At 43.6% G+C, this 144,179-nt stretch overlaps 2 protein-coding genes across 3 annotated transcripts in view; both read right to left on the minus strand.

Annotated features, from left to right (window-relative positions):
• Nucleotides 1-29,116, minus strand: part of LOC120048178 (protein diaphanous homolog 1) — a 120,384-nt gene extending 91,268 nt beyond the window's left edge. For both annotated transcript variants that reach the window (XM_038993938.1, XM_038993937.1), the window contains exon 1: nucleotides 28,367-29,116. In XM_038993938.1, coding sequence (XP_038849866.1) covers nucleotides 28,367-28,465 — 99 coding nt within the window. In that variant the 5' untranslated portion in view covers nucleotides 28,466-29,116. The remainder of the gene's footprint in view (nucleotides 1-28,366) is intronic.
• Nucleotides 29,117-44,563: 15,447 nt separating this feature from the next.
• LOC120047070 (short transient receptor potential channel 7-like) lies at nucleotides 44,564-104,538 on the minus strand. Its single transcript, XM_038992619.1, has 12 exons — nucleotides 103,786-104,538; nucleotides 96,715-96,897; nucleotides 94,490-94,654; nucleotides 81,838-82,054; nucleotides 77,309-77,542; nucleotides 72,156-72,420; nucleotides 64,835-65,030; nucleotides 61,430-61,651; nucleotides 57,933-58,013; nucleotides 56,746-56,821; nucleotides 56,121-56,281; nucleotides 44,564-44,623 (listed from the first exon to the last, which is right to left on the minus strand). The coding sequence occupies exons 1-12, from the start codon at nucleotides 104,536-104,538 to the stop codon at nucleotides 44,564-44,566; spliced, it is 2,613 nt and encodes an 870-aa protein (XP_038848547.1).
• Between the last annotated feature and the right edge of the window lie 39,641 nt (nucleotides 104,539-144,179).

Raw genomic sequence — 144,179 nt, forward strand, 5'->3', positions numbered from 1 at the left:
CCGATACCGATGAAATCGGTCGATTTTTATTTATTTATATTTGTAATAATGACAATTACAGCAATACTGAATTAACAGTTTAATTTTAACTTAATATAATACAAATAAAATCTATTTAGTCTCAAATAAATAATGAAACATGCTCAATTTGGTTTAAATAATGCAAAAACAGTGTTGGAGAAGAAAGTAAAAGTGCAATATGTGCCATGTAAAAAAGCTAACGTTTAAGTTCCTTTCTCAGAACATATGAAAGCTGGTGGTTCAATATTCCAAATTAAGAAGTTTTAGGTTGTAGTTATTATAGGAATTATGACGTGTTGACTATTTCTCTCTATACCATTGTATTTCATATACCTGGGACTATTGGATGTTCTAATAGACACTTTAGTATTGCCAGCATAATCTCAAGAGTTGATAGGCTTGAAGTCATAAACAGGGCTGTGCTTCAAACATTGCTAAGAGCTGCTGGCAAACGCAGTAAAGTTTGAATGAATGCTTACGAGCCTGCTGCTGCCTACCACTGCTCAGTTAGACTGCTCTATCAAATCATAATATAATAAACACAGAAATACGAGCCTTTGGTAATTTTTTTATTTTTAAATTGTTTTTTACCCCCTTTTTCTCCCCAATTTCGTGGTATCCAATTGTTAGTATTTACTATCTTGTCTCGTCGCTACAACTCCCGTACGGGCTCGGGAGAGACGAAGGTCGAGAGCCATGCGTCCTCCGAAACAACCCAACCAAGCCGCACTGCTTCTTAACACAGCGCGCATCCAACCCTGAAGCCAGCCGCACCAATGTGTTGGAGGAAACACCGTACACCTAGCGACCTGGTCAGCGCGCACTGCACCCGGCCCGCCACAGGAGTCGCTAGTGCGCGATGAGACAAGGATATCCCTACCGGCTAAACCCGGACGACACTAGGCCAATTGTGCGCCGCCCCATGGACCTCTCGGTCGCGGCCGGCTGCGACAAAGCCTGGGATCGAACCCAGAGTCTCTGGTGGCACAGCTAGCACTGTGATGCAGTGCCTTAGACCACTGCGCCACCCGGGAGGCTAGCCTTTGGTCATTAATATGGTCAAATCCGGAAACTATCATTTCGAAAACAAAACGTTTATTCTTTTAGTGAAATAGGGAACCGTTCCGTATTTTATCGAACGGGTGGCAACCCTAAGTCTAAATATTGCTGTTATATTGCACAACCTTCAATGTTATGTCATAATTATGGTTAGGTACATTCTTGCAAAGACTGTGCTTTTGTTGGAAATGTGCTTATGTTAAATCATCACCCGTTTGGCGAAGTTGAAGTAGGCTGTGATTCAATAAATTAACAGCCACCGCAGTGATTATATGCAACGCGGGACAAGCTAGTTAACCTAGTAATATTAACCATGTGTGGTTAACTAGTGATTATGTTAAGATGTTTTTTATAAGATAAGTTTAATGCTAGCTAGCAACTTACATTGGCTCCTTGCTGCACTTGCGTAACAGGTGGTCAGCCTGCCAAGCAGTTTCCTCGTGGAATGCAATGTAAATCGGCCATAATCGGCATCCAAAAACTTGAAATTGGCCCTAAATAAAAATCGACCATGCCGATTAATTAGTTACAATCTACTGTAGATATGTGGTACTGGTGGAGTAAGGGGGCACACAGTGTGTTCTGAAATGTGAATGTATTGTAATGTTTTTAAAATTGTATAAACTGCCTAAATTTTGCTGGACCCCAGGAAGAGTATGGGGATCCATAATAAATACAAATACGGCCTGCGGGCAAGTTCATTCAATCCAACTTGTGGGGGAGATAATTATTTGGGATTTTTTTTAAACTCAAGTATTAATTTCCCTCTAATTTATGTACATTTTGTTAAGTTACAACGGGTCTTGGTCAGGGAGTTGAAGAAGAACCATAGGATCACTGACAGAGCTCCAGAGATCCTCTGTGGAGATGGGAGAACCTTCCTGAAATCTCTGCAGCACTCCACCAAATCAGGCTTTTATGGTAGAGTGGCCAGACGGAAGCCACTCCTCAGTAAAAGGTACATGACAACACGGAGTTTGGCAGAAGGCAACTAAAGGACTCAGACCATGAGAAACAAGATTCTCTGGACTGAATGCCAAGTGTCACATCTGGAGAAAACCTGGCACCATCCCTACGGTGAAGCATGACTGTGGCAGAATCATGCTATGGGGATGTTTTTCAGCGGCAGGGACTGGGAGACCAGTCAGGATCGAGGGAAATATGAATGAAACAAAGTACAGAGAGATCCTTGATGAAAACCTGCTCCACAGCGCTCAGGACCTCAGACTGGGGCGGAGGTTCACCTTCCAACAGGGCAACGACCCTAAGCACACAGCCAAGACAACGCAGGAGTGGCTTTGGGACGAGTCTCTAAATGTCCTTGAGTGTCCCAGCCAGAGCACGGCATGAACATCTCTGATGAGACCTGAAAATAGCTGTGCAGCAACGCTTCCCATCCAACCTGAGAGCTTGAGAGGATCTGCAGAGAAGAATGGGAGAAACTCCCCAAATACAAGTATATCAAGCTTGTAGCTTCATACCCAAGAAGACTTGAGGCTGTAATCGCTGCCAAAGGTGCTTCAACAAAGTACTGAGTAAAGGGTCTAAATACTTGTGCAAAAGTCTAAAAAACAGTTTTTGCTTTGTCATTATGGGGTTATTGTGTGTAGATTGATGAGGGGGAAAAACGATTTAATCCATTTTAGAATAAGGCTGTAATGTAATAAAATATGGAAAAAGTCAAGGGGACTGAATACTTTCCAAAGGCAATTAATTTGAAAATACAGTGCATTTTTCTGGCCTTCAAATAAATTTTGACAAAAATTGGTCCCATCAAAAATGTGTAGCCCTCCGTTGAATTTAGAAATGCCAACGTGGCCCTCAAACCAAAACGTTTTCCTACAGCTGCACTAGTAGGTACTAGCTAAATAACTAAGGCATGGAACAGACAAATGAGTTCAAAGCAGTTTCTTGGTTTCTGAATCGGCTATTTTGGTTTATGGCCTTGGTGGCCTGGCAAATTGGGCCCCACCTTAAGGCCAAGTGTCGTTGCCCCTAAAATCACAATTATAGGTCTGCCCAGCAGACCTCGTTGGTGGTGATAAAACAGTGTCAAAGTTGAAATAGTAACATTCATTTTAAAAAGGTTTTCAGCTAAGTGTACGCATGAAACATGACTCCAGTCCACTCCACTGAAGAGTGATATTTCTCAGGTTCCCACTTCCTGCCTCCCTAGCTACTAGCTCGGTCTCTCTTCACCCCCCCCCCCCCCCCCATTTCTTCCTTTCATACTTAAATGACACCTGATCAGCAGAAAGCCCGACCTACATCCCATCCTGTCACATTAGATTAGAGTGATTAATATGTTAATGACGGATTGCAGGTTAAGCTCTGTTTCCTACACTCACTGCCAACACCAGCCTCACTTCACTTTTGCGTGCGCCATGCATGACCATTCATCTCACTGGTATAAGTTGTGTGTTGGCTATGTGTGTGGTGGGGGGGGGGGGGGGGGTGTATGAGGTATCGGAGCTGGGACTGTCATTCCCGTGTCTCCAACAATTTAAACCCATCTTAATAGAGAAAATGAGGGGAAGAGGGAGAGAGAGTGTGTGCGAGTGAAAAAGTCCAAACCCTTCCAAAGGCACACATTCTTTCAGTGTGCTTATTCAAACTGACAGGGACAATTTACTCCGAAGCCCCACACACTGACAAAAAGAAAAAAACTCACTTACTCTATGAATGACACATGGTTCCACTGTGCTGTGTGCTTGTTTACCTGTGCTGTCTAGGGTATAAGAGGACAGCCTCAGACTAGCAGTAATCTGTCAGTCAGTCAGAATGGGAGTCACACTCTAATCCCTACTAATCCCACACAGAACACCGATAACGACATCATCATACACACACTGACAATGTTTATGGGACTGTTTATCTACATGGCCATCGGAGTCTGTCCGTATCTGGGTACTGCAGAAGCACGTAGCGACAGGCAAGAGAGAAAATCAGTAGCAGTTTTCAATGAAAATAGACACGGACTACGCTTGGGCGATATACCGTTTATACCGTATACTGGGGTGTATTTCGAAACATTGATGAAATGATTTAATACCGTTTAAAAATATATTTATTTTCGGGGGGAGCTGGGGGCAGCGTGCTATGGCACTGCTTATAAATTACCACCGGCTGAATCTATTACGATAAAATGCCTATTTATTCCATCTGACTGCGCAATCCACTGTCATCACCCCAGCCAGGCAATTGATCTCAACTATAAAAAGCATGTAGACATTATCTACATTTCTTTTAGACTAACATTTAGATTTCAACAGCGGAGATTTGTAAAGTTGAAGTCGGAAGTTGACATACACCTTAGCCAAATACATGTAAACTCAGTTTCACAATTCCTGACATTTAATCCTAGTAAAAATTCAGTTAGGATCACCACTAAGAATGTGAAATGTCAGAATAATAGTAGAGAATTATTTCAGCTTTTATTTCATTCATCACATTCCCAGTGGGTCAGAAGTTTACATACATTCAATTAGTATTTGGTAGCATTGCCTTTAAAATTGTTTAACTTGGGTCAAATGTTTTGGGTAGCCTTCCACAATAAGTTGGGTGAATTTTGGCCCATTCCTCCTGACAGAGCTGGTGTAACAGTCTGGTTTGTAGGCCTCCTTGCTCGCACACGCTTTTTCAGTTCTGCCAACAAATTTTCTATGGGATTGAGGTCAGGGCTTTGCGATGGCCACTCCAATACCTTGACTTTGTTGTCCTTAAACCATTTTGCCACAACTTTGGAAGTATACTTGGGGTCATTGTCCATTTGGAAGATCCATTTGCAACCATGCTTTAACTTCCTGACTGATGTCTTGAGATGTTGCTTCAATATATCCACATAATTTTCCTACCTCATGATGCCATCTATTTTGAGAAGTGAACCAGTCCCTCCTGCAGCAAAGCACCCCACAACATGATCCTGCCACCCCCGTGCTTCACGGTTGGGATGGTGTTCTTCGGCATGCAAGCCTCTCCCTTTTTCCTCCAAACATAACGATGGTCATTATGGCCAAACAGTTCTATTTTTGTTTCATCAGACCAGAGGACATTTCTCCAAAAAGTATCATCTTTGTCCCCATGTGCAATTGCAAACCGTAGTCTTGCTTTTTTATGGCGGTTTGGAGCAGTGGCTTCTTCCTTGCTGAGCGGCCTTTCAGGTTATGTCGATATAGAACTCGTTTTACTGTGGATATAGATACTTTTGTACTTGTTTCCTCCATCATCTTCACAAGGTCCTTTGCTGTTGTTCTGTGATTGATTTGCACTTTTCACACCAAAGTACATTCATCTCTAGGAGACAGAACGAGTCTCCTTCCTGAGCGGTATGATGGCTGCATGGTCCCATTGTGTTCATACTTGCGTACCATTGTTTGTACAGGTGAACGTGGTACCTTCAGACATTTGGAAATTGCTCCCAAGGATGAACCAGACTTGTGGAGGTCTACAATTTTATTCCTGAGGTCTTGGCTGATTTCTTTTGATTTTCCCATGATGTTAAGCAAAGAGGCACTGAGTTTAAAGGTAGGCCTTGAAATACATCCACAGGTACACCTCCAATTGACTCAAATTATGTCAATTAGCATATCAGAAGCTTCTAAAGCCATGACATCCTTTTCTGGAATTTTACCAACTGTTTAAAGGCACAGTCAATTTAGTGTATGTAAACTTCTGACCCACTGGAATTGTGATACAGTGAATTATAAGTGAAATAATCTGTCTGTAAACAATTGTTGGAAAAATGACTTGTGTCATGCACAAAGTAAATGTCCTAACCGACTTGCCAAAACTATAGTTTGTTAACAAGACATTTGAGGAGTGGTTGAAAAACTAGTTAATGACTCCAACCTAAGAGTATGTAAACTTCCGACTTCAACTGTATAAACCTTGCTCTCTGTCTCTCCAACATTTGCAACATTGTTTCAATATTCAAATTTGATCTCCAGCTGTCCCATAGAAATCAAGGTGTCGGGACGAGACACACAGACAGCGTTTCTCAGCCAGTCAAAATCATGAATCAGCTGTCATAGTTTTATGGATATATACAACATTTTAATTTAAAAAAAGGTCAAACAAAACGTCTGGCAACCGAACCGATAGAAAGAACGACCAACCAGCTGACTTGCGAAGCAACCCTAGATGTGTGTCGGGGCTATCTTGCGGAAGGATGAAATAGTATTTAAATTCATCAAAATGTTAGAAAATGAAAATCATTATTTGAATATGTTTGTAACCTGTTGTATAAAAAGGGATAATGCCTTGGAAGCCGGTATTTGAAGGATATATTGGCACGGTTTGCCAGCCCTCAACTTTGTCTCGGCCCCAAAACCCGTATCAATATATCCTCCAAACACCGGCTTCTCAGGTATTATCACTTAAATGGAACTATCACCTTTTTCTCCACAGAACATGTTGGTATCTGGTTGCTAAGCAAAAATTTTCGCTCGACAGACTGGTTTCCTCTGGACAAAAATGTTGCTAACTCATAACTAAATTCTCAAACTAGATACATACTGCAATTCCAACCACAACCCCTTTGTGACAGAATGAGCCCTTTCTATTTTATCCCAAAGACAGAGCTCTACCTTCCTGAACTGTAACTAAGGGGAGATGGGGCTTACTGAATCTGTTACTTGACTCAGGCTCCTTAATGCATTGTGCCGGTTAAGTGTCACGAGGCTATAGGGCGTTCACGCACCGCTCTAGAATGTAGTGAAATACAGGTAAATTCAAGCGGGTGCTACTAAATTAATGTCAAAATGTAGTTCTTTGCCCAATGTCACTATGACTCATGCACAAATAATCATTATTGTTCTCTACAATATTTTAACATTCATATGCTTGTACTTAAGTGTTGATTAAATAAGAATGTTTGTTGTGACCATTGCTAGTTTAGACTGCCTCGCTCTTAAGTTTATTCTCTTCCATTTGTCGGCATTGGGGGTGGTAACCGCGCTTTGAACCAATCAATTGATACCCTCGTCATTTTCATTACCAGACCTGTGGCTTTCTATTCCTCTAACCCCGTTGAGGGGCCATTTCTATGGTTTTAAAGGGAAAGACTCAGAAATACACCATGAAGCCTGGAACAGATTGTTTTCGGGGAGGGTAGATTAAAATTCAGTCTGTTAGCTTTGTAAATGAATATACAGTCAGGTCCATAATTATTGCCAAACTTGATAAAGAAAAGCAAAAAAAATGACTAAAATAAACAAATACTGAGCTATATTGTATGATCAAACAAATGGGGAAATTATATTTTATACAACTGTTCAGAGAAAGAGAATTGGTTAAACAAGCAATAAAATAAATTGCAAAAGGATATTGGTCAGATTACATGAAAGTAGAGCTATTTGGCAATGCACAACAGTGGTGGATTTAGGATCAAAAAACAGAAGCATATGCCTTTTACCGATGGTAAAATATGGTGGTGCATCTTTGATGTATTGGGGCTATTTTGCTTCCACTAGTCCTGTGGCCCTGGTTAAAGTCAACGGCATCATGAACTTTATCAAGTACCAGGACATTTCAACTAAAAACCTGGTTGCCTCTGCCAGGAGAATGACACTTGGTCACAAGTGGATCTTCCAGCAAGACAATAACCCCAAGCACACATCAAAAGTAAAAGAAACGGTTAATTGACCACAAAAAAGCCATTGCTCAATGTTTATCTCAGTCTCTATATTTGAACCCCATTGAAAACCTGTGGGTTGAGTTGAAAGGGCAGTCCATATGCACAGACGAAGGATATCAAGGATCTGGAAAGATTCTGTATGGAGGACTGGTCTAAGACTCCTCCCAATGTGTTGTCCAATCTCATAAAACATTTTAGAAAAAGGCTCAGTGTCGTTATCCTCGAAAGGGGAGAGTGCTGGAGTACTGAAAACAGGGCTGCCAATGATTTAGATTTAAAAAAATTGCATTAGTATAAAATAATATACTTTCCCCCCAAAAAATTGCAAGCCATATAGCTCAGTATTTGTATAATTTATTTAATATAAACCCTTTTTTCCATATTCCACAGATTTAGAAAAATCCCATGTTATCACACAAACCTGCAGCCACAAGCTATCTCTGTGTATGTGTATGTGTGTGTGTGTACATAAGAACGTGTCTGAGTGAGCATGTAGACGCAGGTAGGTAAGTCACTCATACTCTGTAATCCTTCTGTGAGTCACTGTAAGAAGCAGATCCTCATCGTGCAACGTCCCTGGCCGTCAGTTACACATGCACACACACACACGACTCCCCACTCCAGGGCTAAACAGTGACAACGATTGTCAATAACGAGCCGCAAACTTCACCATGACTTAATAAAAAGGAAAGGTTCCCCCATTTTGAATGTTACATTGTTTTTGTGCATCTCTGGGTGATGCTCCATCAATTCCCTGAGTCAGTTCATGTTTTCATGGGAGTTATTGGCGTTCAAGCAAGCATAAATCCGTCCGGTACGACGTAACATCGTGATAAAGTCGCTCACTACACTGGAAGTTAATAGGAATACGACTTTTAAAATCGCGAAAACATCCATCATACATGTCCGATTTCAATACTGGTCGATGTCATAAGTCGGGTGGATGTCTTTGGTCATATTATAGCGAAATTCCTACCTGGAGAAATGTGTAATTTAACGAAGGGTCTATCACATTTGTCCTATTTGTCTGCCTCTCTAGTCCGGGGTGCATTGCATGGTGCCATCGCCAGAGATATTACAGAAAGTAGATGGGGAATCCAATTAATAAAGGAACGCGTAACACCCCACCCAGCAGACTGGTCGACCAATCGTGTTTACATTGTCATGCTGCGTCACACGGTTGCTAAGCTAATCGCCACGCGATCCCTTCTCAAAGTCAGTGTATATGTCGAGAAACGTGACTATTTTCATCGAAAGTACGTGATGTCACAATTCCAACACTATACATTACTACAGATAGCAAGTTAATTACAATGCAGTCGGAAAGTATGTATGCAAATGTATTGAACATTAAACTGAAATATCAAATTTACATTAGTATTCAGACCCTTTACTCACTCCTTTGCTGAAGCACCTTTGGCAGCGATTACAGCCTCAAGTCTTCTTGGGTATAACGCTACAAGCTTGGCACACCTGTATTTGGGGAGTTTCATTCTTCGCTGCAGATCCTCTTAAGCTCTCAGTTTGGATAGGGAGCTTCGCTGCACAGCTATTTTCAGGTCTCTCCAGAGATGTTCAATCAGGTTGAAATCCGGGCTCTGGCTCAGTCAGAGGACATTCAGAGACTTGTCCGGAAGCCACTCCCGCGTGTGGTGGCTGTGTGCTTAGGGTCGTTGTCCTGTTGGAAAGTGAACCTTTACCCCAGTCTGAGGTCCTGAGCGCACTTCATCAAGGATAGCTATACTTTGCTCCATTCATCTTTGACTCAATCCTGACTAGTCTCCCAGTCTCTGCCGCTGAAAAACACCCCCACAGCATGATGCTGCCACCACCATGCTTCACCGTATTTTTTAAAATTTAACTAGACAAGTCAGTTAAGAACAAATTATTATTTACAATGACGGCCTACCGCGGCCAAACCATAAGCCGGACGTCACTGGGCCAATTGTGCGCCGCCCTATGGGACTCCCAATCACGGCCGGTTGTGAAACCGCCTGGAATTGAACCAGGGTCTGTAGTGACGCCTCTAGCACTGAGATGCAGTGCCTTAGATCGCTGCGCCACTCGGGGCCCTGGCACCACCGTAGAGATGGAGCCAGGTTTCCTCAAGACATGACGGTTGGCATTCAGGCCAAAGAGTTCAATCTTGGTTTCATCAGACCAGAGAATCATGTTTCTCATGGTCTGAGAGTCCATTAGGTGCCTTTTGGCAAACTCCAAGTGGGCTGTCATGTGCCTTTTACTGAGGAGTGGCTTCCATCTGGCCACTCTACCATAATGGCCTGATTGGTGGCGTGGTGCAGAGATGATTGTCCTTCTGGAAGGTTCTCCCATCTCCACAGAGGATCTCTGGAGCTCTGTTAGAATCTGATGGTAACTCTTGGTTACCTCCCTGACCAAGGCCCATCTCCACGGATTGCTCAGTTTGGCTGGGCGGCCAGCTCTAGGAGTCTTGGTGGTTCCAAACTTCTTCCATTTAAGAATGATTGAGGCCACTGTTCTTGGGGACCTTCAATGCTGCAGAAATGTTTCGGTACCCTTCCCCAGATCTGTGCCTCGACACAATCCTGTCTCGGGGTTCTACGGACAACTCCTTCGACCTCATGGCTTGGTTTTTACTCTGACATGCACTGTTAACTGTGGGACCTTTATATAGACAGGTTTGTGCCTTTCCAAATCATGTCCAATCAATTGAATTTACCACAGGTGGACTGCAATCAAGTTGTAGAAACATCAAGGAAAAGCAATGGAAACAGGACGCACCTGAGCTCAATTGAGTCTCATAGCAAATGGTCTGAATACTTATGTAAATAAGGTATTTCTAAAAACGTGTTTTTCGCTTTGTCATTATGGGGTATTGTGTGTAGATTGATGAGGGAAAAAAACAATTTAATCCATTTTAGAATAAGGCTGTAACGTAACAAAATGTGTTAAAAGTAAAGGGGTCTGAATACTTTCCGAGTGTACTGTATCTCACATCTCGGAAAAGATTTGTAATGTTGTACTTCTTGTTGACGAAATTCATGCTAATGTTTTTTTTTTTGTTAGCGCCCAATAGACTCTTATTCACACCTTAAGGAGAGCGCTCCTTGTCCCAGAATCGCCCAAAAATGCACTGCGCAGCCCATTGACGTAGCATTGGGCAATGTTTCCCATCTCCTCAAAAGTATAGCTGTCGTTGCGAATGATATACTCCACAGAGGCACATCGATCTGCAGGTTGAACATGGTAAGATGGTTGACTCCTAAATTGATAGCTGTAAAATCACCTCAACTGCACTAACTAGCTACATTACATTCTGAAATTGTCATTGGTATTATTGTGTAGCTACATTTGCATTGTGGATTTTGTAGCAACAGATTTCCACAACGATTTTTCATGTTTCCACCAACCTTATTATAACGCCAAAATGAAACATGTTCACAAAAAATATTGTTCTCACAGTGTTAATCAACACCGTAAATTAAAAGGAATGAGCAGCCTTTTTCCTTTAAAATGATACCAGTTTGGTGCGTCACTCAATTGATACAATTCAATATTACAAGCTGTGCACAATATTTTAAAATGGGCAATTTCAAGTTAATTTGCAGAAGCCAAAATGGATTCGACCCTAAGATATCCTCATGTTTAGTGTGGCTGAAGTAATGTGGATTAGTTTGGCTGAGGTGAGACACCTCAGTAAGTTGTGCAGCACTCTGATTGGACCGCTCAAAAATCAGGAAGTGTGTTACTATGGTGATATAAAGTGCTGCAGAAGCTACAGGCTGCAAAGCCACAGCAGGAAATATGTGACAAAAAAAAAATGTATGAAAAGGTTGGAATGGATAATGGCTGTCAGTGACCAGTCAAACATTCACGCCTCCATAGAGATCCTGTCAGTATTCTAATTCTATGAACACCTCCCTGGCTTTTTCCATTCGCCGTCATGTCAAAAACTGTATTCAAAGTGCCCACTATTACATGCTAGAATTAGAATAATCATTCTAATTCCATGATTCCAACAGAAACCCCAAATGTTTTGACTTGTGCTCTTAAATCAATTGCAATATTTGGTTAAAAAAAAATAAGGCCTAGATGTTATGCCCATATCGTGCAGTCCTATGTGGCAGTGTGGAAATTCTCAAACGAGATCAACTTTTGATGGAAGTTGGACTTTGAACAGTATAAAACAAAATCAGAATGGCGAAAGCTCCATTTAAATAAATCACGTTGAATGTTTGTGTTGCCACCCTAGGGTAATGCACCACTCAAAGCAAATGTAGAATTTTTATTATTCAAAAACCTCAAAAATGGCCATATCGCCCAGCCCAAGTGTGTGTGTTTGTGTAAGATAAACAGGGCAGGTTAAACAGGTTGCCAGTTAAGTTATGCCTTTCCCTGATTCATCTCCCTGTGTATTTACTACCCGTCTGTCCATTAGCGCTCACTAATAAGATTAAGGCCCTGCGTGCTCTAACCATGAGGTAGCCTAGTACTCCTTCTCAGAGTATGGTTAAAAATGTAAATAGTGAGTTTGAGTTGTGTGAACGTATTTACTACCCACGCTGGTGCCTTTGAGTCCTGCAACAATGGATGGAGAGGAGAGGTGTAGTGATATAAATGGGCAAATGGGGAAGAAAAAGATAACTTCCTGTTTCGGATTTTTGCACAACTTCCTGCAACAATATTGACCAAAGAGTCAAAACGCTTGTGTCTATGTACAAACACAATTACTAACTTAAATTGGCATCGTAAAGACTTGAAACTTAGTAATGGAACATTGATAGTAAAATCAGGTAATACTGTAACCCAACTGTTTTTTTTTTCATTTTAGAAGGGGGAAACGAAAACGAAGAAAAACAAAAAGGGTGTGGGAAAACAAAAAGCAGAAATGACTCCCACTCCTTCAATACAACTGAAGAGTTGAAAGGTTAGCCTACTTCTCAGCTAGGGCTGTGACCATCATGGAATTTTGGAAGGGTAACACCTTACTTGACAGCCAGCGTCACGTACCAGCCATAAAACACATTACGTGTCACAACAAGTCTAAATGTGTCACGACAGTGTTATTACCATATTACGGTATGACATGTTATGACCGTGTCATAACGTGTTATGACGCTGGGTGTCAGGTACAGTTTTCCCTTTGGATGATGGTTATTGATCAGTCGCCGTAATAATCGTTCGAATAGTCATTCTTTTGAAGACGCACATTTTCTCCTCTGCTCCGATCCTGACTGCATGTGCTGCGGGGAGGGGGGGGGGGGGGGGGGGGGGGGGGGCGTTGCCTAGGCAACCGAAGGCTCGTTTGCTACACCGCCTTGCTTGTTTCGGCAAGGAGCAAACGAGGTGTTCATAACGTTGTGGAGGCCCATGTTACAGCAGATGCTGACTCAACCGCATGAATGCCCAGCCGTCCCGTCTTCAGCCAGATGTTCGTTCCACACCAAAAACAAATACAAAATGTAAAACGGTTATTTTATTTCCATGACTGTCTTCATCCATAACTGTCGGTTAGGCCTACAAGGTTACAGTGTAATTGTGCCAGCTCTAGTCTCAAGAGCAGCTCAGCGACAAACACAGCAGAGAGTGGCCTAATTCAATATTGGGATTAAATGTCTTATTCCTCCTACGGCTATGAGCCCTGCGAGCTCTGTTTGGCGATGAAGGGTAGAGGCATGAGTTTGTAGAATGTGTCAAAAAGGAATTGGCAGAATTTACCAGTGATAAAACCGAGAGGAGAAATATCCAGAATAAAGCATATGCATAGCCTAGCTGTTGGTTCACTCAAGCCAACCGTGCAAAAGAGCAAACTGTCACCATCAAAGCAGGTGGAACCAACAGCAGCTGTGAATGTGTGGATGTGTGGAATATTCAATAAAACCATGCAGTGGGCTCCATGCACACACACAGGCACTTGTTCAAAGTCCTTGAGAGAAGAATGGGGAAATTTACTAACGTAACTTCATTCTCTAACAGAGAATGAAGTCAGCAGTGTTCTGTTCTTTTCCGCCCTCTCTCACACATTCCACAACAAATAAGCGCACACAATTATAAGGCAGAATGCACACCAACACACACTGCCACGGTTCTTGACACAGCTCTTTAGCCCTGACGTTTGAAGAGTAGAGGTTGTCACAGCACCTGTGTCCCTTCTGGCTGTGTCCAGTTCTGTTAGTGCCGTGTCGGTGGCACTCATCTGAAAGACTGACACTGGGAGAAATACCACAGCAGTCACCCATTACACAGCCATTTCAATGACTCAACACATAGTCAACACATGCAATCATCTAGTGCTGGGAGAACACATCAGTAGTAGGACTTGGATTTTTTTATTTATTTAAATGTATTTATTTATTTAACCACGCAATTCAGTAAAGAACAAATTCTTACTTACAATGACGGCCAATACCGGACTACGCTAGGCCAATTGTGCGCCGGCCTATGGTACTCCCAATCACGGCCGGATGTGACGCAGCCTGGATTCGAACCAGGGACTGCAGTGACGCCTCTTGCACTGAGATGCAGTGCCTTAGACCGCTGCGCCCCTCGGTAGCCCCAGGGACCTCACGATACGATGTTATCACGATACGATGTTATCACGATACTCGGGCGCTGATATGTATCGCGAACCAGCAATTCCATATGTATTGTGATTTGATACTGAGATTTTATTGCAATGTTCCAAACACATTGCTAACTATACACTTTTATTAGGTACACCACCAGTTCACGAAAATGGTTCGATCCTACAGACAGTGAGTCACGTGGCCGTGGCTTGCTATATAAAGCAGGTAGACAGGCATCGAGTTACTGTTCGATTGAAAGTTAGAAAGGGGAAAAGCGAGTGACCTAAGCGACTTTGAGCGTGGTATGGTCGTCGATGCCAGGCGCACTGGTTCTAGAATCTCAGAAATGGCCGGCCTCCTGGCCTTTTCACGCACAACAGTGTCTAGGGTTTACAGAGAAGGGTGTGACAACCAAAAAACATAGTCAGCGGCATTCCTGTGGGGAAAACAGCTCATTGAGAGGTCAAAGGAAAATGGCAAGAATCATGCTAACTGACGGGCCACAAACAGACAGATAAAGGCACAGTACAACAGTGGTGTGCAGAACCGCATCTCGGAACGCACAACTCGTCGGTCCTCGTCAAGGATGGGCTATTGCAGCCGACGACCACACACGGTTCCACTACTATCAGTAAAAAACAAGAAGAAGCGGCTCCAGTGATCACCAGCACTGGACAGCTGAGAAGTGGAAAATTCAGGCTGTTGTGGCAAAGCTGGGTCCGACCCGGTACTAGGTGGGTGCACCTAATACACTCAGTGGCCAGTTTATGTCTGCTGCAGAGAGACAGAGATCATGCCAAAATGTATTTTAAAATCAGTCATGGAAATAAGTGCTGAAAACATGCTGGCTCACTATTTTTAAAAGAGATTATGTAGATGTGATTCCTGCAGTGAGCGAGTGCATTCATCTGCCTGCTATTCCTGAAAAATGTGAAGACTTGTTACACAACTCACTTATTCAGAATAAGGACAGATGGAGCACACTCTTTAGGCTACAGACTCTGGACCTGTAGGGTTTACCCCCCCCCCCCCCCCCCCCAGGACAGCCTCAATTCTTCGGGGCACGGACTCTACAAGGTGTCAAAAGCGTTCCACAGGGATGCTGGCCCATGTTGACTCCAATGCTTCTCACAGTTGTGTCAAGTTGGCTGGATGTCCCTTGCATGGTGGACCAATCTTGATTCACAGGGAAAAATATTTAGCGTGAAAAACCCAGCAGTGTTGCAGTTCTTGACACAAACCGGTGCACCTGGCACCTACAACCACACCCCGTTGAAAGGCACTTAAATATTTTGTCTTGCGCATTCACCCTCAATGGCAAACATACACATTCCATTTCTCAATTGTCTCAAGGCTTAAAAAGCAATAAGGGATCATAGCTTTCCCCTGGATTCACCTGGTCAATCTATGCCATGGAAAGAGCAGGTGTTCTTAATGTTTTGTACACTATGTATATGGTATAGTAAGGCATATATAGTTAGGCCTATATGTCTGTTTATGTGGTAATGCTCTGTCTATCAGCTAAATGTGTCAAGCATACATAACACTACGCTCTCAGCTCAGAGAGAGGGGTGTACAACTCCAGTTGTCAAGGGCCACAGTGTAGGTCTATAGGCTTTCTAGAATAATAATAAATATATAGAATGTTTTTCCTTCTTGTCAGCAGGATGGTGCCTCTTAGGAACTAGAGTAGTGCACCCTTGGATTGGATCAGAGTGCACTTGAGCAAGGATCCCATTCAAATAGACTACATAGAGCTGAGGTAGCCTATAGCCTAAGCCATTTGATTCTCATCGAGCCATTTAATCCACCCCCCTTTTCTGAGCAAAAAAAGACATAAGACTAAAAACACCATTAAAATCAGATCCAAGTCATTTTAAATGTTGCAATGTCATCTGACTAACACCCCTCTTCTTAATCCACTGTGGAATCTCTACTAGGCTCATTTCCATCCCATTGTATCCTCCTACCTCCCCCGGTGCTCCCTACACCTCTCACCCTGTGTTCCCTTCCCTCCGCCTCACTCACATTCACCTCAGAGCTAAGAGCGCATTAACCACTCCAGTTTCACATGAGCTCTCATTCTCTGAGCTACAATATGCTCTTATCCAGAGAGAGAGAGAGCGGGGTTGCACAGCCAGGTGCACTTGTCTGCACAGCTAATGAGAGACTGAACAACTCTACTGATACATTTTAAAGGAAGGGTAAATCCTTTTTGAATTCAATCCCTTTTTGACAGCACCCCTTTTTGATTGGAACGAAACCTTCCGTACATATTGCTCAGAAAGTGACTGTTGAGCCTGAATGCCAAAACATTCAAGAGATAAAAGGTGCTCAAAGTTGACCTGTTTTGCAGTATTTCAAATTTCAATTCAAATTCAATGGAGAACCAGCTAAAATTGCACAGGGCTCTCAGCTGACTTTTTTTTTTACAAGGAGCACATGTGCTCCGGTGTTGAAATATTTAGAAGCACATGATGAAATTCAGGAGCACAATGAGCACAATGATTTTTTTTAAATGACTAAAAGTTTGTGAATAAAACATTTTTAGAGTGTTCCATGCTAAATCAAGTACAATGTACCCTCAAATGAGTCACTTAGGTGAGACAAAAAATATTCAGCTGCCCTTTAAGCGGCGGGCCGTTACGGTTGTGGGACTCGCATGTCTTTCTGTGAGATCTGAGATTCTCCGACATCTCTTCCCTAGCGGTTGAGCAAGCTCAAACTAACATTGAAAAACAAGCTAGTGTGTGAACAAAACGTAAATAGCCCAAAAAGGGAGGACAATGTTACATTTAGTAGACTTTAGTGTAAATTCTACTAAATTTCTATGCCTGTGCGCTTCTAAAAATGCATCTTTCAGCCCCTTACTCCCAGTGCTCATAGCACCCCAGGCACTGTTGCTGCGCAAGGTGGTATATATGGGACTAGTTCCTTGTCTGACTAGCTACCAGCTATGAAACAAAACGAAATAAATACTTTGAAAATAGCTACGGCAGCATTTTGTTTCTCTTTGAATCACAACTCGCACACGTGCTCATACTCTACTTTCTCAGTACGCACACATCCAATTTTTGGCACAAATGTGAGCAAAATGGTTGCACCGTAGAGCCCTGTTGCAGTGGTTTGAAGGCATAGGTCCATTCTATGAATAAATGTCTGACTGAAATGATAACCACCCTGTATTCAAGAGCATGCGTCTCAACCAATAGCGGACACAACACAAAAACCTCAGATGTAAAGCAGGGTCTAAGCTACAACATATGCAAATATGGAAATGTCCAAATAGTAACTTTCCCACCACTTCTTCCATGGGCAAACATGTATAGAAATGTCTTTCAAAATCGAAAGGAACGCTGTCAAAAAAAGTGATTGAATTCATATGGGATTTACCCGGTCGTGTTAGAGGGTTCTGAAAACTCAGGTTGTAGCTGTATGTGTAGGATTACTGTCAGAGGGTTCATCAGTCTAATCAGTGGCATCCGTCTGGTGGGGTGGGCAGCAGGTGGAAGGCAGTGGTGCATGCTGGAAAAGGTTATTTCTGCTTGAGGAGTGTCTAGGCAGGGTTGATCTAATGACCTCTGTGCCCAAGGCTGTCCCCTGAGAGACCACACAGCACAGCAAAGTGCAGAGCGGTGTGGAGTAAAGCTCTATGAGCCGAGGCAGCATGATAGCATCGTCCTTAAGCTAATTGCCGCATGCTAAAGGAGAGCAATACCCCAGTCTCTTTTCAACTGCACTAAAACAAATCTCTATAACCTGGTCTCTACTCAAAAATAACGCTGCCTGCTCGGAGTGACTGACTGTGAAGAACAGCAATAATAAGCAAAATAAGTCGAATTGAGGGCTTAGATCAGCAGTTGGAGGGTTGACGTCATTGCCCAAATCGGACAGTGTTATCACGTAAGCTTGATATGAGGTCACAATGCAAAACACTACACATCCAAGATAGTGTTGGGACAAAGCTTGTTGTGTCATCATTGCCACCAACGCCATCATGTCTGAGAATGAAACGCAGGTAGAACGATCATTGGGAGCAATTACTTAACAGATAAGGGACAGCTGATATGGCGGATCCACCCAACAGAGCTTCATCATCACATCTCTCTGAACTCTGACCTCAAAAATCCTATGACAACAAAAGGCCATCACACATTGTGTGTGTGTGTGTGAGGGATGTGCGCAGTTATTCGAATACTTGTGCGAGTATTCATTTTAGCGAGAGAGAAAAAAGTACAGCCTAATATAGGCCTATTTTAACCCGATTTTCACTGAAAAAGGCTTATTCTAAATTAAATAAAAATATCCACGTAACATTGTAATTCAGAATTCTGCGGTTTTTATGCAGGGAAACACTATAAAAACGCATAAGAAATATCTTGCTGCGTCTTGTAAAAATAAATCTAAAATGCTTCCGTCATTTCTGCTCGGCATCAGACTCATTTTGTGCTTCAGTTGCACTTCTCCACTCGGATGAGAACTCACAAACAGGCATTCTATCAGCAGACAGAGCTCTGACTGATGTGCAGCTACTTTTCTCCTGAAAATGCAAGATTAACTTCAAGGAAAACGTCGGAAAATGTAGATGGCTACATTCCTATCAAAAACATTAGAAATACGCTTTTTCATTGTACGCTCAATTTACTTGTGTGGCTGCTAGCAAATTAGCATTGCACTTCTGAAAATTAAGCTATTTTCAGCCGAATGTGTTGCACTAATGTATTTTCTGTGAAGTAAAACGCCCCTGATCATTCTATTGAAGCAAAATAACACGTAACTTTCAATATAAAAAAAAAACAGGTGAAATGGTTTTAAAATTCTGATTGATGTTCTGCGTCTTGAAGATTCTGATTTCTGAACTCTAATGCGACCCCTGGGACATACCATGACATTTCAAATTATTAATTTCATAAAACAGACTTTCAATGTAGTTATGACATGCACGGTGCGCCCCAAGAAAAAGGTTGGTAGCCGAGTTCTATGAAAGATAACATTGTGGCTGCTACAAGTTAGCTAGTCCTGGCTGTAGCCGAGTTTCCTTGGTCTCGCTCTCTCTCTCCCCCTGTCTACTCGCTACACACACTGCCCCATATAACCTCCGCAGGCCGCTGCAGCAATAGAGAGCCAGCCTCTCCCTCGCGCAGCAGTGCTCAGGTTAAAACGTACACAAGAAAATAAAAATACAAAAACACATGTATTTTGAATATCTGACAAAAATGAATGATACTATTTGAAAAGTGAAATTATTTCAAACCCCCATCCCTAGTGTGTGTGTTTGTTTTGCATAATACAAATACTGTTGGCGTGAGTTCAAATCCCAGATCATTCCAGCCAAGGCCAAATCACTGATACTCACTTGCTCTCACACAAACACACTGTGCAGACTGCAGTATGCATGCACCATACTTCATTATAGCCCAATGTTGACCTTTTCTTGCAGTGTGTGCATCTCTCTCCCTCAGATATGAATGACAAATTATGGATTTTATTAACCAAAAAAAATTAGGTAAACAGCCCAAATTATCTTCAAAAAAATAAGGTTACATTTCAAATCAAGTGCAAAAATGGGTCTACACAGAACAGATGCTTAATTAAGTTCTGTGTCCATACATGTTAAGAGAAGAGCGAGAACAATATCAGTTAAATGATTGAAATACTTTCAACAAGTGTTCGCAACTTTGTGAATTTCAGTGTCATTTATAAAAAATAAAACACTTGTTTAACAACCGACCCACAGATTTATTTGTAAAGAATCTTGTAAGAGTCTGGCTGACTTAAAAAGGCTTCAAGCTTCCTTTTAAGAGGCATTTTCTCAGCTATCTGCAACACAAGTATGACTGAAGAATGAAGCGGGTGTTAATCATGGGCTTTGCTACACAGAAAGCAGCAGTTGACTACTTGAAGCAGTTGACTACTCCATTGTCAACACTTTAATTAAAATCACTAGACCTACAGAGCTCGACATTAACACTTGTCCGGGGCAAGTAAAAAATAGATGATTTTATGTCTCTATATCAAACAATTAGGCTACTCCGATCAGAATTGTATCAAAGTGTCCTCCGGATGCGATGTGTTACACAGTTACCTCCTAATCTCTGTATTTCAATCATGCAGTCGCGAGACACGTTTTTGAGATCAAATTGATATTAGCTGCATGTGCATATTTGTTGATATTCACAGCTATTTAGTGAGTTACAGTGCAATATGAAAGTATTCAGACCCCTTGCCTTTTTCAACATTTTGTTACGTTAAAGCCTTACTCTAAAATGTATTAAATATTTTTTTCCCTCAATCTACACAAAATACCACACAACGATAAAGAGAAATCAGGTTTTTCGAAATTTTAGCAAATTTGTTAAAAATAAAAAACAGAAATAACATAAGCATTCAGACCCTTTGCTATGAGACTCGAATTTGAGCTCAGGTGCATCCTGTTTCCATTGATCAACCTTGACATGTATCTACAACTTGATTGGAGAAGGCACACACACCTGTCTGTATAAAAAGATCCCACAGTTGACAGTGCATGCCAGAGCAAAAACCAAGCCATGAGGTCGGAAAAAATTGTCTGTAGAGGTCCGAGACAGGATTGTGTCGAGGCACAGATCTGGGGAAGGGTACCAAAACATGTCTGCAGCATTGAAGGTTGCCAAGAACACAGTGGCCTCCATCATTCTTAAATGGAAGAAGTTTGGAACCACCAAGACTCTTCCTAGAGCTGGTTGCCCAGCCAAAGTGAGCAATCGGGGGAGAAGGGTCTTGGTCAGGGAGATAACCAAGAACCCAATGGTCACTGACAGAGCTCCAGAGTTCCTTTGTATTTGTATTTATTATGGATCCCCATTAGCTGCAGCCAAAGCAGCAGCTTCTCTTCCTGAGGTTCTGCAAAATTAAGGCAGTTTATACAATTTTAAAAACATTACAATACATTCACAACACACTGTGTGCCCTCAGGCCCCTACTCCACCACTACCACATCTCTACAGTACTAAATCCATGTGCATGTATGTATAGTGTGTATGTTATCGTGACTGTGTGTGTGTGTGTGTGTGTATATATACATGTCTGTGCCATTGTTTGTGTTGCTTCACAGTCTCCACTGTTCCATAATGTGTTTTTTCAATCGAATTTTACCGCTTGCATGAGTTACTTGATGTGGAATAGAGTTCCATGCAGTCGTGGCTCTATGTAGTACTGTGTGCCTCCCAGAGTCTGTTCTGGACTTGGGGACTGTGAAGAGACCTCGTGGCATGTCTTGTGGGGTATGCATGGTTGCCCGAGCTGTGTGCCAATAGTTTAGACAGACAGCTCGGTGCATTCAACATGTCGATACCTCTCACAAATAAATGTAGTGATGAAGTCAATCTCTCCTCCACTTTCAGCCAGCAAGAAGAGATTGACATGCATATTATTAATATTAGCTCTCTGTGTACATCCAAGGGTCAGCCGTGCTGCCCTGTTCTGAGCAAATTGCAATTTTCCTTAGTCCTTTTTTGTGGCACCTGACCACACGACTGAACAGTAGTCAAGGTGAAACAAAACTACGGCCTGTAGGACCTGCCTTGTTGATAGTGATGTTAAGAAGGCAGAGCATCGCTTTATTATAGACAGACTTCTTCCCATCTTAGCTACTACTGCATCAATATGTTTTGACCATGACAGTTTACAATCTAGGGTTACTCCAAGCAGTTTTGTCATCTCAACTTGCTCAAATACACATTATTTATTACCAGATTTAGTTGAGGTTTAGTGAGTGTTTTGTTCCAAATACAATGCTTTTAGTTTTAGAAATATCGAGGTCTAACTTATTCCTTGCCACCCTCTCTGAAACTAACTGCAGCTCTTTGTTGAGCGTTGCAGTCATTTCAGTCACTGTAGTAGCTGACGTGTATAGCATTGAGTCATCCGCATACATAGACACTCTGGCTTTACTCAAAGTCAGTGGCATGTCGTTAGTCAAAATTGAAAAAAACCAAAGGGCCTAAACAGTTACCTGGGGAATTCCTGATTCTAAATGGATTATATTTGAGAGGCTTCCATTAAATAACACCCTCTGTGTTCTGTTAGACAAGTAACTCTTCATCCACATTATAGCAGGGGGTGTAAAGCCATAACACATACGTTTTACCAGCAGCAGACTATGACCGATAATGTCAAAAGCTGCACTAAAGTCTAACAAGACATCACTCACAATCATTTTATCAATTTCTTTCAGCCAATCATCAGTCATTTGTGTAACTGCTGTGCTTGTTGAGTGTCCTTCCCTATAAGCTGAAATTCTGCTGAAATTCTGTCGTCAATTTGTTTCCTGTGAAATAGCATTGTATCTGGTCAAACACCAGTTTTTCCAGGAGTTTACTACGGGTTGGTAACAGGCTGATTGGTTGGCTATTTGAGCCAGTAAAATGGGCTTTACTATTCTTGGGTAACGGAATGACTTTAGCTTCCCTCCAGGCCTGAGGGCACACATTCTCTAGTAGGCTTAAATTGAAGATGTGGCAAATAGGAGTGGCAATATCATCTGCTATTATCCTCAGTAATTGTCCATCCAGATTGTCAGACACCGGTGGCTTGTCAATGTTGATAGACAAAAATCCTTTTTACACCTCTTCCACACTGACTTTACGGAATTCAAAAGTACAATTATTTTCTTTCATAATTTGGTCCGATATACTTGGATGTGTAGTGTCAGCGTTTGTTGCTGGCATGTCATCCCTAAGTTTGCCTATCTTGCCAATGAAAAAGTCATTAAAGTAGTTTGCAATATCAGTGAACTTTGATGGATGAGCCATCGGACTAAATTTTCCCCCAAAATTGTTATTTAAGGTGCCCCAAAGCTTTTTACTATCATTCTTTATATAATGTATCTTTGCTTCATAGTATAGTTTAGTCACATGATTTCATCATTTGAAGTATGTTTGCCAATCAGTTGGGCTGACAGACTTAATTGCCATACCTTTTGCCTCATCCCTCTCAACCATGCAATTTTTAAATTCCTCATCAATCCAAGGGGATTTAAGTTTTCACAATAATTTTTCTTAAATAGTTGCATGCTTATTAGTAACTGGAATAAGTAGTTTCATAAATGCGTCAAGTGCAGCGTCTGGTTGCTCCTCATTACACACCACAGACCAGCAAATATTATTTACATCATCAACATACGAATCACTAAAAAAACGTATTGTATGACCTCTTATAAATTATATTAGGCCCAGCCTTTGGAACTTCGGTTTTCCTAGATATGGTTATTATATTGTGATCACTACATCCTATGGATTTGGATACTGCTTTAAAGCAAATATCTGCAAAATTAGTAAAGATGTGACCAATACATGTTGATGATTTAATTCCTGTGCTGTTTGTAACTACCTTGGTAGGTTGACTGACAACCTGTTCCAGGTTGCAGCCACAGGTTACAGTTTGAAGTTTTTTCCTGAGTGGGCAGCTTGATGATAGCCAGCCAATATTTAAAAAACACACAGAAAACATACTTCTCTGTTGATATCACATATATTATCGAGCATTTCACACATTATCCAGACTGTTAGCCCTTGGTGGTCTATAGCAGCTTCCCACAAGAATGGGCTTTAGGTGAGGCAGATGAACCTGTAGCCATATTACTTCAACAGTATTTAACATTTGATCATCTCTAAGCTTTACAGGAATGTGGTTCTGAATATAGACCGCAACACTGCCTATGTTGGCATTTCTGTCTTTTCGGTAGATGTTATAACCATGTATTAATACCACTGTCATCAAAGGAATTATCTAAGTGAGTTTCAGAGAGAGTCAGAATATGAATGTCATCTGTTACAAGCAAGTTATTGACTTCATGGACCTTGATTCTTAGCCCATATTAACATATGTAGCCTATCTTTGGCACTTTTCTGGGTTGCTTGATTATTTTTAATGCTTTACTGGGAAGCTTATCAGAGGTAGACTTACTCATGTCATTTACATTGGAGCTGATAGTGCAGGGTGAGCTGCATAGTGGTCTTCCTACTATTGCACACCGCCTCAGTGCTAACAGTGTAACTCTGGTTTATAGGCTCATGATTACTGCTTACAATAGTTGTAGGGTAAACAGATGTATTCGGTGCAATTAGGGGTACATAAACCAAATGACTTACATTGTGTTTGCCAATACCCCTAAGATCATGTAGATTTGATGCAGCATTATGACGACGAATTGTCACAATGGTAGGGATTAACTGACCTGGTCTTGGATCATTTACCAGTCATTGTTTCAACGCACCCTTGAAATGCGTGAACAGGGTCCAGGAGCCAAGATGATTTGGATGGACTCCGTCATTCCTGTCGAGTATCTTCTGTTTCCAGAAGGTGTCAAAGTTATCAATAAAAGTGACTCCAGCAGAGCTACAGTAATCTTTTAGCCAAATGTGTAATGCCAGCAGTCTGCTGAATCTTTCACACCCACGGCCCAACGATGGTACTGGACCTGAAATTATTGGCCGTTTTTTTGAGTCTTAATGCTAATATCAGTTCTTTAAAATCCATTTTTAAATGTTCCGAGCTAGCCCTCCTGATATCATTTGACCCCACATGGACTACGACAGTGTCAGCTCCTGGCATCTGTGGTAGAACAGTCGGAAGCAGCCTTGTTATGTCCTGTACTCGTGCTCCTGGGTAGCACAGGGTTTTAACCTTGGGGGCCGAGATGTTTCTCACCATAGAGCTGCCTACGATGACAGCTGATGATGTTGAATGGGCCGGTCTCTCAGGGAGTTCTGAGGATTTGAACCCGAGGTAGAAGCCACCGGAGAGGGAGACAGAGCCGAGGACGAAGACGCAGGTACCTCTGGATCCAGGGCAGCAAAGCTGTTTCTGGTCTGTGTCAGTTCCAGGCTCAACATCTCCATGGAGACCCATGTTGCCAGAGGACGCTTTCTTTGACTTCCACGGCGAGTGACGTACCTCCATGGCTGGTTTGCTGGGTCGAGATCAGCTCCGTTCTCCAGGGAAGGGGGAAACCCCTTTGGGTATGGAACCCTGCCTAGCACCAGCCAGTCAGCTGTTGAGAGCCGGCAAAACTTCTACCAGACCAGAGCGGCATCCGGCTACTGGGGTGGAAAAAATAAATAAAACGTAGGTGGGCGTGGGTTCCTCTGTGGAGATGAGAGAACCTTGCAGAAAAACAACCATCTCTGCAGCACTCCACCAATCAGGCCTTTACGGTAGAGTGGCCAGATGGAAGCCATTCCTCAATAAAAGGTACGACAGCCCGTTTGGAGTTTGCCAAATGGCACCTAAAGGACTCTCAGACCACGAGAAACAAGATTCTCTGGTCTGATGAAACCAAGATTGAACTCTTTGGCCTGAATCCCTACAATGAAGCATGGTGGTGGCAGCATCATGCTGTGGGATGTTTTTTAGAGGGGGGGACTGGGAAACTAGTCAGGATTGAGGGAAAGATGAACGAAACAAAGTACAGAGAGATCCTTGATCAAAACCTGCTCCAGAGCACTCACGACCTCAGACTGGGGCGAAGGTTCACCTTCAAACAGGACAACTACCCTAAGCACACAGCCAACACAACCAAAAGTGGCTTCGGGACAAGTCTCTGAATGTCCTTGAGTGGCCAAGCCAGAACCCGGACTTGAACCCGCTCGAACATCTCTGGAGAGACCTGAAAATAGCTGTGCAGCGACGCTCCCCATCCAACCTGACAGAGCTTAAGAGGATCTGCAGAGAAGAATGGGAGAAAGCTTGTAGCGTCATAGCCAAGAAGACGAACTGAAATCACTGCCAAAGGTGCTTCAAAGGTACTGAGTAAAGGGTCTGAATAGGTATGTAAAATGTGATTTTATTTATTTATATATATATATATATATATAAATATATATAAATATATATTTATATAAATATATATATATATATATATATTTATATATAAACATTTTCAAAATGTAAAAAAAAAACTGTTTCTTTGTCATTGAGTATTGTGTAGATTGAGGCCAATTTTTTTTTAATCCATTTCAGAATAACACTAACGTAACAAAATGTGGAAAAAGTCAAGGGGTCTGAATAATTTCCGAATGCACTCTATTTGCCCAGGTATTGCTAATTTTTGGTCAATAATGAAAATCCTGGAAAAGTCATGGTGTGTGCCGTTGCTTGAGGAAAGAGAGCTAGAGACATTGCGCAGAAGGTAAAATATTGATATAGCATACAACAGACTAAATAGATAACAGTCCTCAGCCCTGCCAGAAAATCTCACATTGTATAAAAAAAAGAAGAAAAAAGACTGACTTTGGTGTGTTTGAGCAGGGTTGGATCAAAAGCCTGCACACCAAGTAGCTCTCCAGATGGGGGGAGGGTTGACAGACCACATGTTTTATACTGTAGCCTATCGGTGCAGTATTTTACTTTGTGGGGGGTTAAGTGCCTTGCTCAAGGCCACACAGCAGGAGATATACTACATGGGATCAGAGACCAGCAGCCTTCCATTGTCAACACCAGTGATAATAATATGTATTTTGTGAAGTAGTTCCTTGCATTCAGTCACCTTTTTTGCCCATGGTGTTACAGACCATTTCTTTTTGGGGGACAAGTGACAAGTAAAAAAACAAACTCTGTCCCACTTGCCCAAGTGGCTAGAAAAGATCATGTCAAGCCCTGGACCTATATATTTAAAATGTGACTGCAACCACAGAGTACAACACACACCAGGAGGCGGGACAGACAGCAGACTGTCAAACCGGCAGTTTTTCCTTGTCATTGCTCACTTTGTGACTAACATGCGACCATCTTATCAATAGATCGCTAGAATATGCATCTAGCGGGAGAGTGCTCGGCAGACTTTTTTTCTGACTTGAGAATTGTAAAAAAAAAAAAAAAAAAAAAAAAAAAAAAGTAACCTAGTTAATTTAAGTGGGAAAAGTACCTGGCTGACAGGGTAGCGTCTAACCAGCTCTATAGCTGACGCTAGTGGAAAACACTAATCGCCAATGGTGATATAGCCTAGGCCTATATCAAGATAATGCAAACCAGATCACATAGCCTACACATGGAACCTGGCCAAATCATTCAAGTTGCAAACATCTGCTCTAGCGAGCATGGCAGGACGCCTGGGCAGAGAACATCTGTCACTGGCACCTTCAGAACGGGGAGACTGAAGGGCTTTCGAGAGAGGGTGGAGGGGGGTTGGGATCTTACAAAAGCATGTGATAGGGTGGGGAGCTGTGCTCGTTGACCAGGTGTGTATTTGGGCCTCTATGGTTACCATTTGTCTGTGGAATATCAGTTTCCAACTGTTGCTAGACTAGCCAGGGGTTAAATGACACGTTACCCTCCATGATGACACGCAATTACGGGTGACTCCCCATGCTCTCTCTTCTAGATATCACACTGAATCCCCCATTCTTGCCATGGGTACTAAATGGCTATGACGTCACTATCGCCATCCACGCGACTACTTCAAATCGGTGTGATGTGCCACATGTCAGTGTTTTACTCTACGATGCAAAGTAGCATATTATTTAAATCCATTTCCCATTCATATTAGTTTATTTTGTCATTGATGTGTAAATTTCATTTCTGAATACTAGCCCGCAAGGGAGACCATGCAAATTTTTGCCTACGTGGGAAAGTGGAGAAAGGCATTTATTCCATGTGTACTGTACTTCAAACACAGGTTCAATCCGGAGACAGCAACCTGTGGAAAACCCGAACCATCTCCAAAACAAACACTAGCTAGCTAATTTGCTACAGTTACTGTTGCCAAACCGCGAGTCAAGCCGTTTGCTACATTGTCAAGCTCGTTGCAACACTTCAGAGTTTTAACATGAGGATAGCTAGCTAGTTACTTCCTCATTTTTTCACAAAACACGTAACGTTAACACGATTGACATTAGCCTTGCGGATTTCAGAGTAGTCCGAAAACACACCGAATGTTGTAAAATAACTGGCTGCAAATGAAATAAACAAACAGGTTTGTTAGGTAGATATCTAAGTGGTAACGTTCTGACAACTTCTGCCACTTGTTCTACCAGAAAGTACCAACTCAGAGTTCCCAAGTAACATTGAACTCAGGAGTGCATTATTAGTTAACTCACAATCAGTGAAATATTTAATGAATACGTACAAATTTCTTTTTGCCGTCTCCATCTTCATAGTTTTTCTTTTCTTTCTTGTCCTTCTTGCTTTTGGGAGCAGAGGCAGAATTCCCTGAATTAGGATCCATTGTGTAGAGAATTTCCTCAAAAGGGAGAACAAAAATAAATCCACAAACACACCCGGTGATATCCCGATTTTGCCTCGATACAAAGTTATCAAAAGTTGTCCTTTCCGACGAAAAAAAAAATGTATAGCTAAGTACCCTTGAGAACTGACTACAACTATTAGCAAATGGCTAGTTAACTGGTGCTAGACAACCCCAAACCCCTTTTCATCCGCCTGGGATTGAAAAAGGAGGGAAATTCAAAGTACCCCCAAACAGTGGAAAGAAAACGTATTGTAGCTACTCTTGACGACTCTTTGTTGTTGGAACATACAAAACTTTACCAGTACAACAAATGTTGTGCAATTTTCGTTGCAAGGAGAGTCGTCCGTAATCCCCCCTCAAAAACCATTGCGTGCCTCCCTGAGTGTCTGTGCGGTAGTGACTGATGGCTAATGTAATGCTAGCTAGCTAGGCTAAAACTCGGTACAAAAAAAAAAAGATACGGTTCTTCCTACTTCCACAAGTGTTTTTCTATAAGACAAGTTGTTCTTTGTTATATCGCTGTTGACTCCATTATTACAGTCATCTCAAATTCTTTTCCATTACTGGAACAAATTAACTTTCCCGAGTGACAACGTTCAAACCCTTCCACGATAGGCTTCTTCCTGCCATAACAAGTTGGAACGGGTGGGGGAGGACCATGCGCACTAGAACTATTACCTGAGAGATATGACAGATGGATGGGTCAAAGGGCCTTAAGTCATTCTTGTAAATTTGATAAATGTGCACCACAATCACATGTGAAGTAGAATGATGCTAAACAAATGAATAACCTCTTGCTTAATAAAAAGAGAAAAATTGAAATGTAGACTTGAGAAAAGTAGCCTATAATTTCAGAATACCCCCTCCGCTATATTTTTGGGGTCATATTTTACTCGGTCCAACACAACTCCAGCTCAGCTCCAAAATCCTTCACTATGACAAGATCCCTTTAGAACACAACTAGACACAACCACAGAACAAATCTACCAATTAATTTCACTGTGAGATGGTAAATACATGTCTCCTTATAAACTTGCTGATTTGATTCAGGTTATAATTATGTTCCAATTTTACTTAGATTTCAAGGAGAAAGTCTAATCACCAGCGTTAGGCTACCCCTTAGTGGTTAATAAACGAATAACAGGCTCGGGGGAGGATGAGAACAATCCACACCTTTGTTGAATGTTTAATGTTTTATTTTATATTTTTTATTCGGATTTCAATCTTCAACAGCTGATGGAAGGCTTGGTTTAAGAGCTATAGAATAATCAATGGTGTAATCATTTATTGAAAAAATAAAAGGTGTTGATTGTTCTCCATCCTAACTCGGACTATACACTGAGTGTACAAAACATTAAGAAAACCTGCTCCTTCCATGACATAGACTGATCAAGGTGAATCCAGTTGAAAGCTATGATCCCTTATTGATGTCACTTGTTAAATCCACTTCAATCAGTGTATATGAAGGGGAGGAGACAAGTTAAATAAGGATTTTTAAGCATTGAGACAATTGAGACATGGATTGTGTATGTGTGCCATTCAGAGGGTGAAATGGGCAGGACAAAATATTTAAGTTCCTTTGAACGGGGTATGGTAGTAGGTGTCAGGCGCACCAGTTTGTCTGTCAAGAACTGCAACGCTGCTGTATTTTTTACGCTAAACATTTTCCCCGAGTGTATCCCGGTTGAACGCTTTCGACACCTCGTAGAGTCCATGTCCCTACGAATTGAGGCTGTTCTGAGGGCAAAAGGGGGGTGCAACTCAATACTAGGAAGGAGTTCCTAATATTTGGTATACTCAGTGTATAATTTTTTATAGTGATGGAACGTTTGGCTTAAGGGCTATTAAATAAGATATGAATTTTCTCAGAAATTGAAAAATGTTAAGGTGTGGATTGTTCTCCATCCTCCCCTGATTGAGAATATATCATTTCCATAGTGGTGGTAGGTTTAGTTTATGAGCTATTGAAATGAGAATAATAAAAAATAATAATAAAGGTGTAGATTCAGAATATCTCATGTTCATGGCACTGCTTTGAATAAGAGCTATTGAAGATTGAAATCCGAATCTATTTCTCTCCTCTCACAAATTCCAGACCAAAAAGGTCTCCCCTGATTCAAAATGTCCAATTGTCAGTCATGGCATGCTTGGAAAGCCAAATATCCAATATAAAACACATTTTACCTCGGTGTAAAACCAAATGATAACCAATTTGGCTTGGGCGATTTATATCAGCGTTAAGCCATTCATTCCGCGAGAAATTACGCTCGTGTGTGAGTGACGGCTAAATTACAAAAAACTCAAAGAAAGCACGTGATCAGCAAGGATTGCATTCATGAAACCTCGCTTTGTCTCTGGGACATTCAACTATCAATCCGTTTCATCCCATCACATTATCATCATCACCATATGTTGTTCATATATTTATCATATAGATTTAATCATGGTTTTACACAGGACAAGGAATGAAACTTTAAGCGGCAGAATTACACAACAGGCCTACATAAGAGCGCAAATTCATTACAGTGCAGTTATACAAAATGTTGTATATACAAACAAACATAAACATTTATATGCACATAATGACATTAGTCCAGTTTGAAACATGGTGCGTAATAGGCCTCTATCTCATTGTGCCAAATTAACACTTAACGGTTGGTTACGCACAGCGTTTGGACCATGCAGTTGGCAAAAATCGTAAATTCCTCCATGACTACATTCGATAACACAAGTTACCCAGTCCTGGTACAAACGTTACCACCCGATGGGGTAACGGGTTCTACTTGTAGGATGTCCGGGCCTCTCTGAGAGACCTATCGTAGGGCATGGAGGCGAAAAAGGAGGTCCTCAGCTGACAGTTGATGAAGAAGACGATGAGCAGCACGAGCAGAAACAGAACCAGACAGATCACCACGTAGGTTGCCAGGTCTGGTTTGTTCAGCTCTCCGCCCTCCCGCAGTCCACCCCTGTTATCCGTGGGCCTGAGAAGGCCCGCCATGCTCACCGAGCCGTTAGATGCGTTCACGGACCCAGACGCGTGCGTCTGATGGGCCAGACCTAAGTCGAAGTCCGGTGCGTTGGTGGAATTCAGCAGGATTTGCCTCAACATGACCGCTTGCGTCACCCGGTCAACGTTCAACTGGGAAGGGGAGTAAAACACCAGATTTTAAATCACAGACCAATGTAACGATAGGCTACCATAACGTTCAATCATGCAAATGTAGACTATGTGAACGGTTCGCAAACGACCATGAGAACAACGCAATTTAGCTACAGACCCGTGTAAAAGACAATGACGCACAAGGAAGAAATGGAGTGTGTCAAGAAGGCAAAGATAAAAGTGAGTGTTGAGTCAATAATACCCCGTACGAGTCCGCTACTTACTTTGGTGTGTGCAGCGGAGAGTCTCCGCAGGTGAGGTGGAGATCCAGGGAAACAGTGCCCGCATTCCTCAGACTCTGACCGCTCTATCCAATCTCTTCCTGGGAGAACGCGCTCTGGAGAAGCGGTGTTGTTTTGGCACTAAATCACCTGCGCCTACAGACCATATGTCCGTGAGTCACTAATTTAGCCGCAGAACTGAATTCGTATATCCTTGTATGTCGAAGTCACTAAAAATCACCAGAGTTTGTCTAGACTCGTTACCAGTGACGTAAACCGCCAGGAGCTTCTCCGGCTGTAAAATGTTGAGATCATGAGGACGGAACTAGCGATTTGAATACTCGGATTTCTTCGCTGAGATTTCTTACCGTAAACACCTAGCCTATCTGGACTGTAAGTTACCCGTAATGTCGCTAAATGGTGCTACTTGGAATAACCTAGTTGGTAAAGTTTCATAAGACCATCCTTATAAGCACGCAATTTATCTCGTCTGGTTGGTCCAAGTGGGTTCTTAAAGCGCGCTGTAACAAGTGGATTTATCGGGCAGAGAGAGGGTAGACAAGGGTACTCTGGTTCACCGCCGGCTCGTCCTCGCGCACCGCGCACGTTCTTATATCCAGGAAAGGTCGACAAGTCTCGGTTTTGAGTGCCTTCAACTCCAACCGATCCCCCGACGGGAATATCGATCCAGACCCGAAGAGTGGGGTGGGGAGAGAGAAAATTGATAGAAGGTTCAGAGATCCGTCTCCTCTCCGGTAGCGCTATCTCTTTCTCTCCAGGTCGTAGGCTATACAGCTTCCTCCCTGCCTCGGGTTGTGTGTTGTGGATAGATTAGTTACCAAGAGAGGGAGAACGTTGGACGGGCTCGGGGTTGGTTAAGAGATGTCATTGGACAGGGACGAGTTAAAGCCAAGCGTGTCATGTGACGTCTTGTTCCCCTCACTCTTTCCTTCTCTCGCGTTTCTCTCCCAACATGTCCTTCTTCATTTGTGAGAAGGTGAGTGAAACAATTGTTATGTCAGTGCGGAATCTCTCAGGGTGATTAAAACCAAGCAGGTTGTGAGTGGGGGATGAACAGTTAAAGGAACAGCCCCAAACCAGTCCAGCAACTAGGCTGCAAGCTGAATGTATTTCTTTTACCCATCGGGTGTAAATACAGCATGATGCAGTATGATGCAAGTAGGCTACAGTCTTCTGGTAGAGCCTGAAAGTGTAATTTTCTCAGAGCTGGAGTGGATGAGTAAATCCCACCCTGATGTGTCCCAGCTATAAGGACTGAGAGGAGACATTGGGAACGGAGATGTGAGTGTTATTTATATAAACACTATATATACAAAAATATGTGGATACCCCTTCAAATTAGTGGATTCGGCTATTTCAGCCACACCCGTTGCTGACAGTGTATAAAATCGAGCACTCAGCCACACAATCTTCATGGACAAACAATGGCAGTAGAATAGCCTTACTGAAGAGCTCAGTGACTTTCAATGTGGCACCGTCATAGGATGCCACCTTTCCAAAAAGTCAGTTCAGTCAATTCGTCATTCATTCTGCCTAGCTAGTACTGCACTGGTCAACTGTAAGTGCTGTTATTGTGAAGTGGAAACGTCTAGGAGCAAGAACGGCTCAGCCGCAAAGTGGTAGGCCACACCGGCTCACAGAACGGGACCGCCGAGTGCTGAAGCGACTAGTGTGTAAAAATCGTCTGTCCTAGGTTGCAACACTCACTATTGAGTTCCAAACTGCCTCTGGAAGCAACGTCATTACAAGAGAACTGTTCGTCAGGAGCATCATGAGATGGGTTTCCATGGCCGAACAGCCGCACACAAGCCTATAGATTAGAATGCGCAATGCCAAGTGTCGGCTGGAGGGGTGTAAAGCTTAATGACATTTGACTCTGGAGCAGTGGAAACACGTTCACTGGCGTGATGAATCACACTTCACTAATCTGGCAGTCCAACGGACGAATCTGGGTTTGGAGGATGCCAGGAGAACGCTACCTGCCCCAATGCATAGTGCCAACTGTACAGTTTGGTGGAGGCGGAACAATGGTCTGGGTCTGTTTTTCATGGTTTGGGCTGGGTGTCTTAGTTCCAGTGAAGGGAAATCTTAACGCTACAGCATACAATGACATTCTAGATGATTCTGTGCTTCCAACTTTGTGGCAACATTTTTGGGAAGGCCCTTTCCTGTTTCAGCATGACAATGCCACTGTGCACAAAGCGAGGTCCATACAGAAATGTTTTGTTGAGATCGGTGTGGAAGAACTTGACTGGCCTGCACAGAGCCCTGACCTCAACCCCATCGAACACCTTTGGGATGAATTGGAACGCTGACTATGAGCCAGGCCTAATCGCCCAAACATCAGTGCCCGACCTACCTAATGCTCTTGTGGCTGAATGGAAGAAATTCCCCGCAGCAATGTTCCAACATCTAGTGGAAAGCCTTCTCAGAAGATTGGAGGCTGTTATAGCAGCAAAGGGCGGCCAAACTCCATATTAATGCCCATGATTTTGGAATGAGATGTAACAACGAGCATGGTGTCCGCATACGAATGGTCATGTAGTGTATATTCTGGGAAACTCTAATCTGGTATGGAATGGACATTTGGAGATGGTGAGGCTTTATGGATCATAATAGCTGAATGCATGTACAAGCACCCCTATATAAGCCTACAAATCTGAAAGCTTCTTGCCAAAAGTGAGTGGATTGACACATGGTTTCTGAATTCCCAAAGTGCAAATAGCACGCAGTATGTATGAAAATTGATACATTATCATAATAGCCTTGTGTGCCACGCTCATAGTTGTCACGCAGCTGGTAAATGACACCAGTATGATATTATTGTGTTTGGCTGCAGAGAACAACCATTCTCTATAACAACTGTGACAGCCTCCATCACTAACCCTCACTAATACAAGGAGACTAATGGTTCTCTCTCTGTCTCTGTCTCTGTCTCTGTCTCTGTCTCTGTCTCTGTCTCTGTCTCTGTCTCTGTCTCTGTCTCTCTGTCTCTGTCTCTGTCGTTGTCTCTCTCTGTCTTGTCTCGTCTCTGCCTGACTGTCACAATGGAAATCACACTCGCCTGCTGTCAGTTTGGAGAATATGACAGAATGGGCATGAATACAGCACAGCCCCTGAAGAGAAACCACAAAGGCCACACCAAAACATTAGGCATCAGTATATTCTCTATTTTAGAATGAAAGGATATGATGACATTTGTCATGAATATTCAGGTGAAGGTGACCATTGGGCCCATCATTATTATAGTAGGCATTTGGGTATGATTAATACACCACTGCCTTAAAAGGTTGGCTGGCTGGTTCATATTCATGAGCACCTGTCGTGGTCGCAACAGGACGCGTTTGGCAAGGCAAGGACAGACTGACATGGTCCACTGATGGACACATGCACACACACACCTCATAAATATCTGCCAAGCGAGGAAAGATTAAAAAACATTTACAATTGCAGAACAGGAGTTTGATTTCATGTGCAATATAAAATATGATATCTTACAGTACTATCTTTTTACTATCATAACAATATGATACAACAGAATCTATACAACTAGAAAATAGTACAAATAAATAAAAACCTTGTAATGAGTAGGTGTGTCAACTTTTGACTGGTACTGTGTGTGTATAAATATATATGTATGTACAGTTGAAGTTGGAAGTTTACATACACTTAGATTGAAGTCAACAAAACACATTTTTCAACCACTCCACAAATGTCTTGTTAACAAACTATAGTTTTGGCAAGTCGGTTAAGACATCTGCTTTGCATGACACAAGTAATTTTTCCAACAATTGTTTACAGACAGATTATTTCACTTATAATTCACTGTATCACAATTCCAGTGGGTCAGAAGTTTACATACACTAAATTGACTGTGCCTCTAAACAGCTTGGAAAATTCCAGAAAATTATGTCATGGCTTTAGATGCTTCTGATAGGCTAATTGACATCATTTAAGTCAATTGGAATTGTACCTGTGGATGTAGTTCAAGGCCTAGCTTCAAACTCAGTGCCTCTTTGCTTGACATCATGGGAAAATCAAAAGAAATCAGCCAAGACCTCAGAAAAAAATCTGGAGACCTCCACAAGTCTGGTTCATCCTTGGGAGCAATTTCCAAACGCTTGAAGGTACCACGTTCATGTGTACAAACAATAGTACGCAAGTATAAACAACATGGGACCACGCAGCCATCATACCGCTCAGGAAGGAGACGCGTTCTGTCTCCTAGAGATGAACGTATTTTGGTGCGAGAAGTGCAAATCAATCTCAGAACAACAGCAAAGGACCTGGTGAAGATGCTGGAGGAAATAGGCACAAAAGTCTCTATAGCCACAGTAAAATGACACCTATATCGACATAACCTGAAAGGCCGCTCAGCAAGGAAGAAGCCACTGCTCCAAAACCGGCATAAAAAAGCCAGACTATGGTTTGCAACTGTACATGGGGACAAAGATAGTACTTTTTGGAGAAATGTCCTCTGGTCTGATGAAACAAAAATAGAACTGTTTGGTCATAATGACCATTGTTATGTTTGGAGGAAAAAGGGGGAGGCTTGCAAGCCGAAGAACACCATCCCAACCGTGAAGCACGGGGGTGGCAGCATCATGTTGTGGGGATGCTTTGCTGCAGGAGGGACTGGTGCATTTCACAAAATAGATGGCATCATGAGGTAGGAAAATTATGTGGATGTATTGAAGCAACATCTCAAGACATTAGTCAGGAAGTGAAAGCATGGTCGCAAATGGGTCTTCCAAATGGACATTGACCCAAGCATACTTCCAAAGTTGTGACAAAATGGCTTAAGGACAACAAAGTCAAGGTATTGAAGTGGCCATCACAAAGCCCTGACCTCAATCCTATAGAACATTTGTGGGCAGAACTGAAAAAGTGCGTGCGATGGAGTCCTACAACCCTGACTCAGTTACACCAGCTCTGTCAGGATGAATGGGCCAAAATTCACCCAACTTATTGTGGGACGCTTGTGGAAGGCTACCCGAAACGTTTGACCCAAGTTAAACAATTTAAAGGCAATGCTACCAAATACTAATTGAGTGTATGTAAACTTCTGACCCACTGGGAATGTGATGAAAGAAATAAAAGCTGAAATAAATCATTCTCTACTGTTATTCTGACATTTCACATTCTTAAAATAAAGTGGTGATCCTAACTGACCTAAGACAGGGAATTTCTACTTGGATTAAATGTCAGGAATTGTGAAAAACGGAGTTTAAATGTATTTGGCTAAGGTGTATGTAAACTTCCAACTTCAACTGTATATGTATATACAGTACCAGTCAAAAGTTTGGACACACCTACTCATTCAAGGGTTTTTCTTTAGTTTTACTATTTTCTACATTGTAGAATAGTAGTGAAGAGATCAAAACTATGAAATGACATGTGGAATCATGTAGTAACCAAAAAAGTGTTAAAACCTCTACAGCACCGGTGGGCAATTCCAGTCCTCCAGGGCCTAATTGATGTCACTGATTTTGCCCCAGCTAACACACCTGACTCCACACACCTAATCATGATCTTCAGTTTATAATGCAATTTGATTAATGAGCTGTGTTTGCTAGGGACGGAGAAAAAGTGTGACACCAATCAGGCCCTCGAAGACTGGAGTTGCCCACCCCTGTTCTATGGGATCGGTAGGTTCCCCACGGGACGGTTGAGCGAACGTAGGCTAATGTGATTAGCATGAGGTTATAAGTAACAAGAAATTTCCCAGGACATAGACATATCTGATATTGGCAGACAGCTTACATTCTTGTTAATCTACCTCCCGGGTGGCGCAGTGGTCTAAGGCACTGCATCGCAGTGCTAGCTGTGCCACCAGAGATTCTGGGTTCGAGTCCAGGTTCTGCCTCGACCGGGAGGCTCTTGGGGCAGTGCACAACTGGCCCAGCGTCGTCCGCGTTAGGGAGGGTTTGGCCGGCAGAGATATCCTTGTCTCATCGCACACTAGCAACTCCTGTGGCGGGCCGGGCGCAGTGCATGCTGACCAGGTCGCTAGGTGTACGGTGTTTCCTCCGACACATTGGTGCGGCTGGCTTCCGGGTTGGATGTGCGTTGTGTCAAGAAGCAGTGCGGCTTGGTTGGGTTGTGTTTCGGAGGATGCATAGCTCTCTCCCGGGTCCGTACGGGAGGTGCAGCGATAAGACACTAGACACTACCAATTGGGGAGAAAAAGGGGTAAAATAAAAAAATCTTGTTAATCTAACTGCACTGTCCAATTTACAGTAGGTATTGCAATGAAATAATACCATGCTATTGTTTGAGGAGAGTATACAGTCATGAATTTAAATGTATTAATAAACCAATTAGACACATGGGCAGTCTTGATACATAATTTCTTTGTATTACCTTTTGACAGATCTAATTCTCCTACATTAATTTAACATTTCCACAAACTTCAAAGTGTTTCTTTTCAAATGGTATCAAGAATATGTATGTCCTTGCTTCAGATCCTTAGCTACAGGCAGTAAGATTTGGGTATGTAATTTATGCAAAAATTGGGGGGGAAAAGGGGCGGATCCTTTTTAAACAAATCAAAACAGATTTTAGATTCTTCAAAGTAGCCACCCTTTGCCTTGATGACAGCTTTGCACACTCTTGGCATTCTCTCAACTAGCTTCATGAAGAATGCTTTTCCAACAGTCTTGAAGGAGTTCCCACATATGCTGAGCACTTGTTGGCTGCCTTTCCTTCAATCTGCAGTCCAACTCATCCCAAACCATCTCAATTGGGTTGAGGTCGGGTGATTGTGGAGGCCAAGTCATCTGATGCAGTACTCAATCACTCTCCTTCTTGGTCAAATAGCCCTTACACAGCCTGGAGGTGCGTTTTGGGTCATTGTCCTGTTGAAAAACAAATGATTGTCCCACTAAGCACAAAACAGATGGGATGGCATATCGCTACAGAATTCTGTGGTGATCATGCTGGTTAAGTGTGCCTTGAATTCTAAATAAATCACTGACAGTGTCACCAGCAAAGCACACCCACACCATCACACCTCCTCCATGCTTCACCGTGGGAACCACACATGCAGAGATCATCTGTTCACCTACTCTGCGTCTCACAAAGACACGGTGGTTGGAAACAAAAATCTCAAATTTGGACTCATCAGACCAATGAACAGATATACACTGGTCTAATGTCCATTGCTCGTGTTTCTCTGCCCAAGCAAGTCTCTTCTTATTATTGGTGTCCTTTAGTAGTGGTTCCTTTGCAGCAATTCAACCATGAAGGCCTGAGTCACGCAGTCTCCTCTGAACAGTTGATGTTCAGATGTGTCTGTGGCTTGAACTCTGTGAAGCATTTATTTGGGCTGCAATTTCTGAGGCTGGTAACTAATGAACTCATCCTCTGCAGCAGAGGTAACTCTGGGTCTTCCTTTCCTGTGGCGGTCCTCATGAGAGCCAGTTTCATCATAGCGCTTGATGGTTTTTGCGACTGCACTTGAAGAAACTTTCAAAGTTCTTGAAATGTTCCAAATTGACTGACCTTCATGTCTTAAAGTAATGATCGTTTGTCTTTGCTTATTTGAGCTGTTCATGCCAGAAATTCCGGAAATGAACTTTTTTGTTGTTGTTCTTTTCTCCTTAGGGGTGGATCAGCTTAATATTGCGGAAAGAATGTTGCTTCCATCAATGTAATTGTCTGCGTCATTTCCAGTCCCCCATATATTTTTGGGGTAAATATATCCATATACATACACGCATGCATACATGTACACATATATACATACACATACCTATATAGACATACTTTTTTAGAATATACCTTTATTATTCCCCGCAAACCCTACCACCCTTCCCCCAATTGGAGTAAACTAATAAACAATAACACTTAAGCTTCTACCTTCAGTTTATATATCTTATACACCTTTTACAGACACAATATATTTGACAATAGTTATATTTTGTTTGTTTTTAGTCCTTCCTCTGTTTCTGATGTCCATCCAGTTTGATTTCTATTTGTAACTGTGCTATTTCACCAAAGTTCTGAACCTATATCCATTTTACAGACCCTGTATGTTTTACATTTGTTGTCTTGTTATTATTCCCACCCTTCAGCTCCATTCAACCCCTCCCATCTATCTCTCAACGTCATCCATTTAGGATTTCTAGGCACACTTGTTAATTCAAATACTTTCCAGGTGACTCATGAAGCTGGTTGAGAGAATGCCAAGAGTGTGCAAAGCTGTCATCAAGGCAACGGGTGGCTACTTTGAAGAATCTCAAATATTAACTATATTTTGATTTGTTTCACACATTTTTGGTTACTACAAGATTCCATATGTGTTATTTCATAGTTTTGATGTCTTCACTATTATTCTACAATGTAGAAAATAGTAAAAATTGAAAGAGTAGGTGTGTCCAAATATTTCACTGGTACTGCATATAACTAATGTCACTGGAGCCAAAGGATATATTATAAAAACAAACAACCCCAAAACAAAACAACGACCAAACATGGTGTGGTGTAACCTTGGTGTGGTGTAATTTCATCTTCAATAGCTTCCTTTCCTTCTCTCCTCTCCCTAATGTATTCATTTAAACTACATGGAAGGCATACATGTGAAACGGAATCCTATTTAGTGCTTCCATCTATTATACTCCCAAGTAAGAGGACATAAGAGGTAGTGGTAGAGTATGATCTACATAATCATGTCAAATTCCTTTATATAAAAGACCTAGCCCACTGCATTTCAAAAGACATGTGGACAACTATGTGAAATATGATCACCTTGTTATGCACTGCACTGCTATGCAACAGAAACCAAAACATAGGAAATGCTAAGAGGCGTTCAGACCCCAGTCCTTGGTTAAATCTCCTCGTCGCAGCTGTACACAGATATAGCCGTGAGTCATGTTTACATATATGGAAGGGAAAACATCCAAGTAATTGTGACGAGTCAAGAGATTATAATAGCTTTTCTCGAGTGACACTCTTTCTCTGTAGGCCTACTCTGCTACAGACTCACCACACGCTCTTCCATCCCCCCCTCTGCTCAGCACCCAATGAGAATGACCCACTTTCCCAGTGCTCCGCTGTCCAACTCGATCTCTTTACATTCCTCTGGGTGACAGTCTCACCCGTATTTGCGAAATTCCGATCCCGTCTCCTGACATGAGGTCGACAAGCGGCTTGCGTGGACACAGAGAGGGGCAACCATCAGATAACTAAATATATAAATAAATATATAGGTGTTCAAAGATGCCTTGCTCCATAGATAATTGTGTTCATTATACAGCTCTGCTCATTAGCTGGTAACCCCTGACAATGCATTTTTGATTATCAACGCCGCATTAGAATTCTCACCCAGCAGTACGGAGGTAGGCTTCATTAGGGACCGCGCCAATCTGAGTGACTCTCTCTCTCTCTTTCTTCTCTCTCTCTCTCTCTCTCTCTCTCTCTCTCAGACACACTCGGCTCTCTCATTGTCTCTCTCTCTCTTTCTATGGCTCTTTCTTATCAACACATGCATCCAAGAAAGAAAGAAAGACAAACGTCAATTGATGGATCAGCAAGGGATCACGTTCACAATACATATGAAAAGTGTTTTTGTCTCTGTCTTGTAAAATATTTGACAAGGGAACAGAGAGGTTATTGAGACAGTCCTGAGAGAGAGAGAGATAGAGAGGCCAGTGTGATTGTGCAGGAGTGCTTTTTGCGATGAGACATAATCGTCCCCAGCGGGGGCTGAGGACGAGTCGACAGGGATTAGGTACACAGCACACACATCCACCCCCTTCCCGCCGCTGGGTGCCGCTCACTGGAGCGCCGCAGTGCCATGCAGTGTGTTTTGAAGGAAGGTCGACTTTGACTCTGTGATATAATCCCTCATATGCCTCATTCAATGTTTTGACTTTCCTCAAATACTGTAACGTTCTCCCACCAAAACTGGATTCAGGTGTTTTAGTGTTACAGTAGATACACTTCTCATAAATGTAAACGGTGTGAACTCAACCTAAGCATACTATTTTCAATAACAATTTCCCCCAAAATGAAATAATACCACTGGAGCCAGAGGATATGTCTGAGAGATACGAGTGTCTCTGTATGTTTCTATAATTGGATGGGTATTACATCTTGGGAGGGCAGCAACATCATTTCAAGACCCACATTCAGGTCACTACAGTCACTTAATAGAGGCGAGAGGAATGTCTTCTCATAGCCCTATTAATGTCCTACAGACAGGCCAGGGATAAAGCTGACAGGCCAGCGACAGAGGTGCGTGTGTGGGGGACATACTGTAGAGCAATGGTTCCCAAACTGTGCGTCCCGGCATGGGTCCAGGTGGATTGTGGGATGACATTTGAATTTATTTAAATTTGGGATGGAAAAAACGCTTTCAATGTAAACTTCAACAACTTAAACCAAATGAAAAGTTTTTAAAAAGATAATGGACCTACATATATTTTTTAATAATAGCCTAAAGTCTTTGAGAACTTACAATCAACAAAATTAAAGCTAGACAATCAGGCCCCCATTGATTTTGTTAGAATGTTAATAGCATAAGCATTAGCCATGTCAAAATGCGTAGAATTGCAGAAAATTTGCTTAAAAACGGCACATTCTTCTCTCAGCTCCATGGCAAAATGTATTGAATTGCAGAAAATATTGCAACATTTATTTGAGCTCCATGACAAAATGTGTAGAATTAGCTTGAAAGGGGCAATCTGTAGTAGCTACATACATTGTTTGGACTTATAAATGAATGATGTGTACCCATTGATTCTTAAAGAATAAAACTTATAAATGCATCATGAGCTTAGTTCAACTGACGTTTTGGCTTTACCCCAATGTTTGTAAGCAAAGTAAATCTAAACAAACACTATATAGATTCAAAAAGTTTCAGTCCGTGCTTCCATAGCGCTGTATGTGAAATTGGGGACAAAGACCTCAGCTTTTTACATAAACAGGTAGCAGGGAAAACACTTTGTTATTGTTTCAACTGCTGACTGCCGCATTAAAATGGAAAAATGTTCTCTCCACTGCCAAGATTTTATTTTCTACTTATGCTTTGGTCTGTGTATGTTTTTTCACCGTTCAAACATTATCGCGGGTCGCGACGCAAAAGACACCTGAATTGGTGTGTCCCGAAGCTAAAAAAAGTTTGGGGACTACTGCTGTAGAGTATGCATGATCAGGCCTCTCAATGTGTGTTGTATACACAAAGCCCTTAGTCCCCTTCAGCCGTAATACAGCTTACCTCCATCAGAACTGAGTGTCCCTGCCGCCAACCTAGAGCACCCAGACCAGACCCAAAACACAAAGGCTGGTAACAGCCAGACACAGACACAGACACAGCTGCTTTGAAAAAATACTTGACACACACATGACCCTTTTCAGTCCATCCAGTTACTTGTAATTTAAAAAAATAAAAAAATAAAGCATTCTTCATTTGCTGAGTTTGAATTGATTCACACACTTAACATTGTTTCATTGGTAACCTCAGTCCAAACACGCCTTTTTCCATTAAAAGATGGATGTTCGTGTTGTCTTGCTCTGTCTGTAATATCTGGAAACTGATTTTGAATGTCTAGTCTGATAGCAGGGGTAATGTAGGGGATCAGTGGCAGGTCCTCTGTTAGTGGTTACATGGCTTCAAACATGCTGCATTGGCTCCTTCTCTTCTCTGATGGTTCTTGTCTGACTGCAGTCAAGATACACGCAAACAACGATTTCGGTATGCAAATGACTCCCCCTCTCAATTTTCATAATTATCTTCCTTTTCTTCCCTCTGCCTCCTCTTTTCACCTCCGCTGGAAATTACTGGGCAAATGATGATTTTCCTTCAGTGTATTGTACATCAAAAGCCCTGGCTGAATGAGGGCTCTGTACAATTAGTCACTTGACTATCCTCTCAGAAACATGAAATACTGTTTTATTTTCATCTGTTCCAGAGCCAGAGCCATTCACATCCACAACAATCAGACAAGGAACACATCTCCAAATGAAAAGTCTCCGGAACATGACACTTGAAAAAAACAAAAAAAATCTGTTTCTACGAGATAATTGTTTTCCCTTCACCACAGTGCTCTTATGGAAATCACATCCACTCCAGAATATTTGGTTCTAAGGCTCAATTTATTATTGAATGCATAGAAATGTGTCTGTCCCAATTTGACATGATTGGTAAAAGCAGAGTGGATTGTGCTCTTTTCTTTCTTCAGACATATGTTTTGCTGAGTCAAGCCATCCAAGATGCCAGCCATCTCCCATCAGGGCTGATCTCAGGTCAGCTCTCCTTGCTCTCACCCTTTCCATTAACCTCCTAACATCAACACTGACCATGGACCAGTTTGTTTACAGCGCAAAATCAATACAAGAAGGACCCAGTGTCTTATAAGATATTCTGCTTAGGATGCCATTTTGGCTTCCTAAAACTGCTGCGTAATACCAGAAGTCGGTGTCGGGACGGGACGGGGACGGGGGGATGCGCAGGTGTTCGTGTAACAGTATAACTTTAGTCGCGCACCACCGCTAACTAGCTAGCCATTTCACATCCGTTACATTCGCTCTAGTGAGCCATGAGGCAAAGGGACCAGAGCTGCCTCGTTAGCATGTACCCCACTGCACCACATGGCCTTCTCTTTAAAGAACACAAACAAGTAGCAGAGGTGAATAACAGAGCATGGTAAGTGTCTGCTCTGTGCCTGTTGTTGATTAGAGGGTGGTTTTGGCTGGGTCACTGGTTGGCGGGGTGGATGGTAGGCTGTAGGGGACCTGGGGATCAAGCAGGGAGAGGAAGAGAAGAGATAAGCACACAGCTAATTACACGCTGTTGAACTGCTTCCAGTGTCACCTGGTCTCTCTCTCTCTCACACACACACACACACACACACACACACACACACACACACACACACACACACACACACACACACACACACACACACACACACACACAGAGAGAGAGAGAGACAATGCAACAAGTACCTGAGAGAGGGGGAGGAGGAGGGAGAGAGGGAGGGATAGAGAGGAGTGAGAACAACTAATGACCCTGCAGAGGAGCAGTCTGTTCTGAAAAACAGACAAGGAGTTAATGTTTTTACCAACTTTTTCTCCCCAATTTCAGTCTTGTTTCATCGCTGTTACTCCCCAACAGGCTCGGAAGAGGCTGTCGAGTCATGCGTCCTCCGAAACATGACCTGCCAAGCCGCGCTTCTTAACAGCCCCTCGCTTAACCCGGAAGCCAGCCACACCAATGTGTCGGAGGAAACACCGTTAAACTGACGACCGTCATCAGCTTGCAGGTGCCCGGCCCGCCACAAGGAGTCGCTAGAGCGCGATGAGCCAAGTAAAGCACCACCGGCCAAACCCTCCCCTAACCCGGACGACGCTGGGCCAATTCGGAGCCGCTGTATGGGACTCCCGGTCACGGCCGGTTGTGACACAGCCTGGGATCGAACCCCAAGCTGTAGTGACGCCGCATTACTGCGATGCAGTGCCTTAGACCGCTGCACCACTCGGGAGGTCAAGGAGTTAATGCTTTGTAAGTGTATGGACATATACATCTCTGTGTCAATGTGTGTGTGTTCACTCTTATTGCTCTCTAATATCTGTAGCTGCATACCTGCTAAGACCTGCACCGTAGACCTCTATTTGCACCTTAAAGACTATCTGCACCGACTCTCCACACATCCAAACCTTTCACACAAGCACACAAATGCACACATACTCATGCATGCATGCACGCACGCGTGCACAAACACGCACACTCAAACACACACACAGTTTTATAAATAACCTCCAATACCTGGACGCCGATACAGTTGAAGTTGGAAGTTTACATACACCTTAGCCAAATACATTTAAACTCAGTTTTTCACTATTCCTGACATTTAATCCTAGTAAAAATTCCCTGTTTTAGGTCAGTCGGGTAGCCTTCCACAAGCGTCCCACAATAAGTTGGCCCATTCCTCCTGACAGAGCTGATGTAACTGAGTCAGGCTTGTAGGCCTCCTTGCTCACACACGCTTTTTCAGTTCTGCCCACACATTTTCTATAGGATTGAGGTCAGGGCTTTGTGATGGCCACTCCAATACCTTGACTTTGTTGTCTTTAAACCATTTTGCCACAACTTTGGAAGTATGCTTGGGGTCATTGTCCATTTGGAAGACCCATTTGCACCAAACTTTAACTTCCTAACTGATGTTTTGAGATGTTGCTTCAATGTATTCACATAATTTCCCCTCCTCATGATGCCATCTATTTTGTGAAGTGCACCAGTCCCTCCTGCAGCAAAACACCCTCACAACATGATCCTGCCACCCCCGTGCTTCACGGTTGGGATGGTGTTCTTCGGCTTGCAAGCCTCCCCCTTTTTCCTCCAAACATAACGATGGTCATTATGGCCAAACAGTTCTATTTTTGTTTCATCAGACCAGAGGACATTTTTCAAAAAGCATGATCTTTGTCCCCATGTGCAGTTGCAAGCCATAGTCTGGCATTTTTTTAGGGCAGTTTTGGAGCAGTAGCTTCTTCCTTGCTGAGCAGCCTTTTAGGTTATATCGATATAGGACTCTTTTTACTATGGATATAGATACTTTTGTACCTGTTTCCTCCATCATCTTCACCAGGGCCTTTGCTGTTGTTCTGGGATTGATTTGCACTTTTCGCACCAATGTACGTTCATCTCTAGGAGACAGAACGCGTCTCCTTCCTGAGCGGTATGACGGCTGCGTGGTCCCATGGTGTTTATACTTGCGTACTATTATTTGTACAGATGAACGTGGCACCTTCAGGCATTTGAAAATTGCTCCCAAGGATGAACCAGACTTGTGGAGGTCTATCATTTCTTTCTGAGGTCTTGGCTGATTTCTTTTGATTTTCCCATGATGTCAAGCAAAGAGGCACTGAGTTTGAAGATAGGCCTTGAAATACATCCACAGGTACAATTCCAATTGACTCAAATTATGTCAATTAGCCTATCAGAAGCTTCTAAGCCATGACATCCATTTCTGTAATTTTCCAAGCTGTTTAAAGGCACAGTCAACTTTGTGTATGTAAACTTCTGACCCACTGCAATTGTGATACAGTGAATTATAAGTTAAATAATCTGTCTGTAAACAATTGTTGGAAAAATGTACTTGTGTCATGCACAAAGTAGATGTCGTAACCGACTTGCCAAAACTATAGTTTGTTAACAAGAAATTTGTGGAGTGGTTGAAAAATGAGTTTTAATGACTCCAACCTGAGTGTTTGTAAACTTCCGACTTCAACTGTATCTCATTTCTCGAAAAGTATTTGTTGATTGAGTGTCGTCCGGTAGGCTAAGTATCAGGGCAGAAGAGTACTGAATGTTTACCAAACCTCAGGGAATAGAGTTTACCGATGGATGAAGAGATTTGTATTAATTAGGGATCCCCTTTAGCTGCTGCCAAGGCAGCAACTACTCTTCCAGGGGTCCAAACAAATTAAGGCCCATTACACATTAAACAAAACAGTACATCATATAACATTATTACACCACTACATATCTACAATACAAAATGTATAATACCACCATTCAACAATATTACAATGTACGTGTGTGTAGAGTGCGTCTATAGCAGCTTCCCACAAGAATGGGCTTTAGGTGAGGCAGATGGAACATGTAGCCATCTTACTTCAACAGTACTTAACATGAGATCCTCTCTAAGCTTTACAGGAATGTGGTTCTTAATATAGACCGCAACACCGCCCCCATTGGCATTTCTGTATTTTATGTAGATGTTATAACCATGTATTGCTACCACTGTATCGTCAAAGGTATTATCTAAGTGAGTTTCAGAGATAGTCAGAATATGAATGTCATCTGTTACTAACAAGTTAATGACTTCATGAACCTTGTTTCTTAGGCTACATATGTTAACGTGGGCTATTTTTAGCACTTTTCTGGGATGCTTGATTGTTTTCATTGCTTTACTGGGAAACTTAGCAGAAGTAGACATGCTGGTGTTATTTATGTTAATGCAGGGTGAGCTGGTTCATAGGCTCATGATTACTGCATACAATAGCTGTGGGATCAGCAGAGGCATTCATGGCAGTTAGAGGGACATAAATTAGGTTACTTACATTGTGTCTTCCAACACCCCTAGGATAATGTAAATTTGCTGTAGCATTATGACAACTCAGAAACACAATGGCAGGGATTAACTGAGCTGGGCTTGGGTCATTGATAAGTCATTGTCTCAAAGCAGCCTTATAATTCTGTGAAAGGATCCAGGAACACAAATGATTTGGATGAATCCCATCCTCCTTATAAAATGATATTTGTTTCCAGAAGGTATAAGAATTGTGAATAAATGTTACACCCACAGAGCTGCAATAGTTTCATATCCAGTTATGGAGGTTATACAAGTCTGCTGGAACGTTCAATGACATGATTTAGGGAGGGTAGAGGGCCAGATATTATAGGGCATTTGTTGGTGTCAAGCAGTGACGCAATCAATTCTTTAAAATCCATCTTCATCTGTTCTGGGCTGTCCTTCATAATGTCATTGAATCCCACATGAACTATGATAGACTCAATTTCCTAATACTGGTTTCAAATGTTTTAGCGCAGCTTAGTGATGTCTTGTACTTGTGCTCCTGGACAGCACAGCGTTTTTGCCACAGTGACTGAGACATTTCTCACTGTTGAAGTGCCCAATACAATGGCTGGAGAAGGGAATGGAGAAATCCGCCCATTCCTACCCCTTACACAATTCGTTGAACCTTTTCACGGGCCCACGTGAAGCAGGATAGCGTACGCCCGCTGCTCCTGGCGATATGTTTAGACCTCCCACAGCAGTCAGATAGTTGGAGCGTAGTTGGAGTCAGCGTAGTTGGAGTCAGCGTAGTTGGAGTCAGCGTAGTTGGAGTCAGCGTAGTTGGAGTCAGCGTAGTTGGAGTCAGCGTAGTTGGAGTCAGCACCGCCATCGCAGACACAGGCAATCCCAGCGATGGAGGTAAAGATAGATCAGGCACCAGTGCAGTAAAGCTATTCCTTATGTCAATCTGCTCCGAACCTCTCGCTGTCACTCCTGTCCACTTAGCAGCAAGCCGCTGCCTTTGGTTTCCGCGACTTGTGACATGGGACCAGAGCTAATTGGAACAACCTTCCTGCTGTTCTCCATCTACTTTCTCCAAGATGGAGAAAGAGAAGCAGATGGAGATGACTTCCTTGGCAGGCAAGTTCCAGGAAGCACGGAGCATTCAGATAGTGAGAGATGACAAGGCGGGGAAACAGGCCCGAGTGGCGTCCAGCCATAGGAGTAAAGAATGAGAAAGTTCCAATTTGCGTTTTCCCCATAAGTTCGCGCAGACGTGAGCTTTGTTTGCTAAGTATAGCCACTTCATTCTGTACTCCTACTCTAGCAAACAATTGCCGCATTGGAACTCATTGGACAAGAGCGTAATAAACACAGCTTCTACAGTGCTGGAAACATTTGTTCGCTATTCCAAGCGAAGCGTGCTCCATTGCAACCTAGCTAGCTAGCTAGCTGGCTAGTTGGTAGCAGGTGTTGACACAAACCTTTAAGAAAAAAAAATTACAAAAATTAAAATAAAACAAAGTAAAACTTCGGAAACAACAGGCCGAAGCAACAGGTCGAGGCGCAGGAGGTATATACGAGTTCTTGACAGGAAATGACACTCATCGACAACTCATGGGGGACAATCCAAACTACACCAGAGAGAGGGTGTCAGGTTTACTGTCACACACACAAGGTATTATTGGGCAAGACCCTTGGAGGTCAGACAAATATTAGAGGGAAAGTTGAATAAGAGCACTGAATATATAAAATAAATAGTATTTCTGTGTACTGGGAAAAGCACACCCGAGACAACCTTAGTTGCCATGGAAATAGGACTGTTCATCTTTGGGTTGGAGAGCTGTGTTTGCATGTGTGTGTGTGCACGTGTGCATGCATGTGTTTTTTCCCCCCGTTGTGCATCTTCATGACTGAATACCACATAAGGCCGGTAGATTCACTTTTAAAGCTGTAATATGTAACGTTTTGGGCGACCCGAGAAAATTCACATAGAAATGTGAGTTATAGATCTGTCTGTCACACCCTGATCTGTTTCACCTGTCTTGTGATTGTCTCCACCCCCTCCAGGTGTCGCTTATTATCCCTGGTGTATTTATCCCTGTGTTTCCTGTCTCTCTGTGGCAGTTCGTCTGGTATGTTTTTCAAGTCAACCAGCGTGTTTTCCCGTACTCCTGCTTCTATTCTCTTTTTGCTAGTCCTCCCGGTTTTTGACCCTTTCCTGTTTTCTGGTCTCTGTACCCGCCTGCCTGACCATTCTGCCTGCCCTGACCTCGAGCCTGCCTGCCACTCTGTAGCCCCAGGACTCTGAACTGGTTTTGACCTTTTGCCTGTCCACGACCATTCTCTTGCCTGCCCCTTTTAGATTGTTTAATACATATCAAGACTCAAACCATCTGCCTCCCGTGTCTGCATCTGGGTCTCGCCTTGCGCCCTTATACTGTCATTCTCATTGAAAGCAAGTCTAAGAAGAAGTAGATTGGTTCCATGTGCACTATTTCTATGCTTCCAGTTTTTAATTTTCCGTTTTGTACACCAGCTTCAAACACCTTAAAATACAATATTTTTGTTTATGGAAAATATATTTCACAGCAGTTTAGATGGTACAATTCTTATGTACACAATACTTGCTTGTTTTGTCACATAAATTGAAATTAGGTACACTATTAGCATTTTAGCAACCAGGAAATGGCGGAACGATTTCTGTATAGTGCATCTATAAAGCTGACTTTTACAGGAGTTACTGGCCCCATCCTGTTTACCTACAGACTATACAGTGAGGTATATACAGTGCCTTTGGAAAGTGTTCAGACCCCTTGACTTTTTCCACATTTTGTTACATTACAGCCTTCTTCTAAAATTGATAAAATAATTTTGTTCCTCATCAAGAGCCCATAATGACAAAGCAAAACTGAAACATGACATTTACATAAGTATTCAGACCCTTTACTCAGTACTTTGTTGAAGTACTTTTGGCAGTGATTACAGCCTCGAGTCTTCTTGGGTATGATGATACAAGCTTGGCACACCTGTATTTGGGGAGTTTCTCCCATTATTTTCTGCAGATCCTCTCAAGCTCTGTTAGGTTGGATGGGGAGTGTCTCTGCACAGCTATTTTCAGGTCTCTCCAGAGATGTTCGATCGGGTGGCCCTGGCTGGGCCACTCAAGGACATTCAGAGACTTGTCCCGAAACTTCTGCGTTGTCTTGGCTGTGTGCTTAGGATCGTTGTCCTGTCGGAAGGTGAACCTTCTCCCCAGTCTGAGGTCCTGAGTACTCTGGAGCAGGTTTTCCTCAAGGATCTATCTGTACTTTGCTCCGTTCATCTTTCCCTCGATCCTGACTAGTTTCCCAGTCCCTGCTGCTGAAAAAAATCCCCACAGCATGATGCTGCCACCACCATGCTTCACCGTAGGGATGGTGCCAGGTTTCCTCCAGATGTGACTCTTGTCATTCAGGCAAAATAGTTCAATCTTGGTTTTATCAGACCAGAGAATCTTGTTTCTCATGGCCTGAGTCCTTTAGGTGCCTTTTGGCAAACTCCAAGTAGCTGTCATGTGCCTTGTACTGAGGAGTGGCTTCCGTCTGGCCACTCTACCATAAATTCCTGATTGGTGGAGTGCTGCAGAGATGGTTGTCTTTTTGGAAGGTTCTCTCATCTCCACAGAGGAACTCTGGAGCTCTGTCAGAGTGACCATCGGGTTCTTGGTCACCACCAAGGCCCTTCTCCCCCGATTGCTCACTTTGGCTGGGCGGCCAGCTCTAGGAAGAGTCTTGGTGAGTTCCAAACTTCTTCAATTTAAGAATGATTGAGGCCACTGTGTTCTTGGGGACCTTCAATGCTGCATAAAGTTTTTGGTACCCTTCCCCAGATCTGTGCCTCAACACAATCCTGTTTCGTAGCTCTACGGACAATTAATTCTACCTCATGGCTTGGTTTTTGCTCTGACATTCACTGTCAACTGTGGGACCTTATATAGACAGGTGTGTGCCTTTCCAAATCATATCCAATCAATTGAATTTAGCACAGGTGGACTCCACTCAAGTTGTAGAAACATCTCAAGGATGATCAATGGAAACAGGATGCACCTGAGCACAATATCGAGTCTCATAGCAAAGGGTCTGGAAACTTATGTAAAACATTTTTTTTATAGATTTGCAAAAATGTCTAAACTGTGTTCGCTTTGCCATTATGGGGTATTGTGTGTAGATTGATGAGAGGAAAAAATAATTTTATCCAATTTAGAATAAGGCTGTGATGTAACGAAATGTGGAAAAAGTCATGGGGTCTGAATTCATTCCGAGTGCACTGTCGTGTACTTTTAGACTTTTACTCAAGTAGTGTTTTACTGGGTGACTTTCACTTTTACTTGAGTCATTTTCTATTAAGGTATCTTTAATTTTACTCACGTATGACAACTGGGTACTTTTTCCACCACTGGGCTTACCCGTGCTAGTATGACTTAGAATGCGTCTCAACCAATCACAATGCTTGTTTTGACCAACCCATTGTAGAACAATCACATTGTGACAATGTTCCCACAAGGTCATGTGTGTTTTCTTTAATTTTAATACATATACACGTACAGTACACACACGTAGACAAACACACACACACACACACTGAACAAGGTCTGAATGCACAGAGTTTGGGGGAAGTCTGAACAGTTTTTGCAGGATGTTTCGGTTGCGTAGGTAGGGTTGCTAGCTGACATTTGTTTAATTGAGTGGAATGGAGGAATTATGAATGAATGATACATGCTTGTGTGTGTGCATTGTGCTTGTCTGTGTCATCAGTGGATGACTGTCAGAATGTGTGTACAGTAGGCCGACACAATATCTATCGGCCCACATTTGCCCAGAGGGGTATACTACAAAGCAGGATTAATCAGTTAGCAGACTAACTTTGATAAGCAACCAGAAAAAAGACGTTGATTTTATGGTTAATTAAAAAAGCTAATCTTAGATATATTTTTGTTTTTTAAATCAATTAGACCATGCTCATTTCAAGCTTATATTTCTACAACAAAAATGTATCAGAATGTTTCAACAAGTTAGCTGGCTGACTCCATAGTCCTGTTTTCCATTGTACTCCTCAGGTTGTGTGTGTGTGTGTGTCCACAGTATATTTTCACAATGCATAAGTAGACTGTTTGCGCAGTGTGTGGCGGTGCCCTTGCCAGTGCGTAAGGACACAGAATGACGTTGTCGCCAGATGTTCGGTTTTGCTTGGGTGCGTGTCATTGAGTTAACAACGGAACAATCATATTTGATCAGCTCAATAAAATCACATGGTCCAGACTGATTAATAAAACAGAATGAATCAAACACAATATCCAGTTTATTCCTTTTAATTCAAGATCAAAATATACAATCTTTTTTATCAATATTTTCCCCATACAAGTGAAAAATACAGTATCTTGAGTCTCTATTCTGTTTTGTTGTCTGTGAATGAAAATGTTAAGGGTTTTTTAACAATGATGAACTCTTCCAATTGCCATATAGTGGCAAGAAAAAGTATGTGAACCCTTTCGAATTACCTGGATTTCTGCATAAATATGTCATACAATTTGATCTGATCTTCATCTAAGTCACAACAATAGACAAACACAGTCTGCTTAAACTAATAACACACAAACAATTATACTTTTTCATGTCTTTGTTGAACACACTGTAAACATTCAGGGTGCAAGGTGGAAAAAGTAGGAGAACATTTGGATTTAATAACTGGTTGACCCTCCTTTTTGCAGCAATAACCCCAACCAAACATTTTCTGTGGTTACGGATCAGACCTGCACAACGGTCAGGAGGAATTTTGGACCATTCCTCTTTACAAAACTGTATCAGTTCAGCAATATTCTTGGGATGTCTGGTGTGAACTTCTCTCTTGAGGTCATGCCACTTGTCGTTGTCTTGTTGCATCACTCAACTTCTGTTGAGCTTCAATTGGCGGACAGATAGCCTTACATTCTCCTGCAAAATGTCTTGATAAACTTGGGAATTCATTTTTCCGTCGATGATAGCAAGCTGTCCAGGCCCTGAGGCAGCAAACCCCAAACCATGATGCTCCCTTCACCATACTTTACAGTGGGGATGTGGTTTTGATGTTGGTGTGCTGTGCCTTTTTTTCTCCACACATAGTGTTGTGTGTTCCTTCCAAAAAACTCAACTTTAATTTCATCTGTCCACAGAATATTTTGCCAGTAGCGCTGTGGAACATCCAGGTGCTCTTTTGTGAACCTTAGACGTGCAGCAATGTTTTTTTGACAGCAGTGGCTTCTTCTGTGGTGTCCTCCCATGAACACCATTCTTGTTTAGTGTTTTACGTATCGTAGACTCGTCAACAGAGATGTTAGCACGTTCCAGAGATGTCTTTAGCTGACATTCTAGGATTCTTCTTAACCTCATTGACCATTCTGTGCTGTGCTCTTGCAGTCATCTTTGCAGGAAGGTCACTCCTAGCAAGAGTAGCAACAGTGCTGAACTTTCTCCATTTATAGACAATTTGTCTTACTGTGGACTGTTGAACATCAAGACTTTTAGAGACACTTTTGTAACCATTTCCAGCTTTATGCAAGTCAACAATTCTTAATCTTAGGTCTTCTGAGGTCTCTTTTGTTCAAGGCACGGTTCACATCAGGCAATGCTTCTTGTGAATTGCAAACTCAAATTTTGTGAGTGTTTTTTATAGGGCAGGGCAGCTCGAACCAACATCTCCAATCCCGTCTCATTGATTGGACTCAAGGTTAACTGACTCCAATTAGCTTTTGGAGAAGTCATTGGCCGAGGGGTTCACATACTTTTCCCAACCTACACTGGGAAAGTTGAAATGATGTATTCAATATAGACAAGAAAAATACAAAAATGTGTGTGTTATTAGTTTAAGCACACTGTGTTTGTCTATTGTTGTGACTTAGACGAAGATCAGATCACATTTTATGATAAATGCATACTTTTTCTTGCCACTGTATAGATAGACAGTGTCACTCTCTCTTCTCACACACACACACACACACACACACACACACACACACACACACACACACACACACACACACACACACACACACACACACACACACACACACACACACACACAAAACAAAACAAAGATACAGTTTGAAGCTGAGATCCGCATTTGGTGAAATGGTGCCACTGGTAGCCCCAGGCGCTTTCCTTATTGTTTTGTTTTTGAAACGGGGCAGAGGAGCATTCTGCATTGTGGTAAAAAACACAACCCATTCTGCTCTTCTATTGTGCGTGCAATGATGTCCGAGGGGTTCTTTGTTTGAGGTCATGTCTTTATTGTTGTAATATCGTAAACGGACGTGGCAGTTTCACCGCTACGGATTCCGACTTCAGAGTTTCAAATGCTATTTCAATGAACTCAAAAATCGTGTGCAACCTCCACTGGGTGTCTGGAAACAAATTAATAATTCAATAAGTGTGTGTGTGAACTCATTCCGTATGTGTGAATATATGGCCATTGGCCAATGTGTTAATTAGATTGCCTGCTCTATAAAAAAGGGTCATTATATTTATCTTCCTGAAACAGTGGACTGCTATATGGCACAATACTTCAGGTAAAGACACCCTGGGCTAGCTTTCTGCAGTTACAAAAAACCATTCAATTACTATGTGTTTTTTCAACTTTTGTTTATTTCTCCCTCTTCCCCATTACCTCTTTATCCCTCTCTCTGTCTCAATCTCTACTCTCGCTCTCTCTCTGTTCCCATCTCCCAGGTAGGTTGAGCTGATGTAGTTTGGCTGTCTTTCGTTGCTGCCTCGGAATTCTACTCTAAACCATTCCCTATATTCCCCTCGCGCTGTTCAGAGCCTCCTCCCATTGTCACTTTTCCTCTCTCCGTCCCACTGATCTCCTCCCTTTCTCTCTTCTCCTCCTGTCCTATCTCACTCTCCTCCCTCCACTAATTAGATCAGGACATCTACTCCCAAGAAAGCCACTCTTTCAACTCTCATCCCTGACCACCTTTTCAACTCTCATCCCTGACCACCTTTTCAACTCTCATCCCTGACCACCTTTTCAACTCTCATCCCTGACCACCTTTTCATCCACTCTCTCTATCACTCTTTCGCTCTTTCTCTGTCCACCAGTTCTCTTCCCCTCCCCCTTTCTATTCTCTCCTCTTTCCCCCCCACCTCTCACTCTCCCTCTATTTTCATGCCTCCCCCACCCCTCTCTCCTACCCCTTCTCCCCTCTCTCTTAGGTTTTTTTTGGTGGCGTTCTTGACAAATGTGTCACTGAGTTGTGTGATGAGGTCAGCCAGTTCTCCGGTGGCCTGAGACTTCTCCTCCAGGAGCTCATAGCGCAGGCTGGAGATGTCCTGCTTGATCTCCTTCAGTTCCCCTAAAACACACACACAGATACACACACACACACAGTCAGGCAGAGTCACACACACCAACACATGAATGAGTGAAACACAAAGTCAGGCAGAGTCACACATACACCAACACTTGAATGAGTGAAAAACACACACACACACACACACACACACACACACACACACACACACACACACACACACACACACACACACACACACACACACACACACACACACACACACACACACACACACACACACACACACACACACACACACACACACACACACACACACACACACAGCTGCTGTTCTATTACATGCTGTTAAGAATGAACTAACATTGAGGAGAGAGGACCAGACTGTGATCCTTTAAGTTACTCTGCAGGATACATTACATACACTCGCACTGACAATACCCATCCAGGCAGGTAGCATCTGCTGAGGTACATAAAGGCGACATTAAAGGAGATTCGATTTTCACCTTCATTGACTTCATCGTTCTCCCTGTCAACCTGAGCTTTCAGAACATAGCGCTTAATGAGACGCTTCATGATCTTCTGCAGTACGACAGAGAAGAGAGAGGGAGGAGGGGAGGAGCGAGGAGGGGAGGAGAAAAATATGAAGGGGAGAGAAGTGGAGAAGAGTTGGTTATGAAAGCTGACCATAATCTTTATTAAACACACACACACACACACACAGGCGCACATCCAGACCCCCCCCACACTCTCACACACACACACACACACACACACACACACACACACACACACACACACACACACAGGCGCACAGCCAGATCCCCCCCCCCACCCCACCCCACACTCACACACACAGGCGCACATCCAGACCCCCCCCCCCCCCCCCCCCCCCACACACACACACACTGCACTGAGAGGTGTTTTATAGAGAGCTCTCACACTGTGTCACACGGATCAGCTCTGAATGGTAAGTATTGATCTAAAGCCTATAGAGACTACACACTTAGCTCTCTTTAAGACCCACTCAGTCAGTCCATGTATTGAAACGCTCTAGGAACCGGTCCATAAATATATAGAGATGGGTGCAGTGAAATGTATTGTTTTACAGGGTCATGGCACCCCTGGAGCAAATTAAAGTTAAGTACCTTGCTCAAGGGCAAATCAACAGATATTTCACCTTGACAGCTCAGGGTTTCGAACCAGCGACCTTTCAGTTACTGGCCTAATGCTTTAACCGCTATGCTACCTGCCATCCTGCGTGCACTGCACACACACTCACTGAAGCTGACCTGACATGCCAAAATAAACTGTGTGTGTCAGGAGAAAGGCTTTAAGAGAGAAGCATAATGATCTGTGAGAGGCACAAGAGAATGACCTCGTGACAGAGGAAGAGAGGAGATTTCCCACAGGGCAAAGGTGGACAGAAAGACCTTACCTCATTCCATCCCTCTATCCATTTCCCCCATTCAGTCAATCACTCCACACTCCTGCTCATTTATTCAGCCATTACCTGCTCCCACTAAATCCATTTCTCGATACCTCATTAAACCTATATGTCGTCTCGTTTTCTTTCCTTCTTTGCCCACTCATTCCCCTCTGACATTTCTCACATATTACCTCTACCTCCCTCTTCTACACCCCTCTTCCCTCTTTCTTGCTTACTTTCTATATATCTCTTGTTCTCTCGTACCTGGTATCTAGTGGGATGTTTGATGGGTTTTCTGAGAGTGGACTCCTCTCGTGGTCGACCGTGGGCCCTGTAGCGTTTGCCCTGCAACAACACAACATGAGTTCATATATATATATATATATATATATATAGTAGGTTTTCACTCCAAACATAATCTAGCAAACCTGATTAAAATAATTAGCTGGTTGATAAGCTGAATCAGGTTAGTTACAACTGGGGTTGGAGTGAAAACCTACAGGAGGCTAGTTCTCTGCGAATGCAGATTGACATAAAAGTGTAGTCAACTTTGTTCTAAGAGCAAAAATCATCTGAATGGATTTGTTCTGCCCTAAACCAACCAATTGGTTTCTAAAAGATTCTCTGTTTTTCTCTCCGCCCATTGACCTTTTAGAAAACAATCGGATTTGTTCTGCCCTAAACCAGTCAGCTATTTCCTGCCCTTAGAACAAAGTTGACTACACTTTATGTCAGTCTTCTCCAGGAACAGGGATTGAGAGCTCTGGTCTAAATCCAGGTGCTGGTATTGGCAGGATCAACTAGTATTCAGTATGCAGGAAAAACTAGTATTCAGTATGCAGGAACAACTAGTATTCAGTATGCAGGAACAACTAGTATTCAGTATGCAGGAACAACTAGAGAAGACAGGCGACCGACCTTGACTTAAGTTATATTTTGCTGATGAAGTGCATCAATAACATGAGTTATATATGAGGACGAGTTAGACACAACGACACAAAATGAGAAGCTAGAGAGGAGGTTAGAGAGCATGACAGCCATATGAGTCACTGCAAATCTAGGTAAAATCAAATCAAAGTTTATTGGTCGCATACACAGATTTGCAGATGTTGTCGCAGGGGAAGCAAAATGCTTGTGTTTCTAGCTCCAACAGTGCAGTAAAATGCTTGTGTTTCTAGCTCCAACAGTGCAGTAAAAGCTGGCAATACCTAATAATACAATACACACATAACCCCAAAATAAAAATTAAGAAATATCAGATCGAGCAATGTCAGAGTCCGGAATAAAAATATATAGTGTTCAAAACATTAGGAACACCTGCTCTTTCCCGACCAGGTGAATCCAGGTGAAAGCTATGATCCCTTATCGGTCACTTGCTAAATCCATTTCAATCAGTGTAGTTGAAAGGGAAGAAACTGGTTAAATGATTTTTAAACCTTGAGACATGGATTGTGTATGTGTGCTATTCAGAGGGTGAATGGGCAAGAAGAATATTTAAGTGCCTTTGAACGGGGTATGGTAGTAGGTGCCAGGCGCACTGGTTTGAGTGTGTCAAGAACTGGAACGCTGCTGAGTTTTTCACACTCAACAGTTTCCCATGTATATCATGAATGGTCCACCACCCAAAGGACATCCAGCCAACTTGACACAACTGTGGGAAGCATTGGCGTCAACATGGGCCAGCATTCCTGTGGAACGCTTTCGACACATTGTAGAGTCCATGCCCTGACGAATTGAGACTGATCCGATGGCAAAAGTGGGTGCAACGCAATATTAGGAAAGTGTTCCTAATGTTGTGTACACTCATACACTACCGTTCAAAAGTTTGGGGTCACTTAGAAATGTCCTTGTTTTTGAAAGAAAAGCACATTTCTTGTCCATTAAAACCACAGAATTCTGCAGCCATACACCATCGCATCTGGTTTGCGCTTAGTGAGACTATCATTTGTTGTTCAACAGGACAATGACCCCAAACACACTTCCAGGCTGTGTAAGGGCTATCTGACCAAGAAGGAGAGTGATGGAGTACTGCATCAATCACCCGACCTCAACCCAATTGAGATGGTTTGGGATGAGTTGGACTGCAGAGTGAAGGAAAAGCAGCCAACAAGTGCTCAGCATATGTGGGAACTCCTTCAAGACTGTTGGAAAATTCCTCGTGAAGCTGGTTGAGAGAATGCCAAGAGTGTGCAAAGCTGCCATCAAGGCAAAGGGTGGCTACTTTGACGAATCTAAAATATATTTTGTTCTGTTTAACCCTTTTTTGGTTACTACATGATTCCATATGTGTTATTTCCTAGTTTTGATGTCTACATTATTATTCTACAATGTAGAAAATAGTACAAATAAAGAAACTGTATATATAAAAAGATACAAAATAATACTGTATAATATGTTATATTTATTTCTGTGCTGCAAACATGAGTCCTATTACCTTGGAATAATGTGTATTATGTCACTGGGTGTTGATGTATCTGCTCTCTGCTCTGCTAAATATCAATGACCTAGTTTTAATGTCCTCTTCTAGATTTACTTAGTGTCCTACAAGTCCTTATTTTCATTTTGGCAGGAGATACACACACACACACACACACACACACACACACACACACACACACACACACACACACACACACACACACACACACACACACACAGACATGCATTCACGCACATGGATATACACACACAGATCTGGGTCTCGAAAGGCTGCTAAGCTTGACATCATCAGTGGCATGGCAAAACAAGACATGGCACCAAACCGCAATGGGTCCTGAAAACCCTGACAGACACACACCCACTAACCTGTGCACTAGCACTACATACTAACACACACACAAACACACACACGCTCAATAACAAACAGTTACAAACACAATGTGCACGACGTACACAAACTCTAAAAGTGAAGGAAGTTGCTGTATACACGCATATCTCTTTCAGGAAGAGAGAAACCGCCGCAGTTTGCTCCAACAAACTCACTTTACATTTATCACGTCTTCCTAAGGTGTAGTGTGAGTCTGCGTATCGATTGCTCACCTAATGCTCTGCTCAGTTGTGTTTCATAGCCAAGCCATCAGATCTCTGTCTACCCACAGAGGCAGTTCTATAAAACTGATCCTGCCTCTACAAATCAGGTTAAGCATTAGGAAGGAGCGGGCATATCCAACAGCTCCTCTAATACATCCTGAAGCCTTTGAAATACATCCAATAGTCTCCACAACACATCCACCACCAAAATAACCCAAGCGGCTTTTGCAACAGCTTTGGCAAAACATTGTGTAGTGCCATTTAGATTTGGCACCTTCCCTCCCTGGATGTTCAGCTATGCTTTGGCAAGACTGATTTTAAAATTTTTATTTTATTTTATTTCACCTTTATTTAACTAGGTAGGCCAGTTGAGAACAAGTTCTCATTTACAACTGCGACCTGGCCAAGATAGAGCAAAGCAGTGCGACACAAACAACACAGAGTTACACATGGGATAAACAAACGCATAGTCAATAACACAATAGAAAAGCCTATATACAGTGTGTGCAAATGTAGTAAGATTTACCAAGGATCTGCTCAGCACCATTCACAGCAAATTCTCACCTGGTATTCCAATAAGCTAAACAAACAAAATACATTTAAAATTGTATTTTAAAAATGTTGTTATCTTATTACACTGAAAATAGCTTTGTATAAGATCAACCACTTACTAGCATCTACGGTATGTATTGATACAATTAGGTTTTGACCTTTGCCCTCTCCCCTCTGACCTTGAGTCGTGAGTTAAGCATGCCCATCTCTAGTTCGTTGTCGTGGCGACGCCCCTTGGCCTTGCAGAGGTGAACGATGCAGGCCTTGGTGCGGAGGACCAGGTAGTACCAGGATTTGGGAGAAGGCACCATGTTGAAAGGAGCGGGCAGAGTGCGACCCTCGTCAAAGTAGGACATCCACAGCTTGGCACGGGCAAACTTCCACTCTACATCTGCATCTGTCTGGAGGGGACACACACACATGAACATACGGACACAAACAAATAAATGAATGCACACATAAACACACACATTGGTACAGTCATGTGGGATTAACAATATTTCACACGGAATATTTGTTTCTTTCACTAAACATTATCATACCACGACCATTGTATGATTATAAATGTAAGATTGGATAATTCCTAATGAATGAGTTATTAATAGGACTGCCCTCTATATGAATCAGTTATTAATAGGACTGCCCTCTATATGAATCAGTTATTAATAGGACTGACCTCTATATGAATCAGTTATTAATAGGACTGACCTCTATATGAATCAGTTATTAATAGGACTGACCTCTATATGAATCAGTTATTAATAGGACTGATCTCTATATGAATGAGTTATTAATAGGACGGATCTCTATATGAATGAGTTATTAATAGGACTGATCTCTATATGAATCAGTTAGTAATAGGACTGACCACTTTATGAATGAGTTATTAATAGGACTGACGTCTATATGAATGAGTTATTAAAAGGACTGACCTCTATATGAATGACTTATTACTAGGACTGCCCAATATGAATGAGTTATTAATAGGACTGACCTCTCTGTGAATGAGTTATTAATAGGACTGACCTCTTTATGAATGCATTATTAATAGGACAGACCTTTATATGAATGAGTTATTAATAGGACTGGCCTCTATATGAATGAGTTATTAATAGGACTGACCTCTATATGAATGAGTTATTAATAGGACTGCCTCTTTATGAATGAGTTATTAATAGGACTGACCTCTTGTCATGCTCTGATCTGTTTCAGCTGTCCTTGTGCTTGTCTCCACCCCCCTCCAGGTGTCGCCCATCTTCCCCACTGTCTCCTGTGTATTTATACCTGTGTTTTCTGTCTGTGCCAGTTCGTCTTGTTTGTCAAGTAAACCAGCGTTTTGTCACATTGCGGGAGCAAGTCCGTGGGCAATCTACCAGGCAGCCTACCACGACGGTATCCTCCCAGCCCCTCAGCAACCCGGCTGGTAGCAGCGCCGTCACCCCGGTTTCCTGGGAACCCCGCTTACCTCCCCCGGAGCGTTTGATGGAGAGTCGGTCACCTGTCGGGCGTTTCTCGCTCAGTGTACCCTCATCATGGAGCTGCAGCCTTCCTCCTTCCCCTCGGTCTGCTCTAAGATAGCGCACCTCATCACGCTGCTGTCCAGGAGGGCCCTCGCCTGGGCTACGGCCATTTGGGAACAACAGTCGGCCGAAATGCTTCAGTCTGGAGGGTTTCGTGGCGGATGTGAAAGAAGCTTGAGGCTCCGGTGTCCGGGAGAGAGGCTGCCTGGATGTTACTCCAGCTTTGACAGAATTCCATCAGTGTGGCAGACTATGCGATGGATTTCCGAACGCTAGCAGCGGAAGGTGCCTGGAACCCGGAAGCGCTGTTCGACATGTTCCTGCACGGATTATGGGAGGAAGTAAAGAACGAACTTGAGGCCCGGGAACTACCGACGGATCTCGATTCACTCATCGCCTTAACCATCTGGATCGCTGGACAGCTACGGGAACATAGGAGGGAGAAGAGGTCTGATTGCGGTCCCAAATGCTCACTCAAGGATCCCACCTTGCATCTGACAAACTCCGGATGTCCCCGAGGGGATTCGAGCTTACCCGAGTTCCTCCAAGAGCCTCCTGAAGACTGTCAATTTACCTCTTCCCGAGCCGATGCAGCTCGGCAGGGCTAGGCTGTCTACAGCCGAATGTGTACGCAGACTTAACACCCAGAGCTGTCTCTATTGCGGTACAGCCGGTCATTATGTGTTTACCTGTCCCATCAAGAGACCTAGCTCATTTGTAGGAATGAGTACTCTGGTGGGTCTTAAGGACAATTTTGCTTCTCCCCTTACTCGCCCCCCCTCTCCATGCCACCCTGCTGTGGGGGGACCAGTCCAAGTCTCTCCAGATACTCATCGACTCGGGGGCCGATATGAGTCTTATGGACGTTACCCTGACGTCCGAGCTGGGCATCCCCACTCAACCTCTCTCCATCCTCATGGATGTTAGATCGCTGGACGAGCGCTCTATAGGCCGGGTCACCCACCATACCACACCCATCAACCTACGAGTGTCGGGGAACCACAGCGAGATGATCCAATTCCTGCTAATTGAGTCTCCGCAGGTTCCCGTGGTATTGGGATTCACTTGGCTCCAGCGACACAATCCCTCGATTGACTGGTCTACTGGTGCCATCGGGGGCTGGAGCCCGTTCTGCCACACTCATTGCCTGAAGTCTGCTCTGCCTGCCCCGGCACGTCTTCCTGGGGGCTTGGAAATTGCCCAGACCTCTCCACCAGCCCCGCGGAGTACCAGGACCTCCGGGAGGGGTTCAGTAAGGCCCGGGCCACTTCGCTTCAACAGCACCGACCGGTATCCAAGAAGGTCAAGCCAGATGCGCTGGCACGCCGCTATAGCCCCGCGGCTACACCCCCTGAAGCCGAAACCTTTCACCCCCGCTCCAAGATCATTAGCCCCTCTGCTGTTCGTCCTCTGTTGCCCTGTACCCTCCATGTACTTCCTACCTTTCCTGTGTCTAGAATTAAAACCATGTCTCACAGCCCTTTGTCTCCTGTTCTAAACATTGTTACTTCAACAGTCTGCATTTGGCTCTTACCGGAAACCTCACATCTCTAAATTAATGAGTTATTAATAGGACTGACCTCTATATGAATGAGTTATTAATAGAACTGACCTCTATATGAATGAGTTATTAATAGGACTGACCTCTTTATGAATGAGTTATTAATAGGACTGCCCTCTTTATGACTTAGTTATTAATAGGAACCTCACATCTCTAAATTAATGAGTTATTAATAGGACTGACCTCTATATGAATGAGTTATTAATAGAACTGACCTCTATATGAATGAGTTATTAATAGGACTGCCCTCTATATGAATGAGTTATTAATAGGACTGCCCTCTATATGAATGAGTTATTAATAGGACTGCCCTCTTTATGAATGAGTTATTAATAGGACTGATCTCTTTATGAATGAGTTATTAATAGGACTGCCCTCTATATGAATGAGTTATTAATAGGACTGCCTTCTATATGAATGAGTTATTAATAGGACTGCCCCCTATATGAATGCGTTATTAATAGGACTGCCCTCTATATGAATGAGTAATTAATAGGACTGACCTCTATCTCTTGGTAGGAGCTATTGATCATAGCGATGAGCATGTTGAGTAGAACCACCACCATAGTGACGTTATAGACCCCGAACAGCACATAACCAATATTCTCTATGAACTTATGGTCATACTTCAGGACCACGGAGATCACCTCCGACAGACCGAAGATGGACCAGAACAGGGTCTTAAAGCTCTCCTCCACCCTGGGGAAACACACATGGATGCACATGCAAGCATGAGTCTGTAAACCATAGTATAGTGTTCTTTTAGTAGAGTTTATGAGCTGGCACTGATGAAATAGCTGATGAGTCATGTCCAATTCCAACACATTATCCCCCACCAGGAAAGCTCAATTGAAGAGGCAAAGCCAGTTCCCCTGTTCCACTTTGGAACAGCCCAGGGCTTTTGTGTGTGATTTGGTTGTGCACAGAACGGAAAAGGTTGGAAATGTCTGATCCAGTCCAGTCGGTTCTGCTTTTAGTCTCAGTGCACATGGCCTGATCCGCTGCGCCCTCGTTTCGTTTCACGGGAACAGGTTGGTCGAATGAGGTGACATTGCTCTAGCCAGCGCTGTCAGACACCCAAGCTCAGAGGGGGTTTGGAGTGAGCTAAACATACACTCTGCCTAAAAAACACAGACATTTGGACGCAATCCTGTCAATAAACATTCAATGAGTGGCAGAGCAAGACGGAGGGGTGAAGGGGAGGAGAGATGTCGACTACAGGCCTGTGTGTGCACTTCAATAAACCTCTCCTCTGTCAGCACTTAGAGCCACACACACTTCATCATATACCGTACATCTCTCTCTCTCTCTCTCTCTCTCTCTCTCTCTCTCTCTCTCTCTCTCTCTCTCTCTCTCTCTCTCTCTCTCTCTCTCTCTCTCTCTCTCTCTCTCTCTCTCTCTCTCTCTCTCTCTCTCTCTCTCTCTCTCTCTCTCTCTCTCTCTCTCTCTCTCGACCTCTCTCTCTCGACCTCTCTCTCTCTCTCTCTCTCTCTCTCTCTCTCTCTCTCTCTCTCGACGGCTCAGCACCCGACGTCAATATCCGCGGGTCTGCTCTCTGTGTGAATAGGAGGGTTATCTCTCTGATATCTCCATAGTAACTTATTAAAACAATTAACAATATGTCAGCTTGATGTGCTGCAAGGCCCAGTGTGTACGGTATATGCATGTGGCACCATGGCTGAATAAACCTGAATTCTCTCTCTATTGGACAATGTTCTCATGTGGAACGGTATTCAGATCCCCATATGATAGTCCATCCACTGATCCTTGCTGATGTTTATTGATTTCCCTTTCCTCTGACCTGGGGCTCACGTGACAAACTAATGTCAATATGCAAGACTCTTTACATGTATTTAGAAATTAATTGACATGTTATTAGGCAGGGAAAAGGATAGATTTCTAATAGAAGCTTATGACATACACGGACATCCCCACTTGTCTGCAGAGATACAGTTGCCCTTTCTATATGTAAACAATTCTATCAGTCGCCGGCTACCACTACCCCTCCTATTCACACAGAGAGCAGACCCGCGGACATTGACGTCGGGTGCTGAGCCGTCATTAAACACTTCTGTCGAGTTCCCTAACAGCTGGTCACAGCAGGTGCCTTCAGAGACACAGTAAGCCTTAACCCTCAGGAGAGCACCTCACTGACAGGAGAGAGGGAGGCAGTACAAGGCACCACACACCCTCCCTACGAGGGAGAATGGCGGTGACTCACCTCTAGTCTGTGTGTGTAATCCAAACCCAATTACTGCTCATCCACTTCCACAGGAGACTCATATGAAAACACAGTAGGTCTCTCTCTCTCTCGCTCTCTCTAACTTTCTTTTCCATTGTTCCTTTTCTCGATCTTTTCTTCAGTGCCACGCTCTCCCTTCCTTCTCCTCTGTCTCTCTCTGTAACTATATTTCTCTTTATCGCTCTCTCTCTCTCTCTCTCTATAATCAGGGAAATCAATTCTGCAGATCAGTAAATTACCGACTTCAAATTTTTTTCTCTCAATATTCTCTCGCTCTAGCTCATTATTCCGATATTAAAATCCTCTCCCTCCCTCTCTATCCCTCCCTTATAGCACTTATATATGAACTTCCCTCCCTCCTTTCCTCCCTCACCGTCTCCCTCGCTCCATCTCTCAGTGCTATCTCTCAGGATAGTGGTGCAGACAGACAGACATCTTTAAGTATTAAACTCACATCAACTTTCCTCGATCGTGCCGCTGAGCCGTATCCATGGTGACAGACGGGTAGCACCTCTGGTCTTAATCAATGTGATTTGTTTGAGTGTGTGTATGTGTAGTGTGTGTGTGTCTTCTCTGGTTATATGTATTGAATAGGGAATTGAACAGTGCGAGGCAAGCAATTAGGAGCTTTATGACAACACGAGTGTCCATCACGCTCTATCAATTCTCTCTCTCTCTCGGCACATCCCGACTTGCATATCCACAGGAAATAAAAGGTAAGAGATCATCCGTTCACCTACTCTGCATCTCACAAAGACACGGCGGTTGGACTCATCAGACCAAAGGACAGATTTCCACCGGTGTAATGTTCATTGCTCGTGTTTTTTGGCCAAGCAAGTCTCTTCTTCTTATTGGTGTCCTTTAGTTGTGGTTTCTTTGCAGCAATTCGACCATGAAGGCCTGATTCACAGTTGATGTTGAGATGTGTCTGTTACTTGAACTCTGTGAATCATTTATTTGGGCTGCAGTCTGAGGTGCAGTTAACTCTAATGAACTTATCCTTTGCAGCAGAGGTAACTCTAGGTCTTCCTTTCCTGTGGCGGTCCTCATAAGAGCCAGTTTCATCATAGTGCTTGATGGGTTTTGCATCTGCACTTGAAGAAACTTTAAAAGTTCTTGAAATTACTGACCTTCATGTCTTAAAGTAATGATGGGCTGTATTTTCTCTTTGCTTATTTGAGCTGTTCTTGACCTAATATGGACTTGGTCTTTTACCAAATAGGGCTATCTTCTGTATATCACAACACAACTGATTGGCTCAAATGCATTAAGAAGGAAAGAAATTCCCAAAATTAACTTTTAACAAGGCACACCTGTTAAGTGAATGCATTCCAGGTGACTACCTCATGAAGCTGGTTGAGAGAATGCCAAGCGTGTGTAAAGCTATCATCAAGGCAAATGATGGCTACTTTGAAGAATCTCAAATATAAACTTTTTTGCTTACTACATGATTCCATATGTATTATTTCATAGTTTTGAGGTCTTCACTATTGTTCTACGATGTAGAAAATAGTAAAAACAAAGAAAAAACCTGGAATGAGTAGGTGTGTGCAAACTTTTAACTGGTACTGTGTTTATGTTCCTTTTTCCCCCCACGCTAAACTGGCAGGGCATACCACCAGGCCTATTTAACTCTCCCTCTCATACCCCTCTCTCTATCAGTCTCATCCACATCCTCATCTCTCTCTCTCTCTCTCTCTCTCTCTCTCTCTCTCTCTCTCTCTCTCTCTCTCTCTCTCTCTCTCTCTCTCTCTCTCTCTCTCTCTCTCTCTCTCTCTCTCTCTCTCTCTCTCTCTCTCTCTCTCTCTCTCTCTCTCTCTCTCTCTCTCTCTCTCTCTCTCTCTCTCTCTCTCTCTCTTCACTCTTCACTCTTCACTCTTCACTCTTCACTCTTCCTCTCTCACAAAACATAACATCTCACTCTCTTTGGTTTTGCCCTCTCCCTCCTTCGCAGCTTGTTTGTGTGTCTTCTTCAGCTTATCCCTCTGATTCTCTCTCTCTCTCCTGTCTGTGCCAGTGGCCTGTTTCCCTTATTGTGCCCACACAAACAGGCCAGCCAAGAATCCTCCTCTGCTTCTCTCCTTCCCCCCTCTCTTCACTCCATACTCATTCCTCCTTTCCTCTTGCTTTTATCTCATTTGTTTATCTTCCTACTCTCTGTTTAATTTGCCCTCCTCTCTTTTCTCTTTTACTCTCTCAGACGCTCTTTCTTTTCCTCAAATAGACGCCGTCCTCCCTCTATCTTCTACTTCCGGACCCCCCCCCTTCCTGTATCTCTCCATTACTCTCCCCTCGTCTGGCAGTCAGGTCTGTACAGCAGTGTACTCATGCATGGCTGACTAGAACATAGAGACAGGCCTACTGCTTCTCCAGAGGTGCCTAGCTGAGAATCCTAATAACTTGCCGTGTGTGTGTGTGTGTGTGAGTGTGTGTGTGTGAGTGTGAGTGTGAATGTGTGTGTGTGTGTGTGAGAGAGAGTGAGTGTGTGTGTGTGAGAGAGAGTGAGTGTGTGTGTCTGTGTGTGTGTGTCTGTGTGTGTGTGTGTCAGTCAGTGTGTTGGGTTCTGGAGGCAGGAATAGTAGCCATTAGGGCATACAGTCTTCATTAGGCCTACTCCAGCTGTCCCTTCACTGCCTGAACCCTCCAGCCATCCTCCAAAGAACCCCCTTCACCCTCTCCACAGCCCCCACTCAGAGTGCTTCCTCCTGGGGTATCATTATCACCACCACCTGCCTCCCTGAATCAGCACCGGAGCCATCAAACTTGCCCTCACTACCATCCTCCATCAAAAGCTGCCCTGTCTGTTATACTCAAGAACACAGAGAGATAGCAGATACACGCACGTACGTACACACACACACACACACACACACACACACACACACACACACACACACACACACACACACACACACACACACACACACACACACACACACACACACACACACACACACACACACACACACACGTCTAAACCAACTGTTCTGAAGCATCATGCAAATTCGACCAACTTCCAATTACCCTCTGGACTTCCCCCTATCCTGCCAACTCACCACACCTGAAATCACTCTGCTCATCAACATTCCACTCCCATTCCTCTGGTATAAAGCAGCTTGTGTTTTCCTTAGTGTTTGGTGACATAGGGCGGCCCAAGTGTTTTCCCTTTCCTGTCCATGGCTGAGTTTAGACAGGCAGCCTAATTCTGATCATTTTTCCCACTTATTGGTCTTTTGACCAATTAGTGAAAAAACGTCAGAATTGGGCTGCCTGTCTAAACGCAGCCCATGTCGTGCGTACCTGAGTTTAAGTAAGTGCCTTTTCATATGTTTGGAGATTGTATAATGATGACTTCCTAGCCTGTTTATATACACATACACACATATATATACAGTACTAGTCAACATTTTGGACACACCTACTCATTCCCGTTTTTTAAAATTTTATTTACTATTTTCTACATTATAGAATAATAGTGAAGACATCAAAACTATGAAATAACACGTATGGAATCACGTAGTAACCAGAAAAGTGTTAAACAAATCCAAATATATTTTATATTTGAGATTATTCAAAGTAGCCACCCTTTGCCTTGATGACAGCTTTGTACACTCTTGGCATTCTCTCATGCAAAGCATCCCTAAAGATCCACTATACCACCACCATGCTTAACCGTTGGTACAAGGTTCTTACTGTGGAATGCAGTGTTTGGTTTTCACCAGGCATAATGGGACCCATGTCATCCAAAAAGTTATACTTTTGACTCATCTGTCCATAGAACATTCTTCCAAAAGTCTTGATGATCATCCAGGTGCTTCCAGGTGCTTTTTGGCAAACTTGAATCAACTTGTTCGATGAGATGGGTCCCATTATGTCTGGCGAAAACCAAACACTGTATTCCACCTCACACCAACGGTTAAGCATGGTGGTGGTAGTGTGATGGTTTGGGGAATTCTTTAGTTACCAGTGATGTCCTTTGTTCCTGTGTGATATACTTTTTTACATTCTCCTATTAGTTATGACACTTCGTACATATGCTAATATATCTTCTCTTTTGTATCCTCCAGAACCACAACATAATTTCACACAACCTTAGCTACCGGGCTGAAGATCCATTCAATATCTCAATCCCCCCCCCCCCCTCGGGCCCCACGGGCTCTTGTGTCCTTGTGCTGGGCCTTTGTTAGTTAGTTAATAAATGAATACCCTGCACTGGAAACCTTGTCCTCAACCAACATTCCTGTATCCTGACCTGCAATATCACTCCTCAACCTAGCCTAACCTAGTCCAACCCACTCCTTTTCTTTACCAGGTTAACGATTGATGGATATTCCACCTGGAAAACGTTACTTCTGTTATTGTCTTTTACTGATGGAGTCAGAATTGGAGTCATAATGACCCCTTGTGGTGCCAGTAAGAACTTGTCAACGATAGAATTCATTCAGAACAGCTCACTGGTTGATATGGTACTATGAATTCAATTGGAATGATATATCAGCTGGAATCCTCAAAACTGACATCAGAAACAAATCCCAACTGCATTTCAAGGTAAAGTCAACACAGGCTGCGTTTAGATTGGTCTTCTGACCAATTAGATCAGCTCCAAAAACAGAGCTGATGTTAAAAGATCTGATGTGATTGGTCAAAAAGACCAATTAGTGGGGAAAAAAAGTTCAGTGTGCTGTGTGAACGCAGCCCTTGAGGGTACTACTCAGGTCTTAGAGGCCAAGACAGAGCCCTAAAACTGAATATCCGCTGTAGGGAGTAGAAGTGATGAGTCCGACGTTTGTACCGGTACCGCCTCAGCAGACTGGTGGTTCTATGTGATCAGCCAAGCAGAACCCATCCCAGACTCCACCGTTCTCTGTGGTTCTACTTCACTACACACAGATGGAACAGAGGAGTTCTCTAACTCATAGAAAATGACTGACCGACTGACTGACTGACAGACTGACGGACGGACGGACGGACGGACGGACGGACGGGCTGGACCCAAAATCCATTAGCAAAGTGACTGAGATGATTGAGTGGAAAGTTTCAGTTTCAGAAAGAGTGATAGAATGATCAAATGATAATGTGTCTCTAGTCTAAAGTGGTAAAAGTACATTCTGAGAGGAGAGGAGGGAAGAGGACTGTGTCTGAACGAGTGTGCCTCTTCTTTCTCCGAGATAAATATTGAGAAATGGTTCCTGAACGTGCCTGCCACAGGATAAGGATCGATGACATCACTTTGCGACGTTGCTAAAATCAACAGGCGGACATTAAATGGAAGTGAATGTGCCTGTCACGATTGATGTGAAAGGACCAACAGGTTCCAGAAAACATGATAGTGGATTTCCACCGATAAACTGGACAGAGATGTAGCCAGACACTACTTCCACCGGTCCTTTCAGAAGAGAGCTTTGAAAGAAATGTAACCTTGTGGGATTCCACCAGTATCTTTCCTAAATAACATGATGTCACTTGACCCCCCCCCCCAAAAAAACAAAACATGGGTTTCCCTCATCTCACTAATCTTCCATTTGTGTGTGTTTCAGTGTGTATGTTTGTGTACAGGATGTGTATTGTATTTTCTCACTCACGTGGTGAAGGCAGGGTTGTACTTGGCTCCTAGGTAATAAGAGTAGAGGTTGAACATGCCGATCATGAAGGCCACAAACACCATGATGAAGATCACCATGAACTTGAAGATGTCCTTCACCGTCCGGCCCAGGGAGATCTGGAGGGGGCCGAAGCTCTCGTTGGCTGGCAGGATGTAGGCGATACGGGAGAAACTCAGCACCACGGCAATGGCATACAGACCTTCTGAGATGATCTGGGGGTCCGATGGACGCCACTTATTCCTGGCTGAGACAAACCGTAGGGAGAGAATATGAAAAAGAGAAGAGTGTGTTGAAAAGAGAGGAGTAGACAAAAAAAGAAAGAAGCCAGGTCACCCATGATAAGTCAGTATTTGACGTCCATCCATGTCTGAGGACATCGGGAGGTGACGTGAAAACCGGCCACAAGGGGCAACATTGTGCGCTGCTAGGGTGTTGTGGGCAGGGATGGCAGATAATTGTAAGCACATGCCTCTGATTCCAAAGGTTGCAAGTTCAAATCCAGCGATAGAATGTTGTTTTTGAGATTTTTGTTTTAAGCCTGTCCCATACCTTAACCTTTACCTTAACAATTCAGAGTTAATGCCTAACATTAAAGTGGAACAGACAGCATTTTAGCAACATGAAATCTGCTCATATACACCCGGTTTGATGTAGCAAAACTTGAAATGTTGATTTTTTACATTGGATAAAAGTAGAGACACAGAGCTAGAAAATGGTATGTCACACACAACAGTTGAGGAACAATGGGAAGGTAATTCTGCTTTGAAAGTTGATAAACTTGTAACCTCACTTTTGAGAAAATGGCCTTTGAATGTTATAGTACACCTACTGGAGACCTCTTCTTTGTCTACATCCAGTCAGCATCGTTCACACCCTCTTAAGCTTTAGCCCCACCCATCTCTTTAAGGAGCATTCAGAGCGCACACTGGACGTTCTGGTCGAGGAGTAGGGTTGATCCAAGCATTCTGTCTTAACAACAGCAGTCAAGCACCCAAGCTAACTAGCTAACGTTGGTTAGCTTGCTAACTACTTCCAGACACAAATGAGAGAACAGCTCACTCTGACCATTTTACTCACCCTAGCAGAGCTGGTTAGGCTGTTTTTATGTTGGTGACTGCAACTGTGCTGCTGGCAACAATTTAATTATGCTGTTTTGCCAACATTGACTGACACTGGCCATATTCAATGGGTGTTGAGCGTTGAATAGTTATTCTGTGCTCAACACTGAAGAGGCGACTCCGGGATGCTGGCCTTCTAGGCAGAGTTCATCTGTCCAGTGTTTGTGTTCTTTTTCCCATCATCATCTTTTATTTTTATTGGCCAGTCTGAGATATGGCTTTTTCTTTGCAACTCTGCCTAGAAGGCCAGAATCCAAAAGTCGCCTCTTCACTGTTGACGTTGAGACTGGTGTTTTGCCGGTACTATTTAATGAAGCTGCCAGTTGAGGACTTGTGAGGCGTCTGTTTCTCAAACTAGACATTCTAATGTACTTGTCCTCTTGCTGTTGTGCACCGGGGCCTCCCACTCCTCTTTCTTTTCTGGTTAGAGCCAGTTTGCGCTGTTCTGTAAAGGGAGTAGTAAACAGCGTTGTACGAGATCTTCAGTTTGTTAGCAATTTCTCGCATGGAATAGCCTTAATTTCTCAGAACAAGAATAGACTGACAAGTTTCAGAAGACAGTTCTTTGTTTCTGGCCATTTTGAGCCTGTAATTGAGGCCACAAATGCTAATGCTCCAGATACTCAACTAGTCTACAGAAGGCCAGTTTTATTGCTTCTTTAATTTATTGCTTCTTTAATCAGCACAACAGTTTTCAGCTGTACTAACATAATTGCAGAAGGGTTTTCTAATGATCAATAATTTGATATTTTTGACTGATATTATGATTGTCTGTTTGTTTCATATCTGCAAAGTAGGTAAAACGCTGTCAGTTCCACTTTAAGATTTCTGGAATTAATACCTAAACTTAAACATTTGGAGTTAATGCTTAAAGGTAACCTTAAAAACAGTTCGTAATTTGAAGTTTGAGAAACATGGATGAACATCTAATTCTGGCGTGAGACTGTGAGAGCTAGTTGAAAGAAAGATTTTAAACAGAGAAAGAAGAGAAACACAATTTGTTTCCCAGTGGTGTGTACTGTATATGAACTGGGACTATCTGAATGGACAAAGGAAGCAGCGCTGAGCTTCGTCTTCTCATTAGTAGTTGTTTGATGATAGGGGGAGCGTAAACTCTTAAGTGAATATTGGACAACTTGGAGTGACAGCGTAGTACAATACAAAGGCTAGGTGTGACACTTAGAAATCAAAACTGGATGGTATTTAGAGATAGATGGGAGGGGTTGAGTGGAGCTGAAGGGTGGGATGAAAAATAACAAGATATATATACTGTATCCGTTAAAATGTGCATTCGGAAAGTATTCAGACCCCTTACTTTTTCCACATTTTGTGACGTTACAGCCTTATTCTAAAATTGATTAAATAATGTTTTCCCCCTTATCAATCTACACACAATACCCTATAATTACAAAGCAAAAAACAGGTTTTTAGACATTTTTTAAAATGTGTTACAAATAAAACACAAAAATACCACATTTACATAAGTATTCAGACCCTTTACTCAGTACTTTGTTGAAGCACATTTGGCAGCGATTACAGGCTTAGGTATGAAGCTACAAGCTTGGCACACCTGTATTTGGGAAGTTTCTCCCATTGTTCTCTGCAGATCCTCTCAAGCTCTGCCAGGTTGGATGGGGAGCGTCGCTGCACAGCTATTTTCAGGTCTCTCCAGAGATGTTCGATCAGGTTAAAGTACGGGCTCTGGCTGGTCCACTCAAGGACATTCAGAAACTTGTTCCGAAGCCACTCCTGCGTTGTCTTGGCTGTGTGCTTAGGGTCGTTGTCCTGTTGGATGGGGAACCTTCACCCCAGTCTGAGGTCCGGAGTACTCTGGAAGTGGTTTTCATCAAGGATCTCTCTGTACTTTGCTTGGTTCATCTTTCCCTCGATCTTGACTAGTCTCCCAGTCCCTGCCGCTGAAAAACATCTCCACAGCATGATGTTGCCACCACCATGCTTCACAGTAGAGATGGTGCCAGGTTTCCTCCAGACGTGATGCTTGGCATTCAGGCCAAAGAGTTCAATCTTGGTTTCATCAGACCAGAGAATCTTGTTTCTCATGGTCTGAGAGTCCTTTAGGTGCCTTTTGACAAATTCCAAGTGGGCTGTCATGTGCCTTTTACTGAGAAGTGGCTTCTATCTGGCCACTCTACCATAAAGGCCTGATTGGTGGAGTGCTGCAGAGATGGTTGTCCTTCTGGAAGGTTCTCCCATCTCCACAGAGGAACTTTGGAGCTCTGTCAGAGTTACCATCGGGTTCTTGGTCACCTCCCTGACCAAGACCCTTCTTCCCCGATTGCTCAGTTTGGCCGGGTAGCCAGATCTAGGAGGAGTCTTGGTGGTTCCAAACTTCTTCCATTTAAGAATGATGGAGGCCACTGTGTTCTTGGGGACCTTCAATGCTGCAGAAATGTTTTGGTACCCTTTCCCAAATCCGTGCCTTGACACAATCCTGTCTCGGAGCTCTACGGACAATTCCTTCGACCTAATGGCTTGGTATTTGCTCTGACATGCACTCTCAACTGTGAAACCTTATATAGACAGATGTGTGCTTTTCCAAAAATGTTTTTATTTAACTAGGAAAGTCAGTCACAAATTCTTATTTACAATGACGGCCTAGGAACAGTGGGTTAACTGCCTTGTTCAGGGGCAGAACGACAGATTTTTACCTTGTCAGCTTGGGGATTCGATCTAGCAACCTTTCGGTTACTGGCCCAACGCTCTAACCACTAGCTACCTGCCACCCCAAATCATGTCCAATCAATTGAATTTACCACAGGTGGATTCCAGTCAAGTTGTAGAAACATCTGAAGAATGATCAATGGAAACAGGATGCACCTGAGCTCAATTTCAAGTCTCATAGCAAAGAGTCTGAATACTTTTGTAAATAAATTATTTCTGTTTTTATTGTGTGCAGATTGATGAGAAGAAAATATGTTATAATCCATTTTAGAATTACGAGTAACGTTACATTTTAGAATGTAACATAACAAAATGTGGAAAAAGGGAAGGGGTCTGAACACTTTCTGAGTGCACTGTAGGTTCAGAACTTTTGTTAAACAGCACAGTTGAAAAACTGACTTGCCTAATTAAATAAAGGTTAAATATGAGTTGTTTTTTTTTATACAAAAAATATATGGGAAACAGAAGTCTTCAGCGATTGATGGGAGAGGTTGAGGGTAGTTGAAGGATGGGACTAAAAACAAACAATATAACTATTGTAAAATATTCTCTCTGTAAAATGTATGTAATATGTATTAGCTGGAAGTAGAAGCCTAAATGTTGTTGTCCATTAGTTTACTCCATTTAGGGGAGGGATGGTAGGGCTAGGTTAAAATAATAAAGAAAGAAATATAAAAATATATATATACCACTGCGCCACTCGGGAGGCCCTATATATATATATTTTATATGTATATTTACAAAAAATATATATGGGGGATTGTAAATGATGCAGACAATTACATTGATGGAAGCCACAATCTATCTGCAATATTAAAGCTGATCTATCCCCTATTCTTTGAATACACACCAGGGGAACACCAGAACACCTCTGGAAAGCACAGAAACGAGAGGAGCAGACCAACACACACACACACACACACACACACACACACACACACACACACACACACACACACACACACACACACACACACACACACACACACACACACACACACACACACACACTCAGACAGACACACTCAGACAGACACACTCAGACAGACACACTCAGACAATTACCACAGCTTTGGGGTATGTGACCGAGTGCGTCATCGCGTGTGTTGGCTGTTTCAGCACTAATGTTTAAACAGTGGGGAGGCGATCATATGCATGTGCATGCAGAACGTAGCTTACTGTAAACAGCCATGTCATAACAGCCTTACACCACAAGATGACAGCAGTGATTAGCAGTGTACTGGGAAGGGCAGGGCACCGGTCCACAGTCGTTAATGGAGACCCTTGTAGAAGGGTAGAAAATGAGAACGCCAACTGTATATTTCAACTAACCATAGGTGTAGTAGGCTACCTCTGTAGGTAGTGATGCGTTGCGGATGTCTTCGTCGGTGACAAACTGGTCGACGTACAGCTGGGCCTTCGAGGCCTTGAGGAAGGCCATGAACCGAGCGGTGAACGAAGCCACAAAGATAGACAGCATGCCGAAGTCTAACACATTCCACAGGTGCATCACATACTCTCTAGGACCGTCCACCCAGATCTCCTTGACCTCCGACCAGATCATACCTGAGGGAGAGAGAGGGAGAGGGAGAGAGAGAGCACACATTAACACAACACATACTTCCAAGAGATCATATCGGGTGGGTACACAGTCGTTTTAAATCTACACTATCGTTCAAAAGTTCCTTGTTTTTGAAAGAAAAGCAAATTTTTTTGCCCATTAAAATAACATAAAATTGATCAGAAATACAGTGTAGACATTGTTAATTGTGTAAATGACTATTGTAGCAGATTTTTTATGGAATATCTACATAGGCCCACTATCAGCAACCATCACTCCTGTGTTCCAATGGCACGTTGTGTTAGCTAATCCAAGTTTATCATTTTAAAAGACTAATTGATCATTATTATACCCTTTTGCAATAATGTTAGCACAGCTGAAAACTGTTGTGCTGATTAAAGAAGCAATAAAACTGGCCTTCTTTAGACTAGTTGAGTATCTGGCGCATCAGCATTTGTGGGTGCGATTACAGGCTCAAAATGTCTTTCTTCTGAAACTCATCAGTCTATTCTTGTTCTGAGAAATGAAGGCTATTACATGCGACAAATTGCCAAGAAACTGAAGATCTCGTACAACGCTGTGTACTACTCCCTTCACAGAACAGCGCAAACTGGCTCTAACCAGAATAGAAAGAGGAGTGGGAAGCCCCGGTGCACAACTGGGCAAGAGGACAAGTACATTAGAGTGTCTAGTTTGAGAAAAAGACGCCTCACAAGTTCTCAACTGGCAGCTTCATTAAACAGTACCCGCAAAACACCAGTCTCAACGTCAACAGTGAAGAGGCAACTCCGGGATGCTAGCCTTCTAGGCAGAGTTCCTCTGTCCAGTGTCTGTGTTCCTTTGCCCATCTTAATCTTACATTTTTATTGGCCAGTCTGAGATATGGTTTATCTTTGCAACTCTGCCTAGAAGGCCAGCATCCCGGAGTCGCCTCTTCTTTGGGCCTCTGTACGCCTATGTAGATATTCCATTAAAAATCAGCCGTTTCCAGCTACAATAGTCATTTACAACATTAACAATGTCTACACTGTATTTCTGATCAATTTGATGTTATTTTAAATGGGCAAAAAATTTGCTTTTCATTCAAAAACAAGGACATTTATAAGTGACCCCAAACCTTTGAACTGTAGTTTACATTAAGAGACCAACAAACACATAAAAACACCACTACAGTATCACACGCACACAGACACACCTGTGTATCTCCGCAGCCAAAACAGGGAGAAAATAACTTATTGAAAAGCTTCTCTAATCAGTATCATCGCTGTGCCACAATTACAGGAGCTTCAAAGAATGCCCACAGAATTAAAATGACCAATATCTCCCTCAGGTGGCACCATACACACCTCTCACACACTCTAAACAGCTCACGCACACTCTAAGCAGCTCACACACACACTAAGCAGCTCACACACACACTAAGCAGCTCACACACACACTAAGCAGCTCACACATACACTAAGCAGCTCACACACACTCTAATTGGTTTTGTTATTTGTTATTACGTTATTGTATTTGGATACCAATTAGCTGTTGCAAAGCAGCTGCTACTTCCTGGGAGCCACATAAACATAGAACATGACATAATACAAAACATTAATAGACAAGAAGAGCTCAAGAACAGAACTACTCTTGGTGGGAAGATAATGCTGCCATTACTAGAAACCAGGGTTGGGTAGGTTACTTTCTAAATGTAATCTGTTACAGTTACCGTATAGTTACCTGTCCAAAATTGTAATCAGTAATGTAACTGTGGGATTACTCAAAAAGTAACATAATCTGATTACTTTCAGATACTTTAACCTTAAGAGGCATTAGAAGAAGAGAAAAAGGATTTGGTGTGGAACGTATTTGGTGTGTCATCATAGTTGTCTTTGACATGTGGACAGACTCAATCGGGTGGAACAAACTTAAACTTGCGCCTTTTTTCAATGTTGAATTGAATGTCATTGAGAAAACAGAAAGGTGCCAATGTATTTTTTTCACAAACATCCTTTCTGAATTTAAAAGTAATACACATTTTTCAAAAGTATCTGTAATCTGAATGCAATATTTTTGCTGGTAATGTAACTGATTACAGTTACAGTTTTGTCATCAGTAACTGATTACAGACAATCAGGTACTCCCCATCCCTACTGGAAACACACACACAAATGATATTGCTACGTTAAGAGGTAAGAGAGAAAGCGTGAGGAGGCGGAGAAACCAGCTGATGTTTTTATTGTGATTGATCTTATGGCTCTAAGTGTATACAGTTGAAGTCGGAAGTTTACATACTGTACACTTATGTTGGAGTCATTAAAACTCGTTTTTCAACCACTCCACAAATTTCTTGTTAACAAACTATAGTTCTGGCAAGTAGGTTAGGACATCTACTTTGTGCATGACACAAGTCATTTTCCCCAAAATTGTTAACAGACAGATTATTTCACTTATAATTCACTGTATCACAATTCCAGTGGGTCAGAACTTTACATACACTAAGTTGACTGTGCCTTTAAACAGCTTGGAAAATTCCCGAAAACGATGTCATTGCTTTAGAAGCTTCTGATAGGCTAATTGACATAATTTGAGTCAATTGGAGGTGTACCTGTGGATACATTTCAAGGCCTACCTTCAAACTCAGTGCCTCTTTGCTTGACATCATGGGAAAATGAAAAGAAATCAGCCAAGACCTCAAGAAAAAATATTGTAGACCTCCACAAGTCTGGTTCATCCTTGGGAGCAATTTCCAAACGCCTGAAGGTACCATGTTCATCTGTACAAACAATAGTACGCAAGTATAAACACCATGGGACCACGCAGCCGCCAAACCGCTCAGGAAGGAGACGCGTTCTGTCTCCTAGAGATGAACGTACTTTGGTGCAAAAAGTGCAAATCAATACCAGAACAACAGCAAAGGACCTTGTGAAGATGCTGGAGGAAACAGGTACAAAAGTATCTATATCCACAGTAAAATGAGTCTTATATCGACAATAGCCGAAAGGCTGCTCAGCAAAGAAGAAGCCACTATCCAAAACCGCCATAAAAAAGCCAGACTATGGTTTGCAACTGCACATGGGGACAAAGATCGTGCTTCTTGGAGAAATGTCCTCTGGTCTGATGAAACAAAAATAGAACTGTTTGGCCATAATGACCATCGTTGTGTTTGGAGGAAAAGGTGGATGCTTGCAAGCTGAAGAACACCATCCCAACCGTGAAGCATGGGGGTGGCATAGTCATGTTGTGGGGGTGCTTTGCTGCAGGAGAGACTGGTGCACTTCACAAACTAGATGGCATCATGAGGTAGGAAAATGATGTGGATATATTCAAGCAACATCTCAAAACATCAGTCAGGAAGTTAAAGCTTGGTTGCAAATGGGTCTTCCAAATGGACAATGACCCCAAGCATACCTCCAAAGTTGTGACAAAATGGCTTAAGGACACCAAAGTCAAGGTATTGGAGTGGCCATCACAAAGCCCTGACTTCAATCCTATAGAAAATTTGTGGGCAGAACTGAAAAAGTGTGTGCAAGCATGGAGGCCTACAACCCTGACTCAGTTACACCAGCTCTGTCAGGAGGAATGGGCCAAAAATTCACCCAACTTATTGTGGGATCTTATGGAAGGCTACCTGAAACGTTTGACCCAAGGTAAACAATTTAAAGGCAATGCTACCAAATACTAATTGAGTGTATGTAAACTTCTGACCCACTGGGAATGCGATGAAAGAAATAAAAGCTGAAATAAATCATTCTCTCTACTATTATTCTGACATTTCACATTCTTAAAATAGATTGGTGATCCTAACTTCCCTAAAACAGGGAATTTTTGCTAGGATTAAATGTCAGTCATTGTGAAAAGCTGAGTTTAAATGTATTAGTCTAAGGTGTATGTAAACTTCCGACATCAACTGTATGTGTGTGATTAATCCCCCCTCCCCCAGCTCTTTTTATTTGTCTATTTCTTCCTTCCTTTTTTGCTTTCTTTCTCTCCATCCACCATTCTTTCCTTCCTTGTTCCTTTCTTTCTCTCTCTCTTAATCCATTCCTTTCATTCTTCCTCAAATCAAATTGTATTGGTCACATACACATATTTAGCAGATGTTATTGCGAAATTCTTGTGTTCCTAACTCCAACAGTGTAGTAGTATCTAACAATTCACAACTGTACACACAAATCTAAAAGTAAAACAATGGAATTCTCATTCTGTCCTTCTTTCAACCTCTTTCTCCCTCTCTCTACATTCATCTGTCTTTCCCTTCCGCCCCTCTCTCTCTCTCCCTCCCGCCCCCCTCCCCTTCTCCCTCTCTCCTACTCACCCAGCACGCATTTCATGATGAGCATCTCGGTCCAGGAGAACTGAGTGGTCTTGACCCGGAACACCTGGCGAGGGTGGTCAGTGATGGTCTCGTTGGGCAGATTCCTGACCCCCTCGAAGCGGTCCGAGGCGTTGATGACCAGCAGGCCCAGGAAGAGGGTGAAGGACACGGCGTGGGCCACAAACTTCATGAAGGGACTTCTCAGGATCTGACCCAGCTGGACAAAGACAAAAAACCACCCTGCCTCGTTACTTGCACCAACACTTGCCCTTCTCTTTTCTTACTAGCACTTTGCCTTCGGTGATTGAGGAAAGGTTTAACTTGTTATGAATGTGGATATGTGGTTGACTTACCTAGCAAACACAAGATGATTGGTCTGGATAAGAGCATCTGCTTAAATGACTCAAATGTAAATGTAGTACCATGGTAAACGTGTACATGGTATTGAAAATACATTCCCAGACATGAAGTCTGTAAAAGTAAACAGTATCCCTGTCAGGAGGAGTAATAAACTAGATGGAACTGGGAAACACGGAACTGGTCTACCCTATGGTCAGGAACCAGAGGCAAAAATAGAGACGAAACAAGACATACACAAAGCAACCGTATTAGTTCAAAACTATCAGCTAGCTATTTGTAAATCATAATAATGTAGCTAACCAGATAGTTTAACAAGCAAAAGTGACCTAAAACTAATAGTATGCAAGATAGATGTCAATTCTTCATGGGTAGCAAACTAACAATTCTTTGTGGCTATCTGGCTAGCTAACAGTACTAGTAGCTAGCCAGTTAGCCCTATTGACTTATTATTGGTTTGCGATCTACAGTACGTACAGTTGAAGTCGGAAGTTTACATACACCTTAGCCAAATACATTTAAACTCAGTTTTTCACAATTCCTGACATTTAATCCTAGTAAAAACTCCCTGTCTTAGGTCAGTTAGGATCATGTCAGAATAATAGTAGAGAGAATGATTTATTTCAGCTTTTATTTCTATCACATTCCCAGTGGGTCAGAAGTTTACATACACTCAATTAGTATTTGGTAGCATTGCCTTTAAATGGTTTAACTTGGGTCAAACACTTCAGGTAGCCGTCCTCAAGCTTCCCACAATAAGTTGGGTGAATTTTGGCCCATTCCTCCTGACAGAGCTGGTGTAACTGAGTCAGGTTTGTAGGCCTCCTTGCTCGCACACGCTTTTTCAGTTCTGCCCACAAATTTTCTATAGGATTGAAGTCAGGGCTTTGTGATGGCCACTCCAATACCTTGACTTTGGTGTCCTTAAGCCATTTTGTCACAACTTTGGAGGTATGCTTGGGGTCATTGTCCATTTGGAAGACCCATTTGCAACCAAGCTTTAATAACTTCCTGACTGATGTCTTGAGATGTTGATATGATATCCACGTAATTTTCCTACCTCATGATGCCATCTAGTTTGTGAAGTGCACCAGTCCCTCCTGCAGCAAAGCACCCCCACAACATGATGCTGCCACCCCTGTTCTTCACGGCTGGGATGGTGTTCTTCAGCTTGCAAGCCTCCCTATATTTCCTCCAAACATAATGATGATCATTATGGCCAAACAGTTCTAATTTTGTTTCATCGGACCAGAGGACATTTCTCCCAAAAATATTTTTTTTGTCCCCATGTGCAGTTGCAAACTGTAGTCTGGCTTTTTTATGGCGGTTTTGGAGCAGTGGCTTCTTCCTTGCTGAGCGGCCTTTCAGGTTATGTCGATATAGGACTCGTTTTACTGTGGATATAGATACTTTTGTACCTGTTTCCTCCAGCATCTTCACAAGATCTTTTGCTGTTGTTCTGGTATTGATTTGCACTTTTTGCACCAAAGTACGTTCATCTCTAGGAGACAGAACGTGTCTCCTTCCTGAGTGGTATGACGGCTGCGTGGTCCCATGGTGTTTATACTTGCGTACTATTGTTTGTACAGATGAACGTTGTACCTTCAGGCGTTTGGAAATTGCTCCCAAGGATGAACCAGACTTGTGGAGGTCTACAATCATTTTTCTGAGGTCTTGCCTGATTTCTTTTCATTTTCCCATGATGTCAAGCAAAGAGGCACTGAGTTTGAAGGTAGGCCTTGAAGTACATCCACAGGTACACCTCTAATTGACTCAAATTATGTCACTTAGCATATCAGAAGCTTCTAAAGCCATGACATAATTTTCTGGAATTTTCCAAGCTGTTTAAAGGCACAGTCAACTTAGTGTATGTAAACTTCTGACCCACTGGAATTGTGATAGTGAATTATAAGTGAAATAATCTGTTTGTAAACAATTTTTGGAAAAATTACTTGTGTCATGCACAAAGTAGATGTCCTAACTGACTTGCCAAAACTATAGTTTGTTAACAAGAAATTTGTGGAGTGGTTGAAAAACAAGTTTTAATGACTCCAACCTAAGTGTATGTAAACTTCCGACTTCAACTGTAGGCATGCCAAAATGGACACAGCATGTATTTATTAACGTATCAAGATCGAATATTGTAGTCAGGCAATATATGAGATGTGACTAGGCAACATTTAATTACGCTTCAGCTGAATAAATGGCCAAAATATATATATATTCTTTTACATGGTTGCGTCATATTCCTTTGCATACTTTCCGTTGAAGCTTGCAATGATGCATGAAACAAAATATGTACTAACGGAGTACTCATTCGAGGAGTGCCCTCCGTGCTCCGTTTCGCATACTTTGATTTGGGCTCATACTCCGTCCCTCCCGTGCTCGGAGCACGGTAGTATGCATTATGAGAAACACTCCAGGTTCGTCCAGGGATCAGATCAGTCGGACATTGAGTCAGACTCAATACTCCTGTGAATTGAATAGAACATTTCTCCTATTGGAGTGTAGACAACATCAAAATGTGTTATTGACAATTCAGTGAACAATGTCCAGACATCAAAGTGTGTTGCTATGTGTGAAGAACGTCCAGTGTCAGTTTCACACACATTATTTATCTCCCCTACATCAGAAGCAGTGAGGAGAGACTCAGTAAGTGAGACAGAGAGAAATAAGAGAGAGAGATGTGAATTTCACAGGGCCTTGTTGTGTATTCTATTTTTCAATACTAACCCTGGAGGATCCAGCTATGTCTCAACGGCGATGGGAGAGCTAGGGAGGAGACACACCTTCAGAAACGCATGCAGATCGACCCACTGAACATGTGCATTCAATATGCGCTCAAAACACAGGCACACATATTTGTGAATGTGAACCTTTCACATAAGTACAACCATTGACACGAACACCCACAAAAATATGTAGGAAGGCTGAGAAGGAGGGGGATGAAACAGTATCGGCCAGGTTGTTCATTGAACAACACACAGCCATCACATTCATTGTGTTGTGTGTGTGCATGTGTGTGTGTGTCTGCTTATATGTGCCCCTCTGTTTTTAATCAAAGCCATTAGCGAATACAGGTCATTAAAATCAGTCCGATATCAACCAACCGATAGATCAAGGTTGTTGTTCGCCACACACACACACCGCCATCTAATCCTAATCAATCAGGTGTGTGTGTTTTTCCTATCTGTTTTCTTTGGACAAGGACTGGCTACGTCCCAAATTGCAACTTGTTCCCTATATAATGTAGTTCATTACTTTTGACCAGGGCTCACATGGCTCTGGTGAAATGTAGTGCACTATATAGGGAATAGGGTGCCATTTGGGATTTACACACTGTTTTTCTCAGTAGTTTCAGGGGGGAGAGAGACCCCGCCCCCACCACTCCCTCCCTCCATCCCTCTGTCTGTCTCCCTGTTCGACTACCCCAGTCTCCCCACGTCGCCCTCCCTATTTCCCCCCCCCCCCTCTCTCTGTCCTTCTCCCTCAGTCAATTCCTTCTCTCGCCCTCTCTCCCTCATATCTATCCTTTAATTTCTGTCCCCATTCCTCTCCCTCCCCACTTATCTCTTCCTCTTGGCCTGCTCTCTTTAGCTCTTTCCTTTCTGTCTCGTCAGAGGACTTGCCTATGTCAGAGAGGAAGCTGAGATGGGCCTGCCAGTGGAGGTTAAGGTTAGTGTGACCTCTACAGTATCTGCATGCTGTGAGGGTTAAGGTTAGTGTGACCTCTACAGTATCTGCAAGCTGTGAGGGTTAAGGTTAGTGTGACCTCTACAGTATCTGCAAGCTGTGAGGGTTAAGGTTAGTGTGACCTCTACAGTATCTGCATGCTGTGAGGGTTAAGGTTAGTGTGACCTCTACAGTATCTGCATGCTGTGAGGGTTAAGGTTAGTGTGACCTCTACAGTATCTGCAAGCTGTGAGGGTTAAGGTTAGTGTGACCTCTACAGTATCTGCATGCTGTGAGGGTTAAGGTTAGTGTGACCTCTACCGTATCTGCAAGCTGTGAGGGTTAAGGTTAGTGTGACCTCTACAGTATCTGCATGCTGTGGGGGTTAAGGTTAGTGTGACCTCTACAGTATCTGCATGCTGTGGGGGTTAAGGTTAGTGTGACCTCTACAGTATCTGCATGCTGTGGGGGTTAAGGTTAGTGTGACCTCTACAGTATCTGCATGCTGTGGGGGTTAAGGTTAGTGTGACCTCTACAGTATCTGCATGCTGTGAGGGTTAAGGTTAGTGTGACCTCTACAGTATCTGCATGCTGTGGGGGTTAAGGTTAGTGTGACCTCTACAGTATCTGCATGCTGTGGGGGTTAAGGTTAGTGTGACCTCTACAGTATCTGCATGCTGTGGGGGTTAAGGTTAGTGTGACCTCTACAGTATCTGCATGCTGTGGGGGTTAAGGTTAGTGTGATCTCTACAGTATCTGCATGCTGTGGGGGTTAAGGTTAGTGTGACCTCTACAGTATCTGCATGCTGTGAGGGTTAAGGTTAGTGTGACCTCTACAGTATCTGCAAGCTGTGAGGGTTAAGGTTAGTGTGACCTCTACAGTATCTGCATGCTGTGGGGGTTAAGGTTAGTGTGACCTCTACAGTATCTGCAAGCTGTGAGGGTTAAGGTTAGTGTGACCTCTACCGTATCTGCATGCTGTGAGGGTTAAGGTTAGTGTGACCTCTACAGTATCTGCATGCTGTGGGGGTTAAGGTTAGTGTGACCTCTACAGTATCTGCAAGCTGTGAGGGTTAAGGTTAGTGTGACCTCTACAGTATCTGCAAGCTGTGAGGGTTAAGGTTAGTGTGACCTCTACCGTATCTGCATGCTGTGGGGGTTAAGGTTAGTGTGATCTCTACAGTATCTGCATGCTGTGAGGGTTAAGGTTAGTGTGACCTCTACAGTATCTGCAATCTGTGAGGGTTAAGGTTAGTGTGACCTCTACAGTATCTGCATGCTGTGGGGGTTAAGGTTAGTGTGACCTCTACAGTATCTGCAAGCTGTGAGGGTTAAGGTTAGTGTGACCTCTACAGTATCTGCAAGCTGTGAGGGTTAAGGTTAGTGTGACCTCTACAGTATCTGCAAGCTGTGAGGGTTAAGGTTAGTGTGACCTCTACCGTATCTGCATGCTGTGGGGGTTAAGGTTAGTGTGACCTCTACAGTATCTGCATGCTGTGGGGGTTAAGGTTAGTGTGACCTCTACAGTATCTGCAAGCTGTGAGGGTTAAGGTTAGTGTGACCTCTACAGTATCTGCAAGCTGTGAGGGTTAAGGTTAGTGTGACCTCTACAGTATCTGCAAGCTGTGAGGGTTAAGGTTAGTGTGACCTCTACCGTATCTGCATGCTGTGGGGGTTAAGGTTAGTGTGACCTCTACAGTATCTGCAAGCTGTGAGGGTTAAGGTTAGTGTGACCTCTACAGTATCTGCAAGCTGTGAGGGTTAAGGTTAGTGTGACCTCTACAGTATCTGCATGCTGTGAGGGTTAAGGTTAGTGTGACCTCTACAGTATCTGCATGCTGTGAGGGTTAAGGTTAGTGTGACCTCTACAGTATCTGCAAGCTGTGAGGGTTAAGGTTAGTGTGACCTCTACAGTATCTGCAAGCTGTGGTGGTAAATGTTAAATTTCGACAGTTAAGTTCAGGCATTTATTCAGAATGCGGGCAACCTAATCACATTATGATCCCTTAGAGCAGTGGTTCCCAAACTTTTTATAGTCCCGTACCCCTTCAAACATTCAACATCCAGCTGTGTACCCCCTCTAGCACCAGGGTCGGCGCACTCTCAAATGTTGTTTTTTGCCATCATTGTAAGCCTGCCAGACACAAACTATACAATATATTTATTAAACATAAGAATGAGTGTGAGTTTGTCACAACCCGGCTCCTGGGAAGTGACAAAGAGCTCCTATAGGACCAGGGCACAAATAATAATATAATAATAATCAATCGTTTTGCTCTTTATTTAGCCATCTTACATATAAAACTTTATTTGTTAATCGAAAATTGTGAATACCTCACCACATGTTAATGAGAAGGGTGTGCTTAAAAGGATGCACATAACTCTGTAATGTTGGGTTGTATTTGAAAGAGTCTCAGTCTTAAATCATTTTCCACACAGTCTGTGCCTGTATTTAGTTTTCATGCTAGTGAGGGCCGAGAATCCACTCTCACATAGGTACGTAGTTGCAAAGGGCATCAGTGTCTTAACAGCGCCAAGGCAGGATACTCTGAGCGCAGCCCAATCCAGATATCTGGCAGTGGCTTCTGATTAAAGAACATTTTCACAGAACCGCTTGCTTATCTTGTTCAGATATCGGTAAGTGGACTGGAGGCAGGGCATGAAATGGATAATGAATCTAGTTGTTTGTGTCATCCATTTCGGGAAAGTACCTGCGTAATTGCGCACCCAACTCACTCAGGTGCTTCGCTATTTCACATTTAACATTGTCCGTAAGCTTGAGTTCATTTGCACACAAAAAATCATACAATGATGGAAAGACCTGTGTGTTGTCCTTGTTAATGCAGACAGAGAATAGCTCCTACTGTCACGCCCTGGCCTTAGTATTCTTTGTTTTCTTTATTATTTTAGTTAGGTCAGGGTGTGACATGGGGAATGTTTGTGTTTTGTCGTTTTGGGTGGTTATATGGTAAAGGGGGTGTTGGGTGTAGTGTATGAGTTTGTGTTGAGTGAATGTTTCTAGGTATGTCTATGGTTGAGTGAATGTTTCTAGGTATGTCTATGGTTGCCTGAGTGGTTCTCAATCAGAGACAGATGTCTTTCATTTGTCTCTGATTGGGAGCCATATTTAAGGCAGCCATGGGCATCATGCATTTGTGGGTAATTGTCTATGTTAGTGTGTAGTGGTCAGTGTCAGCACCATTTCTGTTTATATAGCTTCACGGTCGTCAGTTTGTTGTTTTGTTTCGTTCGTTGCTCTTCTAAAATAAAAGAAGAATGTATTTCTCACACGCTGCATTTTGGTCCTCACTCTCTCCCATTGACGATCGTGACAGAATTACCCACCAAACCAGGACCAAGCAGCGTGAAAGGATGGAACAGCGCTTAGTGGAGGAATGGACCCGGGAAAAGGATGAGTGGAGAACAACCTGGGAAGAGATAGACAGGTGGGCGTGCGATCCAGAGAAAGTGCCGGAGCCTGCCTGGGATTCGCTGGAGCAGTGCGAGGAGGGTTACAGGATTATGGAGCTGGAGAAAGGAGCACGAAGGCGCGGTAGGAAGCCCTCGAGGAAACGCCAAAAATTTCTTGGGGAGGGGCTCATGGGGAGTGTGGCGAGTCCAGATAGGAGATCTGCGTCAACTTCCCGTGCTACCCGTGAGGACCCTAAGAAGGAACCTGAGCCAGTCGGGCTGATATTGGAGGTGAGCAATGGGAATGATACAGAGACTGTTAAGGATTTATTGGGGAGGTTGGAGGAGAGTGAAATGAGGGAGCTGCTGTGTTGGTGTGTGAGGCACAAAATCCACCCGACAGAGCGTGTGCGGGAAGTGATGTTACCTGAGTCAGCTCTCCATGCTCGTCCTGAGGTGCGTGCTAACCGTCTGGGAATGACAGTCCCACGAACCAGGCCTCCTGTACGCCTCCCTAGTCCTGCACCTCCTGTAGCAGTTCCACGTGCTAACTCTCCTGTGGCAGCCACTCGTACCAGTCCTCCAGTTCCGGCACCACGCACCAAGCCTTTTGTGCGTCTCCAGAGTCCAGTACGTCTTGTTTCTCCTCCCCGCACTAGCCCTGAGATGCGTGTCCCCAGCCCGGTACCACCAGTTCCGGCACCACGCACTAGGCCTAATGTGCGTCTCCAGGGTCCAGTATGCCCTGTTCCTCCTCCCCGCACTAGCCCTGAGATGCGTGTCCCCAGCCCGGTACCACCAGTTCCGGCACCACGCACTAGGCCTAATGTGCGTCTCCAGGGTCCAGTATGCCCTGTTCCTCCTCCCCGCACTAGCCCTGAGATGCGTGTCCCCAGCCCGGTACCACCAGTTCCGGCACCACGCACTAGGCCTAATGTGCGTCTCCAGGGTCCAGTATGCCCTGTTCCTTCTCCCCGCACTAGCCTGAAGGTGCGTGTCCTTAGCCCGGTGCCTCCAGTTCCGGCACCACGCACCAGGCCTACAGTGCGCCTCATCCGGCCAGAGCCATCCGTCTGCCCAGCGCCATCTGAGCCATCCGTCTCCCCAGCGCCATCTGAGCCATCCGTCTCCCCAGCGCCATCTGAGCCATCCGTCTCCCCAGCGCCATCTGAGCCATCCGTCTCCCCAGTGCCGTCTGAGCCATCCGTCTGCCCAGTGCCGTCTGAGCCATCCGTCTGTCCCGAGCCATTAGAGCCGCCCGTCTGTCCCGAGCCGTCAGAGCCGTTAGTCAGTCAGGAGCCGCTAGAGCCATTCGTCAGTCAGGATCTGCCAGAGCCGCCAACCAGACAGGATCTGCCAGAGCCGCCAACCAGACAGGATCTGCCAGAGCCGCCAACCAGACAGGATCTGCCAGAGCCGCCAACCAGACAGGATCTGCCAGAGCCGCCAACCAGACAGGATCTGCCAGAGCCGCCAACCAGACAGGATCTGCCAGAGCCGTCAGCGAGCCATGAGCGTCCAGAGCCGTCAGCCAGCCATGAGCAGCCAGAGCCGCCAGCCAGCCATGAGCAGCCAGAGTCGCCAGCCAGCCATGAGCAGCCAGAGTCGCCAGCCAGCCATGAGCAGCCAGAGTCGCCAGCCAGCCATGAGCAGCCAGAGTCGCCAGCCAGCCATGAGCAGCCAGAGTCGCCAGCCAGCCATGAGCAGCCAGAGTCGCCAGCCAGCCATGAGCAGCCAGAGTCGCCAGCCAGCCAGGATCTTCCAGAGCCGCCAGTCAGCCAGGATCTACCAGAGACACCGAAGCGGATATTGACAATGGTGGAGTGGGGGCCACGTCCCGCACCCGAGCCGCCGCCATATTAAGGCCCACCCCGGACCCTCCCTTTATGTGTCAGGTTTTGCGGCCGGAGTCCGCACCTTTTGGGGGGGGTACTGTCACGCCCTGGCCTTAGTATTCTTTGTTTTCTTTATTATTTTAGTTAGGTCAGGGTGTGACATGGGGAATGTTTGTGTTTTGTCGTTTTGGGTGGTTATATGGTAAAGGGGGTGTTGGGTGTAGTGTATGAGTTTGTGTTGAGTGAATGTTTCTAGGTATGTCTATGGTTGAGTGAATGTTTCTAGGTATGTCTATGGTTGCCTGAGTGGTTCTCAATCAGAGACAGATGTCTTTCATTTGTCTCTGATTGGGAGCCATATTTAAGGCAGCCATGGGCATCATGCATTTGTGGGTAATTGTCTATGTTAGTGTGTAGTGGTCAGTGTCAGCACCATTTCTGTTTATATAGCTTCACGGTCGTCAGTTTGTTGTTTTGTTTCGTTCGTTGCTCTTCTAAAATAAAAGAAGAATGTATTTCTCACACGCTGCATTTTGGTCCTCACTCTCTCCCATTGACGATCGTGACACCTACTTCTTAATCATAGCCTCAATTTTGTCCCGCATATTGAATATAGTTCCCTGTAATCCTAGATTCAGATCATTCAGGTGAGAAAAACATCACCCAGATAGGCCGATCTTGTGAGAAACTCGTCATCATGCAAGCGGTCAGACAAGTGAAAATGATGGTCAGTAAAGAAAACTTTAAGCTCGTCTCTCAACTTAAAAAAAAAATGTCTCAATACTTTGCCCCTTGATAACCACTGCTTCTGTATGTGTTAAATCGTTTTATGGTAGCTGCCCATATCATTGCAGAGTGCAGAAAATACACAAGAGTTCAGGAGCCTTGCTTTAACAAAATTAACCATTTTCACTGTAGTGTCCAAAACGTCTTTCAAGCTGTCAGGAATTCCTTTGGCAGCAAGAGCCTCTCAGTGGATGCTGCAGTGTACCCAAGTGGCATCAGGAGGAACTGCTTGCACGCACGTTACCACTCCACTATGTCTCCCTGTCATGGATTTTGCACCATCAGAACAGATACCAACACATCTTGACCACCGAAGTCCATTTGATGTCACAAAGCTGTCCAGTACTTTAAAAATATCCTCTTCTGTTGTCCAGGTTTCCAGTGGTTTGCAGAAGAGGATGTCATCCTTAATTGACCCCCCATAAACGTAACAGACATATACCAGGAGTTGTGCCTGGCCCGCCATGACTGTTGACTTATCCAGCTGTAACGCATGGAATTCTCTGGATCGTATGCGAAGCAGTAATTGTTTCAAAACATCTCCTGCCATGTCACTGATGCGTCATGAAACAGTGTTGTTTGATGGAGACATTGTCTGTATAGTTTTTTGGGCAATTTCCCCCAGCATTGTCCCAGCCATATCCGCGGCAGCAGGAAGAATTAAGTCCTCCACAATAGTATGAGGCTTGCCTGTCCTAGCCACTCAGTAGCTCACCATATAAGACTCTTCTAGCCCCTTCTTATTAATGGTATCTGTTGATTTTATACATGTCTTATTTCTCGAAAGTCGTCTTAATTCTCGCTCAAAAAACTCCTGTGGCTTATTTTTCAAATTGGCATGTTTTTGTTAGTAAATGTCTACGCAAGAGTGAAGGTTTCATCGAGTTGTGAGATAGTACTTCTGCACATGTAACACACTGTGGCTGAGGAAAGGCACTACTCCCAAAATAAGTGAACCCCAAATCAATGTTGTTCTCATCATATTTGCGCCTCTTCGATGGTCCAACATCCCTGTCTGTTGTTCGGTGCTTTCCCGGGTAAGGGAGCAGTAGCTCTTCGGCTGCATCAGATTCACAACTGTCAGTGTCCATGCTAGCTGGGTTAACAACAAATGTAGAATTACTGATGCTAGCATTGGATGTGCTCGTGGAAGCACAACAACTTGTGTCGTCGACAGGTAGAAGGTAGAGCAGGTAGAACAGTAGAGCTGGTATGGACATGGGCCTTACTTTTTTTTATACATACATACATTTTCGAGCAAACGGAATGAGCAGCAGCTACGTTTGGCTACATACGGACCGTTAGTGGAATTCCCGCCAGAGAGTATTGGATGTTAATTATTTGCCTATGCTACCTGTATTTGACATTGTGTTGTTATTTCGCTGAACACTAGATTGTTTAATACATTTTTTGGCAGTGAAACGATGCTAAAAATAAAAAAAATAAAAAACTCACCTAAATGTATAGCCCCGTTGGAAAACATAAATGGAGTGTTTGAAAATGAGAATTACATTTTTTTTAAAAATTTTTATAAAAAAAAATGTGAATCACAATTTAATTTGGCGTACCCGTACCCCAGTTTTGGAATACCTGCCTTAGAGGATCTGTAGTGTTGGGTGCGTCAGTGGAGGCTGCTGAGAGGAGGACGGCTCATAATAATGTCTGGAATGGAGTCAATGGAATGGTACTAACTGTCACGCCCTGATCTGTTTCTTGTGTTTGTCTCCACCCCCCCAGGTGTCACTTATTTTCCACCGTGTATTTATCCCTGTGTATCCTGTCTCTCTGTGCCAGTGTATTTATCCCTGTGTATCCTGTCCCTCTGTATCAGTGTATTTATCCCTGTGTATCCTGTCTCTCTGTACCAGTGTATTTATCCCTGTGTATCCTGTCTCTCTGTGCCAGTGTATTTATCCCTGTGTATCCTGTCCCTCTGTACCAGTGTATTTATCCCTGTGTATCCTGTCCCTCTGTACCAGTGTATTTATCCCTGTGTATCCTGTCTCTCTGTACCAGTGTATTTATCCCTGTGTATCCTGTCCCTCTGTACCAGTGTATTTATCCCTGTGTTTCCTGTCTCACTGTACCAGTGTATTTATCCCTGTGTATCCTGTCTCTCTGTGCCAGTTCGTCTTGTATGTTTTCAAGTCAACCAGCGTTTTCCCCGTGCTCCTGCTTTCTATTTCTCTTTTGCTAGTCCTCCCGGTTTTAACCCTTACTGTTTTCTGGACTCCGTACCCGCCTGCCTGACCATTCTGCCTGCCCTGACCTCGAGCCTGCCTGCCGCTCTGTACCTCCTGGACTCTGAACTGGTTTAGACCTTTTTGCCTGTCCACGACTATTCTCTTGCCAACCCCTCTTTGATTGTTAATAAATATCAAAGACTCCAACCATCTGCCTCCTGTGTCTGCATCTGGGTCTCGCCTTGTGCCTTGACACTAACGTGGTTTCCACGTGGTTGATACCATTCCATTGACTCCATTCCAGCCATTACTATGCGCTGCCCTCCCCTCAGCAGCCTCCACTGGTGTGCGCGCGTGCGTGTGTATGTACATGCATGTGTGTGTACCTGAAGTGCATAGATGCATTACCTTGCTGCAGGGCATGATCCAGTAGGCAATAGCCAGGAAGGGCAGTCCCACGGTGACCCCTAGCACGGTCCAACACTTGACCCCGATGGACTGCTGCCTCAGACCTGACAGGTTCTCATACCAGATAGTCAGCAGCTGCTGCTGGCAGTTAGGGTGCGCCACAAACTACACACAGAGAGAGAGAGAGAGAGAGAGCGAGAGCGAGAGCGAGAGAGAGAGAGAGATGAAAACACTTACAAACTGGTTACAGGTTACAGCAGTGTGCAAACACACTGTAAAAAAAAATATTAAAGCTAAACTCTTCTGAAAGTGCTCTCTAAATGGACCTGTTCTCCCTGTCAGCTATTCTCCCTCTGTCTCATCGAGGAACAGTCTGTATTTAAATAGAGATTGTCGTCAGTCTCAATCCACCGTGGACAGACTGAAAAATAGAGGGAGAGGGACAAAGTGAGGGAATGCGATTTGTGAGTGATATCCATCTGTGTGTGTGTGTGTGTGTGTGTGTGTGTGTGTGTGTGTGTGTGTGTGTGTGTGTGTGTGTGTGTGTGTGTGTGTGTGTGTGTGTGTGTGTCCATCTAAAAGCCAACAGGATCACGTGTGTCTGTGATTTTCAGATTTTCACTGCGTGTGTGTGTGCGTGTGTGCAATTAAACAATGAATAATAATTTGGAGGGGGCTTGTATTTGTCCTGTTACACACCTGTGGATGGACACTTGTACATGTGTGTAATGGAAACGTATTTCTTGCATATCCCAACACCCCCTGAGACACCCGCAGATAATGGGGTCACCATTGTCCAGCGTCCACCCCCCGGTCTGTGCATGTGTGTGTGATTTCCAGATTTCCAGTGTTTGTGTGTGTGTGTGTGTGTGTGTTCCCTCAACAGGTCACTCAATCAGCACAGACCATCTAGTGACATTCAAGGATCATTCATGACTAACCACAGCAAGCACAAATACAAATAAAAACACACACACACGCTCCATATGCTTGGAAGCGCAAGCACATGCACACACAAGCACACACACAAGCACATACACGCACACACACCCAAACACACACACACGCACACACACTACGACTTCAACCCAGCAACAAACAATTCAAATTAAACAGTGTCCCTCGTTCCTCCACCCCCTTGGTGATTGCAACCATCTTCATTGACCCATCATGGGAACCCTGTCACTAGTTTGTATGTCAATATGTCGAAGTCTTTGTGCATCTGTCTGAGAGTGCCCATGCTGTCTGTGTGTGTGTGTATGTTTCCCCCACTGAGTTTACACAATAGCACTCAAGGCCACCTGGTTGTCATAGCAACCCATCCTCCCCCTCATCTGGCAGGTTGATTAACACACTCAGCTGTGGTCACGCTCCCTGGTTTGGGAAAACATCCCAGGCACTACACTTTACCGTTTCCCTGGAAGCTCACACGCAGGATGGACGTTTCACTATTCAGTTGTAGCCCTGAACTAGCTCACCTGACTCACCTAGTCAAAGGCTTGATGATTAGTTGACAAGTTGAATCAGGTGTGTTAGCGCTGCAATAGAACAGCAGGGGGTCCCCGAGGAGAGGTTTGAGAACCACTGCTCAATGAGTTGAATCAGATTTTTTTTGTCCGGGGCTACAACAAAAATGTGTGCTGTTGGGGGTACTCGAGGACCGGAGTTGTGAACCACTGCCTTAGATGATATGCGAGGTAGTATGAACCGTATGGTACTATGTCTCACAATGTTTACATATAGGATGTTCAACCATAAGGTCAGAGAAACGTATTTACCTTTTTTGTTGAAATGTGTTTGTGTGAGTGCCTGTGTGTCTCTGCGAGTCCCGGGTGATGTAGGGAGAGGGGACTTGGTTTCACAATTAGCTGAAACACCTCTGGTATTCTGACACAGAGACTTGTCTGATATTTACAAATGCTACCAGGTATCGGGACACACGAGCACAGAAATGTGTATCACTGCATCGCTACTACAAGACTACACCACTGATCCAATGTTTTCCCTGTGAGATGTTCCAGGTTGAACATAAATCAACATTTCCCGCTCCAACAAACACACAAATGGGGTCAAATGCTACATGAACAATCAATGATATCAGATAGAAATGATGACATGTACACTAAACCATAAAAAAACATGAACACACACTGTATATATATGGTCATTTACAGCAGTGTCAAGTAATGCGATCAGGTTGTGGTCCTGGTTTTAGGGGGTCTCACCTTCTTGACCTCGTATTTGATGGCCAGTTTGACGCGTTCGAGGCAGGGGCGGTTGTTGTCACTGGGCGGGGCATTGTCCACGTCTCCGTTCAAGATGGCCTCCACCTCCTCTGTGTCTCTGCACTGGTCCAACACCCCCACTACAAAGTCCTTACACTGCATGGACAACTTCCTGTAGTCATTCTATGGAGAGAGAGAGAGAGAGAGAGCAAGAAGACAGTGAATGAGAAAGAGAGGCAGAGAAAAAGGGGAGAGATAAGGAGAGGGTGAAGGAGGATACAGAAGAGGAAGATGTGAGGAAGAAAAGGTGGGAAAAGAGAGAGAGGAGAATGGTAGAATGTTCCTGTGCAGCTAGTGTTTGTATAATGACTTGATTAGGCGAATTGTTGGAAGCTCCCCACTGCCGTCAATTCAACGTCTAATCCACGTTGGTCCAACGTAATTGAATGGATGTGAAGACAATGTCGATTCATCCAGTGTGTGTCCAATGGGACAGGGGAAGCTCTGGAGCCAATTTCACACAGCTTTCAGCTCCGACACCACACTCCCCCTCCTCCATCTCCGCTCAACCATAGCTCTTCAGGCCAGTGCCCGAGGCCCCTCAGATGCAGTTACACACACACACACACACAAACACTCATTAACAAAGAAACGACCACACACACACAAGCACACGCGTAACACACAACCAGAGATCCCTCATTGTCTTTCATGCATTCGCACAAGAGCATACAACATCTGCCGACCCATCCCTCCCTGGACCAGTCAAAGTGGTTTGTAGAGCCAATTGTCGACAGAGACTAAAGTCTAATTGTATATGCATAGCTGCACTGTGTTCAAACCAACGAGTACAGCTCAGTGATAACATGCTTTCTGGGTAAGTTTCCCTCGGCACTTGCAGTTATAAGATGTCCCCGACGGGCTCCCTCTGCTACGTGATCACCACTTCATACCAAGCGCGTTAGTATTAGCTCTCTCTCCCCTTGCTTCTCTTCAGGACAGAAACACTCCATGGTTCCATTTGTCTTCGTTCACTTCTATGCCACCCTTAAAGGGGCAATCAGCAGTTGCTACATTCCTTTTTTGGACTTAATAAATGAATAATATGTACCCGTTGATTCTTGAACAATATAACTTGTCGTACCCCATCAGAAGCCAAAATATAAGCAAATATATAAACAAATAAAATGTAAACAAACACTATATAGCCTCAACATATGGTTAAAATGTTGATGTCATGGAGGGTCAATCCTTGCATCCATAGCTCTGTGTATGAATTTGAGAGTGATTCAATTTCTCCAGCCCCATCCCTCAGCTTTTTATTGAACCACGGGTGAACCAGGGGTGGGGAGGCCGCTTTCTTACTCTTGCTACTGCTGATTGCCGCTGCAAGGAATTTTGGACGCCTCGAACATAACTATTTCCTTTGACTCAGGGATCGTCATTCTATGATGGCGTGGCTAGCCGTGTTTGAATACAGAACATTGTAATGAGGTTCTAGAAGACACATGATAATTATTCCACCCTGCAGCCATTATCCACATGCTGATGATACCACCATACTAATTGATGGAAATTCCACATTATACAGAGCCACACTAATGACTGACAGAGAGAGCGAGAGAGAGAGAGAGGAGGGGGGGGGGGGGGGGGTGACAGTGAGACAAAGAGGAAGAGAAGATGGTACATTCATACATTCTGAAGTGACATTTTGCAATGTGCCAATGAGAATGACTGATCACTCACTCTAGGCCAATGGAATTGAGTGTATTTAGGCACTCAGGGGACAATAAGAAAAAGGTAGGTGTTAGGAAACCATGAATGAGCACACACACACACACATCATGAAAGAGGCAGAAAAAAGATGAAGAGGTAGGGAAAAAGTTGTTGAGAAAGGGTGGACAGAAAGAAACCCGAAAAGGAGAGATGGAAGGAGATGGAAAGAGATGGAAAATGCTGAAAGATATAGAGAGAAGAAATGGAAGAACTAGTGAGGTGGAAAGAGAGAGGAAGAGAAAGAGATGAAGAGAGAGATGGGTGAGGAGAGAGAGAGAGATGTGGAGAGAGAGAGAGAGGTGGAGAGGGGGATATCTCGTGACCCTGTTCTGCTGATTGTGACTCTGTGGCGCTTCCCTCTCCAGCTGTGAATAGACACAGGTGCTCCTCACCAGCCAATTTCACACCTCTGAGCACTTGTGTGTGTGTGTGTGGACGTGTTTAACTATTCTTGTGGGGACCAGAAGTCAGGACATTTTGTTAGTCCCCACGAGGTCAAATGGTATTTCTAGGTGGTTTAGGGTTAAGGTTAGAATTTGTGTTAGAATTACGTTAAGGGTTAGGATTAGGTTAGGGATATGGAAACGGGACTGAATTGTGTGTCCCCACAAAGTTCGTTTTACAAGACTGTGTGTGTGTGTGTGTGAGAGAGTGAGAGAGTGAGAGAGAGAGAGAGAGAGAGAGAGAGAGAGAGAGAGAGAGAGAGAGAGAGAGAGAGAGTGTGTGTGTGTGTGTGTGTGGTGTTACAGTACATTAAGGAAGTATTTGGAGTTCCTCTGTCGGTCAGTAAGTTAGTCCATTGGCTCCCATAACAATTCTTAGATGTGAACTATAGTCTCTCCACCAATGGAAATACACTGAGTGTATAACACACTAAGAACACCCCCTCTTTCCATGACACAGACTGACCAGGTGAATCCAGGTGAAAGCTATGTTTTTGCCTTGCAAAATTATTCACCCCCCTTGGCATTTTTCCTATTTTGTTGCATTACAACCTGTAATTTAAATGGATTTGTATTTGTATTTCATGTAACGGACATACACAAAATAGTCAAAATTGGTGAAGTAAAATGAAAAAAAGAACTTGTTAAAAAAAATGAAAAGCGGAAAAGTGGTGCGTGCATATGTATTCACCCCCTTTGCTATGAAGCCCCTAAATAAGATCTGGTGCAACCAATTACCTTCAGAAGTTACATAATTAGTTAAATAAAGTCCACCTGTGTGCAATCTAAGTGTCATGTGATCTGTCACATGATCTCAGTATATATACACCTGTTCTGAAAGGCCCCAGAGTCTGCAACACCACTAAGCAAGGGGCACCACCAAGCAAGCGGCACCATGAAGACCAAGGAGCTCTCCAAACAGGTCAAGGACAAAATTGTGGAGAAGTACAGATCAGGGTTGGGTTATAAAAAATATCTGAAACTTTGAACATCCTACGGAGCACCATTAAATCCGTTATTCAAAAATGGAAAGAATATGGCACCACAACAAACCTGCCAAGAGAGGGCCGCCCACCAAAACTCACGGACCAGGCAAGGAGGGCATTAATCAGAGAGGCAACAAAGAGACCAAAGATAACCTTGAATGAGCTGCACAACGGAAATTGGAGTATCTGTCCATAGGACCACTTTAAGCCGTACACTCCACAGAGCTGGGCTTTACGGAAGAGGGACCAGAAAAAAGCTATTGCTTAAAGAAAAAAATAAGCAAACACGATTGGTGTTCTCCAAAAGGCATCTGGGAGACTCCCCAAAGATATGGAAGAAGGTACTCTGGTCAGATGAGACTAAAATGGAGCTTTAAGGCCATCAAGGAAAACACTATGTCTGGCGCAAACCCAACACCTCCCATCACCCCGAGAATACCATCCATGTTTTTAATATGCAAGGCCTGGGAAACTGGTCAGAATTTAAGGAATGGCGCTAAATACAGGGAAATTCTTGAGGGAAACCTGTTTAAGTCTTCAAGAGATTTTAGACTGGGTTCACCTTCCAGCAGGACAATGACCCTAAGCATACTGCTAAAGCAACACTCAAGTGGTTTAAGGGGAAACATTTAAATGTCTTGGAATGGCCTAGTCAAAGCCCAGACCTCAATCCAATTGAGAATCTGTGGTATGACTTCAAGATTGCTGTACACCAGCGGAACCCATCCAACTTGAAGGAGCTGGAGCAGTTTTGCCTTGAAGAATGGGAAAAAGTCCCGGTGGTTAGATGTGCCAAGCTTATAGAGACATACCCCAAGAGACTTGCAACTGTAATTGCTGAAAAAGGTGGCTCTACAAAGTACTGACTTTGGGGGGGGTGAATAGTTATGCACGCTCAAGTTCTGTTTTTTTGGGTCTAATGTCTTGTTTGTTTCACAATGAAAAAATATTTTGCATCTTCAAAGTGGTAGGCATGTTGTGTAAATCAAATGATACAAACCCCCCCCAAAAATCTATTTTAATTCCAGGTTATAAGGCAACAAAATAGGAAAAATACCAAGGGGGCGAATACTTTCGCAAGTCACTGCATGTCATGGTGTTCGTAATGTTTTGTACACCCAGTGTATATGTCAACGCTTAACACTAGGAGCACACTGTGTGCTGTCCCCCATCACTTGAACCCACTGGGACAACAGCACATGTGGCACCGTGTCAACGTAACCCTGAGCAACAGGTCTAATCCTGCACTTAACCATGTAAAGATTGCAGAGGGCAGCTGCATTAAAACAACAACAACAACGCTGATAACGACCACAGGGACTTTCTCCAATGAGATCAACACTTTCCTTCCTTTCAGATAAGTGGACTACATAAGGAATGAGTGTTCGAGTACCGACTGCGTCTGAGCCAGTCAGAACATACGTATTCTTACCTCAGAGAGTGGAGGGAAAGACAGGGAAGGAGATGGAAATTGAGGTAGAGAGAGAGAGGGAGAGATAGATAAAGGAGAGAGACATGGAAGGTGATAATGAGTGTGTAATGAAAGAGATGGAGGGTAATAGAACTAAGCCCCCCGGGTCACTACTTCTCATTTACACATCTAGGAAGCGGGCAGACAGATAGACACCTGAGCAGACACAGCTGCAGTCATGACAAGTACCAACCCACGCACCCTTCTGGACTGCAGCCTTCTATTCACTTTACCCCGCCGCCTAAATGCCAAAATGTTCCCCTTTGCCTTCCTTCCTTCCCAGAGCTCCTGGGCTTGAATTTTATTCCTGTCGTTGTGGCTGTATACCCCACACTGCAGCATGAAACTTCTATTTTCAACACAGAGACCCAGTTGTGTCCTGTTAACGTGTGTATTAGTGTACGTGTGCATTTTGAATTATAATTTTTATTTAACCTTTATTTAATTAGACAAGTCAGTTAGGAACAAATTCTTATTTACAATGACGGCCTACCCCGGCCAAACCCTAACCCGGACGACGCTGGGCCAATTGTGCGTCGCCCTATGGGACTCCCAATCACGGCCGTTTGTGATACAGCCTGGAATCAAACCAGGGTCTGTAGTGACACCTCTAGCACTGAGATGCAGTGCCTTAGACTGCTGCACCACTCGGGAGCCCATGTACAGTAGTATGTGTGTATAGCACGTGTAGGACTAGTGAGACAGCAAAGTAGAGAGAGCAGCCACAGTCCTATGCCAAAGCTGCTACGACTCCTAACAGAGACATATCAAACATTATAGCAGATGAGGGAGCAGCAAATCCTCACATGCAAATACATGGATTCTCTCTCTCTATCCCTCTCTCTCTCTCTGTACTGATGCTTCGTTGGGTTGGTAGTGGTTAGTGAACTGAGCCTCTGGACCTCAGTAGACTCTTTTCTATGGCCACCTTTTGGCATTTGAGGGCTTTGTAATGGGAGGAGTGGGGGTAACTTGTTTCTAAATTACCATGCAATTTGGTGGCTCTTTTTTGGATATTAATCAGAAGAGGGAATTGGTCTAATTCTGCTCTGCTTGCGTTGTTTGGAGTTTTTATCTGTACTCTGATGATGCTCTCGGTCTCTCGGTCTCTCACTCTCTCTCTCGGTCTCTCACTCTCTCGGTCTCCCGTTCTAGGTATCTCACTCTCGGCCTCGGTCTCTCAGCCAGTTAAACTCACCTCAAACTCAGTCTCTATGATAGCCAGTCTGGCCAGTTAAACTCACCTTCAACTCAGTCTCTATGTTAACCAGTCTGGCCAGTTAAGCTCACCTTAAATTTAGTATGTACTGTATAGGTAACTGACAAAATAATGGAAACACTTTAGTAAATGAGGGATACAAAGTGTATTGAAAGCAGGTGCTTTTAAGCAATTAACATCCCATCATGCTTTGAGTCATGTATAAAAATGCTGGGCAGGCCGTTATTTTGGCTACCATGGCTATGACTCCATAGGATGACAATGCCGCCATCCACAGAGCACGAGCGGTCACTGAATGGGTATGATGAGCATGAAAACGATGTAAACCACACGCCATGGCTGTCTCAGTCACCAGATTTCAACCCAAATGAACACTTATGGGAGATTCGGGAGCGTAATCTGAGACAGTGTTTTCCACCACCATCAACAAAACACCAATTGATGCAATTTCTTGTTGAAGAATGGTGTTGCATCCTTCCAATAGAGTTCCAGACACTTGTAGAATCTATGCCAAGGTGCATTGAAGCTGTTCTGGCTCGTGGTGGCCCAATGCCCTATTAAGTGTATCTAAGTGTAGACTGATGATGTTCATGTTTTGCTGTGTTCTAGTGTACTATGGAATATATTGCTGTCTTATTCTTGACACTTCTCCCAGTCATATTTAAGGTTAGAACTACCTTTCTAAGTGTCCTGATACTTTTAGCTTGGAGTTGTATTTTTATGATAACATAGCTTCAGTATTTCACTTTTTAATGTGTATAGTCATGCTTACTAGGTGTGTCCAATCAATTTTGTAAAACCACTCCCTCTTCTAATTAGGGCTAATTGGAAAAGCTGTTCAAAAGAGGACATTGTATTCTTTTTTTGTACTCCCTGACGAAGGCCATGCAGCCGAAACGCGTCGTATTTTTTAAAACTTTGTTTCTATTGAACATGCCATACTAATAAAGTAATTTTAATTAATTACATGAAGAGTGCCCTGGTCCTCCTTTATTTTTGATGCCCTATTAAGACACTTTATGTTGGTGTTTCCATTATTTTGGCAGTTACCTGTATGTTAGCCAGTCTGGCCAGTTAAACTCACCTTAAACTCAGTCTCTATGTTAGCCAGTCTGGCCAGTTAAACTCACCTTAAACTCAGTCTCTATGTTAGCCAGTCTGGCCAGTTAAACTCACCTTAAACTCAGTCTCTATGTTAGCCAGTCTGGCCAGTTCGTTGCTGAGCTCCAGGGCGGTGAGGACAGGGTCTTCACTGCTCAGGGACAGGTAGGCAGCACTGGCCAGCCCTTTATAAGCGTTCATCCGGGAGCGGGAGTGGCTGAATGAGTCTCTCTTCTGCTTCTCGACACACTCATTGCACTTACAGAAGTAGTCATGAGGCCTCTCGATGCGGGCCCCCTTGGTGAGCAGGATATGCACAATCTCATACTCCTGACAGTGTGCTGCTAGGATGACTGGGGTGACGTCGTGGGAAAAGCGTGTCCCGTCTTCATCGTAAGCGTAAAAATCGTCATCCCGTAGCTCCTGTTCGAGGGGACTCTGGGTGAGCCGCAGCCCTTGGCTGAATGCCGGGTTCGCCAATATGGCTTCCACGATACGCACATACCCTTTAGAGATAGCCAATAAGAGCCCGTCGCCCACTCTGGCTAGCCCATCCATCTTTAGCAACAGCTCAGTCACTTCCAGGTGTTCATTGCCCACTGCCAGCTGCAATGCATTCTGGCCCATGTAGTCCACACAGTTGAAGTTGAGGGTTTTGGACTCCTCCAGCATCTTGCGGACCACGGGGATGTTGCCGTACTCGGCAGCGTCAAGGAAACCCTCTTCCTCGGGTGTCAGGGCCGAGCCACGCTCGTTAAACATGTAGGCTGGGCCTCGCACAGCCTGGCGACGCCCCTTCTCCCTCAGCGTGGTGTGTCTCCGGTGCATTGCTTCCACTCTAGAAGAGGGGGGAGAGGGAGGGTGACAGGGAGAGAGAAAGGGTTATTAAACAAGGGTTAAACTACTGTAAAATGACACACACACACAAACACTCAAATAATGTGGCACTGAATCACGCAATCCCAAACACTGCATGACAACTAGCTGTCTCTTGCACCACCAGTTCATATTTTTCCCCATAACTGTGTATTGACAGTATATCTGCCCTGAGCTGTAGATGCACACATTGCTAGCCTCTCAGAGGAACTGAATGAGTCAATCTGAATCTCTTGAATCAACACAGTGTGCGGCAGGCGCCTCAGACAAAAACCTCCATCATATGGTTACCTCAAAAACAAAATGTTCAGCTCCTCAAATCACAGGTTAGACACCCAAAGAGCACCCGAACGCTGAAGCACAACACCCAGTGCTCAACTGCTCTCTGTGTGGAGGAAAATCTATAGACACATTCATTTTCAAATGAATGGGAAAGAGAAACAATACGAGAGGTAGAAAAGAGGTAGGGGTTAGGGAGCCAGAGAGAGGGAGGGGGATGGAGCAAGGGAAAGAGAGAGATAGGAGGGAGAAGAGGCGGTGAAGTTTCTGCAGTGAAAAGGATGAAATGTACAACAACTGCTTACAATATGCTACCAACAACTTGGGTAACAGGCTAACTCTTTTAGCATTTTGTCCTAGAATTTAGTCTTCATGAAAGGGCGAGATCAAAACTTTGTTTGAGAAATAGAGGTGGTTACAAAACACAGCCCACTAACCCCTAGTGTAGATGTCTGCATCCGTGCGGAAGAAACGTTTTGTTCTTATTTTCATTGCGGTTTTATTCATCAAAATCCGTCTGATTAAGCTAGAGACTTCCTGTTTTTTGCAAGGGCTGTTCTAAATCCACGATGTCGGCCTTCCGCATCTGTGATGGAAGGCGGCTGAGGTACAATGCTGTCTAACAGACCAGGAGTAATCCCGGAAACCGTCCTTCTCACAAAAACGTCTGCAAAGTCTGAGTGGTTTGAGCTACAAACTAATATGATCCCACTATGGAGAGTTGAGACTCTCGCGAACAAGAAAGTGTCCATTTTGCTCTTCGACGCTTCACAGAACCAGGGTTACACATGTAACTTTTTTGTTTTTGTCCCTGATGCTTTCCTATATCTCTCAGATGCATTACAGACACCTCAGACCATATTTCCTTTTTATTTACATTTTTTTTGCCATGTATTATTCAATGCGTTGCTATGGGGCTAATAACACTAAGGACAAATTCAATGTTTCATCAGATAATTATTTGTTTATTTTTTGGGATACCTACAGGGGTCCCTAACTCTAAATCAAATAGCTAAATGGTCCATCTTATGGCCATATTAAAACAATTCAATTTGTTAGCTCAGTATATATCGCCATCTACAGGCTTCGATTTTTAGGGGCTAAACAAAGACATCACAGGTTGAAAACGGAGGAGTGTCGGGAGAATTGGAGAACAAGTGAAAATGGGAACCTATTCACGCAGGGAACGTTCCCCAGGGGCATCAAAGGATGTGGGACTCAGAAGATGAAGAGAGCTCACCCATGCAACGCTGTGTGTGTGTGTGAGTGAGTAAGTGTTCATTCTGGCACTCTTTTTTTCCCCCAGATTTTGTCTAGTCTTAGTCATTTTGACTAAAATATCATTAAGTCTTAGTCACAGTTTTGTCATCTGAATAATGATTTAGTATTGTCAAAATGACAAAAACAGTGGGCCATTTTAGTCACCTTACATTTCTATCATTAACCTATAGTAAACATAAACCACTGACTTCCATGTGCACAAACATTCAAAGCCTTGTCCTACCAACATGTTTTTCTGCATAACATCCTGTTCTCTTCCCAACAGAAGAGATATGACAAACATGTATAAGAATATATAACAATTTTCCGGCAATGTAAATTCCTAAATCAGCCTATATCGATATTGCACATTACAAAACAAACAGACAAACACAAGCAGAGAGAGTAGCACAATCACCAGATAGTGCAGCAAAGTTTGGCCAAGTATGATGGGTTGCACTTCCGCCACTCGGTTGCGTCATTGCCATTGTTCATTGTTCCACTGACGGCGCAGCCAAATTGATGCACAAAAGTAGAAAGGGGAGCTAATGACTTTGAACGAGAGCTAGTGACTGTTTCGCCCAGTGATATAGTCGAGTCAATAAATCTGAAGTCCGAATCGAGTCCCACGTCCCTTGTGCTCGAGTCCTGGTCCAAGTGCTCAAGTCTGAGTCACTGGGTGCACATTTACTCAAAAATAAAGTGTTTAACCCAGTCAGATATAGTGTAGTGGCAAGAGCCATTTTGTCAATAAATTGTTTGCTATCCATTCCATTCTTTATATGCGACCACATTTTTGCATATAGGCTACTGGTAATGTTACCAGGGCCACACTCGGTTTCAAAACGAGCATTGCAGATAGAAATTCCATGAATAGAGCCGACATTATTCCTTATCCAACACGTCAGAGAGGCATGTTTGTTTTACACATATAGAAATATTCTATCTGAACTTTGCGTCCTGCTCAGTGGCGGTTCTAGACCATTTCAACTGGGGGGGGCCAAGCTGGTGCTAGTTGTACTGTTAGAGGGGCCAGTTACATTAGACGCTATTGTTGTCATATCGTTTTCTTCACTGCATTGCAGGCATTAGCAGGCAAAAGACCATGTTCATAATCATCATCGTTGCCACTGTCTAATAACGGATGTAAAAAAAGAACGATACAAAAATGTGTTATGTCAAAATTATTTCATACTCCACATTTAGGGGGGCCACAAGGGGGTCCAAAATTGTTGTCACAGGGGCACTGGCCCCCCCCTGCCCCCCCAGAACCGCTAGTGGTCCTGCTCAACGCGGCCCAGGTTAGCTATAGCTAGCTGATGAGGTAACATGACTGAACAAGGTGTAGCCTTAACAAATGGTTAACGGTCCGGTCCACAAGTAGTCTAGTTTTAGACTGGCCCGCGATATGCTTTGTGAATGCAAAATGGGATCCGCCAATGAACGATAGAAATACAAAAACGTAGCGCCAGTATTATGGGTCATATCTTTTGAACGGCAAGGCCTAGAATCAAGCAGTTTTCTCTGAGGAAAAGAGGGAGACTAGGCTACGTTGGCTACAGAACCTGCCTATGAAATGCAGTGGGGAAAGTGCGAGGGTTGAGTGAGGCTACGAATTCAAAAACGTTTCTATACTCAAGGGAGAAAAAACATAGCTAGACTGCTGTTTTACTATTAAACGTAATGCTGTTAATGTTTTTAATTTTTGTAAAGCAGCTTGTGTTTCTTAACCAGACAAACGGTATCTATTGTAACTAGAAGGCTGGAGGTGACTGGTTAGCTACAGTGTGTATAATCGGAGCCGGAGCATTGCTTGCTCGCCCGGAGCTCCTGAGCCGGGTGTGGTGCGCCATTCCCGCTGCTGAACAGAACTGCGCATATGTGCCGCTATTGTGCGTATCACTGAAAAGCAACAACAAAATACACTTTTGTCCTGTCCACTTAGTACTCAGATTTTAGACACAGAGATGTTTTAGTCAAGTGACATTTTTCTGGGTCTATTTAGTCAGTTATAGTCTTTTGCCAAATTGCCAATGAAAAAGGTTGACGAATATTATTGTCACTAGTTTTGTTGATGATATTAACAAGGGTCTGTGTTTGTGCATGTTTATTGTGTGTGATTATACGGTACAAAGCACACAGTTTATGGGTATCGACTTACATTTACAGTCGATCAGAGCTGTGTGTGGTAGACTGGATATCAATGGAATAGAGCCAAAAAAGAGGACCGAGCAAAAGCCCTTTATGACACAAACCTAGTGAGCTATCAGCACAATGTCAACACGTTAGAATTACAATTGATAGAACTGACATTCTCATTCAAATCAATGCTCCATTCTAATTATATGGCTGGCGCTGCCCCTGCTCAGTCGACGCCCGTCCAGGTAAATAGGACTTTGAGATCACTTCAAAACCGGCCACTAGGGGCAACGGTGAGCGCTATTACCATCAAAGTAGTCTTGGGGTTTGCTAGGGTGTGGACGGGGTTTTGTTTTGTTTTAAAACTATATCAACCCTTAACTCTACCTTAACCATTCATAATTAATGTTTAAACTTAACCAGAGAATTGCTTTAGTTTTAACCCTATGCCAAACCTTACCCCTTAACTTAAGCAATGAATGCCTAAAGTGAACCTTTGATTCTGCAGTGAGACTGTGAGAGCTTATTGCAGAGTGATTGAATGAGTAAGCTGTGAAGAAGGTCGATAGGAGATGCACTGATTGTTTTTTTAAAGGAGTCCTAGTCCTCTCTCTGCTGTGGTGGCACACACACACACACACACACACACACACACACACACACACACACACACACACACACACACACACACACACACACACACACACACACACACACACACACACACACACACACACACACACACAAACATAATTGCCAGCAGCTACCATCATGGGCTGTGAGAGCCACTTAGATCAGTAAACCCTGTATGTTTTTATGTCTGTCATGTCCCTCAGCTCAGGGTGGAACAGAGAAACCATTAACTCCACAACCACTGAGACTAAATTGTCCCACAAACACACACACCCAAAATTGATTTCCATTCAAAATCCTATTTTCCCTAACCCCTAATGCTAGGCCTTAACGTAACCCTAACCCTAAGTCCTAAACCTAATTCTAACCAAAATTGTAACACTAAACCTACCCCTAAGGTTAAAATAGCTTTTGTCCTCGTTGGGACATGGGATATGTCCTCATGAGGGAGAATTTTCCTTGTTTTACTATCCTTGTGGGGACTTTTGTAGATTTCCAGTACCCCCCTCAAACACACAGGAACAACTACAACTACGGCTACTACCAGGGTTGGGTAGGTTACTTTCTGAATGTCATCTTTTACAGTTACTAATGACCTGTCCACAATTGTAATCAGTAACGCAATTTTTGGATTACCCAAATTTAGTAACGTAATCTGATTACTCTCCGTTACTTTTTGATTACTTTCCCCTTTAATGACAACTTTCCACATTAGGGTTGTTATTTTAAGCATTTAGTGATGTCTTACACAGTTTTAGTAAAAGGTTATGATTTAATGTCTATTGACTGTAAAGTGACAAAAAAAAGCGGAAATTGATTCTCTGTAATGTATTTAAGTAGGATCCCTGAGATGACTAATACAATAAATTATGGACGGTCTTTTTAAGTGATCTATATAACCCCTTTTGTAGTTTTCTGATCATATTGGAACTCCGTGGTATACAGTGCATTTGGAAAGTATTCAGGCCCCTTAACTTTTTCCACATTTTGTTACATTAACAGCCTTTTTCTAAAATTGATTAAATATATTTTTTCTTCAATTTACACACAATACCCCATAATGATAAAGCAAAACCATAAAAAAAAAAAAATAGTCCCGAAGCCACTCCCGCGTTGTCTTGGCTGTGTGCTTAGGGTCGTTGTCCTGTTGGAAGGTGAACCTTCACCCCAGTTTGAGGTCCTGAGCGCTCAGGAGCAGGTTTTCATCAAGGATCTCTCTGAACTTTGCTCCGTTCATCTTTCCCTCAAGCCTGACTAGTCTCCCAGTCCCTGCCGCTGAAAAACATCCCCACAGCATGATGCCGCCGCCACCATGCTTCATTGTAGGGATGGTGCCACGTTTCCTCCAAATGTGACGCTTGGCATTCAGGCCAAAGAGTTCAATCTTGGTTTCATCAGACCAGAGAATCTTGTTTCTCGTGGTCTGAGAGTCCTTTAGGTGCCATTTGGCAAACTCCACATGACCTGTAATGTGCCTTTTACTGAGGAGTAGCTTGCGTCTTGCCACTCTAAGATAAAGGCCTGATTTGGTGGAGTGCTGCAGAGATGGTTGTACTTCTGGAAGGTTCTCCCATCTCCACAGAGGATCTCTGGAGCTCTGTCAGAGTGATCCTATGGTTCTTCTTCAACTCCCTGACCAAGTGAGCATCGGGTTCTTGGTCACCTCCCTGACCAAGGCCCTTCTCCCTCGATTGCTCAGTTTGGCCGGGCTGCCAGTTCTAGGAAGAGTCTTGGTGGTTCCGAACTTCTTCCATTCATAAATGATGGAGGCCAACTGGCCCAACGCTCTAACCACTAGGCTACCAGGCTACCAAATCATGTCCAATCAATTGAATTTACCACAGTTGGACTCCAATCAAGTTGTAGAAACTTAAGGAGGAACAATTGAAATGAATGCACCTGAGCTCAATTTCAAGTCTCATATGAAAGGGTCTGACTACTTATGAAAATAGGATTGTTCTGTTTTTTTATTATTATTTTTAATACATTCCCCCCCCCAAAAAAACTGTTTTTACTTTGTCATTATGGGGTATTGTGTGTAGACTGATGAGGGGAAAACATGTATTTAATACATTTTAGAATAAAGCTGTAACGTAACACAATGTGGAAAAAGGGAAGGGGTCTGAATACTTCCCGAATATACTGTATGTTACTCTGGTTGTCTTTGTTTAATAACATCTGTAAATATTTTAAATAGATGCTCAAAAATCTATAGAATGATATTCATAGTCATCTTATTTTGTTGTTCAATGCTCAAACTCCCAAGATTCTATTTGACAAAACCACTACCACTATCACCTACAAGAGTTGCAGCTCTGGCAGCCACCATGTGCCCTTTCCAAATAGCATATATTTTTGTATTGTATTACTTGTAAACTTTATACTTTTTATTAGTTCCAATGGGCCTCAAGTGTTGTTGGATGGTTACTTGGGCAGTCGCTGAGGCTGTATTTCTCTGTTATTGTTGAAAATACGTAATTTCATATGCAGCAGGTTTAGTTACTTACCCAGCTAGCATTGCTAATGTTAGCACCAAAGATACAGGCTGAGAGACAAGGATTATTTAATGATTTGTCTGTACATTTTGTAAGAAATGTTGTTCTTCTAACAGGCCTACATGTTGTTTGGACTTTTGTTTAAGACAGTCTCGAAGATGAAAGCCAGCTGTAATTGTTGTAAACACTTATTTTGGATGTAGCAGTCGGGCTAGCTAGCATGCTAACTAAATACAGTAATTCTGTGTTATGGTTAGCATAGCTAGTAAGCATCTATATTCAAATTATTTGTTAGTGTATTGCAGATGATTGGTGACAATGATATGAACATAACTTATGACATGCTATTTGGACTGTTGTTTAAGACAGTTGCTAAGATGAAGTTGGCTGTTATTGTAGCAAACACTTATTTTGGATGTAACGTTAGCAGTCGGGCTAGCTAACATGTTAACTACATACAGTAACTCTTATGTTTAGCATAGGTAGTTAGCATTTAAATTCTAATACATTTTGAGTGTATTGCAGTTGATTGGTGACAATGACATGAACATATATTCAGCATAACAGTCATGCAATCATTATAATATATTTACAACCCAAAAGTAATGTGAAATGCACTCATAACTTATGACATGAACAAACATATAAACACAACATGCAATAATTTCAAGGGTTTTACTGAGTTAGTTTATTTAAGGAAATAAGTCAATTGAAATAAATGCAATATATCCTAATCTATGGATTTCACATGACTGGGAATACAGCTATGCATCTGTTGGTCACAGATTCCTTTATTAATTAGGGCCGTGGATCAGAAAACCAGTCAGTATCCGGTGACCACCATTTACCTCATGCAGTGCGTCACATAGAGTTGATCAGGCTGTTGATTGTCGCCTGTGGAATGTTGTCCCACTCCACTTCAATGGCTGTGCGATGTTGCTGGATATTGGTGGGAACTGGACAACGCTGTCATACACGTTGATCCAGAGCATCCCAAACATGCTCAATGAGTGACATGTCTGGTGAGTATGCAGGCCATGGAAGAACAGGGACCTTTTCAGCTTTCAGGAATTGTGTACAGATCCTTACGACATGCGGCCGTGCATCATCATGCTGAAACATGAGGTGAAGACGGCGGATGAATGGCATGACAATGGGCCTCAGGGTCTCGTCATTGTATCTCTGTGCCTTCAAATTGCCGTAGATAAAATGCAATTGTGTTCATTGTCCGTAGGTTATGCCTGCCCATACCATAACTCCACCGCCACCATGGGGCACTCTAATTCCCTAAAACGACATTGGAGGTGGCTTACGGTAGAGGAATTAACATAAAATTCTCTGACAACAGCTCGGGTGGACATTACTGCAGTCAGCATGCCAATTGCACTCTCCCTCAAAGCTTGAGACATCTGTGGCATTGTGTTGAGTGACAAAACTGCAAATTGTTATTGTCCCCAGCACAAGGTGCGCCTGTGTAATGATCATGTTGTTTAATCAGCTTCTTGATATGCCACACCTGTCAAGTGGATAGATCACTAACAGGGATGTAAACACATTTATGCACAACATTTGAGAGAAATAAGTGTAAATGTTTTTTACTCATGAAACATGGGACCAACACTTTACATGTTGTGTTTATATTTTTATACAGTCTATTTAGACCAAGCTTTGTCTGGGTTTGATAGCCAGCTAGCTAAGCTAACGGCAGGCTAACTAAGCGGCACATTGCATCATGGGAGACGAAATGCACCTTGGGAATCCTAGTGAAGACAAGGGCAATACAGAAGCTTCGAAATGACAGTAGGACTAACAAACACGATAAAGCATCAAAATGTGTATCAAATCTGACAGTAGTGCGTGAACACTAACAGCATAATAACTGGTTATAAAGTGGTGGAATTTTCCTTTAAGAGGCATTAGAAGAAGACAAATAGGATCCATCAAACGCATTTGGTTGTGTCACCATAGTGGGCTCTGACCTGTGGTAAGACTCACTCCAGTGGAACAAACTTAAACTTCTGCCTATATATTCAATTCTGGGTTGAATGTCAGAGAAAACATAATGTGTCATAATGCATTTCTTCGCAAACATCTCCTCTGAATTTAAAAGTAATCCAAGAAGTAATCATCGAGTTTTGAAAAAGTATCTTAATCTGATTCCAATATTTTTTCTGGTAACATAACTGTTTCAAAATATTATAAAATCAGATGACTCCCCTACTACTACTACTAGCAGCCACTAAATGTACAGTTTAAGATCAAAGGCCAGTAGATCACAGAGCTAATCAGAAGTAGCAATGTTCTCTCTCAGGCTGGACATTAGACAGGCCTATGATGCTTCTTCTCGTCAAAAACAAGGCTTTCAAGCTTAATGCTACTGTATCATAGAGCAGATAGAGACCGGAATGATCAAACACAGACACTGCAGGCCATTTGGAATATCTCCTATTATATTTCCAACTGTAATACCACTGGCTTAGAACATTTTCTAGAGACGATGTTATACTTTGATGTGGCAGCCTTTCTACCTGGGTAATACAGTGGATGACCTCACATGTCCACGTCTGTCCAATAGGCTTATTTGTCAAACTTCTCATTTGCATACGGAATATTGACTCAGCACGGCACGCACGGCCCTGCCTCGGTTCCTCTCGCCGCCATCCCTTAACGTATCGGTCTCTCCGGTGTCAATCAAGACTCTCTCAAATCAAGAACAAGCAGCACAAACACGCTGCTATGGTAGAATCCGTTAACCGCCAAGCGGTGTCATGGACCCGAATTAGGGTGTGTATATTTTAGCTGGATCTGACTGATGGGTTGTATGTATTTTATTTATTAATGATTTATTTATTTATTTAGGGTTTGGAGTAACACGAGACGAATTCCTTTAAACGGGGATGGAATCCCCCTGCTCAGTCTTCAAAGAGGAGACACACTCAACTAGATTTCCACTGAGCATACAACTTTGCATTGAAAAACAGAAATACAAAAGTTGCCTAATAGATTGACAGAAGAAATGCACAGTTAAAGACAATGAACTAGAGAATGAAGCTATTTATCTGACATCATCAACCATATGGTCACTGTACCTGTTGAGGTCCAGCGGGAAACCCCATTATCCCATACATCCCCATTGCGCGTGTATAGTATCTCTTGAGTAGAAAATTATGTCCGCACACCCCAATATTTAATCAAACAATATGGCACATCTGTATCCACTCATTCATTGTATGGCCTTAATATTTTGCGTAGCCAATTGGCTACATAGACTACACCCACATTATTAATTTTACTCAATTATTCTGTAACAACTAATTGTGTTTCCTCATATTTGAATAAGGTATAGCCTAACCTTGTCATAATTAATTAAAGGGTAGACTCACGGTGGCTGGGTCTCACTGCTGTCTCGCTGGGGCTCTAGGAGCTGATTAGTGCAGTGGTAATACTCTTGGTCCTGTCCGCGGGGGAGTTGCTGTCCGAGGTCCTGAAACGTTGCCGAGGTGGTGTCTCCGTCTCCTCTGCGCTTTGGAGAGGGGGCATCGCGCCCGTTGTCCGCCGCAGCTGTTAAGCGCGCATTCTGTCTCTGGCGGAACTGAGAGCCCGTCTTCGTCAGGCGCTGGGTTAACTTTGGCAGGGTACAGCGCGGGGAGTCCCCGGGTTTGCAGCGCTCTGGAGACGGGCGGAGGCAGTCCTGGGGTAACGGGGCTGGGTCTCGAAGCACCGGGGGACTGGAGGAGAGGTCTGGCGGCAGTGGAGGAGAAGGGGTTCCGGGGGGCCCGGGTGGAGATGGGGAGGGAGAGCACCGGAGCTCTGCTAGCTCGGCGCTGTCGCTTCCTTCGTCAGACATAGGGAGAAATCGTGAGCAGCATAAGTTAGAGTTAATATTTAGCTATAGCTACTGATGCAAAATACTGCATCAAAATATCACGTCAGGGCAGGTTCAGCAAGTTGAAGGCACAATTTTATATTTTTCTCCAGCACGGGTCGGGACCGATGGCACCAGTGTTTCGGAAAGCAACTCTCACCCACACACAAGCCGGAAGCCTGGCACACACACACTCTGCGCACGCAACTATCCTATTTAACATGCTCGCTTGGGAAATAATTAAGCCCTCAGATCGATAAAGTCGTTAAGTCGTTAGTGCTTAGGTTGAAATAATAAAACTGACAAGCATACAACTAGGAAGCTCAGCTCTTGACTATAAACAGACCAAATTCAATAGTTTACCCTATATTCTATATTCTTAATTACATTTAGACTGAATTAGAGCATAGTCCTATAGGATTTAATATAAAGGTGAAGCATGCAGAATGCAATTCTAATTGGACAACTGGCTATCTATAGGCCTACCTTTGGGTAAGGTATATTTGGTTATGTGAAGCTGTGATTTACATTCTTAAATCCTTGGTGGTTTTGAAGTAAGATCTTGTCCAGAATGAATGAACTGGCAGAATGAAACGGTCGCCTTGCCTTTCATCGTCTGTTTGCTATGAAAAGAGATTGCCTTCTTTCACTGTGGGAAGCTCGTGTGAACGAGGTCGGGGTCGCCCCTTTGTGAAGACCTACTTGAAATGTATTTTGTAAAGAGGGGTTTGTATCACCTGTTATTAAATAAACGCACCTGCTGTTGTGACTGTCTTATCCACCGGTAGACGTCACTCAGTTGTGTATGGGGACTAGACGTGTGCCCACGTCATTCCCACAAAAACAAATTAAGTCACACATGAAGTTGTACATTAAGGTTTTATTACGGTTTTCATGAGTACCCTAATTATTGTGAGTCTTGTTTAAACAGTTTGTGTGTGTGTGTGTGTGCGTGTGTGGGTTGTCCAGGACAGGATATTTGACATGGAAGACTGGTGGCTGAAGAGCTGCAGGTGGAGTCCCCTAATTAGACACAGACCAATTAGTCAAGTGTACCGAGGTCTCCCTGACCCCTGCCGACAGCACACACACTAACACTGATACACTTGGAGTTGGGTAGGTTACTTTCTAAATGTAATCCATTACAGTTACTAGTTACCTGTCAAATTGTAATCAGCCATGTAACTTTTGGATTACCCAAGCTCAGTAATGTAATCTGATTACCGTAAATGACTTTTAGATTACTTTCCCGAGGCTCCCGAGTGGCGCAGCGCTCTAACGCACTGCATCTCAGTGCTAGAGGCGTCACTACAGACCCTGGTTCAATTCCTGGCTGTATTTCAACTGGCCATGGTTGGGAGTCCCATATGGCGGAGCCTGCAGTGTTGCCAACTTAGCGACTTTGTCGCTATATTTAGCGAGTATTCAGACCCCTCTAGCGATACATTTTCAAAAAAGCGACTAGCGGCAAATCTGGTGTTATTGGAGACTTTTGGAGACTCTGACGTGAAAGCACGTATCGTTCTTACTCTTCTCAACGAGCAGCGGATGCTGCCATGGGCCCCACCCCCGTCCCAAAGCACTCACAGTCCTCGCGCAGCAGTCCCTCCCAGCTGCAGTCAGAGCAGGAGATGTTCACCCCTCCGCGTCCAGACTGCAAATGAATCGCGCATGCAGGAAGCCGCCACTGGCTGATCCCACCCTGGTTTACATTTAAAAAAAACAATTAACCTGAATTAGGGCCAGACTAGTTACCATAATTTTCTCACATTGCCATTGACAGTTTTTTCTATTGTCTCTTTTTGGTCCATTTAGATTGTTAATGTAGATTGTATAATTTTTTTAAAAATAAATGTTATGGTTAAAAATGTTCATGTTTTACTGTGACTTGTTGTAGGCTGCTCCTACGGACCATAAGGTTACAAACCAAACTAAATTAAGAAAAAAAAATATATAGTTAAAAAAAAAAAAGTAACTCCGCCAGAGTGTATTTTTTGGGTCACTTTTGCCGGTCCCAAGCCCGGATAAAGGAGGAGGGTTGGAATTGTGACATAAAAAAAATCAAGAATTGACAGAAGAAAGTTAATTTGTAGTTCTAAACATATTTAGGGTGTTTTTTACTCACTTTTTGTCTCTCCCACAACGTTATTCCTCTCTCCTACAGCGTCCATCACAATTACATGCACTTGGCCAATTATGCAAATTAGGCAATGACATCATTTGGCGACTTCTAGTGACTTTTAGGACAGCCAATAGCTACTTTCCTTACTGAGGAGTTGGCAACACTGGGCGCCTGCCGTCATTCACTTTGAACTGGACTGTGTGTGGGCTATACTCGGCCTTGTCTCAGGATGGTAAGTTGGTGGTTGAAGGTATCCCTCTAGTGGTGTGGGGGCTGTGCTTTGGCAAAGTGGATGGGGTTATATCCTGCCTGTTTGGCCCTGTCCGGGGGTATCATCGGAAGGGGCCACAGTGTCTCCTGACCCCTCCTGTCTCAGCCTCCAGTATTTATGCTGCAGTAGTTTATGTGTCGGGGGGCTAGGGTCAGTCTGTTTTATCTGGAGTATTTCTCCTGTCTCCACACGGTGTCCTGTGTGAATTTAAGTATGGTCTCTCTAATTCTCTCTTTCTTTCTCTCTCTCTGAGGACCTGAGCCCTAGGACCATGCCTCAGGACTACCTGGCATGATGACTCCTTGCTGTCCCCAGTCCACCTAGCCGTGCTGCTGCTCCAGTTTCAATTGTTCTGCCTGCGGCTATGGAACCCTGACCTGTTCATCGGACGTGCTACCTGTCCCAGACCTGCTGTTTTCAACTCTCTAGAGACAGCAGGAGCGGTGGAGATACTCTGAATGATCGGCTATGAAAAGCCAACTGACATTTACTCTTGAGGTGCTGACTTGTTGCACCCTCGACAACTACTGTGATAATTATTATTTGACCATGCTGGTCATTTATGAACATTTGAACATCTTGGCCATGCTCTGTTATAATCTCCACCCGGCACAGCCAGAGGAGGACTGGCCACCCCTCATAGCCTGGTTCCTCTCTAGGTTTCTTCCTAGGTTTTGGCTTTTCTAGGGAGTTTTTCCTAGCCACCAAGCTTCTACACCTGCATTGCTTGCTGTTTGGGGTTTTAGGCTGGCTTTCTGTACAGCACTTTGAGATATCAGCTGATGTAAGAAGGGCTATATACATTTGATTTGATTTGATTTACAGGCAGTAGCAACAGCGCAACATTAGACAGCATTTGCCAAAAGCCACAAAACACATCTGAATGGATTTGCAAATATGCAAATACACTGCTCAAAAAAATAAAGGGAACACTTAAACAACACAATGTAACTCCAAGTCAATCACACTTCTGTGAAATCAAACTGTCCACTTAGGAAGCAACACTGATTGACAATAAATTTCACATGCTGTTGTGCAAATGGAATAGACAAAAGGTAGAAATTATAGGCAATTAGCAAGCCCCCCCCAATAAAGGAGTGGTTCTGCAGGTGGTGACCACAGACCACTTCTCAGTTCCTATGCTTCCTGGCTGATGTTTTGGTCACTTTTGAATGCTGGCGGTGCTCTCACTCTAGTGGTAGCATGAGACGGAGTCTACAACCCACACAAGTGGCTCAGGTAGTGCAGCTCATCCAGGATGGCACATCAATGCGAGCTGTGGCAAGAAGGTTTGCTGTGTCTGTCAGCGTAGTGTCCAGAGCATGGAGGCGCTACCAGGAGACAGGCCAGTACATCAGGAGACGTGGAGGAGGCCGTAGGAGGGCAACAACCCAGCAGCAGGACCGCTATATTTGCCAATATTGGTGTTCTCTGGCAAATGCCAAATGTCCTGCACGGTGTTGGGCTGTAAGCACAACCCCCACCTGTGGACGTCGGGCCCTCATACCACCCTCATGGAGTCTGTTTCTGACCGTTTGAGCAGACACATGCACATTTGTGGCCTGCTGGAGGTCATTTTGCAGGGCTCTGGCAGTGCTACTCCTTGCACAAAGGCGGAGGTAGCGGTCCTGCTGCTGGGTTGTTGCCCTCCTACGGCCTCCTCCACGTCTCCTGATGTACTGGCCTGTCTCCTGGTAGCGCCTCCATGCTCTGGACACTACGCTGACAGACACAGCAAACCTTCTTGCCACAGCTCGCATTGATGTGCCATCCTGGATGAGCTGGACTACCTGAGCCACTTGTGTGGGTTGTAGACTCCGTCTCATGCTACCACTAGAGTGAGAGCACCGCCAGCATTCAAAAGTGACCAAAACATCAGCCAGGAAGCATAGGAACTGAGAAGTGGTCTGTGGTCACCACCTGCAGAATCATTCCTTTATTGGGGGGGGGCTTGCTAATTGCCTATAATTTCCACCTTTTGTCTATTCCATTTGCACAACAGCATGTGCAATTTATTGTCAATCAGTGTTGCTTCCTAAGTGGACAGTTTGATTTCACAGAAGTGTGATTGACTTGGAGTTACATTGTGTTGTTTAAGTGTTCCCTTTATTTTTTTGAGCAGTGTATGTCAATACCACAGTCAGATCAAACAACCATGAACCATAGGCTCTCTGTCCCTCAGTTGCCTATGCACATCAGCAACAACATCAACAACTAATGTTAGCCAAAGCGAGACGAGCTAAAATGTAATGAGGGAACAGTAGATAAACCCTCTCAAACTTTTTTAGCTTGTAGTTGGCCGTCAACATTGCACTGATAAACGATAGGGAATAGTAGCATGCTTGCCCTTCTGCAGCCTGCCTGCCAATGCATGCTTGTCCCAAACCACGTTTTGACAACTGACTGGAAACTTGCTGGCCTGCCCTCCCATTTGATCTATGCCAAATACATTTGATTGACAACGAAGAGACGTGCTAATTGTGAATAATCGTTCAAGTTCAGCATAGCTAGCTAGCAAAGTGATTCACATTTCCTGCTAACCAAATTAGACCGGCATCTTAACTGGTGCCACCGAAAAAGTTGGCCACTCACCCACTCATCCAATGTCAATGATATCCCCCCCATTAGCTAACTAATGTTAGGCTCCGTGTTTATAGCTCGCTAAATAAATAGCTACATAAAAGACAAAAGCTAGCCTATTAGCCACGTTATGACTGACTTATGGTAATTGCCCTTGCTAGTTGGATTGTATTGACATTCCCAGCCTTAGTTATATTTGTCCGTTTTTTTCCAAAATATTGTGTCATTAAAACTGAAACCGTACATCCCGAAGGGCTGGAGGTAGCAAACAATGTACCAGGCCAGCTGTGATTTACAACCTGATAGCAATATTTGTTGAACTACCAAGAAATGTATTGGTGAATTAGCTAAACGAATCATGCATTGAACTGCATCCATCTGTTCTGCCAACAACGCCTTACTCTACGTCACGGAATTTTGAGTCAAATATAACCTATTTTTAAAACCTTTTATGAAGTTGGTTTTGTAGCATAAACTGTGAATTTGATAGTTTTTACTGATATTATGATTGTCTGTTTGTTTCATATCTGCAAAGTAGTTAAAACCATGTCAGTTCCACTTTAATTATTTAATAGGATATCTATGCGTGACCCTTTGATACCTCGATAATTTGCAGATGTTTAAGTCTATCAAAAGTGTGCGAGTTTAAGCATATGTCCGCTTCTACATCTGTATTGCTTGCTGTTTGGGGTTTTAGGCTGGGTTTCTGTATAGCACTGTGACATCTGCTGATGTTAAAAGGGCTTTATAAATACATTTGATTGGTCGATTGATATGCCTTTGATTTTTTTTTTTCCATCAGCATGAATTAGATTGAGCAATTAAAGCCCACCTCGTTTTTGACAGTGTGTATGGAGCACAATACCACGGAGGAGTTTACAACAGTTACATTTACATTTGAGTCATTTAGCAGACACTCTTATCCAGAGCAACTTACAGTTCATCTTAGGATACAGTAGCTAGGTGGGAAAACCACATATCTCAGTCATATTAACATGCTGACCAGACCGGACACGTCGCGTGCACGAGCGTCGCAAAATAAATGTAGAAATCCATGTTATTCAATTATTGCGCCAACGAGCGTCTGCGATGCCAAGGGCTAAAATAGAAGTCATTCCTATTTCTGACGCAGCTCGCGCTGCAAGTCCTGCCTCTCCCATCTTCTCATTGGTTTATAGAAGCAGGTACCCACGTGCCATCTTCTCATTGGTTATACCCACGTGGGTGATTGAAAGACGAACTTTGTTGCCGGTTGTCGTGGTAATACTATGAAAGTTTAGATGGATCACCATATAAGTTCAAAGATGAAAAAGCCTGGAAGGAGGAGAGATGACTAGAAACGATTCGCTTGGCCGTTTTATGTGTGGATTAATTGCCGGAGTAGAGGTCCTTGTGCATTTCAGGTAAAATAACAACTCAATGTTTATATCCCAGGAGAAATTAGCTAGCAACAGCAAGCTAGCTAAATAGGACAAATTAGCTAGCAAGTGCAAGTTAACTAGCTAAATTGCCATACATGTTTAATGCATTTCGAACTGTCCCCAAATTAATGTCATTGGTTCAGAGTTTGTTTTGATATTTTAACCTGCGTGTTGTGATCGCGTTTAGTTTAGGGGGACAAAATACATTTATGCACGATAGCGCACGATGGCGCAAGTGCGCAGCCAATTTGGGTTCCGTGTAAGTCCTCAATAAAGTACTTATGAGCAAAGTCTGTGCTAGTAGGAGGGGAAAAGTATATATATTTTTTTCGTCATTTAGTAGATGCTCTTGTCCAGAGCGACTTACGTGTGAGTGCGTATATATTTTCATTTGTAATATTCCATAGGCTGGGATCTGCACTAGGCAGCTGTTGCAAGAGCGCATTTTCACTGGCTGTCCACAGGATGCACAAACAATGATTGATAGGCAACTTAGCCTACACTTCAATTCAACCATTATTGGGTTAAAATACATCCATACATTTGGGAACAGCCATCCACAACAAACACAATCCGTAAGGTGCAAATAATTGAGAGGGCAGCAGTGTGATTCACATAATTGCTATGTAGATATCAATAATAGACCTAAGTGATATCCGTATCACCTGTAGGCTAGCTAGTTTGGCACCGTGTTTAGTTATTTGGCTACATTAGCTAGATAAAGTTGCACTGTATCTCACTGTGGTGTAGTCAGACTTTCCTGACAGTAGTCAGACTTTTCCTACTAGTGAATGTGCCTAAAGTTAGCGATTAGCACTAACTAGCTAACGTTAAATATACCTACCCTGGTGGAATGGCTAGCATGTTACCACAAGTGTGGTCTGGGGAAAGTCTGACTACACGAACAATGATCTAATGTAACTAGCTAGCTAAACGTTGGTTAAATATCCCTGCCCTGGTGGGCTAACATTAGCTAGCATGTCACCGTGTGGAAAAGTGTGACTACACGAACAGTGAGGTAACTTTATGGGCTCAATGTTTTCCCATACAAAAAACAAACAGTTTTGTTCCAAGAGTGCATCTGTTGTACATGTCTAATCAAATGACAAGTGAAGTCAGTTAATGGCAAGTGAAGTCAGTTATACATGTCAGCAGGGATGGAATTAAGCTAGCCCAAGGCTAGTACTTTTCAGACTGGGCTAGTAGACAATATGCCAAACTAGCCTGACACAGCAGTGAAATTTTGCCTTTACAAACATAGCATGTCACAAATTTAGGACCTGAACGTTACCCAGACCAGTAGAAATTGTGAAGGAGGTGTGATGGTGTGGGGGGGCTTTGCTGGTGACACCGTCTGTGACTAATTTAGAATTCAAGGCACACTTAACCAGCATGCCTCCCACAGCATTCTGCAGCGATACGCCATCCCATCTGGTTTGTGCTTAGTGGGACTAAAATTTGTTTTTCAACAAGGCACAATGACCCTACACACCTCCAGGATGTGTAAGGGCTATTTGACCAAGAAGGAGAGTGATGGAGTGCTGCATCAGATGACCTGGCCTCCACAATCACCTGACCTCAACCCAATTGAGATGGTTTGGGATGAGTTGGACTGCAGATTGAAGTAAAAGCAGCCAACAAGTGCTCAGCATATATGGGAACTCCTTCAAGACTGTTGAAGAAGCATTCCAGGGGAAGTTGGATGAGAGAATGCCAAGAGTGTGCTAAGCTGTTATCAAGGCAAAGGGGGGATACTTTGAAGAATCTCAAATATATTTTGATCTGTTGAACACTTTTTGGTTACTACATGATTCCATATGTGTTATTTCACAGTTTTAATGTCTTCACTATTATTCTACAATGTAGAAAATAGTAAAAATAAAGAAAAACCCTTGAATGACTACAGTGGCTTTGTGAAAGTATTCACCCCCATTGGCATTTTTCCTATTTTGTTGCCTTACAAACTGGAATTAAAATTGATTTTTTTGGGTTGTTTGTATTATTTAGATTTACACAACATGCCTACCACTTTGAAGATGCAAAATAGTTTTACTGTGAAACTAACAAGAAATAAGACAAAGAAACAGAACTTGAGTGTGCCATTCACCCCCCCCAAAGTCAATACTTTGTCGAGCCACCATTTTTTTTTAGCAATTACAGCTGCAAGTCTCTTGGGGTATGTCTCTTTAAGCTTGGCACATCTAGCCACTGGGATTTCAAAGCAAAACTGCTCCAGCTCCTTCAAGATGAATGGGTTCCGCTGGTGTACAGCAATCTCAAATAACATTTTATTGGTCACATACACATGGTTAGCAGATGTTAATGCAAGTGTAGCAAAAATGCTTGTGCTTCTAGTTCCGACAGTGCAGTAATATCTAACATGTAATCTAACAATTCCCCAACAACTAGCTAATACACACAAATCTAAAGGGGTGAATGAGAATATGTACATATAAGTATATGGATGAGCGACGGCCGAGCGGCATAGGCAAGGTGCAGTAGATGGTATAAAATACAGTAAATACATGTGATATGAGTAATGTAAGATATGTAAACATTATTAAAGTGGCATTGTTTAAAGTGACTAGTGATTGGGTGTCAATGTAGGCAGCAGCCTCTCTGAGTCAGTGATTGCTGTTTAACAGTCTGATGGCCTTGAGATAGAAGCTGTTTTTCAATCTTTCGGTCCCAGCTTTGATGCAACTGTACTCACCTCGCCCTCTGCATGATAGCGGTGTGAACAGGCAGTGGCTCGGGTGGTTATTATCCTTGATGATCTTTTTGGCCTTCCTGTGAAGGTGAAGGTAGTTTGCCCCTGGTGATGCGTTGTGCAGACCGCACCACCCTCTGGAGAGCCTTGCGGTTGAGGGCGATGAAGTTGCCGTACCACGCTGTGGTACAGCCCGACAGGATGCTCTCGATTGTGCATCTGTAAAAGTTTGTCAGGGTTTTGGGTATAAAGCCAAATTTCACCACACTGTCTGTGTGGGTGGACCATTTCAGTTTGTCTGTGATGTGTACGCCGAGGAACTTAAAACTTTCCACCGTCTCCACTGCTGTCCCTTCGATGTGGATAGGGGGGTGCTCCCTCTGCTGTTTCCTGAAGTCCACGATCATCTCGTTTGTTTTGTCGATGTTGAGTGAGAGGTTGTTTTCCTGACACCACACTCCGAGTGCCCTCACCACCTCCCTGTAGGCTGTATTGTCGTTGTTGGTGATCAGGCCTACCACTGTAGTGTCATCTGCAAACTTGACGATTGAGTTGGAGGTGTGCATGGCCACGCAGTCTCTGAGGCTGACCAGAACATATTACAGTCCGTGTGATCAAAACAATCTTGAAGTGTGGCTTCCAATTGGTCAGACCAGCATTGAATGGTTCTTGTCACTGGTACATCCTGTTTGAGTTTCTGCCTATAAGACGGAACGAGCAAGATGGCGTCGTGGTCAGATTTGCCAAAGGGAGGGCGGGGGAGGGCTTTGTATGCATCCCGGAAGTTAGAGTAGCAGTGATTGAGAGTATTAGCCCTGCAAGTCGTGCAATCAATATGATGATAGAATTTAGGTAGCCTTGTTCTCAAATTTGCTTTGTTAAAATCCCCAGCTACAATAGATGCAGCCTCTGGATATATGGTTTCCAGTTTACATAGAGTCCTGTGAAGTTCCTTGAGGGCCATCTTGGTTCACTTGAAGAGGAATGTACACAGCTGTGACTATAACTGACGAGAATTCTCTTGGTAGGTAAAACGGCCGGCATTTGATTGTAAACAATTCTAGGTCGGGTGAACAGAAAGACTTGAGTTCCTGTATGTTGTTATGGTTACACCATGAGTCGTTAATCATAAAGCATACATGTCCGCCCTTCCTCTTCCCAGAGAGGAGTTTATCTCTGTCGGCGCGATGCATGGAGAAGACCGGTGGCTGAACCAATTCTGACAACAAATCCCGAGAGAGCCATGTTTCTGTGGAACAGAGAATGCTACAATCTCTGATGTCTCTCTGGAAGGCAACCCTTGCTCAAATTTTGTCTACCTTGTTGTCAAGAGGCTGGACATTGGCAAGTACTATACTCAGAGCGGTGAGCGATGTGCACGTCTACAGAGTGTGACCAGAAGGCCGCCCCGTCTGCCCCTTCTGCGGTGCCGTTGTTTTGGGTCGGCTTCTGGGATCAGATCCATTGTCCTGGGTGGTGGTCCGAACAGAGGACCCGCTTCGGGAAAGTCGTATTCCTGGTGGTAATTTTGGTTGACGTTTCTCTTATATCTAATAGTTCTTCCCGGCTGTACGTAATAAGACTTAAGATTCCCTGGGGTAACAATGTAAGAAATAATACATATAAAAACAAAATACTGCATAGTTGCCTAAGAACGCAAAGCAAGGAGACCATCTCTGTCGGCGCCATGTTACATCAACATCTTTAAGTCATACCACAGATTCTCTTAAAAAAAATAATATTTGTAACCCCTTTTTTCTCCCTAATTGGTAGTAGTTACAGTCTTGTCTCATTGCTGCAACTCCTGTACGGACTCAGGAGAGGCGACGGTCGAGAGCCATGCGTCCTCCGAAACACAACCCAACCAAGCTGCACTGCTTCTAGACACAATGCCCATCCATCCCAGAAGCCAGCCGCACCAATGTATCAGAGGAAACACCATTCTGACCAGTTTCCCAGTCCCTGCAGATAAAAACATCCCCACAGCATGATGCTGCCACCACCATGCTTCACTGTGGTAATGGTGTTCTCGGGGTGATGAGAGGTGTTCGGTTTATGCCAGACATAACCTTTTCCTTGATTGCCAAAATAATCAATTTTAGTCTCATCTGACCAGAGTACCTTCTTCCATATGTTTGGGGAGGCTCCCACATGCCTTTTGGCGAACACCAAACGTGTTTGCTCATTTTTTTCTTTAAGCAATGGCTTTTTTCTGGTCCCTCTTCCATAAAGCCCAGCACTGTGGAGTGTACGGCTTAAAGGGGTCCTATGGACAGATACTCCAATCTCAGCTGTGGAGCTTTGCAGCTGCTTCAGGGTGATCTTTGGTCTCTTTGTTGCCTCTCTGATTAATGCCCTCCTCTCCTGGTCTGTGAGTTTTGGTGGGCGGCCCTCTCTTGGCAGGTTTGTTGTGGTGCCATATTCTTTAAATTGTTTAATAATGGATTTAATGTGTGGGATGTTCAAAGTTTCTGATAATTTTTTATAACCCGACCCTGATCTGTACTTAGCCACAACTTTGTCTCTGACCTGTTTGGTCTTCATGGTGCCTCTTGCTTGGTGGTGCCCCTTGCTTAGTGGTGTTGCAGACTCTGGGGCCTTTCAGAAAAGATGTATATATACTGAGACCATGTGACAGATCATGTGACACTTAGATTGCACACAGGTGGACTTTATTTAACTAATTATGTGACTTCTGAAGGTAATTGGTTGCACCAGATCTTATTTAGGGGCTTCATAGCAAAGAGGGGAATACATATGCACACACCACTTTTCCGTTTAAATTTTTATTAAATTTTTTGAAACAAGTTATTTTTTTTCATTTCACCAATTTGGACTATTTTGTGCATGTTCATTACATGAAATCCATTTAAAATTACAGGTTGTAATGCAACAAAATTGGAAAAATGCCAAGGGGGATGAATACTTTTGCAAGGCACTGTATCTCCTTGAACCTGAGCCAGAACAACCGCTACCCGTCCTGTCATCCCCGTCTGTACCGGACATTGATACAAAAGGGCACCTGGGGCATGCAGGCAGCCTGGTTGGCATGGAGCTGTCTGTGGAGCAGCAGGAGGCTTTACGGCAGCCAACAGTTGGACAGGGCACCAACTGGCACACCATGAGGAGAAGGAGGTTGACGGCCAGCAATTATGGAGCAGTGGTTATGGCCAAGCACGTTACTCCGTCACTGCTAAAATGGGTCCTCTGAAAACAGTCGTTGGATGGTGTGTTGTCTGTGAAGTGGGGCACAGATAACGAGGAGAGGATCAAGGCATTCAAAATAGCTACAGGATGTGCAGGAGTCAGGGATTTGGGTCACGGTGTCTGGGATCCTGCCTGCCTCACCGGATTGTCTGGTGGGCACCACAGTAGTGGTGGAGGTCAAGTATCCCTATGGTGCAAGGGACCTTACTATTGAAGAGGCAATGAAGTCAAAGTATTTCTATATCAAGGAGTGAGGGTCTTACCACCTCTGTGAAGATCATCCTTACTGGCACCAGGTCCAATCTCTGAAAGACTCGTATTGCTCCTCCGGTCAGTACCTGTTTTTAGGGAAGCCAATAGTCCAACAAATATTCCACATAGTTCATGCACACACACCTGGCACCCAGAATGTTATATTACATACACGTTTTGCTCAAAGCAGCAAACTAAAGTATTCTAGTTCAGTAGTACAACACAATTCACATTGCATTTTATCATGGGTACATTGGGAATTTATATCTGTGATGTTCAAAATTGTCTTACCCCCAGAGTGAGAGTGAGAGAGAGTGCATCACTTCCAGCAGATATCCGTGCTGAGGTAGGCATTGATCATGCACTGCTTCTCGTAGGGTGAGCCTGATGTTCCGCATCATGTCTAAAACATGGGGAAAAGTGGACAAAGTCAAAATGTCAATGCATCGACAAATTCAATGTTTTACACAATATTGTATATTATCATATTTGATGAGTTACTGGCCTGTCCGTCCACAGGCTTGATGTGCTGTAGTCTCCACAACTGGATACTCGGACTCGGATCATACTGACACAGGCTATCCATGCACCGGATGCTCTAAGGGATGTACTCCTTTTGGACTGTAAAACAAAGACATTTTGGCAGTGGTAGGTATTTTTCAATGATGTATCACATCTTTATCTGGACAGAACTCATTGTTTATCATAACAAACACACCTTGGACAATGTGATACGTGGTCCATCAACACCCAATCTTAAGTCATGAGCACAATACATAAACATACTGTGTGTATATATCTTACAAATTCATTGTTGTATTTCTCTTTCCCCACGGAAAACGGCAGCTGCAGACCCGAGTGTGGGTTTCTGGATTTCCGGTCCGCCCATCTAAAAGACAAAAAAAGGTTATTTTACTAGCTAGCTAAGTTGATCACTAAACTGGTAACATCTATATTAAAATACAATAACCCACAGACTTGACTTTAGTAATGGTAAAATAGACTGGGCCAAGGTGCAGCATGGTGAGCGTACATTTCTTTTATTGATAAATGTCGCCAACAAAAACAACAACACGACCGTGAAGCTTACTTCGGCTATAATGCCACTAACAAAGACAACTACCCACAAATATAAAAGGAAAAAAGGCTGCCTAAGTATGATTCCCAATCAGAGACAACGATAGACAGCTGTCCCTGATTGAGAACCATACCCGGCCAAAACATAGAAACAAAGAACATAGAGTTTCCCACCCGAGTCACACCCTGACCAACCAAACATAGAGAATAAAAAGATCTGTGACTTCTGGGTCAGGGCGTGACACCTACAGTGCCTTTCAAAAGTATTTATCCCCCTTGGCATTTTTCCTATTTTGTTGCATTACAACCTGTAACTTAAATTGATTTTTATTTGGATTTCATGTAATGGACATACACAAAATAGTCCAAATTGGTGAAGTGAAATGAAAAAAATTACTTGTTTATAAAAAAAACTTTAAAAAACAACAACTGAAAAGTGGTGCGTGCTTGTGTATTCACCCACTTTGCTATGAAGGCCCTAAATAAGATCTGGTGCAACCAATTACCTTCAGAAGTCACATAATTAGTTAGATTGCACACAGGTGGACTTTAAGGTCCAAACACTTAAACTGTAACGGTTGTTGTCGGGAGAAAGAGAGGACCAAGGTGCAGCGTGGTAAGTGTTCATCTTATTTAATGAAAGTGAACACTTCAAAATGCAAAACAACAAAGTGAAAACCGAAACAGTTCTATCTGGTGCAGACACACAAAGACTGAAAATAACCACCCACAAAACCCAACAGAAAACAGGCTACCTAAATAAGGTTCCCAATCAGGGACAACGATTGACAACTGCCTCTGATTGAGAACCATATCAGGCCAAACACAGAAATAGAAAATCATAGAAAAACTAACATAGACAACCCACCCAACTCACGCCCTGACCATACTAAAACAAAAGACAAAACAAAGGAACTAAGGTCAGAACGTGACAGTACCCCCCCCAAGGTGCGGACTCCGGCCGCAAAACCTGAACCTATAGGGGAGGGTCTGGGTGGGCATCTGTCCGCGGTGGCGGCTCTGGCGCTGGACGTGGACCCCACTCCACCATAGTCTTAGTCCGCTTCTGTGGCCTCCTAGGAACGGCGACCCTCGCCGCCGACCTGGGACTGGCAACCCTATTAAAGGGCCCCACTGGACTGCGGGGCCCCACTGGACTGCGGGGCGCCTCTGGACTGAGGGGCAGCTCCGGACTGAGGGGCAGCTCCGGACTGAGGGGCAGCTCAGGACTGAGGGGCAGCTCCGGACTGAGGGGCAGCTCAGGACTGAGGGGCAGCTCCGGACTGACGGGCAGCTCCGGATTGAGGGGCAGCTCCGGACTGAAGGACGGCTCTGGCGGCTCCTGACTGGCGGGCGGCTCTGGCGGCTCCTGACTGGCGGGCGGCTCTGGCGGCTCCTGACTGGCGGGCGGCTCTGGCGGCTCCTGACTGGCGGGCGGCTCTGGCGGCTCCTGACTGACGGACGGCTCTGGCGGCTCAGGACAGACGGGCGGCTCAGACTGCGCTGGACAGACGGGCGGAAGCCTTGGCCGGAAAATCATCACTTGTTCATCCCGCGATGATTGTGTTTTCAGCCACCGGTGGCTTGTGGGTGCTTTATATGCGCTACATTCAATTATGAGTGCATGCCTACTTATATTAAACAAATAATTATTAATATATGCCTACTATATGATAGCTAGCAAATTAATTAGCTAACTAACGTTAGCCTGCCTAGCTGGAACTTCTGAAGGGAAATTTTTAATTTCTGCAATTTCCAAAAGACAACCAAACAAAAACATATTTACTTTTACGTAGTAGCAACATTTCTAAATTATTTGCATTCATTTTTACTTACACTTGTGTGTTGACTTCTCCATTGATGTTGTTTTTAAATTTTCGCTGACTTTTCTTAGCGGATGCACAATTGTCGCAAATTTAATTATGGGGAGTTTCAGGCCCCGAGTGAACATAATTATACACTCGCAAAGCCGAGCAAAAACGACGGCTGAGGGGCTTACATTGCAAACTTCCGTTGCTTGGCTAATCATTTGGACCACCCTTCAAGATAGCGATGGGGATTCCCATAAGGCGAGGGTAAGAGGACGAGGGTGTGTCTTTTAAGTGTTTGGACCGCAGCCCTGTTCTGAAAGGCCCCAGAGTCTGCAACAACATTAAGCAAGGGGCACCACCAAGCAAGCGGCACCATGAAGACCAAGGAGCTCTCCAAACAAGTCAGGGACAAAGTTATGGAGATGTACAGATCAGGGTTGGGTTATGAAAAAAATATCAGAAACTTTGAACATCCCACAGAGCACCATTAAATCCATTATCAAAAAAATAGAAAGAATATGGCACCACAACAAACCTGCAAAGAGATGGCCGCCCACCAAAACTCACAGACCAGGCAAGGAGGGCATTAAACAGAGAGGCAACAAAAAGACCAAAGATAACCCTGAAGGAGCTGCAAAGCTCCACAGCGGAGATTGGAGTATCTGTCCATGGGACCACTTTAAGCCGTACACTCCACAGAGCTGGGCTTTATGGAAGATTGGCCAGAAAAAAGCATTTGTGTAAATAAAAAAATAAACAAACACGTTTGGTGTTCGCCAAAAGGCATGTGGGAGACTCCCCAAACATATGGAAGAAGGTACTCTGGTCAGATGAGACTAAATTGAGCTTTTTGGCCATCAAGGAAAAACGCTATGTCTGGCGCTAACCGAACACCTCTCATCACCCCAAGAAAAACATCCCCACAGTGAAGCGTGGTGGTGGCAGCATCATGCTGTGGGGATGTTTTTCATCTGCAGGGACTGGGAAACTGGTCAGAATTGAAGGAATGATGGATGGCACTAAATACAGGGAAATTCTTGAGGGAAACCTGTTTAAGACTTCCAGAGATTTGAGACTGGGACGGAGGTTCACCTTCCAGGACAATGACTCTAAGCATACTGCTAAAGCAACACTTGAGTGGTTCAAGGGAAACATGGCCTAGTCAAAGCCCAGACCTCAATCCAATTGAGAATCTGTGGTATGACTACAAGATTGCTGTACACCAGTGGAATACATCCAACTTGAAGGAGCTGGAGCAGTTTTGCCTTAAAGAATGGGCAAAAATCCCAGTGGCTAGATGTGGCAAGCTTATAGAGACATACCCCAAGAGACTTGCAGCTGTAATTGCTGCAAAATGTGGCTCTACAAAGTACTGACTTTGTAGGGTGAATAGTTATGCATGCTCAAGTAGTTTTGTCTTATTTCTTGTTTGTCTCAATATTTTGCATCTTCAAAGTGGTAGGCATGTTGTGTAAATCAAATGCTACAACCCCCCCCCCCCCCCGAGGATGTCATCAAGGTAGACGAAGACGAACCGGTTCAGCATGTTGCGGAGAACGTCATTCACCAGAGCCTGGAACATGGCAGGGGCGTTGGTGAGGCCAAAGGGCATGACCAGATATTTGTGGTGGCCGCTGGCCATGTTGAAGGTGGTCTTCCACTCATCCCCATCTCGTATCCACACCAGGTGGTAGGTGTTTCATTCATCCAGCTTGGAGAAGATCATGGCCCCCTGGAGCGGCTCGAAGGCCGAGGAAATGAGTGGTAGCGGATAACGGTTCTTCACTGTGATGTCATTGAGTCCCCGGTAGTCAATGAGCAGGGTCTTCTCCTTCTCCACGAAGAAGAAACCTGCACCAGTGGGAGAGGAGGTGGGACAGATAAATCCTGTAGCTAGGGAGTCCCCAATGTAGTTCTCCATAGCCTTGGTCTCTGGTCCCGACAGCGAGTACAGACGTTTCCGGGGCAGCGTGGTCCTGGGGAGAAGGTCAATCCCGCAGTCATAGGGGTGGTGCGGCGGAAGGGAAGAGGCCCGGGCCTTGCTGAACACCTCCTCCTGGAGGTCCTGGTAGTCTGCGGAAATGGCAGAGCGGTCTGGAGCCACCTCCGAGGTCCCAGGAAGACATCCCAGGGCAGGATGCACCGATTTCAGACAATGGATGTGGAACAGACTCCAGCCCATGATAGCCCCCGTAGACCAGTTGATGAGTCGATTGTGTCGCTGGAGCCAGGAGAATCCCAACACCTTGTGAAATCTGGGGGGACTTGATGAGCAGGAACTGAATGGTCTCGCTGTGATTCCCTGACACACGAAGGTTGATGGGAGTGATGGTATGGGTGACGCAACCTATAGAGTGCCCGTCCAGCGCTCTAACATCCATGGGAATGGAGAGAGGCTGAGTGGGGATGTTCAGCTCGGAAGCCAGTGTGGCATTCAAAAAGCTCTCATCGGCCCCAGAGTCAATGAGGACCCGGAGAGATTTGGACTGGTTTCCCCACAGCAGAATGACATGAAAAAGGGGTGCGGGTAAGGGAAGCAGAAACATTCTCCATGTGGCCCTCCAGAGTACTCGCTCCCTGGTGAGCATGGTCCTTTACCGGGCACGAGGACACAAAATGACCAAAAGTCCCGCAATACAGACAGCTCCTTGTGCTGATCCTGTGTTGCCATTCCGCTGGCGACAGCCCAGCTCTGCCTAGTTGCATGGGCTTGGGAAACAGTGCCTCGGCCCTCTTCGTTGACTCTCGAGGAAGGTTGGGAAACCTCGGGTGCTCTCGGCCACGTCGGGGTCTTCCGTGATGGCTCAGAGGCAAGGTGGAATCCCTGGACGTGCGAGTGACATCGAATTCCCTTTCCATCCGTCGTTCCCGCAATCCCCCATCGATGTGGACGGTCGAAGTGATGAGGGAGTCAAGAGCTGTGGGTAATTCCCGAGCCGCAAGCTCGTCCTTAACCTCCTCCGAGACGCAGTGCAGGAACATGCCAAACAATGCTTCCGGGTTCCACGCACTCTCCGCTGACAACGTGCGGAAATCTATTGCATTGTCGGCCACTGTGCGGGCGTCCTACCGGAGCTGGATTAGCTTCCGGGCAGCTTCTCTCCCAGAGAGTGGGGCATCAAAAACCTTCCTCACCTCCCCATGAACCCCTCCAGGCTCACGCATATGGTCGGCTCAGGTGAGAGCCCTTCCAGGGCTCAGGTGAGATCCCTTCAGGTGAGAGCCCTTTCAACGTGATGAGGTAGGCTATTCTGTAGCGATCCGAGTGGAAGGAGGAGAGCTGAAGCTCAAAAAGGAGGACTCACTGGGCTAAAAACGCCCGACAGGTGCTCGGCTCTCCATTAAAGCATTCCGGGGGAGGTAACTGGGTTAATGAGGTGCGGTTACCACCGTGGCAGGCTGCCCCCCAGCCAACCCGCGGAATTGCTCCTGCAGCAGGTCCAACGCCCAGTCATGTTGCTTAGCCAATGTTTGGACCCCCTCCATCAGCCCACAAAGAAACTCCTCGTGCCTACCAATGGAGGCTCCTTGGGAGGAGATGGCGTTGAGCAGCTGGCCCGGGTCTGCTGGGTCAATCATGGCCAGTTCGTACTATCAGGTTTAAGGTAAGACCCCGATGCAGACCGTGTTGAATAAACAATAGTTTAATGATCCAATAGGGGCAGGAAAGACAGGTCAAGGCAGACAGGGGTCAGTAACCAGAGGTGAGGCAACGGTACCGGACGGCAGGCAGGCTCAGAGTCATCGTAAGCAGAGTTCAAAAATCCAGCGGGGGGCAAAGGTACAGGTCAGTAGGTAGGGTCAGGGGCAGGCAGAGTGGTCAGGTAGGCGGGCTCGGAGTCAGGACAGGCAAAGGACAGGCAAAAAACCAGGATGGAGAGAAAAGAGAGACTGGGGAAAAGCAGGAGCTGAGAAACAAAACGCTGGTTGACTTGACAAACAAGACGAACCGGCAACGGACAAACATAACACCGGTATATCTACACGGGATAATGGGGAAAATGGGCAACACCTGGAGGGGGGTGGAGACAATCACAAGGACAGCTGAAACAGATCAGGGTGTGACACATATAGTGGGAAGGATACTATCAATCAAGAGTGTGTGCATGCAGGTACCACTCCATATAAATAAATACTGTGTTTTTGAAGATTTGTCTCTGGTCATGCAGCCACAATGCAGGCTGGATGTCCAAACAAAGTCAATTCTGAATGTCAATAGACATTTACATTCATTCTCATCAGTGACAACATTCTAGAACTGAGTTATCACTCATTTAAGTCTTTAAGTAAGTTTAAGTAAGTTGTAGAATGTTGACAGCTGTATAGAACACATTGTATTGCTAAGATGATTTTTGATGCAGTGAAATTTGGGGAATAGCTGTCAGATTAGCAAATCCTGTCAGGATCACTTGGTTGGTACAGGCGAGCACATCAGCAGTGGAGCAGGAGCTCAAATGATTGCTCTCTGTCTCATGGAAATAGGTGCAGTGTTTAGCTGCATACTGTATAGTCACCTAAATAGATGGTTGTTTTGTCTTGTTTCTACCGATGTAATTCATGTGGAAACGACCCAAGCTGCTTGCTACAGCTAGCTAGCTAGCTAGTCTGTCAGGCAGGAAAAGTTGTTTGTGGTGGTAAATTTGGGCTGCGCTAGCAAAGCATCACTTTCACTAGCTAGCCATACAGATAAACAGCCAACTAGCCACAGAAATGGAGATTAGAGTAATTTGTGTTTATCTGTTGGCCTTAGGTCACAGTTTGTCATGTTTGCTAGGTACATATATTCATAGGCTATATATTGCCTTGTTTGCCTATTATTTGACAGCTTCGCTGTCGTGCTAGGCTAGATGCTCGCGCAGTGCAGCTCATATGATATTGAGTTGCAGTGATATTTGTTTACATAGCCAGCTAACAAGTTGCTTGTTTTGTCCTGTTTCTTGCGCGAAAATTCATTTGGAAACTGTCCCAGCTTCATTACCAGTCAGCTGACATTGGCGAACTCTGTAGTTAGTCTGTCAGGCAGGAAAACAAGAGTTGGAGGCAGCATTGTGCTTCAATCACGACACTGTCACTGAATCGTCTCACTCCCTCCCAACAAAGAAACCCGCTAACTATGCCCATCGAAATAGATTAAGAAGTATTCTAAACCTGTTTGGCTAAATCACACTGTGTCATATTTTATTTTCAACATCACAATAAATAAACAATAGTTGATGTGCTGAATCTGTAAACCGTTGTGCCACATACTTTGACATCTTACAATCTATGAAAAGTCACCTGACCATGGGTCTTGAAGTGTGCGTACCGTATATAACCTTTCTGAACATATTCATTAACTTATTTTTGTGTACTCTATCCTGTCTGATTATTCATCAGTCTGACATTCATCCTAAACGATATCATAACCGCCATCGATAAGAGACATTACTGTGCAGCCGTATTCCTCGACCTGGCTAAGGCTTTCGACTCTGTCAATCACAACATTCTTATTGGCAGACTCAACAGCCTTGGTTTGTCAAATAATTGCCGCTCCTTGTTCACCAACTACTTCTCTGATAGAGTTCAGTATGTCAAATCGAAGGGCCTGTTGTCCAGACCTCTGGCAGTCTCTATTGGGGTGCCACAGGGTTCAATTCTCGGGCCGACTCTCTTCTCTGTATACATCAATGATGTCGCTCTTGCTGCTGGTGATTCTTTGATCCACCTCTACGCAGACGACACCATTCTGTATACCTCTGGCCCTTCTTTAGACACTGTGTTAACTAACCTCCAGATGAGCTTCAATACCATACAACTCTCATTCCGTGGCCTCCAACTGCTCTTAAATGCAAGTAAAACTAAATGCATGCTCTTCAACTGATCGCTGCCCGCACATGCCCGCCCGCCTAGCATCACTACTCTGGACAGTTCTGACATAGAATATGTGGACAACTACAAATACCTAGGTGTCTGGTTAGACTGTAAACTCTCCTTCCAGACTCAGATTAAACATCTCCAATCCAAAATTAAATCTAGAATCGGCTTGCTATTTCGCAACAAAGCATCCTTCACTCATGCTGCCAAACATATCCTCGTAAAACTGATCATCCTACTGATTCTCGACTTCGGCGATGTCATTTACAAAATAGCCTCCAACACTCTACTCAACAAATTGGATGCAGTCTACCACAGTGCCATTCGTTTTGTCACCAAAGCCCCATATACTACCCACCACTGTGACCTGTACACACTCATTTGCTGGCCCTCGCTTCGAACTCGTCGCCAAACCCACTGGCTCCAGGTCATCTACAAGTCTCTGCTAGGTAAAGCCCCACCTTATCTCAGCTCACTGGTCACCATAGCAGCACCCACCCATAGCACGCGCTCCAGCAGGTATATCTCACTGGTCACCCCCGAAGCCAATTCTTCCTTCGGCCGGCGATCCTTCCAGTTCTCTGCTGCCAATGACTGGAACGAAACAGCAAAAATCACTAAAGCTGGAGACTCTTACCTCCCTCACTAGCTTTAAGCACCAGCTGTCAGAGCAGCTTACAGATCACTGCACCTGTACATAGCTCATCTGTAAATATCCCATCCAATCTACCTCATCCCCATACTGCATGTATTTATTTATCTTGCTCATTTGCACCCCAGGAACTCTACTTGCACATTCATCTTCTGCACATTCTACCATTCCAGTGTTTAATTGCTATATTGTAATTACTTCGCCACCATGGCCTATTTATTGCCTTATCTCTCTTATCCTACCTCATTTGCACATGCTGTATATAGATTTTTCTACTGTATTATTGATTGTATGTGTGTTTATTCCATGTGTAACTCTGTGTTGTTGTATGTGTCGAACTGCTTTGCTTTATCTTGGCCAGGTCGCAGTTGCAAATGAGAACTTGTTCTCAACTAGCCTACCTGGTTACATAAAGGTGAAATAAAATAAAATTAAAATAAAGAAAGTAAGGGGCACAAGACCAGGATGTCCCCTCTCCCCCCTCCTGGTGGTTTTAACTTTCCAGACTTGGAATTGTATCAACTTGCTACCCAAGGCTTTTACTTGCGACATGTTGTCTGGTTAAATGCACTAAAGAGGAACAATGGGTACATATTGAAGATGTGCATGCTCATGCCCAGAAACTTTTTAAGAGTCTATTTTCAAAGAATAAAGTTAAGAACAACAACAAGTTCATAGTTAAGAACAATATGGACGAAAATTAAACATTATTCTACAATAACCAATATCATCCTCTAAAAACACAACCTCATGGAACAATCCTTGGATAGCTTTTCAGAATTTACTGATAAATTGGTCCACATGGAATACTAAAGGTATAGAAACCGTAAATGACTCGGTAACAGGAAATACTTTTTAATTCTGCCATGGAAATAATTGTAAGTTTTAAACTGACCAAATAGTTTCAAATACATGCAACATAACAGTTACATATCACAAAATGTCGATTTGAAACATTTTGGAAATCAGAACAATCTTGAGGGAATCTTATTTGAGTCAGAAAATGATCTTCAAATGATAGGGAAGAGATACAAATCCTTGCAGAGAGCATATCCAACTGACAATCTCTTAGAAAAAAATATACACTGTTGGAACCAAAACTTAAAAAGAACTGATGTTGGCACAAGATGGAAGGAAAGTTGGAGCATAACTAACGAAATTGCAGTTAATGAAAATGTACGCTTAATCCACTATAAACTAATATATAGAATGTATTATACAAGAGACAAAAGTAACAAATTCTACAGCACAATGGCAGAGTCATGTCTTAAAGGTAAAATTAATAATTACTCAATAATCCATACTTTTTGGGAATGCTATAAAGTCCAGAAGTTGTGGGCGGAGCTAGGAAGTTGGTTGTCAGAAGTATTATAATGTAAACTTACTTTTAATCCGTTTGTCTGCATATTTCCAGACATGGCATACGGGGGTGTAGTGAGACCCAATGGGCTGGACAATTTTCTTCTCATCACTTATCTTGAAAAAAACGTATACTAAAAACGTGGAAATCAATCAGCCATCATAAACACAATGGAAAAATCTCATGATTTATTATTGAAATAGCATGAGTGACGGAGAAAAACTAATTGGTTCAATTTAATAAGGCCAAGGGGCAAACAATAATGCAGGCAGTGTGAGCATGCATTTCTGGGCAGATGAGATGTAGTCATTGTTTGTGTGCATCTTTAATTTGTTGTTCGTATGTATAAGTTTGTATCTGGAGTGGATTTTGATTTAGATTTACTCTACCCTGCACCTTAGGCGGTGTCACTAGCCGGCTACCACCGGGTACTCTACCCTGCACCTTAGGCACTGTCACTAGCCGGCTACCACCGGGTACTCTACCCTGCACCTTAGGCACTGTCACTAGCCGGCTACCACCGGGTACTCTACCCTGCACCCTAGGCACTGTCACTAGCTGGCTACCACCGGGTACTCTACCCTGCACCCTAGGCACTGTCACTAGCCGGCTACCACCGGGTACTCTACCCTGCACCTTAGGCACTGTCACTAGCCGGCTACCACCGGGTACTCTACCCTGCACCTTAGGCACTGTCACTAGCCGGCTACCACCGGGTACTCTACCCTGCACCTTAGGCACTGTCACTAGCCGGCTACCACCGGGTACTCTACCCTGCACCTTAGGCACTGTCACTAGCCGGCGACCACCGGGTACTCTACCCTGCACCTTAGGCACTGTCACTAGCCGGCGACCACCGGGTACTCTACCCTGCACCTTAGGCACTGTCACTAGCCGGCGACCACCGGGTACTCTACCCTGCACCTTAGGCGGTGTCACTAGCCGGCTACCACCGGGTACTCTACCCTGCACCTTAGGCACTGTCACTAGCCGGCTACCACCGGGTACTCTACCCTGCAGCTTAGGCACTGTCACTAGCCGGCTACCACCGGGTACTCTATCCTGCACCTTAGGCACTGTCACTAGCCGGCTACCACCGGGTACTCTACCCTGCACCTTAGGCACTGTCACTAGCCGGCTACCACCGGGTACTCTACCCTGCACCTTAGGGACTGCTGCCCTATGTACGTAGTCATTGAACACTGGAAACTGATAATGTTTGTATAATATTTATATATCTACTGCTGTACTACATTTTTAATGTATTTTTTATTTGGGATTATTGTGTGTTTGTTTGACATTTACTGTTATGATTGATAGGAACTAGGAACATAAGCATTTCGCTGCACCTGCCATAACACCTCCTAACTATGCAACCAATAAAATGTGACTTGATTTGATTTGACTACCCTCAGTCACTCTGATATGAATAAACAAGTTGTGGGTGTGTCGAGGCTTTGCCCCTCACTGGCCAATCACAATGTGCTCCAAGGCGAAATATGTGGTTGCTTCAAGTTGTGTATTTACGGTCATTTATGTATTGCCTTGGAATCAGCTCCAATTCCAATGTTAGTCTGTTATAGTTTTCAAATGTCTTACAGAAACTAAATAACAAAATGTAGACCTATCTTTGCTAAATAGTTGACTTGAACCCATTTGCAGTCCACGTTGTTCTCAGTGGCGACCCGTCATTCAGGGCAAGTGGGGCACCTGTTTTGAGCCCCAAATTTTTTGATTTCTTTTTTAATCATATGAAGAGATATAATGAAGATAAATTATAGATAAACCGTATTGGTGCTCATCGTCCATTGGACATAAACATTACATAAGTTGGAAATTGCAAATTCAACAATGAGTGGTTTGGAAGGAATTGTGACACTGGCTAACTGCAAGCATTGCAACTGCGAAGTCAGGAATAAACGAGCTCAAACTGGGAAAATATGTTTTGAACGGTCATCCAACTCAGAATTGTAAATCCGGCCTCTCTCTCTCTTTGATGCCACCTTCCTGATCAAGTGAGCACAACACAACAAGGTGAGTCCTAAAATGTCTTATATGCTGCTGCATACATTTTGTAATATGCCAGGGAGATATGTGTACTGTAGCTAAGAAAGTAATACTAAGTGTATGTTGTCTAGTAAGATGTTAGTGGCCCATGTGCCTGTCACGGCCGTCGAATGAAGAGGACCAAAGCGCAGCGTGTTGAGCGTACATATTCCTTTTATTAAGGTGACGCCAACAAAAACAATACAAAAACGACCGTGAAGCTTAAGGCTATAGTGCCACAAACAAAGACAACTTCCCACACTGAAAAGAGGGAAAAGGGCTACCTAAGTATGGTTCCCAATCAGAGACAACGATAGACAGCTGTCCCTGATTGAGAACCATACCCGGCCAAAACATAGAAATACAAAATCATAGAAAAACAAAACATAGAATGCCCACCCCAAATCACAGAGACATAAAAAGGCTCTCTAAGGTCAGGGCGTGACAGTGCCTCACCCTAATAATTTGGTCTATTTTCACCTCTTAATTTCGCCTACTGTTCTATCTCGGTGGTGCACATGTAGCCTATAACCAACCTGTTTTTGAGAAATGTAATCATCGAATATTGTAAGAGCTTTCATTGTCTGCTTGTATGCCCCCTTTATTTATCCTACGGTTCTGACTTGGTGGCAGTAAATGAGGATGAATGAACTGTTTTGCTGCCAGACAAGGTTCCACTGATAGCAACGGTGGTGCACATGTAGCCTACAACCTGTTTTTGGGTTAGGGTTAGGGTTACACATCCAAACTTTTCACAGTAGCAAAGGTCCAATATAAAAAGAAAGGGAGAATGTCCACTCATGCTGCTACCAAATAGGCCTATGTTATATGAACATAATCGTAACCATTTTACAGATCAGATCACATTCACATATCTCCAGACAATGCATTGCATGTGCCCTACGGACGATGTACCATAAATACCAGGGAGGTGAATCATTCTAATAAGATTGGTTGTAATAAAATTAAACGAAAAACAAGCAATCTGTTTTTTTTTTATAACAACAACAATAAATAAACGTCAAATGTAGTTATATCATAAAATCAGCAGGATAAATAAGACACATAATGCTTTTGAACCAGCCTTCGTTATAGTAGGCTTAAGAGAGGGCTTGGGTTTTGAACATATGAAACGGGGGAAAAAATCAATTGTTGCAGGTTACAGATAACTTCTAAATACGAGGGTTACTGGTATTCACCGAGGTTCTCATCTCTCGTTTCATGATGGGCATGGACACGTAGCCTACATCATGGAGGGGGTTTTAGGCACGTCCAAAATGGGCCCTGCATGGCTAAAATAATGTGGGCCTGCTTCCAAAGTGTAGATAAAAAGGGAATGTCAGCTCATTGTTTTACTCTCAAACTTTATAATCTAATAAAGCTTTGGTGATTAAGCTTAATTTCCAAGAGGTTCCAGGAGCCAAACCCTTTATCGGCCATCTTGACTACTTTGTGATTGCATTTGGCTGGACAAAAAAAGGGGAGGCTATGCTTGGTTTTTAACCAAATAAAACAAAACGGGAAAAAACATATTTTTTACATTTCTAAATATGAGGTACAGTATAAAGGCACCTAAAGCACATTAGGCTACTCATGTTCCATGCGCATATTGGCAAAATGCATCACGGCTGGATAGGCTGCATTTCCCCTGTCAAGATTCATGCCATAACAAACTACGTTACCACTAAAACCAGCTTGTGGTTGGTCTTATCCCTATCAGCATTGCCTGAAATGATCACTTTGCTGAAATTATCACTTTGGATCATGTATTTCCTTCCCATGTTTCCGCCCTTCCCATCTGAGTGCAAGCGAGCTGATATAAGACAGGTAAATTGCCGAACCTGGCGTTAGGGTTGGAAAATGCCAGTGCAGCAGTTTTTACATGCAAACTAACAGGCGTTTGACACTAGTGCCGCCTTAACGGCAGCCGAAAAAACATACGTCGCCTTAATGCCAGTGAAAATAGAGCCCAGAGTCCTCATGCCATCTTCTTCCACACGGCAGCCCTCACACATGCATTGTCTCTCATCTACCTCAGACCACAAAATAACACACAAACATGCACACACACGCTCACACACACACAGTGAGAATAAACAAGCCAACAGCCCTGCGGTCCCATCTGACCTAACTAGCGCGCACACACACACACACACACACACACACACACACACACACACACACACACACACACACACACACACACACACACACACACACACACACACACACACACACACACACACACACACACACACACACACACACACACACACACACACACACACACTGAGAAAACAGGCTAATCCTGGCTAGCAGGAGGAAGGACAGCTAACAACCTCATTACAGACACTGCAGAGAGGATGTTTACCAAGCAACAAACAACAGTTCCTTCCTCTCACCACGAGCCTCCTTAAGTGTGGAGAAAACAAATAGCCTTCATGCTGAGTTCGAAGACAACCATGAAGTGAGAGAATCAGTTTAAAGGCTCAGTGCAGTCAAAAACGTGATTGTACTGTATTTTATATATATTTCCACACTATGAGGTTGGAATAATACTGTGAAATTGTGATATTGACGATAATGCCATTTCCCTATTAGTATAAGAGCTGTTTGAAAAGACTGCCTGAAATTTCTGCCTGTTTAAGTGGGATCGAGTTTTGGCCTTTCTGGTGACATCAACAGGCGGTAAATTTGTTAACAGCTAGTTTTCCCCTTTCCCCTCCCCACTCAGACGACTCCCAGACAGTCCTAGAAAAATTATTGGTTGAGAAATTGCTATTTTTGTTTCACTTTGACAATTTTACAGTAAGGTACTTAATTGTTACTCAGAAATGATTTGATATTGAGATATTAACCAAAGTGGGGAAAAGTAAGTGCCAGGGAAAGATGAGTGAGAGGGTGAAAAGAAAAGAGGAGGTCCAGAATGAAGGTCAAGGGAGAGAGAAAGATAACGATAGGTTGTTGGCCAGAGAAAAAGACAATGGGCTCGATTTTTAACAAACCTAACGCAATGGTAAATCTGAGAGCTGGCGGTAGCGCTATAGGTCAGGGGGGATGTCAGAAATATTTTTGCTATTTTCACAGTCGGAGTTATGAGTGGAATAGCTGGCGATGGCGTGAAAGGGCTGGGTTTTGATTAATAAACAAGCTGTAGGTGTGACGAGGGCTTGGCCACTAATTGGCCAATGAACGCATTCCATGGCTTAATACGCATGCGTTTTATCTCAAGTTTTGAGATAAATGATGGTCTTTGCGTTGTCACCAACACCACATCGGCTGGGAGGAATATTCTAATCCCGGTCCATTGTGGATTGATACTACAGTTTATTACATAGCATAGGCTACGGTAACGAGTAATAAAAAAACAAAAATCTGTGTTTGCTCAATAGCCTACATTTGGAGTGTTGGCAGTCAACATTGTTGTAATTGGCTTCAACAAGCCTAGCCGTATATGTCTTTACGTATCGCAATTCTGCTAAATAAGAATTACTAGGCTCCCGTCATTTGTATTGTATGTCTGAGGCATGTTCTCAGTAAGCTAAATTTTGCCTAGGCCT

The sequence above is a fragment of the Salvelinus namaycush genome, chromosome 5 (genome assembly GCF_016432855.1).
Source record: "Salvelinus namaycush isolate Seneca chromosome 5, SaNama_1.0, whole genome shotgun sequence".
NCBI classification, from domain to species: Eukaryota; Metazoa; Chordata; class Actinopteri; order Salmoniformes; family Salmonidae; genus Salvelinus; species Salvelinus namaycush.

What these genes read in the sequence shown, in the direction of transcription:
- LOC120047070 (XM_038992619.1), bottom strand. Translation starts at nt 104,538, where the DNA reads ATGCACCGGAGACACACCACGCTGAGGGAGAAGGGGCGTCGCCAGGCT. An exon ending in GGTAGCCTACTACACCTATG is followed by an intron (nt 72,421 to 77,308) that starts GTTAGTTGAAAT and finishes GGTTTGTCTCAG; the next exon opens with CCAGGAATAAGTGGCGTCCA. An exon ending in AACATCCCACTAGATACCAG is followed by an intron (nt 56,822 to 57,932) that starts GTACGAGAGAAC and finishes GTCGTACTGCAG; the next exon opens with AAGATCATGAAGCGTCTCAT.